This window comes from Chrysemys picta, chromosome 25, assembly GCF_011386835.1.
Source record: "Chrysemys picta bellii isolate R12L10 chromosome 25, ASM1138683v2, whole genome shotgun sequence".
NCBI classification, from domain to species: domain Eukaryota; kingdom Metazoa; phylum Chordata; order Testudines; family Emydidae; genus Chrysemys; species Chrysemys picta.
The window spans coordinates 14,932,519-15,039,632 of record NC_088815.1 but is presented as its reverse complement, the minus strand read 5'-3'; the positions used below and the strand labels follow the sequence as shown (position 1 = coordinate 15,039,632).

Here is a 107,114-nt window from a genome sequence, read left to right as displayed (position 1 = left end):
CCCGCACCAGTCGGGCGTCTCAGCCACCTCGGGCCTGTTCTCTGCCCCAGAGCCGGGTCCATATGCCCATCCTGGCACAGGTTTGCCATGCGACTCCCCAGGGCACATCCCCTCTGCACAGCCGCTGGTGCAGCTCCACCTGGGGCAGCAGGCGAGGAGCTTGGATGTCTGGCTGGATGACAGGGGCCATGTGGCTAGAGAGGTGTGGCCAGACTGGCCATCAGGATGTGTCTGAATTGGGCAGCCCCCTTCGCCCGGCTCCCCGGGAATGAAGAGGACCTCGAGAGCCTGCCTTGTAGACAGGGCGACTCGCGGGCTCGGGCAGCTGTTGGAACCGCACTGATCGCTCTCCGAATATGGAACATGGCCCCAGCCCCGTGTGCTGATTTCCCCACAAACCCGTCAGCGCGAGAGTAATGAGACTCCTCCCTGGCCAGGCTGCTCTGGCGAGGACTTTGATGCTGCCTTTGTGTCGTCTCTCCTGTCGGCGGTTCCCCTCCCCTCTCTGCCTTCTGAAGTCTCTTCGCTGAGCGTGTCTCTTCATCTTCCCCCAGCACCTGTGACAGCAGGTTTGATCATGGAGTTTCGTCTTGGTGCTTTGTTCAGCCGCCTTTTCAATCCCTCCGGCTCCCTGAGCACCGGGGCACGTGTGGGAAACGAGCCTCCCGTTCAGTCAGTGCAGAGTCGACTCCATGCAGCCTGGCTAGGAGACGGGGGAGCGGCCTGTCTCAGGCTGGGAATGGACCCTGCCCAGGTCCACAGAAAGCACCTTGCCTGGTGACTGTCAGTGGCCTCTGCGAAACGCGCTTACAGGCCTCGGGCCGATTCTTCCTTCTCTCATCCCTCCCTGGCTTGAAATCTGCTTTCATCAGCTCTGCCCCCCACGGGAATTCCTCCACCCGTCTCCCAGCAGGGTCTTGCACTGGGGCTGCGTCCGGAGCCTGCCTTGAACGGAGGCTCGTAGCGTCCTCGGGCCGAAAGGGGGGGGTACAAGAGCCTCGGGCAGGGAGATCAGGGCAGGGGGCTCGCTCCAGGCTCGAATGGCTGCAATGTGTGGGGAGGCGTTGAGGGCGGCGGGGGCCGGGCTGGCAGCACTCTGCCATGCGGTGGGTAGTGCCTTAGTCACGAGACCCTCCTTCCTCTGGGCACTGAACACACTAATTGTGCCAGGGCCGTGACTGAGGGCGGCCTGAATCCCCAGTTGGGGGAGTGGCTGCATCACCGATCCGGGCCAGCTTGGGACGACCTTCCAGTGCCCTTCTCACCCCCGTTTCTCTCCCCCTTTGGCTACAGTCTCCCACGTGCTTTGCACACTCAATTCTTTTCACTCTCTCAACCCCAGCTCCCCACCCCCACCTCTTTGAGGGCTTCCCTGGTTTGGTTGCTATGGAGACAGAACCCAGTTCAGCATTTCAAACATCTCGCCATCCCTGGCAGGCACAGGGGGGCGTGGCCGTGTGGAGCAGTGGGCGCTGGGGGTGCTCCCCACAGACACACGGCAGAGGGTGCACCGGAGCCTGCACCACCTCTGCAGAAACCTCCTGCCTTAACCCACTGCTCTAACTGCCACGCTGGGTGTGTCTGGCCTGCCATCAGTCCCTGAAGCTGGGCGAGCCTGGAGTGGGGCTCTCGGGCCCTTTTCTGGGCGTGGAACAGGCCCTCTTCCCTTCCCCCCACCCCCTCTGCTCCCATGCTGGTCGGGTGAGGGGTTGGCACGGGGCACTGGTGTTCCCCGGCGTGCTGCAGGCAGGCGGCAGGGTTGGGCGAGTCCTACACAGAACGGGAGCCATGTCCTGGGTCCATCCCAGGAGGCTCCCTGGGCCTGTCCGGCAGGGTCAGGGCAGGCGGCCCAAGGACAGGGACTTCCCCAGAAGGAAGGTGTGGGGCAGAGCCAAGATCTCTGGGGGGAGCTGCCCCCTGTGGTTCAAATGGGACCCCCTGGGCCTGGCCACGTCTGCAGCATGGGGAAGAAGGGTAAGGGAGGAAGTAGGGGACAGGGCTTGGTGGCCCGTGGGCGGATCCAGATGAGCCAGTGGCCCTGGTCCATCCTGAGTGGGCCGTGTCCTGCAGGTGTCAGCCAGGGGCCTCCAGCCTCTGGCTGTGGGAGCAGCGCCGGGAGGCAGGAGAGCTCTAATGAAACGCTCAGGGCGCAGCCCCAGCTTGTCTTCAGCTCCCTGGTTCCCGTGGGGGCCAGCCGAAGAGCCCTCAGTCCTGGGGGGGTGGGGGTGAGTCCTTCTCTCGCCCAGGATCCAACACTGGGCCCTAGGATCCGCCCGGCCCGGCTGGCTGGTTATCCAGCAGCGCTGGCGGGTTCAGCTTGGAACTGCTTTGCTCTCTGTCCTGCGCCAGGCGGGGTTTTGCTGGCTTTGCACGAGGCTGGCCCCTGAGCTCCTGCTGCGCCCGTGCCAGGTGCTGCAGTCTGGCCCCCGGGGACGGCGCTTTTGTGTGGCTTGTGGCTCTGGTCTCACGGCCGCTCTGCGTGCTGGCGAGCGCCCTGCCTGTTACCGCACTGCCAGCTGCGGCCGTGTGTTCAGGTGCTGTTTGCATTGCACGAGCCAGGCTCTGCTGAGGGCGGGAGAACCCCTGAGTGTGACTCTACTGGGTCCCTTCTCGGGGCAGGGTCTGGCCTGGACCCTCCGGGCCACGCGGCCTGGGCAGCAGCAGCCACTAGGTGGCAGCTCTGGCGTTCTCCGGCAGCTGGCGCTGCCGTCACTGGTGCAAAGGACCCCTTGGCTGGGCTCCAGCTGGTGAAGTTGGGGGTGTGTGTGTGCGCCCCGGAGAGGCCTGGGGCTGCCCTGAGTGCAGTGGGGGCAGATGGGGTTAAACAGCAGCCCAGTGTCTGCCCCGTCCAGTGCTGCCTGCAGTGTCCTCTGGAGTTAGATGCAGCGCGGATAGTCAGGACTCCTTTCTGTTCCCTTCTCAGCTGCAGCTTGGACGGGGCTTCTGCTGGCCCCTCTAATACCCCCCGGCAGCAGCGATCCCTGCAGCACCCTGCCAGGCAGGCTTGGCTTTGGCTCTGTCCACCGAGGGCAGCTCCTCCCCCGTTGGGGCGTCTCTGCTCCGATCTCCTGCTGGGCCTCTGTCCTCCTGTCTGTGATGAATGCTGCTGGCTGGGCTCTGGCCCCGGCCCCTTTACAGCTGTTTTCACTGTCCCCAACACACCTGGCCTCTGCACGTCCGTCCCCCCCTCCAGGAGTCATAGGGCAGGTGTGTTTGGTGCGGGGGGGGGGGTGGAATTTTGTGCTGCAATTCTTCCCTGCTTACATCCACCCTCATGCCTGCTGCAGTAGCAGCCGCCTCTCCTGGGGACTCTGTGGCCTTGTCCCTGTTGCCGCTGGGAGGGAGAGTGACTGTGAAGGAAACAGGTGGTCTGGACCCCCCCCCCCCGTTACTGTGTGTGAATCGAAGCCGTGAGCTCAGAGCACTGGTGGCTCCTGCAGCCCAGGCTCTCTTCCTTTCATGCAGGCAGGGGGCCCTGCAGCAGGTCACCCCATCCCTTCCGCTGTAGGCAGGCTGAGGCAAAAGGCTTCGTGCATCAGCACTGGGGCCGGGGGGAGCTCTGGAGCGAAACCCACGCTGTCTCAGAGCAGGTTGGTTTGTTCCAGTTCAGAGAGCCCATGTCCCTCTGCTCATCAGTCGCCTAGCTGTGAATGGCAAAGCTTGCTCAGCCCAGCCACCCACTCCCTTGATTTAATGGTTGGATCAGGTGGCAGAGTGGTGCCCCATGCAGCTGGTACTGTGGGTGTATCGCCCCACTGGCTGGAGGCAAGGCAGAGGCAATGACTCACCCACGGTGTCCCAGCAAGTGGGTGGCTGAGTCCAGGGGACTAGAACCTGCAGGTCCATTCTCAGGCTCGTCCTTCCACCCATGGGCCGTGCTCCCTCCTTGGCCCTCCAGGCCCAACACCAGGGCTGAGGCCGGCTCTGTTAAGCATCCTGTTTCCATTGGCAAAGGGAAGTCTTCGGACAAATGAGCAGCCAACATCAGCTTGGGCTGAGGGAGTGCCTGGATTCTCTGCAGGAGGCTGGCTGCAGGGCTGAGATGGGGCCATTGACCTTCTGTGTCCCATCTGCTACTGGAAAGGGAGCGGGACTTGGCCAAACAAAGAGCGTTTGGCCCTCTCTGGTGGAGGTGAATGTTGCATGCTGTCAGCCCGAACGCAACCTCCCCGGTCTCTGTAACGGCCCTTGGTGCTGGGCTGACGTCAGCCCTTAAGCCCCAGTTCTGAGGCCTTTGTCTGAGGGACCTGCTCCCCAGCGTCCCTCGCATCCAGCAGCATTAAACACTCCATTTGCAGGCCCGGCGCTGCATGAGAACAGAGCAGCAGCCCCTGCCTCCATCCAGCCACAGCTCCACATTGAGGCCAAGCCATTCATATCCGCCAGCAAGGTGGCCCAGGTGCGTGTAATCAGCGTTTCTCCCACCTCCTGCCTTTGTTGCATCTTCATTGCCTGCTGGGAAGTGAAACGCAGGGAGCTTGACTGACAGAAGCAGCCCATTTGTTACTAGGCAGGGCTGGTTCCTCTCTCACCCGTACTGCTCCCAGCCCTGCTGAGACATTATTCCTGCCGCCAGCCGCTGGCCACGTGGCCTCATGGTGCAGCCTTGTTGCTCCCGCTGGAGCACTCAGTTGTGCGAGCTCTGGCCCTTGCGAAAGGGATGAGCCTCTGCCGTAGCTCCCTATCTGTCCTGGCCGGTCCTGCAGGGCTAGAGAGCGGCTCTGATGGGCAATGCAAGCCTGGCTGGGCAGCCACCCAGCAGGGGGGATGTGTCCCCTGGGTGCTGATGCTCTAGCAGAGATAAAGACGAGGCTGCGGATGGAGGTGGCGGGGGATGGGAGCAGGCAGGGCCTGTTCCTGGTCTTGCTCATAACTTTCCACGGCTGCAAACATTAGTGATGTCGGAGCAGGCTGCATGTGGCGGGGGGAACAGATCCAGCACCTCGGCTACTCAGGCCTCTGCAGCTCGGCCCAGCACGGCGCACACGGGTACCCAGAGGCTGGGATGCTGCGGTGTTTCCCAGTGGGCTGTGTGAGCAGCCTGGGGGGCAGTTAACATCCAGCTGCTGCGCTCGTATTCCTCGTGCAGGGGGGGGCTCGTGTGAGAACTGGGGCCTGCTGTTCCCGGTAGGGGTGGGAAGGAGCTGGCCATGGCAGAGGAGAGCAGGGCTCGTGTAACCATAATTGTCCCCACCGCTCACAGTCTCGCCACGTCCCCGCGAGCAGAAACAGCCGTCGTGCGCCGGAAACAAACAGGAGTAATAAGCACAAATTACTGCGGGAGAGGGGATGGCAAACCTCACCGGAGCCTCTGCTTTTATTGTGTAGAGGAACATTTTCCAATATGCACATTTAACTGCCTCCTCTCAGCACATTATCCTCGGGGGGCAGGGGGGAGGGCGGAGGCTTTAAACGAGGAGAACTTTCCCCCTGGCTGTGAAGTGTAAACAGACCAGCTCCAACTAAAAATAACCCATGACCTCAGAGACAGAGCAGCTGATCGCCCCAGCCCTGCCTGGGGAGGGGGCTGGGTCACCCAGCTGCAGCTCAGTCCCCACTGGGTCCCCTCACCTGATTCCAGGACGCAGTCGGAGTGGCCCATGGTCACGCGGAGGCAGGCCCAACACGGAGCTGTTAAAGGATTTGGGCCATGAGGGCTTATGCAGTGGTGTTGCTTAGGCTGGGTCATTGCGCGGCCTTTAGCTACGTCTGGTAAATCACATTCGTGGTGAGGTGTCCTGACCCGAGCCATGTCCCTCGAGGATCACCGCGCACGTCACAGCGCCCCTGGGGGATGATTAGCTCCTTTGTACAGCTTGGGAAAGTGAAGCCTAGAGAGGGTTAAATGACTTGCCCACAGTTGCAGAATGAGTCAGTAGTGGAGCGGTTAGGAGTCGTGTCTGCTATGCTGAGCCGTGGCCAGCTGCGAGTCAGACTGAGGTGCCCAGGCTGTGTGTGCACCATGGGCCCCCTGCATTGGCATCTGCTGTCGGACGTGCTCCAGTGGGAAATGTCCGTTTGCTGAGGGCTCCTGCTTGCTGTCCCCAGAGTGACAGACACACTGGCTGTCCCTCGGGCTAGGCCAGCTGTAGCTTCTGAGGCTAGGTCTACACTACCCGCCTGAATCGGCGGGTAGAAATCGAGCTCTCGGGGATCGAATTATCGCGTCTCGTCGGGATGCGACAATCGATCCCCGAATCGACGCTCTTACTCCACCAGCGGAGGTGGGAGTAAGCGCCGTCGACGGGGAGCCGCGGAGGTCGATTTTGCCGCCGTCCCTACAGCGGGGTAAGTCGGCTCCGATAGGTCGAATTCAGCTACACTATTCGCGTAGCTGAATTTGCGTATCTTAAATCGACCCCCCCTGTAGTGAAGACCTGCCCTTAGACCAGAAGGGACCATTTCAATCACCGAGTCTGACATCCTGTAGCACACAGGCCAGACGGCTTCTCTGTATTGATTCCTGCAGACGGGCGTGAGAGACTCGCGCTGTGCAGCGCTTCAGGGCAGTACCCAAGACTCCCAACTGCAGCACATCTGACCCTGTAACCTGCTAGTCGTGAGACGCTTGTGCAAGGGGGGAGCGCTACACAGAGCTGGAACTGACACACTTACAATCCTGACGCATGGGCTGGAGGAGCCTTGGGAGACTCTGGCCTTCCTCTGAACGCGTCTTAAAATGAGGATCACGTCAGACGGTGAGAATGTGGGGCATTAGCAAGCCACCTGCCAGCCGCTTGTCTGGGCGCGTCTGGCTTCTTGAAGCGGCTGCTCTCCCCTCCACGGCCCTGGTGGCTGCACGGCCACCTGTCTGGGAAAGACGAATCACACAGCCGCTCTTTGTTCCCCAGATGTAAGGGTTTCAACCAGAACTCTTCCAGGCGGGTGATCTGGGATGGGGGCGGGGAAGGAAGAGCTCCAAACCTAGCACCTAAGAACCCAGCGGGAGAACTGAAAAATAGGCAGGTGCCCAAGACTGGGACTTTGTGGGGCGTCTGGCAGCCAAACCCCACCGCCGTCAGTGGGAGTTGCTCGGTGAATTACCTTGGGGAAGTGCAGCCCAGATCTTTAGGAGTGAAGACCTTGAGGATTGTTTTTGCCCAGGCTAATCTCACATACAAACAGCCCCCCCACCCCAATCACCACTCCGGCTGTGCTTTACATGCATTGCCTCAGAAATAATTAAGAAGCCCATTTGCCAGCAGATGCATCTCACGCACTGAGTTCTCTGCAATCAGCAGAACTCCTCCTGCCAGCAGCAAAGCCCGGTATTGGGTTGCTCGACAATCATTGCCAGTGGGCGAGAGAAGCGGCCGCGTTGCATAAGGAAGTGATTTTCAAGTGATGGAGATGGAAGTCTGGGGAACCCCCTCGGGTTTCTCCTGAGTGCTGAAATGGGAGCACTTCCCGGGCCTGGGAAGCATATGTTGGTGTTAGCTGGGGGCTGTGTTAACAGATCCCATAGTCCGTCTCAAATGTTCAGTGCTTCATTTGAGTGGGGAGGAGCCAAGCCGTGCTTTGCTGCACCCAGCTGCCGTCCGGCTGCCTCCTCTGGATTTAGGGCCTTTCTGGAACTAGCCGGTGATAAATGAGGTTTGGAAGAGCTGAGGATTGCAAAGGGAGGGGCCCCCCAGAGTCATCCAGCACGTGCCGCAGTAAAAGGCTTTTAATGGACAGGGGCTGCAGGGCAGAGCAGATTGAAAAGCTGGCAATTGTAAATAGCGCCTGTGGGGAAATGAGAGCATAAAGGAAACTGGCTAGCGCTCTGGCTGGGGCCCTAACAACAGGAGGGCAGCGCGGTGTAGCACAGGCTGGCCAGGGTTGACTGTCCAGTGCGCTGCATGCACCCCCCAGGCAGACACGGGCAGGTGCACAGACTGGGCATGCGCACTTGTGAGGTGGCAGTGGGGCAACTCAGCCAGAGGCGTCCACGGTGAGAGTGTCAGATTGAGAGCAAGTCAGGCGGTTCATGGGGCTCATGGCACCGGCCTCACAAGCGTCACAGCAAGGGAGAACTGGCACCCCTGGGTTGTTCATTTCTCTGGGGGCAGCGCTGCCCCAGGCCTGCCCCACCTGGATGCTGACAGGCCCGTCCCACAGGCAGCGTCTCATCACTTGGTGTTGCAGGCTGGGTCACTGGGCCTGTAAGGGAGGGGGGTTCCCAGGAGCAGGTGAGGAAGTGAGTCGTGATGTCATGACCAAAATGTAGGCTGGTAGTGTGGAAACCCACTGAAATCTTTTTAACAGCGGCAGCTCAGAGGTTTCTGCTCCCCACCAGCCCAGAGGGGGCACCCCTTGGGGAGCAGTGTGGAGGGAACACCCCACTCCAACAAGCCCCGGCCCATTGCCCTGGTCTGGTCCGTGTGGCGGGAGCCCTGACTGCACCCATGAGGCTGTGCTACAACCTGGATGGGCTTGCTGGACACAGCAGTATGGAGACAGTGACTACAGGAAAGTTATTTACTTGTTCCCATAATATAAGAACTAGGGGTCACCAAATGAACTGAATGGGCAGCAGGTTTAAAACAAATAAAAGGAAGTAGTTCTTTACACAATGCACAGTCAACCTGTGGAACTCCTTGCCTGAGGAGGTTGTGAAGGCTAGGACTATAACGGGGTTTAAAAGAGAACTAGATAAATTCATGGAGGTTAAGTCCATTAATGGCTATTAGCCAGGCTGGGTAAGGAATGGAGTCCCTAGCCTCTGTTTGTCAGAGGATGGAGATGGATGGCAGGAGAGAGATCACTTGATCGTTACCTGTTCGGTTCACTCCCTCTGGGGCACCTGGCAGTGGCCACTGTCGGCAGACAGGACACTGGGCTGGATGGACCTTTGGTCTGACCCGGAACGGCCGTTCTTATGTAGACTCCTTGGACGGCAGGTGCACGTGACAGCCCGGAGCCTCGCCCAGTGCGGTGTGGCTGCTGTGGCAGTCCTGGGGCTGAGCCAGGCTTGGCAGGGACTCGTGCGTGGGACCCTGGGTGTAGCCAGCCGCTCTTGGGCAGTGCAGCACCAGAAGAGGTGCCTTCGCCGGGCAGCGAGATGCTGCAGAAGCACCGTGCTTCCGACTCTGCTCAGGCCTCCAAACCAGATGGAGATGAGCTGGCTAACCCCAGGAGGGGGCTCCACACCCTGGCCCATTGCCCTCTGCCTTGTCAGCCACTTGAGGGGCAGCATTCAATCACAGCATGCATTGGCCTGCCTTTCATGTCATCGTCTTGCTGCTGGGTCATGACTAGGGGCTGCGCCCCCTCAGCTCCCGGCAGTTGAGGCGGGTGGGGTGTGTCCTTACATGGACCCTGAGGGTAATTCATGGAGGGGTTTTCTGTTCACGTCGTTTACACTGGAGCCTTGGTGTCTGAGAGCTTCAGACTTCTGCGGGGGAGAGGGGGGGACAATGGGGGACTCAGCTCTCAGAATGGATTTGGTTGGTTCAGGGCCCAGCCTTAACATCACATGGCTTTAAATCAGCAAGCCAACAAGTTCTAGGGCTCTATTCTCCCGTCCCCTCGCAGGCAGACTGGGCAGAGCCTGTCCCTTCCTGCCTTCGGGGAGCTCCTTGGCCGTGACTCACCATGCCCAGCCCAGAGCGTCCTGGTGCCCTGTGACACAGCTGGATGCAGAGACGCAGTGCATGGCGCGGTGTCTCTACAGGACAGAAGGAAGGAAAGCAGCTGCGGCCAAGGGAAGTAGGCCGGAGCGTGAGCCTGAGACAAAGGCTCCGGAGCCGTGCTTGGCGGGGAAAGCTAGGCCAAGTGCAGGCTGGAGCTCCTGTCAGCGTCGTCGTAACGTCACTGCCTGACTGGAGGGCTGAGGGCGTTACACCGGGAGCGACCGGGGCTGTGCTTGCGAGGTGTAAAGGGCACCGGGTCATTACAAACCCAGGCTAACGACGGTGCTGCCGCCAGCGACAAGTCTGGGCTAGCGAACGCACAGGTGTGGAAGGCAGGTGGGAACCGGGCCGAGCTGCAGTCTCAGCGCCGTGCTGGGGCTTGTGTCAGAATCAGTCCTGCTGACTCAGCCTGGGAAGTTGCTCAAGCCGGTCCAGTGAGCCCCAATCACTGGGAAACTCCCATCTTGCCACTGGCCACACAATAGTGAGAGGCTGGGGGCGGAGACATGGAGGACACAGTGGAGGGAAGTCAGACCCAGTCCCTTTAACATGCCCCTTCTCCTGGTAGTTTGCATGTGGCGTGAGAGACAGACAGGATCCGTGGGTGGGTGAGTGGCTGACAACATGCAGGGGAGATGCCTGCTTAACCCAGTGCCGCCCCACAACGAAGCAGTCAGAGCGAAGGCACCTTTCCTGCAGCTGATCTCTATTTTCCAAAGGGGCCACAGCTGGCACCGGAACGGGAACACAGTGCTGCACGTACCCCGGCCAGTCTTGTCTCCCCCCCCCCCCCCCCACACACACACAGAGAACACCCTGCGGGCGGCACACGCTACAGCTAGTTCTAGCCCCCACACAGGCGTGGGAGCAGCTCATGCAAAAAAGTTCTCCTGGCTGCGCAGGTTCAGAAATCTACATTTCCCCACAACTCCTAAGCTTTGAAAGGGAGGGAGGGGGCCGGCCTAACCTAGACACAAGCTCTGTAACCCTGACATCACAGCTCCACTCCTTCAGGATCTCCCCGGCGCCTGCTCCTGCCCTTAGGCTCAGTTACCCAGGCGTAAGCAGGGGCTGGGGTTCCAGGGAGCCCTGAGGCGGTCCGGGGCAATGGCAGATCCACTGAAAATCAGAGCAATCACCTCTCGGGCCGGGGGCGCGAGCGAGAGGCAGCTCGGCCCCAGGTGAGTTACGCTTTTCACCCAGGTACACGCAGACGGAGGGTCTGACCCTGTGGGCAGAAGGCAGGACTCGGCCGCCGGGGTTGCTGGAGTTTTAGGCAGATTCTGCAGCGTCTCTACAATCCCTGGAAACATTCTCCAGTTACTACGTCTGTCTGCACTGCACCTACGGCAGCAAGGAGAAAAGTAAAAAACAGACCCGGCCCTGGTCCTGCTGGGCGACCGGCTCCGTCTACACACACTGCTTCCTCATTAGACACCGGGCTAAGCATGCTACTAGGCAACTACTGGGCTCCACAGGGCCTGGGTGGGGGAGTGTGACTGCCCCTCTCCCTACAGGCCTTGTTGGATTTACATTACTCGACAACACCCATAAGGACCCACAAACGTCCCACAGCCCCTAGGGAGCCCAGGCCCAACGCGCTCCAAACAGCCAACGCCCTAGCTGCATCCAGCCGTGCAGCTCAAGGTGGAGCATAGCATGGGGGCCTGCACCCTCCAGAGGCCATGCGGCTCATGGGGCCTGCTGTCTCCCTGGACGGCGCTTCCCAAGAGGCAACAAGAGCTACTGGGATTTGCTGCATTTAACTCAGGTGAGCGGCAGCCCTTGGAGCCTGGACAGATGTCAGCTCCACGGCTGGCCGGTCACCCCCCAAGCTATCCCCTCCCCAGCACTGCCTGCTCCTCCCAGCTTAAAGCAGCTTTGAGAAGTAAGAAAACCCACTGCCTTCAAATAGAAAACGTCGTGAAATCCTGCAACTTCTTCCCCTCTGGAGGCTGGGACTGGGCAGCCACAAGGGAATGGGGCCAGGTGAGGAGCTGTCCCTGCCCATGGGGGTTCTGGAAGCCCCTGACCGTGAATAAATGGTGATCAGAGTCTATTGAAAAGATGGGATGTGAGTACGGTGGGGAAGGGGGAGAAGGAGCAGCTACCGCCCGTGGTGCGATGGGTCGTCTCTTCCTGGAGCCAGGCAGTTTGGTTCACAAGAAGCAAGCGGTTCTCTAGAAAAACTACTGAAAAATGGGCAGGCAGGTGAGCCCCATCCCTAGAAAAGGAGTGTTTCCTTCTGTAAAAATGTCAGGGAAATGCGTTAGTGAGTGAGGCCAGGAGAACAGCGTCACGGAGCAGCATGGAGACCCTGCCACCCGCGGGCCACGCCGACGCTGGTCAGGATCCAGAGAGGCCTGCACGTGACTCATGGACACTCCTTGGGCGGAAACCCCCCGAGTTCAGCTGCCCACGGGCGCCATGTCTGCCCTCAATGCACATCAGGCGTCTCTGGCCAGTCTCCACAGTCAGTTGCAGGCATCTACTGGTTTGTGGCTGGACCCCGCCCAGGTCCCAATTCCTGCTGCAGTTTGTAACCGGCCTCAGCCGGGCTCTGCCCCTCCTGGAAGGCGTCTCTGTGGCCAGGGCTGCTCAGTTGCTTTCCACCAGCTTGGCAAGTCCCTGCCGGAGCTCGCTGAGCTCAAATATCTTCACATCCATTAGCTCGCCCACCTTGGTGACTTCGCCCTGCATCTTCTCCCTCTCGGCCAGCTGCTCGGCCAGTGTTTGCTCAGCCACGTGCAAACGTCGCTCCAGCTCCGCGTTGCGTCCCTCCAGCTCCTGGCCAGGGATGCAAAGGATTAGTAAACAAACGGACAACGAAGCAGCTACCCCCGCACCTTAACCGCACTCCCCCCCAGCCAACACACCACACGCAGCAGCTACACCTCCACCTTAACCACGCAAACACACCCCAGCCAACACACACAGCAGCAGCTATACCTCCACCTTAACCGCACACACACCCCACAGCCAACACACACACACAGCAGCTAGCCCTGCACCTTAACCACACACACACCCCACAGCCAACATACACACACAGCAGCTAGCCCTGCACCTTAACCGCACTCCCCCCCAGCCAACATACACACACAGCAGCTACACCTCCACCTTAACCGCACACACACCCCACAGCCAACACACCACACACAGCAGCTAGCCCTGCACCTTAACCGCACTCCCCCCCCAGCCAACACACACACACAGCAGCTACACCTCCACCTTAACCGCGCAAACACACCCCAGCCAACACACACAGCAGCAGCTATACCTCCACCTTAACCGCACACACACCCCACAGCCAACACACACACACAGCAGCTAGCCCTGCACCTTAACCACACACACACCCCACAGCCAACATACACACACAGCAGCTAGCCCTGCACCTTAACCGCACTCCCCCCCCAGCCAACACACACACACAGCAGCTACACCTCCACCTTAACCGCGCAAACACACCCCAGCCAACACACACAGCAGCAGCTATACCTCCACCTTAACCGCACACACACACACAGCAGCTAGCCCTGGACCTTAACCGTGCACACCCCCCACAGCCAATACACACAGCGGCTACCCCTGCACCTGAACACCAGTGCACACACACGCCCCGCCTGTTCTCTACACCTGTGCCCTTCCACTGACACACACACAGGTTATGCCCTACACCAACACAGATGCCCATGTCCTCACCCCTACTCATCACATACCCATGTGCATAATCCCCTGCCACGGCCCTTCTCACACCTGCACACCAGGTGCACGGAAAACACATTCCTTTATTGATCCCATCACGGAACTGGCCCCAGCAGATCAGGCTGGAGTTCACCTCTTGGTACCTGGGCCTGTCCCCCCTGCCCGTGTGCTCTGACCATCACCCCTCTGCACACTGACCGTGGCAGGAGTCTGGGAGCTCAGCTCCTCGGCACATGCCAGCCGGCTGATCGGACTAGCCTCTGGAGATGCAATGCCAGAGCTGTCCACTGGCCCAGCAGAAACTCTCCTCTCCTGGCCTCTGTCCAGCCTCGGAGCTGCAGGCCTAGGATAAGACCACGTAGGTCTCTCTCCACCCCACACCCAGCACCCGGTCGCTGAGCAGGAATATATTCTTTGTCCCGTAAAACCGCAGTCCTGTGCTGTGAGCAGAGCCTGTATCAGAGTCCCAGCCCCAGCGGGCCCTGACGGGCACAAGCAGGCAGCCCTCTCAGAGCCTGGATAAATGGAATGAGAGATGCCATCTGCGTCCTGCCTAGGGGTACAGAGCAGCTTGCATCCCTCCTTGCCTGCCCTCCCGTGAACCCGCTGGAGTCAGCGCTCCACCCCTGAGGGGGTCAGCTGGCAAGAGATTCTGCAGCTCCCCTTCCTGCAGGCTGGGCACATCCTCTGCCCAGAATGGGGCCCAGCCAGTGAGCAGAGTGCCCGGCCTCCCAGGGCTGCCAGGGGATGGAGGGCTGCAAGGCACCGCCCTGCCCTAGCTGCATGCCCAGCAGGACGCATCAGGCTCTGGGGGAAGTGTGATACGCAGAGAGGGTTCGTTATCTTTTCAGTGCACGTTGGGTGCTGGGTGTGACTGCCTTTCTGTGGGGCATGGGAGGAAGGGGAGAAGGAAGCACATCCCAATCCTGTCGCCCAGCAGCACCCCAGGAACACAGGATGGGGTCCCCTGGCTGGCCATGGCTGGGGAAATCATTCCCCTATCAGCAGCTCTGCAGAAAGAGGTAAAGGGGGGCCCAGCCTAGTTGGGCTGGAAGCAGAGTGAGAACCCCAGACCTGCCCCCTCTCACGGGCACAGGGGAGAGGGGTGTAGCTGGCTGTCCCCCAGTCTAGACAGCGCAGTGATGTCCCCAGACCTGCCATTCGATACGGGGTCTCCCCGGCAGACCTCCCCTCTGTCACCTGCAGCTTCTGCAGCATTTCCTCGCGCTCCCCCTCCGCCTCCCACTGGCCACTCTTCTGCCTCTTCAGCTGCTGAATTTCCTGAATCACAGAAAGGAAAAGAATCACTGCCCGGGCCAGCCCCATGCTCCCCGGCCACCGCGCGGTCACAGGCCGTGCGAAGCCAGGAGACCGGTTCCACACTGTGCTTCGCTAACACCCCACCACAGGAGATACACATACGCAGCCCCATCAATCCTCCCCTGGCTCCAGACCCTCCCCCTAGCCCTCCTGGCTCAGCCCACGCTGCTCGTCTGACCACCCCCACAGGGCACGTCTACACGGCAGCAGGGGGAACAGACTCGCACCAGCGGGGCTCCAACTGGCTCACTAGAAATCCCAGTGCGGACGGTGCAGCTGGAGCTGGGGCTGAAGCCTGGGGGCTGGCTGGGAGCGTGAGCTGCTACCCGGCTGCACTGTCCACACCCTAGCCCTGCCAGGGTGAGTCTGTCTCCTGAGGTTGGAGGTGTAGATGCACCCACAGTGTCCTGTTCCAGTGCTCACATCCAGGCCTTGTCCGTGCCGCCCCCGCCTGACCCTGCCTATTGCCCACCCTTTCCTCTGACCCTCACTAGCCCAGGAGTTTTAGGTCTTAACAAAACAAAGAGCAGATTAACGGCTCCCCCCTCCCCCGCCCTCTGCCTGCACACCATCTTTTCCTGCTCCCACTGCATCTTAGACCCCTGGGTCGTCTCGTCTCCAGGGGCAGGGCCTCCCTGCGCACCCCTCACACTACGGCCTTTCCCCTCCAGGCGTCGGGGGCAGACAGAGCTCTCGCTCCAGACACACACTGAATGATGCGCAGAACAAACTCCCACCCCCACCCCTTGCCAAGAGCATCCCCCGGCGCTGCCACCCACCCGCTTGGCACAGCTAGGGAAGAAGGTGCAAATGAACAAATCCCAGAGACTCTCTCCACATCTCCCCTCCCCCAGCCCCTGTAATTAAAGCTCTGCTTTCAATCATTAACGTACATGCTGTGAAAGCAAGAGGCAATAACTAGGCCAGAGGTTAAACATAGCTGCTGAGGAGAGGGGTGGGCATGTGCCATCTGCAGATGAACCAGCTACACCAGAGGCTGTCATGGGGGGGGGTGAGGCAGGGGCTGTCTGATGCCCTGGCCTGGGATCAGGAATCTTTACATGGGGACCGTCAGGCTTCACACCTATTCAGCCTCAATTCTCTTTTGTGAGCAGGTCAGGAGGCCACATGGGGCCCCTCCAGTGCTGACCTGTGACCCTCTTCTCCTTGGGAAACCGCCCTCCCCTACACAGGGGCTTTTCACACCACTCTGCACAGAAGAGGCAGAACATGCTTCGGGAAGCGTCTTGGGGCCCTGGGCCCCCGGCCGACATCTGCTCCCCTGGCTAAGCAGCGAAGTGTAGCCCCAACAGCCGCTACATTCGCTGGAGAGAGCTAGAGCGATGGGCACAAAGCCAACAGGGAGTGGGGAAAACAGCAGGGGTTTGCTACGGGGCAGGAAACCATCGAACGTGATGGAGGCTGGGGCCGTCCCAGTAAGATTTGGCCCAGTGCCACAGAACAAAGCGTTCTCACTCTCCCATCTGGGGGTCATTATCTGAGCATGAACACGGCTCCATGCTCTTCTCCCTGGGCCCGGGACAGAACTCGCTCTAAGAGCGGCGGGAGTGGACCAGGGGGGCCCACAGGCCGGGAGTGGGGAGAGAGATAGAGGGTAGCGTCGTGGGATGTGGCGACAGCAGCCCAGGATGCACTCATATTTTGGGCATGTCCTAGCCGCCTCCCTTGGGGCATTGCGGTCGTTCAGCCGCTGCTCCGAGCCCTCGTCTGCTCCACTGCTGTTACCTCGTCTTTAGCCTTGATCAACAGCTCCAGCTCCTCCAGCGTCTGGTTCAGCTCCTCCTTGCTGCCCTCGCTGGAGGAATCGTGGGCTTTCTGCAGCTCCAGTTCAGCCACCTACATGGATATGCAGGGAGAAGGGAATTGGGTCCCAGTGCCGGGTGCCTGCCGGAGCCAGGCACACAGGCCTGGGGATGCAGCTAAGGGGCTGGCCAGGGGCTTGAGCGCTGAGGCAGGTCGAGACAAACCTTCCAGCTGCTGGGCAAAGTGATTATTCCTGCCCAGGAGCCCCCGGACCCTAGCAGCTTTGTGGCTTCTAACGAGAACATGCCCACCCCACAATCGCAGACTCTGCTCCTTGGAGCCGCCCTAAAGCTCTCCTGGCCGGACTGGGGGGATATTTAAAGGGGAAGGGTCTTTCCCACTGTCCCTCTCCGCTCCATGTGTAAACATGGGCTGGGAAAGCGGGGAAACTCCACCCCCGCGCCCACCAGGAACAAGGTATCTGAGGCTTCAGTTCTCCATGACCTGGCCCTTCACTCGCTATCGCTGCTACCAGCCCTTCTCCAGAGCTGGCCCCCGAAATCTACGGGATTTTGGAGTGCCTGTCACCTTGGTATCTAGCCTCTACAGAGCAAAGGCTTCCACGAGCCCCCAACACTACAGCCGCACAGTAGGGAATATGGTGCGGCAGCCAGGTCAACCTCCCCCCCGTTGGGGAGCTGCACTGGGCGTGGAAAAGTCTCTTGCAGCTCTGCTGTGCTGGGACGTTAGCAAATGGCAGCAGGGACCCAAGGATCAGGAGCACACGACAGTCCCTAACCAGGCAAAACTCAGCCATGAAATCCTCCCCTCCTGCCAGGTAAATCTCCCCCCCAAGGCCCTCTCCCCACAGATACTCATTGCCTCTTCCCCTGACGTACCCCTTCCCCAAAAGTACCCCTCTGTTCTTCCACCAGAATCTCCCCTCTCCTCTTCCAAGGGTCCCTCTGCTCCTCCTCCAAACTCCAAGTCCAACCAGGTACCGCTCCCTCCCTCCTCAGACTCTCCCCTCCCCCAGACTCAGACAGGGGGTCTTTCTGGTAGCCCTTCAGCCCACGCCCAGTGACCAGAATCCTCAGTCTCACTGCACAGAAGCAAGATCTTGTCCAGTGGCTCCTGCCGGGCTGACCCTGAACAAAGATTCCCTCCCTCCCCTCAGTGCAGATCACACGCTCCAACAAGCGTCAGAACCACGCTCTATCTATAGCCCCATTCCCCCCTTCCCCTGCAGTCTCACGCTCCCAGCAAAGCTGGGCCAGCTGACATCAGCCGCACCACCCTGAAATGTGTGCAGAGGGCCAGGTTCTGCTCTCAGTCCTGCCTCTGTGAGGCTCTGCTGCAGTCAGTGGAGTGACCACAGATTTACACCAGTCTTAACGAGGGGGAGGGCTTGGCCCAGGCGCTCTCCGTTTCTGAAAAATGCTGCACAGAAGCTTAAATAATTCATCGGCAGAGGATTTGCTTTGAAAAGTTCATCCCAGGACCCACACCTAGGATGAAAACCCTCAACCTCGTCTGCACGGAGCTCTGCTGGTGCACTTCCAACAGGGGAGCTCTAGTACAGGCGTGTGCAGTGGTGGGATGCAGCAGGCGACGTGGGCTAGGCTGGGCCTGCACTGAGCTTAGCTTGATGCTGGTGACCATGAGCTGCCAGATTCCCAGGATCGCTGCCGTCATGATCCCCAGAGGTCTGGCCCCCTGGAGGCCACCCCTGGCCCCAGGATGGGTGCGCCTTGCAGCGAGTCAGCAGATGCTCTGGACGCTCTTGACTCTCAATCTTTTCCCCGATTCTTCCAAGTCCTGGTTTATGAGGTCGGCCAGTCTCATTAGACCCACGACCATCTCTTTGGACTGGGAGAACGTTGAACCATCGGAGGAGGGGGGAGGGATCGGCAGCCCTTGGTTTATCCCCATAGGCAGAGGCAGGCGATGCAAGCTTCCCCCTCCCACCACCTGCACGTGCACACACCCGCCACACGTCCCAGCCACGCCTCGCAGGGCGTCCTCTAGGGGCGAGAGGGAAGTTCGTTCTTTGTGGCTTATTCAGTCCTTGGCATCTCTGCTGAGAATTAGCATCAGGCCTGGTGACTATCACTGGGTACTGGGCTGGAAACGAAAGGGACTAGCAAACAGCCCTACCTCGCATGGGAACAACTGCTGCGTCCCACAGATCTGCATGTAACTCAAACCACTGGTCTAGAGGCGAAAAGGCTCCACAACCCCTTTGCAACCTCTGTAGCCCCTTCCCAACCAAATCCTGCTAAGACTCTGCAGCCCCCTTCCCAAAACTCCTCTCCCCAGCGAGCCTTGCTGTGCGACTGGCACTCCTCCGCCTTGCCGCAGGCTCAGCTGATCCGGGATCTCTCCCCCACTAGGTAGGTCAAAAGCTCCGATTGTTCCACCAAAGGCTGGATACAAGGGCCTGTTTGTCAGGGATCACACTGCTGCTGTTCGGCTCGGAGCTAATTTTAGCAGCGTGAGTGTCTTTCACCCCGTCTGTTGCCAGGCCAGGCGGCTGCCCAGGTGGCCGGCGCAGGGGCAGGAGGTGAATGCGAAGGGGAGCACAGCCTTCACTCACCATGGGTGGCAGCTGGGGGACCTCAGGCAACAGGAGCGAGGGAGAAACACTCCCACATGCTCCCCTCCCCACCCCCACCCTGCTGTACCAGTCATCCTGCAGGAGGGGAGGGAAGGGGAGCAGGACCTGCTGTCACTCAGCATCATCTCAGGCTCTTTAATAAATGCTGTCCAGGGGCAATGTGTGTGTGGGGGGGCATGTGGGGTCACATGTCCCCCCAGAGTCGCTGCTTGGCTTGTACTGAGCATGCTCAGTAACATCTGTTGGAGCTGCTGCCCTCACTCGGCCCCCCCAGTCTGATGCGAGGTCCTGTCCTGCGGGGCCCTTAGGAAGGGGACTGAGGTTGGGGGGTGGACATGGGGATCTAACTCTCTGTCGCCCTCACTCTCACCAGCAGGCAGGAGAGCACGCTAAATGGCCCAATGGTCTGAGCCATTATGGCAACAGCCATATCCCGCAGACGCCCAGATAGCACCTTCCAGCTGCAGCCGATCTCCCACTGGCACCCATGGAGGCTGAAGGCAGCATGTGGCCCACAAGCTACGGGGGCCGTGCCGCCTTGCCCCGTTCCTTGTGCTCACCCGCAGCCGCAGCGTCTCCGTCTCCTCCTGGTACGCGGCCAGCTGTTTCTTCCACTGCTCCACGCTGGCGTTGGCTTCCTGCAGGGCAGCCACCAGCTTGTTGTTGTTGTCCTGGAGGGTGAAGAATTCAGCTTCCCACTGGACCTCGGGCACTGAGCTGCAGGAGGGGGCATGGAACCACAAGCCGGGAATGAGAGGGAGGGAGAAAGGTCTCTGCTTCCCTGGGGGTGTCTAGGCCTCCCTTCCCCCACTGGGCAGCGTCCTGAAGAGCCAATTCCCAATGCCGACATGTCCTGATCAGAGCCAATCCTGCGGGACGGGACCTCAGGCCGCCATGACCCTGCCCCATCCTCCCCTTGCACCCTTCAGAACATCAAGGCGGGAAGGAGCCTGGTCGAGGCTGTCATGGAAGCCATGGCTTCGGCACTGAGCAACGGTGAGTTCCAACACACGACAAACACTGCAAGCTCCTGTCAGAAGCGCAGGTCTGTCCTCCACCCGCCACACCGGTGACAGGGACATGGCCTCCTCCTGGGCAAACTGCTGCCCTGCCTAACTGTCCTCTCCTCTGGACGTTCCGCCTGGGACGTGCCATTGAATGTGGCTGGGGAGAAGCCTCCCTCGCTAGCAATGGCTGGGTTAAACGACCTGTAAGTCTGGTCTTTCATCTCTATGGCAGGGCTTTGACCTACAGGACCCCCAGGCCCTCTCCCGATCCACGGGTCAGTGCTGACCACACACTCCCAGAGGGCAGAAGGGATGGGGCTGCTACGCCCGCCCAGGCTGCTTTCAGCCTGGCCTCAATCTCACTTCCCGAATCTAGACCCTTGTGCCAGGCCCGAGCCTGTGTCTGTTTCCTGCCCTTGCCATGTTTGGCTTTGGGAATCAGGAGGGGGCAGGGGATGAGCGACCATCCACATGGCTCCACCCGAGCAGAGGAGCAGCTGACGGGATGACTCGGCTGCCCAGGACCAACAGGCTTGCATGGTGCTGGAGCTGGGGACGTCCCACTGCCAGATTAGCAGCCACGGCGAGGAGGCTGAGCTGCCAGGAAGGGGCTTTGCAGCCTGGAGCTTGGAACCCACCCAGCCGCTCCGGCTCCGAGTTTGCATTGCAGTAAAGTGACTCAATGGAACCAAACTAAAGCCCAGAGGATTTGCGGGGGGGTCAAATGACACTTAGCATCAAACACATCCTAACATGCAAACACTGGCATTACTCCCCACCCCCACCCCAGGCAGTCCCAGGGTAGAATCCGGCCGAAAGACTTTACAAGAGAAAGGGACAGATTCTGCCTGGAATCCCCAGCGGAATTACCACCAGCCCAGCCCTGGGCCCGCTAGACAGGTGTGAACATCTTCTGACACCCGGCCCAATGACTCACTGTGCCTACAAGCTGCTTGGCGATCATGCTTCACCCCTGAGCTGCAGGGATTCCCCTGGTGGGGGAATGGGGAGGGATGTATTTCCCCATGGCCTGGATGGGGGCTCCGACTGCCAGATGCTGGGACTGGACGACAGGGGATGGATCACCCGATAATTGTCCTGTTCTGTCCATTCCCTCTGAAGCACCTGGCAGGGGCCACTGTCCGAAGACAGGACACTGGGCTAGATGGACCATGGGTCCAACCCAGCATGGCTGTTCTTATGTCCTCATGTAAGGCAGCAGTGGGTTTTGAGGGGCAGCATGCAGCCATAAGGAGAACAACAGAAAAGGGTCCCGCGCCGAGCACTAGGCTCGAGATGGTGGTGGGTCCCGGGGTTTATACCCTGCCCTGAGTCTGTGGAAGCAACAACGTTAGCGGGGGACCAGGGCAGAGGGAAGAGTTAATTCCCCCCTGGATGGGAGATGCTGGGATCCCCCTTCCCCACTGGGGACTGGACCTGAGAGTGCCCTGAACAGCTGGGCTGGGACCTGAAAGCCCCAGCTAAGCCCACGCCTCACCCTTCGGAGAGCATCTTCTTCAGCCGCTCCTTCTCCGTTGTTATCTCGACGTCGGCGCTCTGGCTCCGGAACAGCTTATCGTCTCCTGGCCCATTGGAGCTGATGACAGTGCTTGGCAGCACCTGCAGGGGGGTTACCACACATCAGGCAGGTCTGGGACACGTGGTCACTCAGCGTCTCTGCCAGTCCCCAGGTTCTTACATAGGGTGACTCATTAGAAGAGCTCAGGTGTGGGGCCCCATGGGTCAGCGCTCTGCACTGCCGTGGGGTGACCCCAGATTCCATTCAGCTCCTGGGGGTGCTCATCTCCTGGGAGGGAAGGGGGAGATGGAGCATCTCATATCACCAACAGCAACGCCCTGTGGCCTGCCTAGACATGACCTCAACAGGCGCTGAATGGAGAGATCCCATCTCAGCTCCAGGAAGGCTGCCAAAGGCTGCAGGGCTTTAGACTGTGGAGGTTAATGTGGGGGGAATCTCCAGAAAGGGATGCTGGAGGGGCTAGAACAGGACTGGGGAGGGGTGTGTGCTTCCTTCCCACCTGGTCTCTTTGTTTGATTGACACCAGCACTGATGCCCAAGACACCAAAGGATGGGCAAAAGATTTGACCAGGCAGACACACAAACTAGACAGAGGGAGAGATGGATAGATGGAGGGAGGGATAGACGGATGGATGGAGGGAGCGAGCGAGGGAAGGATAGACAGATGGAGGGATAGACAGATGGAGGGATAGATGGATGACAGGGGCACAGCTTTGTTTTCAGATGAATAAGCCCCTCTCTGCACTGGTTAGTGGCTCCCCCATTCACTGCCCCAGCCCGTGGTGACTGTCTTGTGCCTCTGGCAGCAGTCCTAGCACAAAAATCTCTGAGCTGGTGGGCTCAGAGTCCAGCTGCTCCATGATGAGCTCACCAGATGTTCCTCCCTCTTTATGTGCATTTTTTTAAGGTGATAAGTTCTTTGTCCCCAAACTTGCCCTTGGTAAATGCCGATGGGGTCCTGGCCGCTAACCTGACCCCTTGAAGGCCATGCACGAGGTGCTGAATCACTTAACAGTGAGTGACTTCAGGGGTTCAGGCCTTGCTGCCCCTTTGTCATCAGAGGCGTCTCTGCCTTGTTCCCCGGGGGGCTCCAAGACATAGTGACCTATGAACCTGTCAGGGAGACGCAGACCGTGGCTCCTGCAGGGGCCCGTGGCTGGTGTCTGCCCCGCTGGGTAGGACGCTGAGTTCAGCTGCCCAGTCTCGTTTCTGCTCCTTGGGTTAGCAGGTGAGCGGTGAGCTCGGACAAGCAGGGAGCCCCTGAAGCCCCAAGATGGAGAAGGCAGGAGCCACTCATACTGCAGTAGCGTCTAACGCCAGGGGAGCCAGGCGTTAGACACTTTCTGAACACAAGGGAGATGCAGCCCCTGCCCCAAAGCGCACGCCCTGCTCCATGGCCCTGTCGCTCCCTGCTTGCATCAGGACAGAATCCCAACGGGATTCATCAAAAGATCCTTCCAGATTGTTATCTGGGGAGAACAGACACCACACAGCAGGGATGTATATGCAGATGGCACAAGCAGATTCTATACCCTGTAGCCACCTGAGAGCCCCCAGCTCCTCGCACGTCTGCTGACAGAAGGGAAGAAACTAGGCACAGAAGTTACAAACTGATCTATAAAAAGACAGCGTGAGTGCTAGACATCAGAGCCCCCCAGCCTGGGATTGGCCGAGCCTTCTCCTTCCAGTCCTGGGACCAGTGGCGTCCTCCAGGGTTTATAGGGAGCACGCAAACACCCAGCCACCGGATCTCAGTGACTTTCCAGGGTAAGGACAACCACCTGGCCTAGGAATCTGCTGATGCAGGGTCATGAGCTATGCTGAAAGTCACAGCGTGGAGAGGCCTGAAGAGAAAGGCGCTGACCAGGAAGAGTGACTAGGAATGTCATGGATCCCAAAGTGCTTTATAAACACACACCCCTGCTTGCCCCATCCCCTTACCTATCACCCCCGTTTTACAGATGGGGAAACTGAGGCAGGGAAAGGGGAAGAGTCTGGTTTCCAACAGAGTGAATGGGAGCTTGGGGTGCTCAGCACCTCGGGACATTTTCAAAACTGCCCCCTGCTTTTAGGGGCCTCGCCTTGTCGGGCGCCCAACTCGCCACTTTGGGTCTGCAGAGGCAGGCAGTGATGGACGGGTAAGTGGCCCTAAGAGGAGGGCTGCTGCAAAGTGAGATCCACGGCTCTGAAAGTCTGAAGCTTAAGGACGCTGGAACTGAGGGAAACACGGGGAATCAGGGAGGCCTGATCAATCAGTTATTTCTGGACGAGGCTCACGTGTGAAGCCCTGCTAATGGACAGACCCAAAAACGGCAAGCAGCAAGAGGGTGTCTGGGGTGTTTGTACAAGATGGGGTGTGTGTGTATAGACCAACGATGGACTGTATGGAAGGGTGTGTGCGCAGGCCAGTGGAGGGGTGTGCAGGACCGCGTGTGCGTGCTGGCTGGCAGTGGCAAGGGAGTGTGTGTCCGTACAGGCAAGCAGCAAGGTGTATGGGATGGTGCATGTGTGTACAAGCACACAGTGAGAAGTATGGAAAGGGGGTGTGTGCGTATGCCTGCAGGTTGGTGGGGTTTGGGAGGGGCAGTGCAAGTGTGCGCATACAGACTAGCGACGGGGGTCTAGGGACAGGCAGTAGGGTTATGATGGACTGTGGGTGTAGATGGATCTCTCTCGCTGTACTGCAGCAGCTGCTCCAGGCGAGGCTACGCCCTGACAAGGGGTGCAAACCCAAAGGCTGTGCTGCAAGTAGACGCCCCAGGGGTGAGCAAGCGATGCTGCTGGGGGTGGGATATTAATCCCTGACATGGGAGCTGGAGTATCAGTCGGCTGCTGACAGGGCATTCCATCTCAGAGACTGCAGCGCCCAGCACGTTCCCAGGCCCGGCCCTGCCGAGTGCCTGCCAGCACCAGACCCAGACAGAGGAGGAGGGCAGCCTGAGTCTCCTTTCACTCCCCCCAGTTTTACATTGAGGTAGCGTCTCTGAAGTCGATGGGGCAGCTCCCGGTTGAGGCTGGCATGAGAGGGGAATGAGGCCCCGTGTCGTCTCCAGAGGAGGTTTTACAGAGCACTGGAGGCTGAGTGACCTGTAGGGGCGGTGTGCGCTTGGCAGCAAGAGATGGGGGTTCAAACCCCAAAGAGCCAGCCGCACTCCCCGAAGGAGCAGAGCCGGGGAGAGCTGTGTGTAGCTCCATGGATGGAAGGGCTGGGTGCCCGGATCTCAGGAGATGAAGCTAAGCACTACAAGGGTGGGGCTGGGAATTACACATGCACGGCGTTGCAGAGGAAAGAGCAGCCCACCTTTCTGTGTCAGGGGGTAGGGAGGAGGATGGGGCGGGGGAGATCATTCTCCCCCCCTGCCTCCTCCAGCAGCAGTCAATCTCGGACGGTGCAGAGGAAGGTGACCTTGCCCACAATGCACCTGGCCAGTTGACACAACTTCCCCCACCCAGACACTGGTATCATGGCCTTGAGCATGGTATGTGCACACGGAGGCAGTAGACAAGGCTGTCAGCGAGTTGTGTGCTGTAACAATGGTGGCCCTGACCTGGTGCTCTGAACGAGGCTGGCGGGGAAGGCTGCCCACTGCCTCTGCCTCCTCCCTCCCACATACAGAAGGGGGAGAGAGATGAGAGGAAGCATAAAGGGCCGATGCCTCATCCCACACACCCCCTGCCCTGCACCCACCCCCGTTCAGAGCAGGAGCCAATATGGTCAGGTTGCCTCGGTGCAGTTTTAGTGCTGTGGAGTCGAATAGGCAGTAGGGAAGGAGAGACGCTGACACCTTCTCCGGGGCTGCATTTACACTGAGCAGTTCTGAACTAGCAGCTGCTTTAAGCGCTGTGCTGTGAGCGTGCACCGAGGTGCTGGAAGTCTTCTGTCCCCAGTACACGCCGAGCCCGCCCCATGACTGACAGATCCCCGACTAGCCCCATCGCTTTCGTGGGCCCTGGCTCTGCTGCCCTCACTCTGCTCTCTATTCCCTTCCCCATTTCCCATCCCTTAGGGAGAGACAATGGGAGTCAAGTTGGAGAGATGTCTCCCTTTGCTCCACCATGTACGGCATTTCCAGTCTCCACAGAGCCGCCTCCTCCTCCTCTTTTTCCTGCAGGCCAAGGTGCTGTTCGCACTGCCTCCTCCTCCTCTGCTGCCACTCCATCTGTCCTCAGCCCCCAGCTCCCCTCCGGTTGCCAGGAGATCAGGGAAATGCAGAGCCACCTCTGGGATGCACCCGCAGGGCACCCTGAAGAGCTGCCGTGGGGAGAAGAGGGGTAGAACGCACCACGGCCCGTCCTCTCCCCGTCGGGCAGGCACTGGAGGCTGGTTTAGGGAGACAGGTCACGCCTTCAACATGCCACCAGGGATACCTGGGCTGCGGCTTGGTCTCCAGGGGAGAGAGAAGTGGAGGGGCTGGCTACAGACTACCCCACTCCATCAGCACTACCTTAATGAAACGTTCCCAGTGAGCCTTGGCACGGGCCATTCTCCGCAGACGTGGGAGGCCTTTTGTAGATGCACGTGAGTGACAGGGATTGGAATTGCTAAGGCCGGTTGGCTCAGTGCCTGGTGCCTCCCATGGGGATTTGCATTCAGGGCCCTTCCGGCTGGTGCTCTGGGGAAAGTGATGGGCTCTGCCCCTGTTGCCAGAGGACAATGGGATGGTGACCATTTTCCCTAGCAGCCCCACCGCAGCTGCCAAAGTTACCTGGTGAGACGTGATGTTCAGGGCTGGATTGGTCAGCTCCGTTTTATCCTGCGATTTTTCCCTCGCCAAACGGGCTGCTTCTTTCACCTCCTGGAACTTCTCCGCAAACTAGGGGAACGGGGGGAGATGGGGAGAGGGTCACTCTACTGTCTTACAGAAACGTCCGACAAGCGAGAACAGCTGCTAGGGTTTACTTCCCTCCTCCTGTCGCTATTTCTCCCTCTCTCTGCCTCTTTCCAGGGATCTGGCATGTTTTTTGCTTCCACCCCAAGCTAGCGGTAATGTCCAGAGAATGGCCCCATCCCATCCCAGACCAGGACCAAGAGTCCGTGCTGGCTTTTCCACTGAGCTCAGTGCCTGCTGGAAGGGGGCGTGGGGAGTTGAGTCCTTGCTGCGGGGGTGCCCATGCTGTACAGATGTGTTCAATAACGCTGTCAGAAGTGGCTAAGTGCAATCCGTAGACATTCCCGAGCTTGCTTTGATCCAGCCAGCGCCAACAACAATAGCGGTAAGGCCGAGCTCAGGGGGGCTGGAACAATGTGTATAGTGGGGGTGCTGAGAGCCATGGACCCAAACTGTAACCCCTGTCTATAATGGAAACCACTTCAAGCCAGGGGGTGCAGCAGCACCCCTGCACCCCTAGTTCCAGCCCCTATGGGCAAGCTGCGGGAGTACAGACCGGGGCCTGAGAAGGGCTGTACAGGAGTCGCTGCTATTGTTACTTGAGCTGGACAGATCAAAGCTAGCTCAGGTGTGCCTACACATGCTGCAGTGCCCCTCTGACTGCAGTGTAGACAGACCCTTACACCCTCAGGCAGGTCCTCAAGGGTACTGAAATCAGTGAAAGTCAGGAGCCTAAATACCTGTGAGGATCAGGGTCCTAGCAGCCTACGTCACTTTTTAAAATGTCACTTCAGGCGCTTGTGAAAATGTGACCCTGACGTTCATTCTGTCCCCCACATATCTTAGGGCTTCCCGGCCCCACACCGCACCAGACCAGACTGTACCTGATTCTGTCCCCAGACCCTTCCTCCTCAGAGCATGGACACCTGAGTTGATACTTCCTTTGGCATTCCTGGTGGATTAGATTATGTAGCGATTCTCCCCCCGCTCCCACCCATTGCTTGGGTGGGTCAGCCTGCCATCAGCCCCTGCAACGTTACCTGGGAGAGGTGCTGCTCTGAGGCAAAGCCCAGCCCGTATACTGTGTTGGCTCGGCTGTCCGCCCATTGTCCGAACTTCTGGGAGGTTTTTGTGAAGGTCATGTTGGGGGTGATGGTACTGTTGATGATGGCCTGTGGGGGGAAGGAACAAGGACCCTCAGTCAAAGTGGAATTGCTGTAGTCTGCGAGATGGATTGTACTCTCCAAAGCTCCCTAGCGTGGGATGACTCAGGGAATTCCCTCACATTTATCATTCACCCATCATGGTGCTATAGAGGAGCCTTTTACCTCTAGGACACCAGCCCAAGTTACCAGTGAGCAAAGGTCATTCCAGTCGGACAGGCCGTGTGACATGAATGGGTCCTGTGTCTAGGGCCTGCCACAAAACCCAGCCCCACAACTGGCATCAGCAGAAAGGCCAAGGGTCAGAAGGACCAGAGCAGCCCTCAGAGGCCAAGAGGGGGTCCCCCCAGCACAAGGCCAGGCACCGGGGGGAGGAACTGGCTGAGCATACTCTGTGCATAGGGCTATCAGTCTTTCCACCAGCACTAAATTCACCTTGGATATTAAATACGTCAGTGTGAAGACACTGGCTGTAACACTTTCCATGCCCGGCTGTGGAGATGCTCGAGCACTCCATTCTGAGGGTTGCCCAGAGTGGTGTCTGAGGGAAGCGGGAAGCACTCAGTGATCACGGCCAGAGGGACGCTTGCTGGCAAGCTGCCTGGTCTGCGTGTGGCCCTCACCTTGGTGCCTCCCACGCTGATGATCCGGTACACGTTGCGCGTGGCATCGTAGAAGTAGGAGACGGTCAGGGCATGTTTGCTGGCAGGGATCCAGTTCCGCTTCGTGGCCGGGTCGATCTGAAAAACGTGGGCTCGAGTGCTGAAGATCGGCTGCTCCCTGGAACAGAACAAACAGAACTGTCAAGGCAGTCTGGGAAGCGAGCCGGCTTCCTGGCATCTGCATCGCACGCCACAGAGCACATGGCATTTCTGCTAGTTCTCTCCTCTCCAGGGACACGAGGTGCTGAGCACCCCCAGCTCCCACGGAGCCAGCACCTCTGGGAGCACATCCTGAACAAGCACCCTCCAGCCCAGTGTGGCTAAGCCGAAGGGGAGGCGGTTCTTCACTCCCTGGCTTGGAAGGGCTCTAGCATCCCCCACTCGCCACGGTCACCCCTTATTCCTAGGGGCTCCCACTCCAGGCTTCTTCCTCTTTGGGATTCTTTGTGCTTCTCCAGAGGAAGCGGGCCTGAGACCCAGACATTCCCTGATGCTCCTAGCTCGGACTCATGAACCTCTGGGGCCATCAGCTGATGCAATGAGAAGAAAACTAAAGGCCCTGTAGCCCTTTTTGCCACCTCCTCCACCCCTTCCTCCACCCGTGGCAGCCAGCAGCACCATGGCAGCAGACTTCTCTGTGCCCTGCAGAGCCCCTCCAGCTAAGATTACTAGGGCTCTGCCCTGCCACCTCCCGGCTCTCCCCACCCTCCAGCTAGTGACGAGATCAGATGTCACGTCAGCAGTAACCCAGGGCAGGCCTCAGGGTCCGTGTGTCACATATGCACACGTAGGTCACCAGGCTCTCACACGCTGGGGCCCCTGCAGCACGGTCTGCCGGGGGGAATTGTGCTGGGGTAGGCACATTATTTGAAGTCTGATTTGAAGGTAGTGCACCTAGCACCGTAGCATCTAGTTCGTGGTGAGTTCAACCATACGACAGCCCTGCCGCTGCACTAACTCTCCTTCCTGCAGGGTCTGGGACTTGGCGCTCCTGAAGAGAGTGTGGGATGGAGCCTGGGTTGGGGATTTGAGCACAGACAGTGCCTCCCCTTCAACATGTCTCTTCCTCCCAAGGCTCATGCGCGGGCCGCGCAGCCTGCAGCGAAGGTCACATCATGGGATTAAAGGCAGGTCATGTAAGAATGAATGAAAGGAAACACTTCGCCACAGCCAGAGCATGGAATCAGCTGCTGCAGAAGGCTGGCGAGCCACAAGCCAGGGCTGGATTTTATGACCAGTAATGTACAAGCTAAACTCAGATCTCAGGCTTCAGGAGCTGACTTGAGCACGGCAGGAGGACATTTGTCTCCGTCAGGCAATAGCCCAGGTGCATTAGGGCTTGAGGTCTTTTTCGGCATTCCTTTCAAACCTCCGGCACCGGCCATTGCAGGCAGGAGCCTGAGCGGGTGAACTTAAATTCGAGCTGATACATCCTTCACTCCAAGGCATGAAAACAGCTGGTGCGGCCCAGATACGACCGCTGTAACCCAGAAACTTACTTTCCTGCCCCCGGCTCAAGACCTCACTGTAGCAGTGAGACAACCTGCCCTTCCAGCGGAGGCTTGAGAGTGGTGTACAGTGCTGCCCCTGCTCCCCAGCTGAAGCTCTTTTCCCGTTGCCCAACCCTGGACTCAGATCCCTTGCACAGCAGCACATCACGCTGACCCGGGATCCCAGCCTGCAGATCCTTCCAAAGGGAGCTTTGGGATTTCCCTCTGGTCAGTTTGCCCAGCCCTCCCGTGATGTATTTTCCTAATGACCCTCGAAGTCTCTGGTCTCCTCTAACACATGGTGCATTTTATACCCAGCTCATGTGTGGGGGTGGGGGACCTAAGTCCTGCCCTACCACTTTGAGGCACAATTTCCAGCGGGTGGGAAGCTAACACTCCTATCCATTGATCCCAGACCCCAGGGCAAGGGGCAGCCAGAGATAAAGGCAGTTTGTTACCTAGTTGTTGACATTGGTTAGTAACGGTTGGACAGACTATTAGGTAGTGAAGTTAGTATGCATCAGTCTTCCAGCAGCTTCCTAGATCTTGGTTTGGCCTCCTCAGTGATTCATTTCCTGGCAATGGAAAAGTCAGTCATTATTTGTCACACACAGCACAGAGAGCGCTTAGTCGGGCAGCATTTAGGAGGCTCACTTGGTCCCAGTCTCTCCAAGTCTGTAATTTGTAATGATTTCTCGTCACTAGACACGCGGTCCGGCTTGCAGGGGAAGCCATATAACTCGGAGTAACCGCCCCTGTGCCGGCAGCAGGAGCACAGGGGCTGCCGTGGCTTTAGCACTATGCTATTTTTATGTAGCAAAGTGCTCTGGCTACAGAGCCGCTTCCCTGTTTATTTTGGTTTCACATTCTCTGGCAATAAGTGCTGGGGACAAACTGGAGTGAAAAGTCTGGATTAGTTCCATTGGTGTGTCCGTAATTTCACCGGCTCTGAAATGGTGTTTGGTCACTTTTAATGGTACTGACTGACAAGAGGTACCCTTCCCCTCCTCACACCCTCAGTGAGGCTGCGATCCAAATGGAAACTCCCCCACTGACTTCAGTGGGCTTTAGATTAAGCCCAGATCCACACCAGATGTCCCTGCACAGGGATTGCCTCCCCCGAGAGAGAACGCTGCCGTAGCTGGGTGGCTGTGAGCTAGAACTGGCTACATGCGCCTCCCCCGCCCCCCAGGGTGCAACGGACATCATGGCCCGCTTCAGAGCGGAGCCCAAGTCAGCAGGCCCCAGGGCTGTGAGGAACCTTAGTCATCGCTTTCCGCAGCTTTTCAGATCGGCTGGAACACAGGGGATGTTTATTGCTGCTAATTTTTGTCAATTAGAAGCAGGAGCAAACTCCCCCCTGGTCCCGGTGGGGTTATTGTCTGCAGCACTTGGTGTGCCACAGAAAGCAGAAAGCAAAGGAGCCAGCCCGTGAACCACCCCTCTGGGGGGAACCCCTCTACAGGGCAGAGGGGAGGCCAGGTCCCTGGGGTGTTCAGTCCTCAGGATCTCTGCTGAGGCTGCCCCGGGGGCAGGGGTCGATTACTGCTGGCGTTTACTGACTGAAAACTACCAAAAATCTTTGTATTGATCGCTCCAAGATGGGCAAGACTCAAGGGACAATAAGATTGGCTGCTGACGGTGTAATTGTGAGACAATAGCCGCACAGGCCAGCGCTGCTTCGCCTCCTGCAGATCCCAAGGAAAGGGGAAGAAAACGGCAGGGGAGTGGAATGCCGCGTAGGTAACAGAATGGCCCAGTTCCAGTGTGCTGGCCATTTCACACCTTTTCTTTGCCCTGGCTTCCCCAGGCAGCACTGACTGCTCTAACCCCATGCAGCCTCCTCCCCCAGTACACTGCTCCAGTCCTGCATGCTCTGCACTGGAACAGACACTGCACAGGTGCCATGCTGTGGGGGGGGGGGGGGCAGTCTGGGACTTCCTGCTCATGGCTGTTGTCTGAGCTCCACTGATGTGCCAGCTGATGCCCTAAGGTCTTTCCTGGAGGCTGGAGCTACCAGACTTCGTACTAACAAGGAAAGTTGTCTGTCCCTCCAGGCAACACAGGTCCAAGCCTCACCGACTCCCCAAACCAGACGGGTACCAATGACCTCCGATGCTCCCCATTTGAACAGGGGACAAGTTGTCTGCTCCTGCAGCACAGAAGAGGCTGCATGTCGATGCACATTTACCTGCTGCAAGGGAGGCAATTCCTGCATCAAGGCAGCTTCCGAGGGGCTGAGGAAACAGAACATGCAGAATCCAGGAAGCTGTCTTCCCACCCTGCTCCTCTCATTGAAGCTGGGAACAGCAGCCCTACACTTGCATGTCCGTTTGGGATGTGGTGGTTAAAGCACAGGGCTGTATGCCAGGACTCCTCAGTTCTATTCCTGACTGTGTGGCCATGGGTCCAGGCCCTACCCCTTTGTGTGCCTCAGTTTCCCCATCTGCAAAATGGGGTTAAAAACACTGTCCTATCTCCTGGGGAGGCTCCAGTCACTCATGCACCTTCAGGCCATCAGCTGGAAAGTGCTAATGTAGGGGAAAGGGTTGCGTGCGTTGCATGCTGGGATATCAGGGACACCTCGCCATCCTTCTCCTCCCACTAGAAAACAAAACTAACTTGCACACTGCACGACAGTGGTAATCTTTGGAATCTTCTCCCTCTCCAGCACTCAAACTTTCCTCCACCCCTGCTAATAGGAGACGGCTTCCTGGAATGGGGGAGCCAGTTTAATGGGCCAGGGTGCTCCTTCCTACCCCTAGGTACCCAAGCTACGAAGGAGCCACGATGCCTCTCTGGCACATGGACAGTGCTCGAGGAAGCGGCTGCTTAGGCTTTGAATTCAAGGCTCACACAGTTGCCTCCAGCTCTTCTAGTTCTCTGTAGTTCATGCTCCAGGATAGTGCAGAGCCCAAAGGCCATGGAGAGCTTCGTGCTCAGTTTGGGAGAATTACAGAAATGCTTTGGTTAGTACGTCTCTCTCATCAGCAGCACTTTCCAGCACCAGGAGAGGGGCCTGCGGCGCGGGGTTGTTGGGGGAGGGGGCTTCTCTTCACCCCAGCACAGAAGCGGGTACAGAGATTCATCGTGGAGGACTCCGGCTGGCGGATGAGACCTGCCTCTCCGGTTTTGCTTTTTTGTTTGACAAGACCAAAGCAAGAGTTGAGAAACAAAAGCCTTCCCAGGGTCTGAGAGACTGAACGAAGCAAGGAGAAACAAATGACAGAAAGAAAGAGGAAGGAAACAGACTCGGCAGGAAACTGAAAGGGAGAGAAGACCAAAGAGGAATAGGAACCGAAAACATGTCAATGAGAGACACCAGGTCTTGGTGAAACAGCCAGTGACCTCCCAGGACCTGAGGGCAAACCCTCCAGGGGCCACACAACAGTGACATATATGGGCTCCACCTAACCCTTCCTGTCATTTTTTCTGCAACTAAGTACCACCACGCTGCCTGGCCCAAGTGAGCACGGCTGACAATATCTGCTCAGGAGAAGCCCAGACAGGAATAGCAAGGGGGGGTGGGGGCTGTGGGTCAGGACTGAGAGGCACTGGCAGGGCTATGCCTGAGAACCCAGAACTGGAATAGCAGGGGGGCTGCAGTTTAGGGCTGCGGGGCAGGACTGCCCAGCACCTGTCTGCACTCCGCTCTCCTCTGGCCAATGCCATCGATCTCTCCTTTCCAGGAGCACCACAAACCATTTAAAAATAGCCTCAAAAGTGCCTAGGATTGGAATGGTCAGGTTGCCTGTTGCCCCACCCCCATTTTACATGGCTATACCTGGATGTCACACACCTCAGTAAATGCTGACAGTTCCTTTCAGCTTGGCAGCGGAAAGGGCATGTGTAAATAAAGTCACACACACACCCCTCCCCTCCCCCCAGGGCCGACCCCTTGCTGATCGTTAAGAGAAGCAAAGTTAAAGGACAAAGATCTGGCTCAGACTGAGACCGATCAGTGAGTGCCTGATGATGGCAACTGGAAAGGATCCAGGCCCCTTTGCGCTGGTTTTGGTCCCAGACTGAGAGGGAAGGGGAGAACTTGCTTATTAAATGTCCCACTGTTAGTTTAAGATGACCTGCTGACTGATGAATATGTTCTACCCTCCTGGCTGCAGGGAATCCAACCAGCCACTCTCCTGGGCAAAACTCAGCAGTTTCAAAGGGAACAAAGAGATGGTCTAGCTAATCTAGCGATTTCTAATGTGCCCATCACCATGGAATCAAGGCACCTCACACAAGAATTGCAGCATCACAGTGCTGTCTTAAGGCTGTGTTGTTTTCTCCTCTTGCAATGAGATCTTATCCTGAAGGAGATGCCTCCAGGAGGAAAACTCCACTTGCTGAGATTGACTAGCAGGTGTTGGGAGGAGACTGGCGATTGGGCAAGGAGATACGGACCCATTCACCTCTGAGTCGTAAGACCATAAGAGTGGCCACACTGGGTCAGACCAAAGGTCCATCTAGCCCAGTCTCCTGTCTTCCAACAGTGGCCAATGCCAGGTGCCCCAGAGGGGATGAATGGAACAGGGAATCATTAAGTGATCCATCCCCTGTCGCTCAGTCCCAGAGTCAGTCACTGATTTGAACCTAGGCCGGGCTTGGTCATCCCACCAAAAGGCAGTTTATCTGAAACGGTCTGCTGGCCTTATTTCTAGCTAGGTTCTTATATGGCCGACATCACCTCAGTGTCCGAGTTCATTTCCTGGCCGATTGGTGCCCACATCACAAACACCAGAGCAGCTAATCATTGGTGTGTCGCCATTGCTGGTGGTCTCGACAGAGGAGCTAAGAACTGAATGGGCCCAAGAGACTGAATTCCCTCCAGCCCCTAGAGGTGAGCCCTTCCGCGTCAGGACACAGGGTAGGGTGAGGGACGCATGCCCAAATGTCTGCCATCCCAGGGACAAGGAGACAACGCTGATTTCTAGGATTCCTGATCCAGCACTTTCACCAGTGCTGCATTTACTGAACAAGACAAAACCTGGAGAGGGTTAAAAGCCAATGCTCACCCCTCTATTCTCTAATAATCATGGCACGACTGAGCCCTGGGGGAGAGCTGGGTGTCCGGTCCATCCAGGACAACGCATCCCCCTCTCCTTTGGCAGCTTCTCCTACAGGCCCATTCGGAAGGGGTATCTTTTTAAATAGCCCTGACCCCGTCCATTCAGAGAATGCAACTGAACCACCCCCACCTGCTGGAAAAGGAGAGACCCCGTCTCCCAGTGAGGGCCCCATCAAGAGAGGCTGCAGCTGCTCCTTCTTAGGAGACAGCACTGAAGAGCGATAGGATGAACCTGCTGAGCAGAGGGATCAAATCGAATCCCAGTCAGACCCCCTGTGGTTTAAGTAGTGTATGCACACATGAATCCCTATCTCCAGAGGCCCCCCATTTCCTTTCCTCCTCCCTCTACCCCGCTCCCTGTGCACACCCACCGAGAAACATCTGACATGCGACCCTCCCGAGCCTGCCCCAGGAAAGTCTGCGTGAACGCGTCTGTAATGCACGCACTGGGACGGATCTACAGAAACACGCGCATCACAGATGCAGGCCTGGCAGGCTACAGCAAGACAACATTCACACTGTAACCGAGGAGCCTGACGCAGCCACTGGGGAGCTCAGTTCTTGAGCCCGTTCCTGATTCAGATCCCATCATTCATCTTCACCGTCCCAAGGGATTGTTTGAGTGAGCAGTCACGCACACCTTCGCACACTTCCAGCATGCAGCTACGGATGCCTTTAATCAGAGCAGCTCACAGTGGTCACTCATTAATCCTCGTTATTAGAGCTGCACAGCTGTTTTACAGGTGTGGAAACTGAGACACAGAGGGGCAGGGACTTGCCCCAGGACACAGGAGTCAGTGGCAGAGCTGGGGTTAGAATTTACTCCCCTTCTAAGCACTAACAACATTTGCTAGCCCCTTCCCAAGGGGACGATGGTGCAAAATCCTACAAAAGCAGTGTTTTCCCATAGTCAGGAATAAACCAGGTCAGATAAAGGGGTAGAATTTCAAAAGCCCGTTCAGTAGCTGAGTTTGTACAGTGCAGTAGCATCTCCAGTGCTTCTCACTGGTCATCCTCTCTGTTCTCTCTCTTTTGACACAATCCTTGCTGCCTAGCAGGGGGTGACCAGACAGCAAATGTGAAAAATCGGGACGGGGGAGAGGGGGGGTAATAGGAGCCTATATAAGAAAAAGATCCAAAAATCGGGACTGTCCCTATAAAATCGGGACATCTGGTCACCCTAGCAGGGTCCTAGCCCTGCCTGAGCCCTCGGGGAAAGGATGTTTCTTCAGTCACTGCTCTGCTTTCTCAGGAGTGCAATCCAGTGCAACGCAGGCAGCAGCAATCTGTTAAATTCCTGCCTGACATTTCCAAGATCTCTCCAACTCCTCCCGCAGCTGTGGATTCCTAACCACAAGGGCATGTGTTAAAATGCAGCCTCCTGCCAAGGCTCGTGGGGTGGGGTGGGGTGGAGATAGGGAGGCAGGCTCTTATTGGTTGCTTTAGATCCTCTATTGCATCCAACGGGTTTCTTTGGTGGGTGGGAACAAAAGGAGGGTGCAGAGAGCGGTTTCTCCTGTCTACTACAAAGCTGCCTTTGGCTCAAGCTATTTCACTCCCTTCCATCTTTCTCCCTGTCCTTTCCCTGACTATTGCATACTCATGGGGAAGTTTTCCCCTTGGAGGTTCTTTCGTTCTTTGCCGCCATCAATCCTGGCCCAGCAATCCTGCCCGCCAGCCTGTGGCATGCACGCTTGGTTCACTGAATCGCTTATCATGTCCTGTTCACCTGCCCGGCCCCCTGTGCTGAATGAGTGGAGACCAGACATTTGTTTTAATCTTTGCACTGGTGATGGTCCTTAACACGGCTGCTCCTTCAAGAGAAGCTGATGCTTAGCGCCCTCCTGTTATAAATTCTGAAGTATGTGCATGGGGAGGGGCGGTTCTGCCCAAGATACGATTGTTAACTATGATTTTTAAGAGGAAGATTTGCTCTGGCAGATCTCAGAGTGAGATTTCCGCTCTGGGGCACTCCCGCGAAAGCCTGCGGGATTTAGAATGAGGCATTTTACCACTAGGGCAGCAGTCGGAAGCTGCTGGTGCGAAATTAGGCTGGTGGGGCTCAGCCCAGTCCCCATATGCATCCAGTAACTGGCCCCCTCATTGGCCAGCAGAGATGGGGGGATGGGCCACGGAGAATGAGCTGCCCCTCTTGCTGTGGTTCAGCCATGCCGGTAAACGTGATGGCGCATGCAGGAAGCTTGCCCCCACTGCCCAAGTGAGGCCTGTTTGAGGAATCCACACTGACGCTGCAGGGCTTTTGAATTACCTGCCAGGGCAGGGCAGGGCAGCTTCTCCTTTCTCTCAGATGCTGGTGTTGTAACATTCAGCCCAGACCCGGGCAGCACATGGGCCTCATGCCATCCAAAGCACAACACACCTTGCGGCAGGCCCCAAAGGATCAGATCAGCAGAATGATCTGCCCAGATAAACCAGACTTGCGCAGCAGCCCCCGGGCCGGGGGGCAGGGAAGTGCTCTGGGGTTGTGGCTTCAGCTGCCATTTCTAGAGCACGTTCCACCTGGGCTGCAGGGTATTTTCATAGCACAGAGAGTAGGATCACTGCAAGAAACACGTCTTCACATTGTGCCCTGCAGGTTGTCAGACCTGGGCTCTGCTGCCTGCCAAAGTCAGCAAGCCCAAAGGCAAAGGCCCCCAGATGAGAAAGCCATGGAGTGATTAAACTCAGGTTCAGAGAGCACCAAAGGTTTCCCAGCCGTTGTGGTAAGGTACGAGAGACACGGGGCTCCCAACTTGGGCCTCGGCTCAGACCTTTGCAGAGCCGTGTTCGTGCCAGCCAGCAGAAGGCGTAGATATGTTCTGCACTCACTGGAGCATCCAGGTGGACATCAGAAGTAGCTCTAAGGGGGATGAGACTCGAGGGTTTAGACCCCCCGTCTCCTCCCCTTTTGGATGGGCTCTGTTCTACGGGATTCCATTTTAAAGCCATTCCCATTAATTACTCACATTCTCATATCCTAACCGTCCTTTCTCTCCCCCAGCCCTAGCTCTGGTTCCTGGGTGGAACAGCTCATAGGGGAGTGGAAGGGGCCGGGGAAGAGAACCGTCACCTGGCTCCATTCTGGAATTCAGCCCACTGTCCTGCTGAGTCAGCTAAGAGATTGTGCTGGATGCAGCGGGGACAGGGCCCTCGCCCAGTGCTTAATTTATAATGAAAGAGGTGCTGGGGCTCAAGCAATTTTTTTACATTCGTAACGGATGCAGCAAGCCCAGAGGTTCCAGGGCTCTGAACTGCCAGACCCAGAGGTGCCGGGGCTCTGAACTGCCAAGCCCAGAGGTGCCGGGGCTCTGAACTGCCAGGCCCTGCTGGTGCAAATTAAGCACTGCTCTCCCCTCTATCAGCTCTCAGAACCAGAGGTCTCAATGAGGGGAAAGATTCATAGACTCTAAAGTCAGAAGGGACCAGCACGATCATCTAGTCTGACCTCCTGCACTTTGCAGGCCACAGACAGCAGGATTGTTCCACATGACGTTTTTTCCTGGGGGAGGACGGGATTCTGGTGTGTGTCAGACAGACCAAGTCCTGGATCTCAGAACTGCAATGTGGGGCATGTGGACTGATTCCTCCTTTCCTTCTTTCCCTCCCCCAACATGCCCTTTTCAGTGCCTTGACTTTTCTCCCCAGTTTAGTCTGCAACCCCGCTGACTTTCCTGTGACATTGCTTGGGGCGGAGCAGGGGAGAGCCTACAGGATCCCCTCCAGAGCCCATCAAAGCTACTCCTAGGTTAGCCAGGGGGCGAGTGAAAAGGACGTAGATTGGGCGCTCCTTCTCCCCAGGACTCAGGCAGCTGCCTCTAAGGGCCTGACTGCCCTAGCCACTAGATCACACGTCCTTCCTGATCTGGGAATACAATCCAGGAGTCCTGACTTTCAGCGCCTGGCTTTAACCACTAGAGATACTGCCTCTTCCCTTCAGGCTCACAAGCCCTCTTAGCTGCAGCTTGCTTCCGTTCCACACTGCACACCACTGCTTTGTGGGAATGCAGTGGTGGGAAGCACCGAGGGCCGCTTCTCCCTCTGCAGAATTAGCCAGGAAAGCTCCGTATGAAGAATGAAAAGCGGCTCCCTCCCAGCCTGTTTGTAGATAAAAGCCGCCTGAGGAATCCTGGCTGTATATGCTCCAGTCGGATTAGCCTGGGGAACACAATGCCAAGCATGCAAGTTCAGGCACGGGGAAGGAGACCAGGGACTCCACTTAAAGGCCCAGCACATTGTTAAGCATTTCTTCTACCAGAATCCTATCCCCACCGGTGGCGCGTCCTGAGCAGGGATGACCTGCTGCTGCTGGGTGCCCAGTGTACTTGGCACAGTTACCACTCTGGGATGGCTGTCCCCCACTGTTTCCAAGGTCTCTTGGCTCCTCCTTTGCCACACACAAACCAAGGGGCTTATATGCACAGCAATCCACTTCCTCCATTGGTATGGGTCCTGAATGTATCTAAGTAATATTTACATATTCCAGAAAGCGAGACCCATCACAGCAGCTAGTACCAGGCGTAGGTGTGCACACAGCTCTGCTGACACACCTCAGCCCTGACCTGCAGCACACCTACTATGCCAGTCCTGGGCTTCCCATATAGTATTGCACCTCCAGGCCTTAACACTCATTCGTGCTCACACCCATTTCTGCTCATGTGTCTTCATTGCACAGCAGGGGTCACACACAGGGAAGCCTGCACAGCTCTGCCAACGCACCTTAGTTCTGTTGCTCCTGAAGCATGACCAACAGCCAACGCTAGGCCTTTCCTCAGCCTGTCCTGTGCTAGTTTGAAATGTGGACAAATGCCCAGTATGGGCTCAGCTAGGAGGTGACTGAATTCACTTCCCTTGTGACCCAAGTGACATTTACAACTAGCTATTTAAAGGTACAAAGGCAATGCTCTAAAACCTACAGTACGCCAGAGATATGTTCGAGTTCAGGAATGAATTATCCATGAAAGCTACACCATGGATATTACTGGAACAAGGGTTACAAGGAAACCTGACAAGCGTCAATGGGGGGTAAGGACTAACTCCTTGCTTAAAATATAAATCAACTAAAACCTACTGGTGGGAAATCATTTCAAAGGTGACGCTTTCCTAATCTCTTGGGAATCCAGGGGACTAACCTGCTGCTGGCTATTCAACCTTTCCATGTAATCTATGCACAACACAAAGACCTTTCCACTCAGCAATTCTCTGTGACTGAAGACAGGGGGTTGGGTGGAAATGTCATCTCCACGTTGACTATAATGTTGCTGCCTTGACACTATCATTAGAGTGAAATCTAAGAACTCTGTCGCAGTGACCACAATCCCAACGTTTTGCATGAGAAGTGGCAACCTTCTAACGAAACTGCACAGCCATTGGGTGTAGCATGACAGTTCCAAGAAGAAGGATCCATCCCATAGTCCTGGAAAATAAGATGCCAGTCCTAACCTATCCACCTGCTGCACCCTTCCTGGCAATTCCAAGGCTGAGGGTTTGGGAGTCACAATATGGATTGCAGAGATGATACAGGGAAGCAGGGGACAGTTTCTGATCTAAGGCTAGGTCTACACTACCCGCCTGAATCGTTGGGTAGAAATCGATCTCTCGGGGATGGAATTATCGCGTCTCGTCGGGACGCGACAATCGATCCCCGAATCGACGCGCTTACTCCACCAGCGGAGGTAGGAGTAAGCGCCGTCGACGGGGAGCCGCGGAGGTCGATTTTGCCACCGTCCTCACAGCGGGGTAAGTCGGCTCCGATACGTCAAATTCAGCTACGCTATTCGCGTAGCTGAATTTGCGTATCTTAAATCGACCCCACCCCCATAGTGAAGACCTGCCCTAAGCTGGCCCAGTGTAAACCACACTGACTTAAATGGATTTACTCTAGATTCACAGACTCTGAGATCGGAATTAATGTCTGTGTCCCTTCTGCCACCTGAATCTGTTTCACCCTATTCAGTCTTTTAACCCAGGCTGCCCAAGAGGGAAATCAAAAACTTAGCAAAAGAAACACAAGCCATTAAAATGTTACTTATTTCTCCTCTAATGTCAAACTCAAAGTCTTGGAGAGATGGAGCAGACAGGGGCTTTCTCCAGCTCCAGCGTGCTTCTAAGTGGCCCAGAAGTGTTCATTACACAAGCAACTTACTCACAGCAGCATGTCAGATCCTTAAATGACACAGTTGGGGTTTATTATGAATGCATAAATCAAATACCAGGCTAAACTCCCATTTCTATGCCAATGCCTGGTAGCCACTTAGAGTATATTTCACCCCTGAAAGAATTTAGGGGTTATGACCAGAGATTTTCAGTCAAGCTATTTACCCATTTACAAATGTAAGTAGGGTCCACTTTACTGAACACAACAGAAAACAAAATCAGAAATCTCTAACTTCTGGGAAGGGCTGCAAAGGTAGTAGGTGCTTTACTTCACCCCAAAGGGCCATTCTGAATTTTATACAAGATATGGATCCCCTTGGAGCCTTCCACCCACACCTTGGGTCACATAAGGTAAGTTACAAATCTCTGAAACTATCTACTTCCCGAACCCCTAAAGCTTAGGGGACTTTTTCACATTTAAACTTGAATTTCTTTACTGCAACTCGAAATCCTTATCCCTTCAACTCTGCTGCATTAAAAACACATCAGGGTCTTTAAATTATTAATACAATAAACAACACGCAAATAATAAAACTGCCAATCTCACCCCATCTCCACGTCAGTGTCAGTTTCTTTCTCCTCGTCCCTTCTTTGGTTGCCTTAGATTCACTCCACGTTTTTATTTATTTTTTCCTTCCTCTTTCTCTCTCTCTCTTTCTCCGGATCCGGATGCTCTTTAAATTTCCTCCGGAATTTCACTCTGAAATCCGCTAGTTTTGTTGTTTGTTCAAAAATGACCTATAATCCCAAAGCATGCGTGGGAGGGGCAGGGGGTGAGAGCTAGGGCAACCTTCCCGGCTGGGGGTTCTCCCCACCAAGAGCTGCAGCCCAGGGGATCCTGGAGGGAACTTTGGAGCACACTTTGCTACTGAAATGTTGCAGTCTCCGGCAGGCAGTTTCCTCCTCGCTCTTGCTCACAGGATCCCTTTTTCCCTTCAGCATGGGCAGCAGCCACCAGATTATTTGCTCCTTTTGCAAACCCTTTGCAGCAGTGCAGCCTGCTCCCTGTTATTCCAGCGACTGAGATACCCTGGAAGTTCTTTCCACAGCCCCCAAAGTGAAGCTGCCTCCACAGTTTGTTCGTCTTGGTCGCGATTTCTTTGTTCTCTCTCTCATTTTTTTTATCTGCTTCCTTCCTCTGCCAACTGCCCCATCTCATCACATTTCTCTTTTCTTTCTCCTCACTTTATTTCCAATGGGTTCCATCTGGCTCAGAGGCACCATCTGCTGGGCACAGCTGCACTCTGCACCCACTGCAACACCAAGCTGCTAGATACCAGCCCAGCGCAAAGATGTCCCAACCCCACTTCCCACTTCCTCCATTTCTGGACTTTCTTAAGCTGTAAAATCTAATAGATAAAGGCTCTGGGTTTGTCTAGATTAGGATCAAAGCTGCTTGATCAGCTAGTCCATGTTAAAATACAATTTACCCTTTCTACATTAACATTTTAAAACAAGGGTTGGCACCACCATGTTGTGTGATGGACACCTGACAAAATTACCGGACTTAGTGACGGACATTGGCAAGGGGTTATGTCATTCAGTCATTCCATTTTTTAAAAAATTACCACCGACCTCAACATTTTTACCACGGACACGTTGCTGACCCCTGTTTTAAAACATATTGGCTAACGTTTAAAAAACCAAACTCCACATCTTTTATCTAAATCTAGCCAGAACCTTTCAGAAAGACAGAGCCTGATCCCTCTACTGCCCTGTTCCTTGCGCCATCATCTGCAGCTGTGCAGAGCGAGTGTGAAACACGGACATTTTGATCTGCTCGCATTTTACATCCAATTTGCACAGGTGGAAATAGCTGAACTAGGTTTGAAGCAGTGGAGAATGAGGCCCCTAGAGAAGATGTATGAATAAAGGGCAGGTTGGATGGATAGAAAAACACACCCGAATCTAGAGATGGGGACAGACAGACAAACAGAAGCACTAGGATCTAGGGATGGAAATAGATTAGACAATATTAAAGAAAATATATCTTCATGCAGATAGCAGGTAGCTTAGCAGTTGCAGTAAATATACTTATTACGATAATACTCAAGTCCCCAATCAGAACTGGAGCCCCATTGTGCTGGGTGCTGTCCAAACACAATGGGCCAGACCCTTCCCAGCTGGAAGTCCACTGACTTCCCCAGCATTACACCAGGGATGAACTTAGCCCTACATAGTTGGATGACCTGCACCTTGTTCAATCATTTGTGCCAGGGCAGAATGCAAAGTGCTACCAGATTAGAAGAGCAGCATTTTACATTCCCTTTGCTCAGCTGCAAATGATGAGACACAGAGCAGAGCAATACAGGATCAGGCCCTAAATATTTGTCTCCAAGTTGTTGATAGAGAACACACAGTTATGTCTACACTCCCACTTATGACAGCAAAACGTATGTCGCTCAGGGGTGTTGGCATTCCAACCCCTCCCCCCGAGTGACATAAGTCACACCAACATAAGCACTCGTGTGCACAGCACTACGCCACCATAGCTTCTGCCGCTCACTGAGGTGGTTATTTTATGCTGCAGTGAGAGCTCTCTCCCGTCGCCATAGGGTGTCTTCACCACACACGCTGCAGCAGCACAGCTGTATCGTGTAGAGATCGCAGGGTACTCATAGGAAGCATTCTGGATGCAGTACAAACATAGGCCCCTGCTGTGAACAGCAGTGTCTTTCTGTCATAGGGACCAAAAAAATAAAATAAATAAATCACATCTCGTCTTGAACAGTATCCACTACATTTGAGGTGTGTGTGTGGGAGAAATCAATGGTCTGTTGCAGATACTTTGCACATTAAATTCTGGCAGCTATGTTTGCACCTGGGTCTGAGGGTGTGAGCACATGCACTCACTAGAGCAGGCAACAGTTGTGCAAGTGCTCACATTCACGTTTCTAGCAATGCACGTGGGCCTGCAGCAGGACAGTATTCCAGGACTTCTCCGCATCCCCATGAACACAGCTCTGCCAATGCGCTTCAGTCTTGATTTATAGCGGTACGAGTCACAGGGCTCCCACAAACAGCACTGCCACTGTGCCTCAACCCCCCACTAGTCTAACGCCAGGCCTCGCCTGACCAGATCGCCAGTGGTGTTCCATTGTGTGGCTACTGGAGGAGCCGTGGCTCATTTTTTGCTTGTGATTTTATTAGGTCACCTGCATTAATAAGGAATTTCCCCAAGAGAGTTTGCATTAATTCCAGCCTGTTCTGCACATTAACTTTTCCATGCCCTAATAACTTCTGGGCACTGCAGGCTTGCACGACAATGATAAGCTGTGCCCATGTTCAAGGAAATGCTGGGGTAGCATCCATTCTTTTAGCAGTTTTCAGACGGAGCTTATATAAAAATGACAAACATGAGGTTTCCCCTCGCTCAGACTGTAAGCTCTTTGGGGCACGGGACTTTTTGTTATATTTGTGCAGAGTGCCTGGCAGAACAGGGCCTGGTGCCTGTCTCGGACCTTTAGATACTGCAACAGTACTGCTGCTCCTCCCCCTCCTCTCTCTATCGGGGTATCCCCTCCACCTGCAACCTTTCACAGTATACACAGAAGGGAAATGTATCTAAAATCCTCTTCCTTTGTCAGCAGCGTTAACAGTGCTGGGAACCCCTAGTGCCAATGTTTTAACCATGATGTCAGCTTTACTGAGAAAGGTGAGATGATGCAGCAGCCAATGACCCATCTATACCAGAGCTCCCAGCACTGACACCAGTGGAGCTGAACAAGTGTTAGAAATTATGGGAACATTTTGAAATTTCTCAAGTGGACACTGGGGCATAGTCAGAAAGGCCACAGCAACAGGTGAAAACAGCCTCTGATGCCTCTCTAACTTGAGCTGGCAGATGAACCAACAGCTCCAGGACTGCCTCCTCTCCCAGGCCCAGAACCAAGTTCAACGCCAGGCCAGAGATGAATTGGGTCCTTACTCCTTCTGCTCCATTTTCTCTGTCCTTCATACGCACAACCTGGCCACCAATGACAAAGGGACTAAAATAAACCACACTGAAGACTCTGCTGAAAGTAGGACACACAATATCTTTCATATTGACCTGCTAACAGTAGGTTATCTATGGCTCTTCTCAGAAGCTAATTATTTTACATGTTAAAATTAGGGTAATTAGATCAGCAGGAATTGCACTAAAAGCAGGTGTTAGTAACCTTATGAGGTGTCCTTTAACAGGGTTTTTGTTCCATTTGTGCCTTCTCCCCCTGAGGGAGGCAGTTATTGTTTCCTGCCCTCCAGAAGAGAACAGAAATGAGATATTGTGATCACCCCCATGTCATTAGTTACACAGCTATTGTCAAGTTTGCACCATTAATCTTCCCGCAGCTCTTTACACAGTGGCTCAGAACTCAGTCAAGACCACACAACAGATCGCTGCCTAAAGGGTATTCTTAACGGCAGTACAATCCCTTTCAAATCACATTCTCTGGCCAAGATACACACCTTCAAACTAGCTCTTTGCAGTTCATTGATACAACGGGTGATTGCAGTCAGAGAAGCCTTAGCATTATGGTTTCGCAGCAGCTCTTCAGTCTTTTCATTTTCAGCTGTACATTTTTTATGTAAAATCCTCTTCTCACTCTCCAACCCCATTACTCGATCCTGCTAGAAAGGCAAATGGCTATTCCCACCTTTAGCTCTTTCCTTGAAAAGTGCAAATGGTTATTAATTAGCATCTGCAAAACAGAGATCTGGGAACATGAACATTGCTGAGTGTTAGTATGTTTCAACAGAGGCCACAATTTGTGTGGCATTTGCACATAACGATATACAAGAGGCCCTTATTGTAAAGCACACCGTTTAAGGAATAAAAGATGGATTCAAAAGGAGAGATTGGCACTCTACTTTAGTGTAAAAACACTTTAACCCACAGTGTGAAGGAAACATTAAACAACAACTGATTTGGTCTTTTCTCTATCGATCATTATACTGCGCTCAACACCCTGGTTTCTAAGCACCTTTTTCAATTATCTTTTTAAAGCAAATGTGGTGGTGTGGCAGAAAAGTGCTTCTGGCCAGGAGAGTCAGGTTCAAAGCAGGCCTGGAAACTTCTGCTTCTAAGGCTACTTGAGAACTGGAGAAAGCAAACTGTACATGTTTGGGAGAGGAGAGAAGAAAGCAGTGGAATCCACTCACTCTCTGCATGCCTCTGGCACTAGACATGGAGAGAGGCAGAACAGCTCTTTGTTTGGGGACTTCAGTGCGGAGAACCTAGGCTGCTCTCCAAGGAGGAGATGGAGACTGTTTCAGGCAAATATATAGGGTATTCAAAGATATTTAACAAACAGGGTTATGGTACCTGGATTTTGGCCATGCTCTGAGGTAATACATTTGCATCAGTTATGCAGTACATGAACTGGGGCATGAGGCTGTTTGGGACAGAGAGAGATACCTTTTAATGACCTTCTTTACAATACATTAGGAACTTAGATTAATGTGTGTACAATGCCTTGAAGATTTAAAGACCTAAGAAGAGAGAGAGAGAGAAAGATGGAGGCTTCGTGGTCAGTGGTGTGAGCACAGGAAGATTAGTCAGGAATTTCTAATCGCTAATCCACGGCTCTGACACCGATTCCATTTGTGGCCATGAGCATGTCCTTTAATCTCATTTGTACAATGGGGATAATACCTACACAGGGACATTGGAAGACTTAATAAGGTGGTATTTGTAGAGTAAATAGACACCCTCTGAAGGTGAAAAGCGCTATTTAAGTGCTGAAGATTATTAACAGCTCCTGAAGTTTTAATGTCTATAATGGTGCAGCAACACACAGTGTTACAGAAAAGGAGCTCAATACCAACTTTTAACAAACGTTTATTCTTGCAACACACGTTAAACAAATACCAAAAACTGATGTAACAATCTTTTTCAAAAGCAGCAACTGAAAATGAATGTATGTTTAGCAGCTTGGCTCACTAGATTTTGGGCTTGTGATTCCTACTCAAACTTTACATTCCACATTCCTCAATAGGAAACATCGTCTCATCCTCAACCAAACAGCTTTGTGAGCTGCAAGTGCCAGATCTCTTTGTGAGACTTGTGTTGTGTTGTACATTAGCGCTGCGTTCCTCTTCTGAAGGAAAGCTCACAAGTGGTACTGATTCATTAACAGTGGAGGTGTTCGTTCGCGTGGCTGAACTTTTCCTCATAGCGTCCGACCCTTCTGTAGCCAATGGTGGACCTGGCAAACAATCTGCATTTGCTGTTTTTGAGCTTTTTTCTCTGCTCTTCCAAGGCACAGACAGATGGCCTTTGGAAAAGTTCCAAACCAGCAAGGAAGAAAAAAGGAGTGCAAATCCAGCTCCCAAGAATTTTAAAATAAGCTTCTCTTTTTGGTCTTCCAGGGATTTTTGTTTTGCTGGGTCATTCAGCAAGGAAGATGATACCAAAGATTTAACCTTCAGAGTTGTGTCTGCATTTGGTTGATTTGTGGTGTAATTCTTAGTAATAATGAAAACGCTGTCCTGTTGGGTATAAAGAACGTAGCTAGCCACAGTAACAGGGAATTCTTTCCCATTAGCGCTCTCTACAGAATGACAGTCATAAAATCCAGCATCAGCCACTGTCACATTAAATATGACTATTCCTCCATCATAAAGTAGGTATTTAGAATCTTCTGCCTGAAGACTGCTCCCATTAAACTTCCACACCATCCTAGCCAGGTTGGACATGGGCGCGCATTTAAGATGAACACTGTTGCCAATGCTAACGGGACAGTTTTTGACATTTCCTGAAATTGTGAAGGGTGGTTTAATTAAAAACAATGAAGCCTTAATTTAACCTGCCTGGCCACATTTATGTTCAAAGAAACATCACGATTAATTAAGGAACATGACACAAAGGACAGTGAGTGTTTTAAGGTGCGTGAATAAACTAGAGAAATCGACAGATTTAACTGTCTCCTCCCATCTGCTAAAAGGGCATGATAGCACAGATTGGTTCTAGCTGGCCTTATTCCCAGTGATATCTAACAGTCTGAATATGGGCTGGAATTCAGGAACTTGAGTTTAAATTCTCACTTTGCCACAGACTAACACAGTATGTAGCCTTGAGTAAATCTCTTCACCTTTCTGTGCCTCAATTTCTACACCCAATTTGCACACTTGCTGTTCTAGCCTCACAAAGCAGGTGTGAGGATTAGATATTGCTTGGACAGGGCTTTGAGGATACAAATGCTTTCGACTTTACTACATTACACTGATGACCTATAATCTGCAATAGCTGCCCCTTAGTTTTCAGTGCAGTTTAAGATTAAAGTCCCTAATCCTGCAAACATTTAAACATTAAAAACTTTTAAAAAATTAATCACAAATTCATATTTTAAAATTTCTCTCTCTGAACCAGCAGTTTTTTTAAAAATAGCTGACTATCTGAGCTGTATTTCTGCAGAGCAATACCAAGTGTCAGTCGCAGTAACAGAGCTAACAGGACTTCTTATGTCCCACGTGACTTCTGTAGCATGGGGGAAAACATACCAACAGCCTCAAAAGTCATGGCTCACGTTTTCTACTTTTCATGAGATTAGTGGTTTCAGTCTGAACTAGAATATCCTGACCCCAAGTTCAAAACCATTAAGAACAAACAAGCCAAATCAGCTCAGTGTTTTCTTGTCAAGAATCAATATCATTTTTACCCCTGGGTTGTATTTTAATTTAGCTAAAATATCAGACATTTCAATGACCACAGATATATGACCCACATGATACAAAATGAAAATAATTCTACTATATTTCAACAATATTTTATTAAAGATAAATGTTCACGTACCTATTTTAGGACATTTGGAAGCATCACCATTTTTAACACTCTGAATTAAATCCCTAGAGGAAGAGAGAGATGAATAAAAGAAATACACCATGAAGGCATGTAAAAATGTTCAAACTTTTAGGATATTAGCTGTAGAATGCATCCTGGTTTTGTTACATTTTACTGACTTGTAGAACTGAATTTAAAAAGCAAGATAAATATCAGCTCAGGTATGGACCTCAAGCAATATCTTTTTACTTACTGCAAGTCTCCTGTTTGATTAGCCACTGGAGAACACTTCTCAAAAGACTCAGACCACGCACAATAAGGATCCCTTGCCAAAACACAATCCAAGCAGTGTTTATATCGGCTGCATACTGAAACAGGGAGTTGTACCACTTGGGATGGAGACCCTACATACAGCAGGCCCTAGAAATGTAGCATTGAGCTGTTATTTTATAGCACTGTGAAAGTTTTTAAACTTTATGGCATCCAGACAGCAACTTCTGTGATCTGACAATAAATCAACTATATACTTTGAAATAATAGATTACTAATGAAAGAGCATGAGAATATACACAGTGCTTTGCAGAACATATGAAAAGACAAGATTCCTGGCCTGAAGAGATTACAGTCTGTATGAAAACTTTGGGAATTGCTTTTGACTAAAAGTGATATAAATTGCCAAATGTGTGTTTGAAAGTTTGTTTCAGTTATATTAAAATGCAAAAGAAATCTACTTCCACAGATAAAATCTCATATATGCTTTTATTATTAATCAGTGTGATGCTAGAAAAGAGTATGTAGTATACACATAACATCGAAAATCCAGATGCACAGTGTAAAAAGAGGAAGGCCTGAAGCATACCATTATACCAATCCCTTTGCATATGCAGAGATAGAGAATCTACCTTTTTGGAAGACAGTTTAAGAGACTGTACAGGCTCTGGGGACTGAAACAGCTGTATCTCCTCAATAATGAACATTTCCCCGTCGCAGTTGAGAGCTTTATGCAAATATCCATTATCTGCATAAAATGAAATGTATTTTTAAAGAGAAACATGTTCAAACATAACATAACAGCATTTTCACTTCAGTTTTCAAATTCATCAGCCTTTTCTAGAGATTTAGAAAATGAATCTTGAGGACAGGAAACTTCCTAAATGTTCCACAGCAATATTTTCTCCATTCACTTTCTGGTAAGTAAGAAGTAATGATTTTTTGAAGCAATGGAGAAGTCCCCGATTTTGGAAGATTTCCCCACATTGAGGCTCTTCTGATATGGAAGATTTCCAAATAGATCCTCAATGTCCAACAAAACAAACACACACTTTACCTAGAAGCTGGGCTGGAAATTCCAAACTGGCAAGTCAGCTTCTGCTTCCTTGCTCTTGTACAAAGATTTTACCCTTTCCTTCAAGAAATTCATGGCTTTTGGTAATAGTCTTGACCAGAAGTCCCTTCATCCTGTGCAAGATTCACCCATGTGTGGAGAGCCAGCAAGGTCTATGCACCACTTATGTCACAGCAAAATGGGCCTTACCTAGGGAAAGCCAGCTGGGGACATTTCCATGACAAATTTTTTGAAAGCCTTGGTATATTTTTAAGTGCCACTATTCTATATTAAAAGTGTTTAAGTAGAAAATAGCTATCATTGCAGACCTCTTGACCAAAAGAAAACAGTGAGGCTACAAAGAAAATTATTATTCTGAATAAAACTAATGATAACATAGGTTATGAACTATATCTACGCAAGCTTTAAAAAAAGAAAGAAACAGACAATAAAACACCATTCATCAAACATTACACTAAGGCCTGCTCTACACTCAAAAATTACATCTATCTAACTGCAAACACAATGGCTTCAATTCAGCAAAGCTCCACGCAAGTCCCACTGATTCAAGCATTAGGAGTTTTACTGAAGGAGGGCCCATAAGATGAAATCTGTCCTCACACAATACACAGTATCTTACACTGGGGAAATAAAGCAGTTCAGCTAGAAACATAACTTGGAGGAAAAAGGAAACGGAAGGCCCATTATATAAACCCCCTGCCTGGTTGCTGTCTGATACATTATAAAGTGGTGAATTAAGACAAAGGATTTTTGGTGCATTATTAGGAGTCAGTAGATCCTTTTACTTTTCGAAGGCTCAGAAAAAAATTCTAAAACGAACTCTTCCATAATAAATCTCCCCCCTGCCCCCAAATAAAACCACTTACCTGTTCCTATAAACAGAACATCATATGGTTTTTTATCTAGGCCAGTGATTCTGTCTACTACAATCGTGGTGTAATTTGAACCTCTTTTCAGTAGCACTGGCCTATCACCAATTGGATTTACAGCATTATCCATTAAAGGGTGGTCTCTAACAAACTGCAGAATTTTATCAGGCAAATCAAGAGAAGTGTTGTATCCAATACTCCGGGCAAAATTATCAATGCACTAGAAACAATGTACAACAAACATAATTACAACCATTTTTACATTCCACCAATTTACAGACAACTGTTACTATGTACTAAACTTTTAGCTATTTCTACCCAACTTCCACAATGGGAATCCATCATTCACTATGCATGAAATTCACCCCGGTGCTGAAGACCTGTGTAAGGATAGTCGCACCCCCTAGCCCCTGTGGTAGAGTTGAGCAGGATGAGTGCCTACTCAGGGGGCCTCCACACACACACAGGCCTGGGATGGGGGAAAGATGTCTCTGTGCTGGCCATGGAACTGCATCTATACTGGCAAAATTTGGACTAGTAATTCTCTAGCAGAAAAGAAAATTAAGAGAATGTTTTCTTTAGAAGAGAATAAATGAGTATTTACAGCTCCGGGACGTGGGAGTGGCACTTCTCCCCTGAACACCATCCATTTAACATGGGAATGTTCCACAGTCACTGGGCCTTTATAGTTTCCTTTGGCGAAGACTTCTTGGACAGTTTTCATACTGAATGCACAAACGGCAGAAATATCCAACTTTCCCCTTGGAGGTGAAAAAGAAGCAAGAGAAAATGTGAGTGAGTTATTTTGCCCTTTATGCAGAAGGGAAGGCTGGAAAAACAACTTGCTTTTCACAGGGCATGTTGCTATTTGTGCTTTAGGGTTAGTGAATATGTGCACATAAATACACATCTAAGAAGCGTCAATCACGGATATTGTGATTTACTGAGAAAGGCTTAGGAAAAAGAGACACTGTGTAAAGGATTTTATTTAAAATATATATTTTGTTAAAAATCAAGTAATATCCTCCAAATTAATAAAAACAGCCTAGGAGATGTACACCTTAAGACTAGTTCTTTACGCTTCATTGATAAATTAGGTGACAGCAAGCAGACAGATCTAAGCATCGTGGTTAGTCTCACTTTCTGCTCTCCACTTTTTATATATAATTCTCTCCTCCCCAAATCCCACTATTTCGTCCTGTTATAAAGTATGTCTTTCCCCTTTGCATCCAGTCTTAAATATTTTTCAAAATTAAATCTGAAAGGTTAAATGGATTGCAGGTGAATTGGGGGCTTGGGTCGGGTTCTTGCCTCAGTAACAGTAATTAAGTCCAATGAGACTCCAGTTACTTGAGTTACACTGGATTTACACTGCTGCAACTGAAAGCAGAATGTGGCCCCCTCTCTAGCCCATGCTCATAGCTATACTGGCCCTTGAGAAAGCAGACTAGGTACGTAGGGAGAGTCCTCTCATTTGAATTCCATGATGCTGAAGTGACTGTTTCCACAATCAGAATATGAAATTTAAGAGGAGCTCTTGCAGAATCCCACTAACACATATTGTGGCCCAAAATCGATGGTGATGTGAATGGTGCTATAAATTATACAGTATGCATAAACTGATACAGCGGCAAAGTAATGCAACTTCCATGGATCTAGATATCAATCTCAGGGTTTTGATGCCTTTACAAACCACCAAAGCTACCTTTTCACGATTACTTTGCAGTGGTACCCTTTGACATACACAATTCTGCTGCTGGTACATTTTGTCTGTGCCTCTTTATATTATATTACACACACACACACCAAATTCATCAGCTGTAAAAACATAGCTTGGAGTCCTGTTTTTATTTTCAGAAAGTACTAGATTAGACAAGTGGGCTTTGACAGATGCTGCATTTGGAAGCAGGGTACTTCAACTTGCAATGGTTTCCTCTCATGAGGGTACTGCTTATCCTGCATCTTGGAAGCCAGCTGTTTCATTTGGTAGAGGAAACAACACAGGAAGAAGTCAGGGTTTTGGTCTAAGTGATAAACAATGTCAATTTAAGTTTAGTTAGTTTTAATTTTTCCACCAGCCTGACGGAGAATGCATAACTCAAGTGTCTGGACTGGCAAAGCTCTTGGCTAGTCTTCAACTAAAAGCTTTGGCCCAGAGATTGAAAACACCTAGCTTCAGCAAATGGCAGTGTTGGCTCAGTCAGATCAAACTAAACAAGTCAGTTCCATTCAAATATGTGGAATAAATAGGGTGACCAGATAGCAAGTGTGAAAAATCGGGACGGGGTGGGGGGTAATAGGAGCCCATATTAAAAAAGCCCCAAATATCGGGACTGTCCCTATAAAATTGGGACATCTGGTCACTTTAGGAATAAATGATCAATTCTTATTCTGAGTCCCTGACAAATGGCTGCAATCAGGCCATTAGCAGGAAAGTGAGAGCTCACTACTGAATTCTGAGATTAATCTGCATTCATTAGAGACAAGTTACCATTGGAGGGAAGGCAGTGAACATATAGACCCTGGAATGGCTACTTCCCCAGCAGGAAGCGACAGATATAAACCTAGGACATAAATAACTAGGACAGGCTAAATAGCTACATGCATGAGTTTCATTATAAAAGCATTACATTATTTGTAGTATTACAGTATTGTCTACTCTAGAAGGCTCAACCAAGATCAGGGCCGCACTGTGCTATGCACGGTACAAACACATAGTGAAAGACAACCCCTACCCCGAAGAGTTTACAGTCTATGTGAAGGGTTCACAACTAATCCAAATTCACATAAGCTTGGTTGTAACAAGAGACAGAAGCTCTACAACAGAGGATGGATTTGAATTCATTGTTGATTCTGGTGATAATAGCAACCTTCGGGGGTACTTTCATAATCTGTTTATTAATATAATATCCTCATATGATAAAAACAAAAAGAGAAAATGATGCAGAGAGAAGATTATATCTTCAGTGAAATCAATTTCCAAATGAAGTTTGACTTGATAGGGGACGGAGGAGAAAAACATAAACAAATAGTTTTAGCTTTTATGATGTAAATAACTAAACAATGCACCTCAAAACCACAGGAAAAAAAGTTATTTGCCTTTACAGTAACTGGAGTTCTTTGAGATGTGTTGTCCATGTATATTCCACTCTCAATGTGCACATGCCCCATGTGCTCAAGATCGGAGTCTTTTGGGCACAAGTGTCTGTTGGAGCCATACATGGGGAAGGCATAAAGAGTGAAACGGACCCAACTGCCATTCATTTCCATCGCCATAGCAGAATCCAGGTGTTATAGCATTCCCCAATAGTGGGGAAGGAAGGCAGGTTGTGGAGTATACATGGGGACACCACATCTTTAAAAACTCCAGTTACTGTAAAGGTAAGTAACTTTTCTATCGTCTCTGAGTGTTTGTCCATATATATTCCACTCTTGGTGACTCCGAAAGAGTGACCTGATATAAGGAGGCAGGTGCTTGAAGTCTACTTGGACAAAGATTGCAGGACAGCTCTACCAAAAGAAGCATCAGATCTTGATGCTTCCTCTATGTTGGAATTGCTGCCTTGCATGAGAGGCAATACTTAAAATCGAATGACTCAGAATGGGACATCTCCAAGCCACAGTACCAAGAAGATGAGGAAATGAAACAGCCAATAAGGCAGATAAAAACTCCTTAAACTACCCAAAGTTTTCCAACAGGCAACTATATAGACAATTAAGTAAAGATTAGGAAAAAGCGATGCATCAAGACATGGACACTGGGGAGCTCTCTCTCCTAGCGATGGGCAATGAGAAGGAACTGAATGGTGGTTGGGCCATCTCTGACCTTTGTACTCTAGTATGTGAGCATGAAGACACTCATAGCACATGCACAACTGCAAGAAGAGACTGCTGGCCAAAAGACACTGACCTAGAGTGCATGGGGGCGCATGAGCACTAAGAGTGGAATATTTATAGACAAGCACTCGAAGAAGAACTTTCCTATAGAACGAATCACAATAGAAAAGCTTTGCTTAGGGGCTGAAACTAATGCAACAGCAATTCATGTACCAGAAAGGTTTTACATTTAGGTTTACAAAATATCTGAAAACAATTCAGATACACCCAACCTCTGCTTTGAAAAACTATTTCAAAATGTTAGTAATAGATGCATTTCTTGTGTCTTACCATTGTTGAGTAAAAATCCCATAAAACATGCTTTCCCGCCAGTCTGCTCTCTTAAGTAAAAAGACATCCTGAACAATATTAAACTGGAAATTTGATTCTGGAACGGAACAGATAAGTCTGGATTTTAAAAATGACGTCCATCTTTTTTGCAATATGCGTTTTCCACCAAGATCACCCTGTATGAAGGGAAAGTGTCATCACTTTAGAGTTTATAAAGCAGGCTGATTTCACTCACATAAACAGACTTGGTAGCACTGTCACACAAGGGCTTGTTCAGTCTTCCTATATGAATCAGAATTTTCAAAGCCAAGAGATTCGAATGTCATAGGGGGTTCTGAAGAGTCTGGAAGGAGGAGGAAGTGAGTTCAAGTATAGAAGCCGGGCAGCAGAATTTTAATTGGTAAGATGGACAATGCAGATGGAACCACGTTTGCTCATTCTGCTATGAAGCTTTATCTAAACTACTTACATACTTTAAACAAAATTACTATACTACAAATACTAACTTTGCAGACACGAGCAATTCTTGACACCAGGAGTTTGTCATAGAATTCAAATTCAACAGCTGTTTCAGTGAAGAACACATAAATTTTATCATCATCTCCATCTGGATTAGATTCACTTTCCCGCACTATATCCATATAGACAAAGCTGGGCTCTGGAATATATAAACACACATAATGCAACAGTTTTTTCTAATGTAGAGAACTTAAGGCAATGAAATACCATACATATCAAAAGTTTTTTTTTTTAAACTGTAGTAAAATAATGTTTTCTTAGAACAGTGGGCAAGGAAAGGACTGGAAAGAGCTTATGAGTTAGTATACAATTTTAAAAAAAATCATCTATCAAAGGGTTAAAAATATGTTTGCATAAGTGAAAATGGACTACTAATTGCCTCTTCACCTTAGTCCTTAATTATAAGCTCACTTTTATCTTTAGTCCTCAATTTAGGAGCTTGCTTTTTCTGGACACAGCAAAATCAATGCATATTACTTTCAGACAGTTAGAGGTACACTGATGCCTATATTAACTTTTTGCAGGAGATGAAATTTATTACCACCAATGCTAAATGAGAACCTTTTACATTTCCTAAAGTAAAGGTTTATGGATGAGTTTAATGCTCATCTATCTCCCTTCCAATTTTATGCAGAATAAGGTTTGTATGGAGAGAGGAACAATTTTATGGATAATAATGGGGCCTAAAGAAATAAAAAAGCAACACTCCACAAAAGTGAGCATGCCTAGAATAGGTTTTGTGTTTACAGACCTTGCAATACAGATATGCAAGATGAAGTAAGTTAAAGATGGGAGTGACAGACTTAATTCTGAAAAAACTAGGAAATTCAAAGTCAACATCTGATTTTTTTAGCAGTTTATTTGCCTTTGAGTTTAGGACCTGTATAAAAGTTGATATAATAAACTGTAGCAATTCCTACAAAGATGCCTTAAGATCCATGGATTAATCCAAGATTAATAACAGGACTAAAGAAATATTGAAATACATTACTGATGCTTGTCTATTTGCATTTTGTTAGCCTATCCTATATTAATTAGTGGAGTCTAGCATGCCATGGAAGGTGGTTAGAAAAAAGCTGCACCAACCAGTTTTTGCTTGGCACACTATTCACAGTGTGAAGCACTTGTACCTGTGTATAAGCTATACATTTTATTTGAAATACACACACACAAAATCTGTTTTGCTAAATCTACTGCTGCCCGTGCTTATCAAAGAGGGTTGTTAGTTACAATACTGACAGAATTGGGATGAGGTCCTAAACCAGCCTCTGCTTTATTGTGATACTTATTCAGTAATCAACAAATGTTAAAGGTGTTAACATATTAAAAAGTTTCATAATAAAATAAAATTCAACTGAATTTTAAACCAGTATCGAGAAAGACTGAAAATAATTATGATCTAACATTTGGCTCCCATGCTTCCAGAGTCATAAACTATGTCACTTTTCTTCAGGCATCTTAAAAATGGAAGCAGCCTTTAAAAACAAACAGTGACATGTAATCTAAATCTTTATATATAGCAAGGGGGAGTACCCCACATTAGACTTTCAGAACTCTACACTGGGAAGAAAAATGGGTACAGTTCTTAATTTTGTGTTAAAAAAAGTCAAGCAAGATGGACTATTTGCCCTGCAGGGGCTAAAACATGTATAAAAACATCTTACCATTTAGCCAAGATGCTTTAAACTCTGTCCTTAGATGGTTTCTCAAACTGCGAAGTAGAATAGGCTCAGTGCCCAAGAAGTTGTTTGAAGTGGCTGAATAAAATGCACCATCTGTGAAGAGTTTAAAGAAATAAAAGTGCAAAAAATACTTTTTCTTACAATGCAAAGGAACGGTCATAAGTTATATGTATTTATCACATGCAAATATTTATAGCAAAAGTAACTGGAGGAGCAGCTATAGCTATGATTTTACCTGCTGAAAAGTCTAGGCTGCTGGTCTTGTAAGGTGTTGAGAACCCTCAGTTCCTACAGAATTGATTAGGAGTTGAGTCCACGCAGCACCAGGCAGCGTTAGGTCCGTAAGATTATAAGATACTGGGGCAGAAAGGTATTTTGTTTTGTTGGCTTTGCAGACATTTGTCTAAAATGAATCAAGGCTCAACTAGCTACAAGTTACATGTTGCTTGTAACTGAAGATCTCGGAATGTGACACTTTTATACATTGATATTGTTCAGAGTATCTATAGGCCCCTAGAGTGGACCTTAAGAAGAGTTAACAGGAAAATGTGAAGAACATTGCTGTGAGCTCTATATATATCCTCATCACCATTTATAATGAATCATGGTGAACTATGTACACCAGACATCAATCCTGCTAGGCAGCTTGTTTTCTTAAGAAACAGCCAAGTATCCCCAAAACCTACCAAGTACAAATCTGTTTTATCATTATTTGAAGGTCACCTCTTTTTAAGCAACTTTATGCCAGTCCCTTGAGCAGTCTCTTAAAAATAGATTTCACTCTGTATTTGTGCATAGGTCCAAAATGAGTTGACATGGAGAGGACGCAACGTGAATTTCAAGTTCCAGTAAGATCAAAGGATAACTATAAGAATATAGTTTAATAGGCAAAGGACAAAACATACAATGAATGTTTGAAAGCCAACAATTGCTAGGTGGACTCGCAGAGAAGTGAGCCAGACGACCACTCTGGTCATCTCAAATGTTGCTAAGGGACATTGAATAAGGTTTCAAGGGTAGTTTTTGCACAAGAAAGAAAATCTTTTCCATGTGGCTTTCTAGTAATTACATCTGAAAGATTTCACAGTGCCTGTGCGACCTTCAAACATCTGAAACCTAAGAAATTCAAGAGTAAGCAGTTAGATTCAAGGATATTAGATATGGTTGCAAGAGTCATACTAAGAAAATCATTAGCAATTAATCTTTCTGAAAAAATCCCTATCAATGAGCCAGCAGAGGCCAAAAAGGAAATACATATATCAATGCACTAAAAACTGCTCCATTTAGTTTTTCATATAATAGTTTCATCTGTGTTCTCTTCCAACTTTTAAACAACAGATCAGAGGTTAACACTTCATGAACATGCACAGACATCAAATTAGAATTATAGTAGTTGACACCTGATTAGCAGTGAAAAATGATTTAGTCTTACACGGAATTCCCAAAACATACCAACTAACAGAGAAGCATACTTCAGAGTAGGTTCAAAAGGACATCTTCCTCTGCTTTCTTCAGCTTTCCCTTGCAGATGAATATCTGTACTGTTGATGACCTGTTGTAAACAATCATTCTATCAGGCTGAAAGTAAGACTCACATCTGATAAAATAAAATGATTAACAATTTATTTTAAAAGAGAATAATCATGGAGTGAATATGGAAATGTGAGTATCTGTACAAATAGAAATGTATTCAGTCTATTTTTACTGGGCTTCTTTGTTTTTAATTAACGACTATGAAAACTCCTCTTTCAATTAATTGGCCACTGTCAAAACACCCTGCCGAGAGTCACAGTTTAAATCTGCTGAGATTATGTAGAGGGTAAGAAACCAAGTAAATACATTTTGGTTTGGAAAATGTATTTCTTTTTAGAATGCATGCTCTTCTATTGGGAGTAACAATGCAAATTCCCTAAATACTGATGAGCAAATTTAAAATCTGGTACAAGTGCCACTACAGCGAAGCCCTCAGTCTTTATAAGTCACCTCCTATGTGAGAAAGTAAGTTCAAAGAAAAAGCTAGGCTCTTATAGGTGCATTTGGTGAAAATACAGCATTCATCTGATTTGCAACCTACTGTCAGCATTTATTAATTATTATTTATATAGCCTCAACGGTGTTCCTGGCACTCAACTGAAATGTAATCCTGTTTTAACTTTTATTTTTAACAAAATTTGTTCAAAGCAAAACAAGACTAGATGAACAAAGGAAAGAACTAAGAATAGTGAAATATACATACAGTAAGTAAGCATGAAAAGCATTCATAAATATATGCACAGAGATAAGGCAACAAAATAAGAAACGACAATGACTGTTTCCAGAAATAAAACTTGCTAGCAAAAGATGGAAAATTCAGAAGTCATAATGCAAGCACTTAATGCTGCTGCTAAATTTGTTTCACTATGACCAATCATACAGTAAAAATAATTAATTTTTAAAATTAAAAATAATTACAATAAAATAATTAATACTAATTTTCCATAGGAACATTACTTGGAAAGGTGCTTAAAGATCTACCATACTATTCAAACACTGATATGCACACGCAGTAAAGGGTGTATTTAAGTATATAAAATGCTTACCATGTAATCACAAGCTGGGTAAAATGCATTGGTTCCACAAACATATAAGTTAGTGTCATTTATCTTATGAAGGAGGAGGATGTAGTTTCGGCAATCTACCTGACACAGAAAAAATAATAGTAAATTTTCATTTTCAAACCTTAGGGGCGAGTGCATGAAGGCTTTCAGGTGCCTTCACAAAAAGCAAGCAAGACCTTAAAACACAGAGAATGTGTCCAAATACACTGGGCTCAAGCTCAACAGATAAATTAAAGAGTAACATAAATTTTAATACTCAACAATTTTCAATATCAGATCTTAAAAGTATTTTTACAGAAATTACTAATCACGTATATAGCTGTGCAAAGCCCAGACCCAGAAAAGCACTTTAAGAACATGCTTACCTTTAAGCATGTAAGTAGTCCCAATTGATTTCAGTGTTACTGCCCACAGGCAAAAGTGTTTTGCAGGATCAGGGCTTAAATATGCAGAGCACTATATAGATAGAGGGTAGTGCCAAACAGACAACAGTCTGAAAATAAATGCAAGACCAAATGCATGCAGTGTGGGGTGTGTCAGAAGTGTAGTCACTGTAAAGGAATAGAAGTTTCAAAACCAGATTCCTATATACTTGCTTATTGTTTTTAAAATGCTATTCAACATGGTAACTTATTTAATAACTAGGCAGTGAAAACAAACACTTTACCTACTTTGTCCTTTCCTCTGCGAATGCATTCCAATTGTCTATCCCTTGTTGCGAACCAGTCCTCCTGGAACCCCAAAAAGATCCCATATTTAGCACACTGTGATTTTTGGTCTAAAATTCTAAATGTAAAATCAAAACCAAAATAAATCTACATTTTGGTTTAAAGAGCAAACCCAACTGCCCCCTTCATGGAGATTCCCCTAGCAGTGGTGCTGGTGTGATGCCCCTGCATCAGGAGAGGGGGCTAGATTTAGGAGTTACCCCAGGGGTAAGTGCCCCCAGAAGAACACAGAGCCCATGTAAGCAGGGCTTTCTGACTGGGCTGGGCAATGAGTTCCTGGATTTGGCCTTTATGGAAGGTCTTTGGGTTGTCACGTGGGACACAAGATGCTAAAAGCACATTTTGAAAATGAATTACATCCAATGACATCACTAGAATACTGTAGTGGACGTCACGAAGCACAGGCAGTTTCCCCTATAGACTCCGCAACATGCTCAGCCACACCCAAATCCTGTAAATTGTTCTGTGTGAGCAAACGCCGCACTTTCATTGGGGTTTTGCACAGGTATGTAGAATTCACCCACATGGAACAGCTTACAAGAGGAGGGCCCCAGTTTATACAGAAACCCCACAGAACACACAACTTCCTCATCAGAAGGCATGTCTTTCAAATCGGATCTAAATTTATAAGCCTCGTAATATCTTGGTGTCCTTTCCCTTCTATTCTTGTAAATTATGTACATAAAAAAATGCCATATCACAGAACAGGTTTCATGAGAGAGGAACCTAAAAGAATCATTAAACCCGCTTCACTTGAAGTCAATGAGAGTTGTGGGTACGCAGCACCTTAAAAATTAAACTATTACAATCTAAAGGCACAAATCAGTATGATACAGAGCTGCACAACAGAAAAAATAATACAATGCTATCCAACAGAGCTAACTCTGAGTAGCTGCAGACTTTATAGATTTGTATCTTTCATGGCACAGCTGTGTCTTCAGTTTTAAAAACAGGAATTACAAAGAGATAGGTAGGCAATGACTGAGGCATATTACCACCTTGAACAGAGGTATCTATTTACCTTGCATTTATGAAAATATTTCAACAAAAATAATAATCGTATTGTGTCATTTAGGTCATTGTTCCACATGAGGGCATTGGTGGGTTGAGATGCAATCTACAGTAAGAGAGCCAAGAGGTTTTAAGTGGTAGTTACTGTGCTGCTAACAGCACCCCTGAGGTTTTATAACACATAGCTTTATCACTAACTAAGATGACTTGGGTCCTGATCCTGCAAGGACGAGAGTAAATCAACTGAGGTTCTGAAAAAAAACAACAAGGAGTACTTGCGGCACCTTAGAGACTAACCAATTTATTTGAGTATAACCTTTCGTGGGCTAAAACCCACTTCATCAGATGCATGGAGTAGAAAATACAGTAGGTATATATATATATATATATATATACACAGTACATGAAAAGATGGGAGTTACCGAGTGGGGGGGTCAGTCGATTCCCATCTTTTCATGTACTGTGTATCATAGAATATCAAGGTTGGAAGGGACCTCAGGAGGTCATCTAGTCCAACCCCCTGCTCAAAGCAGGACCAATCCCCAACTAAATCATCCCAGCCAGGGTTTTGTCAAGTCCGACCTTAAAAACCTCTAAGGATGGAGATTCTACCACCTTCTTAGGGAACCCATTCCAGTGCTTCACCACCCTCCTAGTGAAATAGTGTTTCCTAATATCCAACCTAAACCTCCCCCACTGCAACTTGAGACCATTGCTCCTTGTTCTGTCATCTGCCACCCCTGAGAACAGTCTAGATCCATCCTCTTTGGAACCCCCTTTCAGGTAGTTGAAAACAGCTATCATATCCCCCCCTCATTCTTCTCTTCTGCAGACTAAACAATCCCAGTTCCCTGAGCCTTTCCTCCTAAGTCATGTGCTCCAGCTCCCTAATCATTTTTGTTGCCCTCCGCTGGACTCTTTCCAATTTTTCCACATCCTTCTTGTAGTGTGGAGCCCAAAACTGGACACAATACTCCAGATAAGGCCTCACCAATGTCGAATAGAGGGGAATGATCACGTCTCTCAATCTGCTGGTAATGCCCCTACTCATAAGCCCAAAATGCCCTTAGCCTTCTTGGCAACAAGGGCACACTGTTGACTCATATCCAGCTTCTCATCCCCACTGTAACTCCCAGGTCCTTTTCTGCAGAACTGCTGCCTAGCCACTCGGTCCCACGTCTGTAGCAGTGCATGGGATTCTTCCGTCCTAAGTGCAGGACTCTGCACTTGTCCTTGTTGAACCTCATCAGATTTCTTTTGGCCCAATCCTCTAATTTGTCTAGGTCCCTCTGTATCCTATCCCTACCCTCCAGCGTATCTACCACTCCTCCCAGTTTAGTGTCATCTGCAAACTTGCTGAGGGTGCAATCCACACCATCCTCCGGATCATTAATGAAGATATTGAACAAAACCAGCCCCAGGCTGACCCTTGGGGCACTCCGCTTATACCGGCTCCCAAGTAGACATGGAGCCGTTGATCACTACCCGTTGAGCCCGATGATCTAGCCAGCTTTCTATCCACCTTATAGTCCATTCATCCAGCCCATACTTCTTTAACTTGCTGGGAAGAATACTGTGGGACACCATATCAAAAGCTTTGCTAAAGTCAAGGAATAACACGTCCACTGCTTTCCCCTCATCCACAGAGCCAGTTATCTCATCATATATCTGCCTACTGTATTTTCCACTCCATGCATCTGATGAAGTGGGTTCTAGCCCACGAAAGCTTACGCCCAAATAAATGTGTTAGTCTCTAAGGTGCCACAAGGACTCCTCGTTGTTTTTGCTGATACAGACTAACATGGCTGCCATTCTGAAACCTGAGGTTCTGAGCAATCTCATTTCCAACTAAACTCAGTGATGCTCAACATTTTGCAGCACCAAGAAGCAAAACATACAAAAAGGTCCTTACTTTTATTGTCATTACAACACGCACTCATATGCATTAAGCACATTGATCCCAATCTGGCAAACTCTTACTCATGTGAATAAGGATAAGTAGTTCAGCTGCTTTCAACGGTTCTACTTACAGAAGGCCCAGTCACAGGAGTAAGGATTTGGCCTTTGCTCTACATTTTCCCAGATCTGAAAGGTCCATTATCATCACTGAGCACTACACTGAATTTGTAACCTCTTAAGTACAGTGCTCAATATTCCTACCGGAAAAACTTCACAGACAGTTGTAATTCCCCAGATCAGAGGAGTGAACATCCGTCTCCTACTAACAGTTGCAAGACATTGCTTTGTTGTCTTTAAAGATCTGAAAATTAAATTTCAGAAAAAATACAGCCTTAAGCAAGACAAGTTTTTTAAAAAGGGATAAATAGTTCAGCTTACATTGGCTATTTCTCTTGAGATGTCATTCAAGTCAAGTGCAAATATTGCATCTCTGGCTCCAACAAATAAGATATCAGTTTCTTCACTCACCAAGAGTGTGGAAAAATTGGATAATCCTGGTTTCAGAAAAGTTTTTATATTTCCATCTAAAAACATACAAGTTATAAAGTTATTTTAAAAATTATTTGCTGCTAAAATACCATTGTCATGAAACAAAAATACCAGACTGAAAAAGGGATAGCAGTGAGACAAAGGCTTATATTTTATTCACATTTTCCAGGATCGTGTTTTAAATAATTTTCATTATATATAGATATTTTATTTCCACTGTTCTATAGAAACATAACCAACACAAAATCATTATTAACTGGACACCAAAGTCTCCAGCCACGAGATTTAATGTTAGGGTAAATCACAGCAGAACATGCATACAAGAATCTGGGGGAGAAAGAGTGACCAATGGTGTTGAAAACTGTGTTGTCTTCAAGATTATCACAAAGGGTTCTTTGCATGAAAAGCGAAACTCTTCTACCTGTTAGATCTCACAAGTTAAGTAGATTTGGAATGTGTCAGTACTTGGATGGGGAAATGCTAAGGGATGACAAAAGATGGGTTGGTTATGCAGTAGGTGGCATTCTTTTCTCTGAGCCTGTACTGAAAATCAATGCCTCAACTTGGTGTTAGGTGACACTGTGTTATTGAAAATACCATCTTTCAGATGACACATAAAGCCTAACATGTGAAAACATCTTGTGGGGATTAAAGATAGGATATCATAGCATTCAAGAGATTGGAGTTCATAAGACTAGTATCCTAGTCCTGGTCAAAAGCTAACTGAAAATAAAGTAATTGTTGTTTCAGTTACTTTAGCTGACAATTCTTACATCCCTACCACACAGAGGGAACCCTACTACTCTTCAGCATGTATCTTTAACACAAGAGTTTTATCACACTTACTTTGGTATGTTACTGTTTTTCTGGGAATGCAGCTCAGGATAGAGGCTTCCATCTGTTGCATTAATCCATAAACAAGAGAGAGACAGAGGACAGCGGGGGTGCCACTCATTTTCAGAAATCCAGTTAGAATATAATCTATCTAGTTTTAATTCCTTGAAATTTGAATATTTACAGTCAGCATTTTCTGTATGGTTCTTGAAAATATCTTGTTAGGAGGTCTCAGATGTAAATATCTGTAGTTTTTAACATTTTATGAAGCTTGTGCAAATCAAAATAGCCTTTTAAATTGTTCTATTTGCAAATAAACTTTTTCACCAACATCCACTAGACATACCCTAAAATTAAAAGCAGTTTAAGATCAATTCAACTGATTACCTTCGACTGATTAAACAAAGATCAATTACCTTAGCGTTCCTAACAAAAATGTATTCTGCACTCTTAAAAGGCTTTTTTCGTTTGTATTATACAGCTACCTTGTACATTGGTAGCCATTCCTACCTGACACTAGTCAACCTTTGTCTGTATGGATGAATGTTTTGATCAGATCTACTGCATCCTGCAATAAGTAGACACAACAGAGGTAACGTAACAATGTGCGCAGCTTTCGTTTAGATTATTTTTGCTTTTGCATGTTTCTGTCTCAGCTGTGTTTCAGGTCTTTGTTCCACAGTGGTAGACTTTATCTGAATCCATGGTCTCCTTTTGGGAGAGAAAGGATCTGAAATATGTTCTTTGTGCAATTGTACCAAAGTGAACGGAAAGGCGTGTGGGTAGGTGGGAGGCAGGGCCGGCATTAGATTGCTGGCGCCCAGGCCAGAAACTAAGCGGCCCAAGCCCGAACCCCGCCACCCAGGGCTCAAACCAAAGCTTGATCATCTAACTTAGCTTCGTAGGGCCCCCAGTGGCATGGGGCCCCTGGCAACTGCCCCACTTTCTACCCCCTAATGCCACTCCTGATAGGAGGGCATCACTGGACAGAGCTCAAAAGCCTATATTGTGTGAAGTCCACAAGGTCTCAGTTACTTAGTAGACGTTCTAACAAACGATCCCAGCCTCCAGTTCCTTCTCCCACCCGTTTACCCCTTCACCAGGCTGCACCCGAAAGGGGCTCTGGGCTGTGGGAACGACGCTCGCCCGCAGGATGGGGGCGTCTCCAACACAGTTTTCCCCTCGCAGGAGAAAGGAAGGCCAGGGCACGCTGGCGGGTGGGGGGCCTTCGCCATCACCCAGCCCCCCCAATCCAACCCCTTCTACGGCTCCTGGGGAGTGGAGGGGGGGCTGGTAGAGGGTAATGGAGCCTCAGTGACTCGCAAATACACTGCAAAGCAGGTCCCAATGGAGCCTGCGAGACCCCTCCAGCACCCTGATCCCCCCCCCAATCCCCCAAGAACCTCCACAGCCCCACCCCTCCCTCCAGGAAACCAGGGCCACCCCCCATCTCACATCCTGACCCCCCCCCAGCTCCCCTTCCAACCCTCAGGGAACCCCCTCAGCCAGCCCCACCTCACTCCAGCCCTGGAGCCACCCCCGCCCCCCAACTGCCGCATTACCCGGGAGGAGACGGTTGGGCCCCCACGCGCCCCAGATTCCCGCGGCGCCACAACCCCGCTCCCAGCCCCGCTCCCCCCAGGGCGCAGGGCCCTCTCCGGCCCCGCACCCGGCCCCCCCAAGCCGCTCGGAGCGCTCCGGCCCCCGCGGGAAAGGGGCAGTCATTGCCACTCGCCTCTGCCCCACGCAAGATGAAAGCACCCGCTGCACGTGGCGGGGAGCAGGCGGAAGGTGGGTCCGTCTGGCGCCTGGACTGGAAAAGTCTCCGAGGCTCGCAGCAGCCCCGCCTCGTGCCCCTAAAGCCGGACAGCCCCCGGGGGCCGCGGTGGGTGCGGTAAAGCGAAGAACTGCTATCCCGCCAGGAGCTACAGCGTCACAGCAAGCCGCCAAAAGGCCAAGGAGGTATGTTCTCGACTAGTAATTTGCAAAAAATAACATCAAGGAGCATCAGCCATGAGGATAACCTTTCAGAGTCACTGTGTTTGTGTGCGGGGCTTGCTGGCTGCAACTGCCGCATTTAAGGCACCGGCATGTTTCAGAAGTGTTTCGGCTACAAGTTTTGCTTTTAGGCTGCACTTTGAAATTGGTGACACTACCAAACTGATCAGGGCTGAAGCACTGTAGGGAGGGGAGGTAGGTAACATACTACTACATTTAACTAAGTGGAGCTTTGCTTGAGCGGGTGTGAATTTCTTTCATAATTCTTTAAATGCCCTTTTTTCCTCCCTCATGCCTGGTTGCTGTACCCATTCTGTAGGAAAGAACACTAGAAAAGCACAGGGGAATTATACCAAGAAACAAACAACAAAATGGGACAGCAACTTAACTGTCAGGGTAGAAAACACTGGAATAAATTGCCTAGGGAGGTTGTGGAATCTCCATCTCTGGAGATATTTAAGAGTAGGTTAGATAAATGTCTATCAGGGATGGTCTAGACAGTATTTGGTCCTGCCATGCGGGCAAGGGACTGGACTCGATGACCTCTCAAGGTCCCTTCCAGTCCTAGAATCTATGAATCTATGAAACTTAGACTGTCAACTTGTTTTGTATAATCTGTTTTAGTACTCATGGAAAGCAACTAAAATACACGTGATGAAATAAACTTTTATCCACTCCAGCTTCATCTCAGAAGAGCCACTGGATAGAAAACCTACTTTAATAGCTGTTTGCAGTGTGGTTGTAGCTATGCTGGCCCCAGGACATGAGAGAGACAAGGTGGGTGAGGCAATATCTTGTATTTGGACCAACTTCTGCGAGAGACAAGCTTTTGAGCTACACAGCACTCCTCTTCAAGTGATAAATCCAAATACCTTCAAAGGTTTAGTCAACTAAAAAGGTACATTTTCTCCCACTTGAAATATAACCATAGAGTAACTAAGGAGTCCCTCAGGAGAAACTGACACCATTGCATGTATATTTACCAAAGTTTCCCTAAAAATTTGCTGTATTAGAACCCAAGGAAAATCAATTACAGATAAGAGACCTATTAGTCATCCACTCCACTGACTTAATAATGTAGGATTTTTTTCTCCACTGCACTACATTTTCTAGTGTTTTGACTCTTCCAGTTAAGTGCTTTAGTAGATGGTATTTTCCCACTCACTTCTTGTAAGATACTATTCAAATAAAGTAGACAGAGTGGAAAAAGTTTTTCCTAGTATTTAGCACATTTCCTTTTCAGCTTTATCCCATCTCAGGTTATACACCTTAAATAGTTTATCTTCCTTTATATTTACACCCTTCACATTTTTTTAGATTACATAAATACACATAAATGGTTTGTGCATAGGTTTTGCATTTGGATAGTCCTGATCAGCCAGACCTAAAGTGTTACAGAATAGGACAGAATACAGCTGCAATCTATATTTGATATATGGGGTATGCGTGTTGGGTGGGGGGTGTTGCACATCAGAGTTGACCATGCTTTACCAGCACTGAGGAAAAAGATATGTAAATAACCTAGCTACTGATCAGACTTAAAACAACACCATAGCAGGTGGCTCTTGTTTTCCACTGATTGTACTGTGATTTGACTATGTAGCCTCAATAAAAGTCAGGAATTTTTTAAAATAGATTATGTTCCTAATGCTATATATGGAAAAATGATTGTATTTTCTGAAATAACAGGTCCGACAATTCTTTCAAATGGGGAATGCTAGATGATTCCGACTGTCTAAGATGTTTCCACCGTTAGCTTCTGCCTGAGCTGGTCTTTTTTAAACTTGGACATGTAGGCAAAGTGACAGAATAAAAAGATACATGCAAATCATTTTTCTTTATTAATACTCAATGAGATAGTAGCTGGATAATGCTTCCCTTAGCTACCAGCCCTTCAGAGTTCAGGCTTTGCCCATGCAGTAGTTCAAGGGCAAAACTGCAATCTTTTAAATACATTCTTCTGGCACAAAGCTAAACAGAGCACACTGGATGTCAATGCTTTTTAAACAGCAATGACTTTACTGCCCAGAGCTAATGCAAACATTTTCCACACCTGCCCTCATTTAGCAATTTATCCAAACAAGGTTCACAAAAGCTATTTATTTCAAAAGTAATCACGTTATGTTGTCCTTACATGTATTCTCATTTAAGTGACTACTGTTCAACCCTGCAATCTGGCTGTGACTCACCAGCCACAGCCATGAAATACGGTGAATGAGGAGGATAGTACAGAATCTTCATGCATGCAAGATAGAAGATGAAAAATTATCTAAGAATGTATTTTTATGCATCAAAATTTATTATATTTAGAAGAGGGCCAGACTTATTTTGGGCAAAATGAACCACAACTAACTTTAGCCACAGCAGAACAGAACATCAATACAAATAAAAACACTGTGTGCTGTATTTAAGAAGCTTAATATTTCTTCATTTTTAAATATTTATATATTAAAGATGCTATAGATTTTTGTAAATTTTATAAACAGGAAGAAAATATATTATTGGTATTACATACCATTTAAGATATGCAAGCAACAGAATAAGAACAGTTGTATTAGTCCCACACATCTGTTTCAAATAACAGTGCATTATTTGCACAGGAGATTCTTCTGCTCCATTAGGGCACCTTTCAAGCAAACAAATGTGGAGTCTCCCTCCCCTGACCCTACACTTAGTACTCCCCACCTCCGTACAGCTACCAGGAACTGTCAGTACCGGAGCAAGGGACAGCTCTTGTACTGGGGTTTGTATCTCTTTCCCAAATTACCAAACACCAAATAGGCTTTACTTCTCGAATGACTCTTGTACAGCAGCTATTACTGATAAAATGTTTCACCTTGCTGTGGCTCCACCCTGCCCCCCAAATGGTCAGATTTTAGTTATTTTTTTATATATATATAAAGCTATTTTTGCTTGTTGTTTGAAACAGCTCAATGCTCCAGCGATAATCACAGAGATAAGGTTTGGCTCCTGGGATGTAGGAGCCCAGAACGTAACTCTCACATTCTGGCTGGTACAAACTGGAACTGGCATTCAAGTCAGAGGTAACACCATGGTGCCCTTGTTTAATGCACCAGAACCCTAGGAAAATCAAATAGCTCTGAAATAATCCAAAAAGCAACCCTGTAAATGGGTGATTTCGTAGCGATAGAACACTATATAATCCCAATTTCATGTATCAGTACCAAAGAAGTGGTGCATATTTCCCACATTCACAAGCAAAACATCATTGAAACCAGAAGGAAACGGTTTACCTCTACATTTATTGCAGATTTTAAAAGATTAACAATGCTAACAATCTTTACTTGTACTAAAAAGAAACTTTAGTTATCCAATAATATAAGCATCTACTTATTACTAGCTTAGCACTACTGCCAATTTGCACAGAACAAAAACTAGCAAATTGCTCTACAAGATCATCAACAGTAAAAACAACCAAAAGACAGCAGACACACCACTGAAGTTAGTTAAAATGTTCACTGATGCTTGTAGTCTTCATGGAAGAGAGCCTGGAAACTAAAATAACAGAAAAGAAACTAGTAAACAAGGCAATGTATCCGCACAATGTTTCACATATGTACCTGTATTTAAATTTTCAAATCAGAGCTGCCTGCAAAAGCAGGTTAAAATAAAGGGGGGGGAGGGGAATTCCTTTTGCCAAAGGAGAGTAAGGTCATCTCTTGGTAAAACAAGATAAAAGTGGTACACAGAAACCCACTTGAGAGCAACACTGGAATCTTAGCACCAGTGCTGCTCTGCTGATATCTTGTCCAAAATTAACGCTTGGCACAAGAAAGATTGACCATACTAGTTATCCAGGGCAGCAGATTAAGATTCCCTTAGGAACTACTGTTCACATTCATTTTCAAGAGTGCATAATACTCAAGGAAATTGCTCTAAATTGAGTTGAAATCAGCAGGGAATGTACCATTTTCCAATCTGGATACTGAATTTTTCCAGACTGGATAAGTAGGTGTTCAGCAAATGTACCCCAAATGGTACTGTGCCCAATCTGTTTAAACCAGAACAGCCCAGAATGATCAGGGTCGAGGGGGCTGAGAAAATGCATCCCAACATAGTGTGAAGCCACACACTGATTTGTGTCTTTTTCTGCAAATAGCACAGCATGTAGTCAAGAGATTTTCTTCCAAAATGTAAATGTGAAAGAAGAGGTGAACTGGAAGCATGTGGGAATAAAATAAAATAAAATAATTGTAAAACAGCAACAATGGCAGCTTCATCAATGAAACAAAGGAAAATTAAACCCAGATTAGTGGGTCTGAGAAATAACTCTGCGGCCAACACTATTGGTTCCAGAGCATCATTTTCTACAACAGACCATGAATGGTGGAACTCCTCTTTTAAAAAAAAAAAACAAAAAAACCCTCTGTTTTTGCATTCAACACAATGTCTAATTAATCACGGGAAAGGGAAAAAGTGCAGTGGAAAACATCTCCAAATAGGAACCTATCAGGTAAGTGTAATACTGCCAAATATTGTACCAGCTGAACTTAAAGGCAGCCTTTCTCCAACATGATTGTGCGGTTTATGCTTCTAAACATTTCCAAGCAAAACCTATGGGATAAATCTTTGTAGTATCACCAAATATCTTGAATAAAGTATGATGAATCAGGCAAGCTTTGAGAACATACATTTGTATTTAAGGTCCTGGATGCTCTAACTTCTTGTAATGTAAAGGTGGAGAAGCGTGACGTTCATGGAAAAATTTAACTGTACCAACATGACAATCATTTCTCTATTTGCTGTTTTTAGCGGTCATGTGCTTTCAAGCTACTGAAATTGAGTGATCAGAAAATTACACTGTGGCATGATATTGTAGCTTATTGCTTTCACACACACACAAAGCAAAGAGAAATCTTGCTTTCATAAACTAAGTAAACTGATTTTACAGGAATGGAAAGGTTTTGGTGCTAAAGAATGAAAATTAAGATACTCCCTTTCAATTTCAATTGGCAGGTTTATTTATTTTTAGAATGAGGAGATGACTGTCCTTTGCTCAATAGGCACAGGTGAGTTGATAACTAGAGATCAAGTTTTCTTGCATATTCATCATTTAGGAATGCCAGACACTGGTGCTTTACTGTAAGGTACTTGTATTGACTGTACCGTAAGCTGTCTGCATTACAAGCAGCATAGTGCCAGATGAAATCATTAACAAACCTGCACACCTAGTAAGCCAAACATACATCAGATCAAGACAAATTCTCTTTCAAGAGGAAGTAATCTGCCATTGTCACATTTAAAAAAAGTGAAGGCTCAACTATTTTTAGAAGTGTAACGATGGAGAAAAAGGAGCAGGCTAAAAAGTGCAACTGATATTATTAAATTGTCACTTTGAGCAATCCAGTCATGGATTCTTTACTGACATGCAAACCTGGTGAAAGATAAATGACCAACTAGACCTTGAACATTTGTCTTCAATACTACTGCTAAGTCTTCCATCATTTCTTCAGAACTGCTTCACCAAGAATGCTTTTTTGTTGTAGTTACTGAAGCACAAAGTATACTACTGGAGTCTCATCTTTGATTTAAATAAAGAGAGAACAATGGAATACAAAGTTCTTTAACAACTTCAGGTTTTGTTTCATTTTCCTGGAGTCCTGCAGTCAAAGAACTTCTGAAGAGCAATATTCAATAGGATTAGAAATATGCTGACTCCCTAAAGTGATGCTCTGACTTACAAAAACAGATGTTCGGCTTCCAGATGATCTTCTATATTTGACTTCCAATACTATTTTAAAACATAGTTCCAATCTTCTGCAGAATCCAAGTTACACCTTGTTTGCAGATTTATTTCTTTGAGGGAAAGAAACTATACAAGATTTTATTGAGCAAGACCTGTAAAGTCATGTAAAAAGAAGTACACTTGAAATTGGTACTGCTTGCTTGTTGCAGTGAAAATCTGAGCAGCTGAAATTTTTGTTAGGCAGTACAGTTGGGGTGTTCTTATATGGATTCATTATGTTAGTCCTACATAGGTAGGCATGGATTCCTACATGCTTATTTTAGAAGGTTTTGTTCTTAAATTGTTCTATGAATGGAAAAAAATATCAAGAACGGCTTTGTCCAGATCATAGCAGCAGTTCAAAAGATGCAGCCATTCAAAAAAAGCTTAGTAAAATAAAGCAACATCTGGTAGTGAGGAAAACCGTCTCTCAAAGAGATCTGAATTTGAAAATCTTCTCAGCCTGAGAAAGGGGCAGACTGGTTTTCCAGCTCATATTTTTTGTGTTGCTTACATTGTTTGGAGCAAACCATCTTGTCACATAGTAGGCATTCTTGGCCAAAGTGAAAGGTAAACAGGCACGTCTGAGAGCAAATCCGTTGTTTCTTCCTCAGAAGATGACATCCAAGTTGTCAGCTTGCACATCTAAGTACAAGGCTAACTTTAATCTTGGAAAATGTTTTTGGTACAGTAGTATTCAAGTTCACTGCCACAGCACAAAGTGTTCTTCATACTGGCAGCATGCCGAAAACCTTTCACACAACAGCTTTTGCAAGTCCATGTTTTCTAGCAAATGAGTCTCTTGCGTCAAACCTAGAAAGTAAGATGTTGGGTAATTCAGCAGTCCAAAGTAGTTCTGGATTTTCATGAAATAATAAAAACCCAGGTGCATTTGTGGAAACACAGTAACACTTCTGTTCAAAGGAAGGCTTTTTAACTGCAGTATTTTAATATTTGCAGGAATTCATAAACCAGACTTGTCCATTGCACATACCTATTTACTTGCTCTTTTCTGCCTGTACATTTGTATCATTCTTTGACGGAAAACATCAAATGTATCTTCTTTATTTTCTTCCCCTGCAGCACCCAAGCCCTCCCCTGCAGAGGTAGTACCCCTAGGGAGTAAAATGGATAGTTAGCACAATTTGATTAAAATACATTATTTGACAAAGTGCAGAAGAGATGTAAAATAACAATAGTTTCAAAGAGAGACAGTTACAGAGTAAGGATCTAATTCAGTTTCTGTGTCCCTTAATATGCCAGGCCAACTGTGTATAGCTTTTCCTCCCCACAGACAGAAACAGAAAAAAGCCAAGGTCATGTGATATTGCTGAATAAATGGAAATATAGGTAGTTCTCTAGATCAATTTCACAGACTCCTCTGGATTGATCACCTGATTCATGACACACATGGTCCCAATTCAAAATGATGGCACCCCAAAGTAGCATGGTTTCTAAAATCCAAAATGGCACAGAAACCACCAGATCTCTTGGGAACTAAGCCCCCTTCCTTTATGTTGGAGAAAAAATAATTAAAGGGCAAGTTATCAGCCCTGAACACAACCACAGGGTCTGGTGAGCTGTAGTTGGGCTTGCTGTGCCACAAGTGGAAACTCAGGTGGCATAAGTGGCATCAAGAAAGAAACCATCCTCACTATCTAATTTCTGTAACTATATAGCCATGGCCACATAAACCAAGTATATGGTCATATAGCCCTGGAATATTTGTGCACTCTTAATAGTAGATTGAGCCTTTGCAGTCCGCAGGGACTTTTGTGCCTGCAACCAAGTCCTGGGAAGATGTTTTTTCCTTGCAATCCCTGCAGTATTAGTATCTGCCTTGGGAGCTGCAAGATCAAGTTAGAAAACTCTCTGTAGGAAGAGCATAAAACCAATTCAACAATTCTGTGGCTTCCTGGCAGGGATAGGCCACTGTCCATAATGTGCCTTTTTCCACATGCCCCACAGAAACATGCCATTCCTATCCTAGTTCACCAAGTCACCACTTTAAAAATCTTCCCAAAGATATTTCTGTGATGCGCACAACAGAGAACAAATAAATGTGTCTGTAACATGTCATAGCTTAATCATTCCTCTGGACCTCCCAATGCATTCCTTCTGTTTCATCTTTTAGGTTGTCAGCACTTCAGGGCAAGGACTGTCTTCATTTTCTGCCTTGTACAGCGCCAACCATTGGTGCTTAGGTAATAATGGATTTGTGAACCAGGAAGACTTTATTGTAGATATGATAAGTATTGTAGAGTCCCCCTTCTTGGATAACTTTCAGGGCAAGAGTACAAGTGACTAATCAGAGAAGGTAGAGATTAGACTGGTTAGAAGAGTGATCATCTAAAGCTCTTCTGCCTTCACATTTTCCTTCCCTCAGTTCAATCTCAGGACTGGCCAGATCCACAGCTGACACAAATCACTTCTCTGAAACAGGAAGAGGAACGCAAGACCAGCAGGGGCTTCCCATAACTGAACTTTCTGTAACTACTGGCTCCAGCAGGAGGCATCATGTTCCCCATCTCTTATCTCCGCTATGGAAGAAGGAAGAGAAACCCAAGAGGAGAAAAGGGATGTTATTCTGAACCTTTCCAAGACTAGTCATTAGCTTTTCCCTGTCATAGGCAGGCCTCAAGCTTCTGTTCCATCTCCACATACAAGAAGATTGACATCTCTGTGTGCATCAATCCTGGAGGCAAATGTTCTTGTTGCTGTAACACAGCAATAAAAGGCTATGCTAACATTACATTGGACTGCCTCTAAACCTTCACACATATTACTTCTGTCCATTTCTCTTTGGTGAGATAAAATTACCCAATTTGTGGGCCTTCTAACCACATCTCAACTAGTACTTGTCCACAGAAAGGCTGATGGTTTCTAAAGCATGCAGCATTTCCAAAGGGAGAGTCATGGATCACCTTGAATAAATGAAAAGCTGCACTGGACAGCAATTAAGGTCACTACAGTGATACACAAAAAGGTGAATTGCCCAGGACAGCCTCACTCACATTGAGATAATCTCAGATTTGGGCCTGAGACTTGCCTCCAGAGAGAAAGGAAAGAGCACTGGAGACCATTAAAGAATCTAGTGCTTTGGAGTTACCTAGAGACATAGCTGCAACTCCCTCTGTACATTAGACCAAAACCAGCAGCACAATTTTCCTGAGAGCTGTGTACAAGGAGTACATGCACAAACAGTTCTCACTTGTCTGTTCTGGGCAAGTGCCTTTCCATAAGTGACAGAGCAGCTAACTTTAGTTGGGGAAAAAACAAAAACCAACAGCATATTTTCATATCTAAAACACTTCCCTTTAGAGAAGATCTAAACCTTCTTCAGAACCTGGTAGGTTCGCAGCTGGATTGACCAAACAGGCTTTAACACTCAGCTATTAATTGCGTGCTGGGGAAACCAAGGAACTGCAAGTGTGTTGGGATGAGGAGTTCTGGAAGCTAAGGATCCAGTATCTTGGCAGAGAGTAGAAAGCTATAGACCAGATGGGGTGCTTTCCCATAGGGCATTCCCATCTGAAGGAAGGAGGTGGGAGACTAAGGGTGGTAGGCCACCTAACCACAGGGTGTCCCAGAAGTACAAAGAAACACACACTTGGCTAAAAGACATCCAACTAAATTAACTAATTCTGTTGGAGAAAGATGGGGAAAATTTTCCCTAAGAAAAGAAACAGTAAACCAACAAGGTACTTCAGTCAGCTAGAGTTTTTCCCATGTAGTTGGTGGAGTGAAATCACCATTTTTTTGTGCTCTGTGTTTCTATTTGCAGCTTGGAAGAACTATAACCTACTATCTGGGCTGGAAGAGGACATTGGAGAAGACATCCTTAAAAGTTAGAAAAGACTGTAAAATAATAATGTATGCATTTCAAGAGAAAAGCATGCTTACCTTCTAGGAGATGCACTTACCTCTTTGCAGAATGCAGTGGAAAGAATCTTATGTTTACAGTGGAGATGGTGTATTACCTTAACACATAAGTACTGTGTGTGGAACTCCTATGAAGTCTATTTATATATTACAATGCACACATCACGGCAATATCCAGGCACCAATTGGAATTCTGCATGCAAAGAGCTTGCAAGGTCAAATCTATGTGTTTTCCTTCTAACGGAGCACCCCTATGTTATTACAAGGCTTCCACACACAGCAGGGTGCTTGCCAGAGTTTAGGTGGTGTCAATAAAGAGCCTCAGGAAGCATTTCCTCCCAGCCTTCAGCAATGTCCATTCAGATGGCAGGAAACAGCCTCCCCTTAGAACACCAACTTCCACCCAATCTGATTCGTAGAGACACAAGGCCTCCAGTCTCAACTCTGACCAGCCCAAGGAGCAGACCAAGAGTGGGAATAAGACATAGGACCGATCCCATCAGGACAGGGATCCACAATTGCTACTAGAAGCATTTTCCAAATATGTCTAATATTTCTGCAGTTTGTTCCCATTACATACACTTTCACAGGCTCTTTGATTCCTTTTCCTTGTGAACCAAGACCACGTCCTTCTTGCCAGCCCATCTTCTGAAGCATCTGGAAACCCACATTCTTAACTGTTAATTTCTTGTGTAAAAAGTCTAAGTCTTTTGGTTTCTGCAGAGAGAGAAAGCAGGGGGAGAGTTTTTGGTACAGAAAGCAGCCACCAGTTTGATCTCTTCACCAGAAACCTTCTGCAAATTGAGTGTGTCCAAGTTCCTGAATGTACAGAAACAGATTTAAAAGTATATGTTTAAGTGACAGGTTTCTTCATCTGGATGGAAAATGTCTTCTGAAGAGTAACTGTTTGTGTAGCCAATTTACAGAGTACTACACTAATGTACCTGACAAACTACCTTTATTTTGTGTCATTGGTTTGTTTAATCACACTATCAAAAATAGGAAAGCGTTAGAGCACACTATTTTCTTTTTTAATAGTTGTTTTCTGATAACAAAAGCAGGATGAAAAATTTGAAACATTAACCCACTCACTATTACAAAAACTCCAATTGAACACATTTATATCATCCTTACAAAATTATTCTAAGAGGTAAGAGAAAGCTACCAGATTAACAAATGATTTAATTCTTCAATAAGGGCCCTAACCTGTGGGGGTGTTGAGCTTTGTCACCTTCCACTGTCTGCCCTGGGAGTGGAGGGAAGTTGGCTACTCTCAAACAGTGCACTGTTCCTTGCAGGATCCAGGCCTAAGGTTCAGATTGCCATGAAATCAATGGCAGACATTTACAGAACTGTTTTCACAAGATAGAGTGAAATTACACACAGAGTTTCCTCACCTTCTTCTTCTTTGTAACTGGGCGGCCTCGGGGTCTGTCATAAGCAATTCTGACAGGTTCATGAACTGAGAATTAAAGCAAAGACAAAAGTCAATCACAAAGATGACCAATTTTAATATGGAACTAGCAAAATACATCTTCATATGCATGACTCCCATTTAATGCCTTAATCTAATACTACTACTACCAAGGGCATTAAGGTTAGAGTGCACAAAAAACAAAGATTTTCAAAGCACAAGTGGGGGCTAGGCAATTAACTCCAATGGGAATCAGGCACCTAACTACTCTTTGTACCTTTACTTTTTGGGGAGATTGTCAATAGTCCAAGGACTTCATATCTGTTTCAGCTCCACTGACTTTGAAAATGTTTTGGTGGAAAGCCAAGTTAAGACTGGCACATAAATCAGTTCATTGTGTCTTGTTCCCACAGCACATATGGAGTCATCTATTCATAGACCATTTTTATTTATGTGTGGTAAGACACTCATGAAAGTAGTTAGTGAACATGTGCAGTAGTCAGTTTTCAACATAAGTATCACTCAACTGTTAGAATGTGTTCTTTTAGAACACAAAAGAGATAACATGGCCATACCGTCAAACTACTTGACAAATTCCACTTAACTTTTGAGATACAAATATCAAACCAAAATACTTCCTGATTAACTGTTATGAACATTTTACAACGTGAAAGTATTAATCTGACTTTCTAAATACGGTCATTGCCAGATTTGAGACATTGCTCAAAACTAGAAACAAGTGATGGAAATCCCTCCCAACCCACCTTTTTATCACTTTGTTTAATCAACAGCAGAGAGGTGTGTGGGTATGCAATAGCTACATATGCTCACTGAATACAAGCATTGTTGAGTCAACCTTACAACACACACAAGTTAGAAGCAAGTTTTACTATTGCACCAGAATGCAATGACTATCCACCTGTTCACTGGGATGTGCCAATGGCTACTAGTAAACAGACATCTGAAGTGCATATTTTTTTAATTCACTTTATTAAACCAAGAACTACAAATATATAGGAATTCAAGGACTCTTGCCGAGGGCCAGAAAACATCCTTGAAATGATACTTACCTTTTGGTTCCTCTATGAGGCAGACCCTCTTAGATGCAGGAATCATGCCAACTTTCAGAGATTTGCTGCTGATTCTTTTGCGAGGGAAAGGGGTACCAGGAGCAGAAGCTGGCACCTGTGTTGACAGATTTGGTGTAGTACTATCAGAAGCTGAGCTTGGCTGCATTTCACCTGTTGAAGTTTCTTCTCCTGTTTTGGACAGCATCTCTTTGGATGCGATCGCCTCAGCACCACCTGCTGAGACCTCTTCTTCCCCCTCCTCTGCATGCTCCATTTCCACTTCTTCCAAGGTCTGGGAGATATTCTCAAGTTCAGCTTCTTCCTCCTCCTCCTCATTGTCCTCCTCCTCCTCTTCTTCCTCCTCCTCCTCTTCTAAATTATCCAAATTTCTTTCTTCAGGTTTATCACTTTCCCCAGATGCAGCTATTTCTGAAACAGCACTAAAGTTGATAGATGGGCACAATTCATAGACTTTCATTCGATAAAATTTGAAAGCAGAACTGTTTTGGTCTTGCAGAAACCTGGAAGCATTGCAGAAACAAATTGCATTGAAAAGCATTTAAATTCAACAACTAAAAGAAAATTCCTATGAGTTACCATAAAGTTAGATATTAAAAATGGATTTAGTAAAAAAAGATTAGATGTAGTCATTACACTGGTACTTTTGTACTATTATGAAATACTATAGGAACTCCCAACCACATGTAAAAAAATGTCTCTTGGTCCAATTAGACAAACACAAATGGCATTACACCAACAAAAGATTTGGCACAAACTGGCACAGCCCATAGAAAGCAGTAGAGCCGTGCCAATTTACACCATCAGAAGATTTAACCCATTGTGTTTAAAGTCCTAAAAAGAGTTCAGAACATAAGAATGGCCATAATTGGTCAGAACAATGGTCCATCTAGCCCCGTATCCTGTCTTCCCGTGCCAGATGCTTCAGAGGAACTGAACAGAACAGGGCAATTTATCAAGCAATCCATCCTGTCGTTTAGTCCCAGCTTCTGTCAGTCTGAGGTTTAGGGACCCAAAGCATGGAGCTGCATCTCTGACCATCTTGGCTAATAGCCATTGATGGACCTAACCTCCATGAATTTTTTTTTTTTTTTTTTTTTTTTTTTTTGAGTCCTGTTATACTTTTGGCCATCACAATATCCCACGGTAATGAGTTCCACAGGTTGACTGTGCATTGTGTGAAGAAGTACTACCGTATGTTTGTTTTAAAACTATTGCCTATTAATTTCATTGGGTGACCCTCCCCCCCCACCGGTTCTTGTGTTACGTGAAAGGGTGAAGGATACTTATTCACTTTCTCCACATCATTCATGATCTTATAGACCTCTGTCATATCCACCCTGGTCATCTCTTTTACAAGCTGAACAGTCCCACTCTTTTTAATCTCTCCTCCTACGGAAGCTGTTCCATACCCTGATCATTTTTGTTGTCCTCTTTTGTATCTTTTCCAATTCTAATATATCTTTTTTGAGATGGGTTGACCAGAGCTGCAAGCAGTATTCAAAGTGTGGGCATGCCAGGGATTTATATAGCAGCATTATGATATTTATCATCTTATTATCAATCCCTTTCCTAATGGTTCCTACCATTCTGCTAGCTTTTTGGACTGCCACTGTACACTGAGCAAATGTTTTCAGACAACTATCCACAATTACTCCAATATCACTTTTTGAGTGCTAATAGCTAACTTAGAACCAATCATTTTGTATGTATAGTTGGGATAATGTTTTCCAATGTGCATTACTTTGCATTTATCAACACTGAATTTCATCTGCCATTTTGTTGCCCAATCACCCAGTTTTGTGAGATCCCTTGGTAACTCTTCACAGTCAGCTTTGGACTTGTAAAAAGCAACAAAGAGTCCCGTGGCACCTTATAGACTAACAAATGTATTGGAGCATAAGCTTTCGTGGGTGAATACCCACAGGTTCACATCAACCTCCCTGGACACACAATAGCAGATTTAAAGGTAGCCATCCTACAGCAAAAAAACTTCAGGACCAGACTTCAAAGAGAAACTGCTGAGCTTCAGTTCATTTGCAAATTTGACACCATCAGCTCAGGATTAAACAAAGACTGTGAATGGCTAGCCAACTACAAAAGCAGTTTCTCCTCCTGCTAGCAGAGGACCTCACCCTCCCTGATTGAACTAACCTCGTTATCTCTAGACTGATTCTTCCTGCATATTTATACCTGCCTCTGGAAATTTCCATTACATGCGTCTGACGAAGTGGGTATTCACCCACGAAAGCTTATGTTCCAATACATTTGTTAGTTTATAAGGTGCCACAGGATTCTTTGTTGCTTTTTACAGATCCAGACTAACACGGCTACCTCTCTGAGCTTTGGACTTAACTATCTTGATTAATTCTGTATCATCTACAAACAATGCCACCTCACCATTTACCCCTTTTTCCAGAACATTTATGAATATGTTGAACAGTATAAGCCCAAGTACAGAACTTTGGTGGACCCCACTATTTACCTTTCTCCACTGGGAATGCTGACCATTCATTCCTACCCTTTGTTTCCTACCCTTTAGCCAGTTACTGATCCGTGAGAGGAACTTCCCTCTTATCCGCTGACTGACTACTTTGCTTAAGAGCCTTTGATGAGGGTCCTTGTCAAAGGCTTTCTGAAAGTCCAAGCACACTGTATCCACTAGATCACTCTTGTCCATGTTTGTTGACACCCTCAAAGAATTGCTTTGGGGTGCAGGATGACTGGCTGTGGATGTAAAAAAATTACATCTCCCATCTATCACGACAACTGTGCATTCTGGAGAGATTTTGGCCTCCTCTCAAGCTTCAGATATTGTCTCCATTAGTGGTCAATAAGTTAAATCAGCGGCTCTCAAACTTTAGCAACCCGAGGACCCCTATTTTGATTTCAAATGTTTTGTGGACCTCCAAGACCGCTTCTAGTTTTCCCCGGGGCTGCTCAACTCCCACTCAGCCCCAGCCCCCAATCCACTCCCCACCTCCACCCCCGAGCGCGCCCTGTGCACGCTTCTCCCTCCTCCCCCCTAGTACCTCCTGCATGCCATGGAACAGCTGTTCAGCAGCGTGCAGGAGGTGCTAGGAGGGAGGAGGAGGAGTTGATCAGCGGGACTGGTGGCCCTGGACATGACTCACGGACCCCAGTTTGAGAATCGCTGAGTTAAACAAGATGGATAAATAATCTGACTCGGTAAAACAAATCCAAATCCTACATTCCTAAAAATATTTAAACATTACAATTTATATCTTCTTTAAGGACCAAAAGACAGTGATAAACAAAAATCTATGTAATTTAATGCTACCAATAGCCAAAAGACAGATCTATATGTCAAACAGTAATGCTATATTAAAAGCTTGGTGTTGTAATTTCTCTTATTAGACTATTTACACATATGGATATATAGGTTACTCACCAAAGATCTGGGTTATCTGCACTATTATCTATGCTGAACTGCTCAATTTCTGGTCCGACCTGAGCAACAAACTTGGCCAGCTTCTCAGCAGTTTCCATTGTTTTAGCATCCACTGCAAGTAAGAAAACAGTGTGTTTGTACAGTGCCTAGAACAATGGGATCTAAAGTAACTGAACTCTCAAGACACTATGACATGGTAAATAATTATACCAAGTAGAGTATTTTACTGACATCTGAACTAATGCCTTGCTCATACTACTAGAGCTAATAATTAAGATCTAATTTCAGACCTTCACCTACCATCAGGAAATTGAGACAACAGTGATTGGGACTGTCCAGTGGATGCCAATAAATCCTCAGTGTCTGCCACTTCTTCCAGTGACAGAGAAACTTCTGGACTGGTGGCATGCTGTGAGGATCCAGCTGTGTCCAATGATGAGTTCTTCTCAGACATGCTGATTTCTGATATGGAAGATTTTGACTGAACCGAACCTTGGGTGAGCTTGTCTTGACGTTTCAGCATCGTACCAGCTGAAAGCACAGTCTGTGTCCCTATAGTTGATTTTCTCACTTTCCTGCCTCTAACTCCATGTTGTGTAAAAATTCCAAGTCTTTTTCTTTTAAAGAGCCTTTTCTTGATACTTGCTACTTTCCTCGCATACAACATTGCCCTCACTGATTCGGTTGCAGATTCTTCTGGTGTTTTCCCCTCTCTGCCTCCCTCCTTTGTAGATGATGTCAATCTTTGCATCTCTGATAACTTCAGTCTGTAATATTTGTATTCTAGACTATCCTCCTCAGACAAGAACCTACATTAGAAAAGAAAAATGCATGCAGCATGTGTAATGAAAACATATACTGAAAGCAACCTTCGATATTTCAAGAACATCATGGTAGTTGATAGTATATAGGATGCCCTATCCTGGTAAAAACAACCTACAGGTATGGGTTTTCCTCCGATAAGCAGTAGTTCCATTTCCTAAGCAGTAAGCAAAGATAAGTTGTGTCAAGCTGCAAAATCACAGATTGCTTTAAGATAGAGCTCAAGTTGCCAGTAATGAAACAGCTATACTGTGGGGATCATATTCAAAGGGGCGCTATCACCCTTCCAACCCTGATATTCTAGGATTCTAACTTGATTTATTAATTTTTTCAAAGTTGACTAATTTAAAATAATTCCATTTTAAGAAAGAATGCTCTTTAAAGAGTATGTCTCGGATTAAAAAAAAAGTTTTCTTCTACTTCACACGATGTTTATAAAAGGTCTTTTCAGCAAGAAAAGAAACGGAATGCCTGTACAGAAGCAACAGTTAATTAACGATACACAAACTATACTTCCTGGATTTAGGAAAGTACTTAAGCATGAGTAGTCCCATTGACATTAGGGCTATTCACATGCTTAAAGTTAACCATATGTTTTAAGTAACTTCTAGAATCAGTGCCGAAGTGCTGTCCAAACTGCAAAGCGAACGAACTGGAAAAGTTTAGAAAAATAATTTTCTCTAGCTGTAATTTGTGACTACAGAAGCCAATTCTCGAACACCCTTCAACTAGACAGTGTCGCTTTAAAATAAAATGGCATTGTTAAAGATCTGGACAAACTGACTGGATTGGAGTCAAGTATCAGGGGGTAGCCGTGTTAGTCTGTATCTACAAAAACAACAAGGAGTCTGGTGGCACCTTAAAGACTAACAGATTTATTTGGGCATAAGCTTTCGTGAGTAAAAACCTCACTTCTTCGGATGATTCAAGTTCATTTTTGCTCATATGAAACCTAAACCAGGATTTAAATTCAGGTCTTTTCTAACCTTCTGTAATTTAGACCCTAACCCTGCAGTGAGCTCCCCGCAAGCACATCCCTGTGCCTGTCTGGAGCCATGGGGACACATGTGGGGGCACAAGGATCTGCTTACATAGAGGTCAATGCTGAATCAGGGCCTCAGCCCTCTTCATCTTCAAAAGCAATATTCATGTTAAATTACTGAAATTAAATCAACTTCATATAACAGGATTTTAACCTGGACTAACAAGCTTTAATAGAGCATTACAAAACTTTTCAATCTCAGTTTAATGCAAGTTGCAACTTAAATGTCACGCCCAAATTGCTGTTAGAACAAAATGAGATTTACTTGAAAAAAATTAAGACTATACCATGCTTATGCAATTATGTGTCTCAAGTTCTGTTTTCAAACATTGAGCATGGGACTAAATACATAATTAATACAAACATACATTCATTATACCTAAATATCTTATGGCTTTCTACTCAAATTGTTTTTGCCCTCCTGCATGTGGATTGATAGATCAAAAGGAGTCTAGTCTGTTAGACAAAGCAGGTGATTAAGAATTAGGACTCCTGGGCAGATATCACTTACTTTCCAAGTATGTTAAAAAGGTTAATTTTAACATAACATATTTAACATGAAATATCCACTATGGACTTGATTTTAAGTCCATTGAAATCAATGGCAAAGTTGCCACTGACTTCAATGGAGCAGGATCAGACACTAAATAGGGCAAAGAAGTATTATGCTACGGTAGAACCTCAGAGTTACAAACACCAGAGTTACAAACTGACTGGTACACCATACATCATTTGGAACCGGAAGTACACAATCAGGAAGCAGCAGGGACAAAGAAAAACCACCACCAAATACAGTACAATACTGTGTTAAATGTAAACTAATAAAAAAAGGGGGAAAGCAGCATTTTTCTTCTGCATAATACAGCTTTGAAACTTTACTAAGTCAATGTTCAGTAGTAAACTTTTGCAAGCAGCACCACAATGTTTTGTTCAGGATTACGAACATTTCAGAGTTACAAACAACCTCCATTCCCGAGGTGTTCATAACTCTGAGGTTCTACTGTATATTTGGAATTAACTTCACCAAAATACCTACCAATATTCAGGGCAGCTTTTTTGAGCAGTTCTCTCTTTTGCTGACAAAGTACCTGTAACAATACTGTTCACTAGCTTTTCAATCGTCTCTACAACTCTCCGATCAGCTCGCTGTGGAACTGTAACAACAAAAAAACATGGTCATTGTATTATTCTTGTCAACAGGATGTAAAGATGTCCAACCATTTTTATAGCAATATTCCAGGAGTAAGCCGGCTATTGTTAACACACTACACAGGCCCATTCTCGGTAGACTGACATTTTAGATGTAATCAGCATAATAAAAGGGGGAAGTGATCATGCAATAATTAAAGAATGTCGGGTTGGGAGATACATGCCAGGATCATATTAATTATACTAGTTTTATAGCATGACAATTACTAGCTGTAAGTCTAGTTTCAATTCCCAGTCAAATACCGGAGCAAATATTGAGGAAAGTCTCACAACACATCCATGATGATGAAATCAACAGCAATTGGCATTGTAAAGAACAAATTTTTGAGAACTAATAAGATAACTTTTTATATTAACAGAAAAGCTATTGTTTGCAACATAATCAAATTTTAGCACATAATTGGATAGAAAACATCTCAGAATCTCACTCAAAATTATTTCAAGTTTGCTTGGATAGGAAGTGTCTCATGAACTAGTATTTGGCTGAATAACTAGAGCCCTGCAAATCTGCGGTTATCCACTTTATAGCCATGAACCATTTTTGTGTATTGCGGATCGGATGCAGATTTATCCAGGCAGGGCTCTATGAATAACCATAAACAAAGGGCCATGACAAACAGCAATGTAATAAATTTGTGAGAAGCGTCTACTGGGATACTGCAGGGATTGGTGTGAAGTCATTTTATTTAGAGGAATCTAGTCCAACTTGAAACTTAAGTCAAAAGTAGCTTCAGCTACTATATTTACCTCTTTGTCTGCCTTTCAATATTTGTGGTTTTACAGTTACATTTTCCTATCTTTTAAAATATTAGCAAAAAAGATGCAAGTAGAAATTAAGAAAGGGAAAATTAAGGCTTAAAAAAAAAATCAGGAAAAACTTCAAGGATCGATCTCTTAGGTCTGGAACAGTGTCATTATGAGAAGCAGTGTGGATTAAGGGACTGAGCATGGGGCTGGAGCCACGACCCTGCAAAATCTAATTGTGGATCTGTCGCTGACCACCTACGTAGTCTGGGCAAATTAACTCTCATACAAAATGAGAATTACTTATATGCATCAAAAGGGTGTTGTGAAGACTAGTTATATTTGAAGACTACTATGAAAATGTGAAATGCAAGTTATATGTAAGTCAAGGCAAGTGTTGGAAGTCCCACCATTTGGCACATTTAAATCTAGACTAGACAAAACACCAATGAGTGTATTATAGGGAATAGTCTTGCACTGGAGACTACATGGTCTAATAGGCCTTTTCATCTTTAACTTCCATGATTATATGGGGAAAACAAATCTTATAAATATGTATCAGAAAAATATTTTATGGCATTTTAACTTACTCTTCATTTTAGGTCTTGTATCAGGAGCAGTTTTTTTAAGCTGTATTGTGGACTCAGGTTCTATTTTCTTCATCTGAATTGGATAGCCACTTTTCTCAAGCCAAGCTTTCAAGTTCTCTATGTACTCTCTTCCAAATAATGTTGAATCATCAAAATTTGGGAATGACGTTGGTGCTGGAGCCATTTCCTGGAGACCAACAGCTTCAAGTATTTTCTCTTGCCTGAAAGCAGAAGCTAATGCAAAGGTTTGGCCCAAAAGTGCCAAGGACTTACGACACAGAGAAATGGTGGTCTCAAAAGCACCTGCCATTTCTCCAGAATTACTGAAACCACTTGTCTTGATGCTTAATTCATAGGCATTGCAGGCCATAAGCAGAGGTGTGACACTCTTTAGAAGACGATCTTGGAGCCTCATCATGTACTTATCAAAAGGCTTTATTATTTCAAAGAAGCAGTTCTTAGTCTTCATGGCACCCTTGTCCAACAACATATTTAAGAACTCATTGTCTACTTTGGGAGTCTTCAAAGCAGCATGTTGTAAATTTTTGATGGTAAAGAAACAATAATCTCGGTGTTCTGGCTTTAGTGAGCATTTGAATGAAGCAAGCATTTTTGCACATGTTTCTGTCTCCAGCTCGAAGAGGGCCCCAAACAGCTGTTGAAATTCTGCATCATTTTTTATTGTGTGAAATCCAGCCCATTTTATTATTTCTATTCCAAAGGTTGAGAATATGTCAGACTTGTCCACAAGATCAAAATTAAGATGTCTGAGAACATGCTCAGACTTACGAATTCGGATGACAGGCCTTTGGGTTGTCACAGTTGACCTCTGATTAGGTCGTAGGATTAGTTTCTGATTAAGGCGCTGGGCAATTGCAGACCTCTGGTTAGGTCGGTCTGTAGTTTCTGGCATCTGATCAGGTTGCAGAGTTGACTTCTGATTAGTCACTGGTAGTGTTTTTTTAGTGTTCCATTTCTTTAGAGGAGTTTTGATATCTCCTTTAAATACTTTAGTTTTAATCAGGCCTCTCGTAATATTTTTTCCTCTCAGAATCCTTCCTCTACCGATGTTGCCTCTGCGTACTGGCGGTCTGAACTCACTCTCAGATTGAAGTCCATATTCCAGGTCATAATCCTGACTTTCTATGTTCCCATACTCCTCTTCCACAAGTCCTGGTGACCTAAAATCACCCAAGAGCTCAGAAGAGCCAAAGTCAGTGTCATGCAATCTGGAGGATTCCCGAGGGTGAGGGCGGCCATAGTCCCGGTCCCGAGAAGCAGGGCGGCCATAGTCTCGGTCCCGAGAGGCAGGGCGGCCATAGTCCCGGTCCCGAGAGGCAGGGCGGCCATAGTCCCGGTCCCGAGAGGCAGGGCGGCCATAGTCCCGGTCCCGAGAGGCAGGGCGGCCATAGTGGTCATGGTAGTAATCATCTTTCCTCATGAGAGGGCTACTGGATCTATAAGAAGGCCCTGGATAGTCCTCTCGAGTGTCTCCTCTCCAGTCGTCATGCGGATGGTGTTGGGGACCATCATGTGAATATCTTCCATCATCATGAAAACTGTCTTCATACCTGGGTCTTGAAACGGATCTTGAATGAGCTGCAAGAAATAGTTTAAAAGAAGAAATGAGTACAACATAAAATGCATTAATGTACTGAGCGGTCAAGCACATTTAGAGATCTGAGCAACCAGCACTCCTACACATCTCCTCGAATGAGAGCCCAAGTCCAATTCTATGAACTATTTCTCTCTCTCATCTTGCACTTTCCACCTTGTAATAGAAAAACAAAAAATGTTAAAAAAATCTGGGTTTTTGCACAAGAAATAATTACTTAAAATATCGGATTCGTAGATTCATAAATTTCAAGGACAGAAGAGACTACTGTGATCATCTAATCTGACCTCCTATATAACACAGGGCCTAGACATTCCCCAAAATAATTCCTAGACCATATCTTTAGAAAAATACCCAATCTTGATTTAAAAAAATATCAGTGATGGAGAATCCACCACGATGCTGGCAAGTTGTTCCAATAGTTAATTACTTTCACTGTTAAAAATTTATTCGTTTCCAGTCTAAATTGATCTCATTTCAACTTCCAGCCATTAGACCATGTTACGCCTCTCTCTGTTACACTGAAGACCACATTACTAAATATTTGTTCCCTGTGTAGATACTCAAACTGTAATCAAGTCACCCCTTATCTTCCTTTGTTAAGGTCAACAGACTGAGCTCCTTGAGTCTATCACTATAAAGCAGGGGTAGGCAACCTATGGCACGTGTGCCCAAGGCAGCACGCGAGCTGATTTTCAGTGGCACTCACACTGCCCAGGTCCTGGCCACCGCTCTGGGGGGCTCTGCATTTTAATTTAATTTTAAATGAAGCTTCTTAAACATTTTAAAAACCTTATTTACTTTACATACAACAATAGTTTAGACTTATAGAAAGAGACCTTCTAAAAACGTTAAAATGTATTACTGACATGTGAAATACATTTTAAATCAGAGTGATAAATGAAGACTCGGCACACCACTTCCAAAAGGTTGCCGACCCCGCTATAAAGTGTGTGGGCCACGCCTCTTTGCCCTTACACAAAAAAAATGCAGGGAAAAGCTATATTAATGCAAATTTAAAGTAGAAAATTTAAAGATATAAAAAAATTATGATCTGTACCGCATCTGCCATAATCCACAGGTGAGGCAAACTGAGCATTGATTTGGGCCTTACCTTTAAAATGATGGATTGTCTCTTCTATAGCATCATTTCGGTCCATCCGATACCTTTTAACTTTATCTTGCACCACAGCATCAAAAGTCTCCCGCGTAATTCGTCTCGAGGCCATTTTCACTCTGTAGCAAGAAAAATGCTCAATCTCTGACTGAAATACATTCACTGCCTTTCTTTGCACAAGGGAGAGCAAGCTGCCTCTTGTAAAGGCAGGGCTAAGTCGGGTGCATTTACAGGGCCACAGAAGAGTGGCGTGTTCCACTGAGAGAGGGGCTGGGCAGCATTTTCATAAGAACAGTGTGTGTGTGTGTGTATGTGGGGGGGTGTTTCTGTGTGTGTGTGTGTGGGGGGGTGTTTCTGTCCCCCTTGGGCACAAGTGGCCGACCAGAACGTGAGGCCCCATACAGGAAGGGACGTCAATACAGACTGACCTGCTAGCCTGGAGGAAAGTGATAAGTGCCTCCAAAGCAGCCCTGGGTGGCTTCCCACCGATCGCTCCACAACTCCCTGAGGCTGCCCCGGTCCCCGAGCCCCCACAAGCGCCGCCGGCCGGGGCGAGGCCTCCAGCCACCACTCTCGCGGGGCAGAGGGAGGAAGGCTGGTCACGCGTCTCTAAAGGGGGGTTTCCTCAATTCCCCCTCAGCAGGTTTCTCCACCGCAAGCCCCACCCGCACCTCGCCCCACTCCCGCAGGCAGGACGCGCCCAGCCTCCCGCTCGCGCTCGGTGCGGTACAGCAAACTCCCAGCCGCCTCTGCGCGTCACCTGACGCAGGCCCCCGTCGCGCATGCGCCCTGATTATTGCCCCCCCCGTCCCTCCCCACGCACGCATGCGCAGTCACTCCCCCTCCCCTGACACGCATTTCGGGGGTTGGGGGTCACTTCATTTTTTATTTAAAAATTGAACATTTGAACCCCCAGGAAACTCCCCAAACACGGGCGGCTGAGGTGACGGGACTAACTAAGAGCTCGCGCAGCCTCTCACCCCCGGGCGGTGCAGACGGCGGCTCGCCAAAGCCCGGCAGCAGCGATTTATCGATCAGCTCGTCCAAGTTGCGACTTTTCTCCACAGGGCGCCTGGCCTGGCAGAACGGTCGCGCACCGCGCATGCGCTGCAGAGGGTAAGGCGCTCGCTGAGCACGGAAGAGAATAGGCACGCGCAGGACGGTTCTGCGCGTGCGCAGGACCCACCTGGGTTAACGCTGGAGGAACGCGCGTGAGTGTGTGGCGCACGCGCACTGATATCCCTTTCGGACGCCTGCGCAGTCCGCAGTCTCCGTGATCTTTTTGGGCCGTGTGGGATGGGGTGAGTTTCTTCACGCTGAAGTGGTGGCCGCGGTGCGCATGCGTACTCTGAGCTTTGTGGCGCCCAGCTGAGCGGGGCCGGGGAGAGCGTGGTGTGGTGAGGTTCTCTGCGCTGCGGAGGGCGTATGGCGGCCGAAGTGGGTCAGTGCGGTAGCCCCGTTCTCAGAGCGTCTCTCGTTCTTTGTTGACCGGGGCGGAACCTAGCTACGGCGAGCAGCGAGGCCCACAGGTGAGGGGGGAAGGGATTGAGATGGGCTTCACCAGAGGACCCAGTCCAGTGGTCCCCCGTCCATGGGGGATCGCCCCCCGCCCCGGGGTAGCTCCCTCCCCCCCCCCTCCATGGGGGATCGCCCCCTCCCCCAGGGGGGCGCCACAGCCCCTCATAAACCCCCACCCAGCGCCCTTTGCGTTGTACCCTAGCAGTACCCCGCTTGCCTCGCACACAGCCCTGGCCAGCCCCTCTCTCCCCTAGGCTGGCCCCCGTTCTTTCCAATCTCCCCCCGGGGCCACACGTGCCTGGCTCCTCTCCTCCAGCTGCCATGCAATAAGGGGGGGGCATCCTCTCCTGTGCCAGGCTTGAGCTGCCCTTCATTACCGACCCGCTGAGTGGCATTTTAGCGAACACCCCATTCCTATCCATCCCAAGCTACAGGGCCCGATAGATTGTGGAGACCCAGGTAGGGAAGCTGGAGCCTAGCACAGAGGCTTATCTTTAAGCTAAGGATAAAAGCTGAGCGTACCTGCTGTTAGTGCCTGAAATACCAGTCCTGGGGGGCCAAGCACTGGCTTATCCCAGTTCTCCTTGACCATCCTGGTGGATGCATCTGCCTTATGGCTTTTCGATCATATAAATATCTGCCCAGGCAGGTACTCAGAATGCGGTGTCATATCTTCATGCAGTCCGCTCTTTCTCCCGTGACTGGCTCACCAGCACAGCCTGGCAAAATTGCCATTGTCCTAACTCAGCAGTTTCTGTTCAGAGCTGTGAACAGGTAGGGCTGCAGTGACCTCAGTGCCATATGAACCTTCGCATCTGTAGTCAGGAACAAAGACCCCTTGTTCCAAGTCTTGTGGCTTTGCATTTTTTTTTTTTTGTAACTGAATTTTAAATAATAACTTATAAAAGCACAGCTTCTCCTTGGAGATTACTCTTACCTATTGAGTGCCACGGTGCAATGGAAACTATACAAAACAGAGGAAAACCTGGTACTTGCTCCAAAGAGCTTACAATCAATAGGATAGACATGTTACCCTGCTAATGTTTAAAATATGTAATGTTGTAACTGCTGGGATCTGGTGCCATGGTGAAATGGCTAGAATACAGGACTGAGAACCAGGGCCCCTCAAATTCTGTTTCTGATTCTGTGTCTGAATCAAATTTAAAAATTATTTTATGGAATGGTAAACTACACAAATGTTGCCACAATACTTTAATTAAAAAAAAAAAGAAGACACTCTTGTGTTCTGAATCAGAGGTATCACATACAGAAACTTTCTGGCTTTGATCAAGTCACTTCATTGCCTCAGTTTTTTTTAAAATGCTTATAAATGGACAGTGTCAACTTAAAAAAAAATTAACTCGTGTGAATTTGATCCATCAGTGTTACATCCAAGTTCAGTGTAACTAAAAGAGATAAAGGAAATATATATCTTTTTCTCTCTGTCTTGAACTTTTAGTGGTGCTTTCTGGGTCATCTCTTTCGGTATAGTCCATTTCCCCGGTTGTTTTTGTGAGGCTTTCACACAGCAACAGGAGAGAAAATATGTTTTAAAAAATGGGAATATGTGGTTGTAAAACTGCAGAAACTGATAAGAGGATTCAGGAGCTGAGTGGGAATCATAGAATCTCAGGGTTGGAAGGGACCTCAGGAGGTCATCTAGTCCAACCCCCTGCTCAAACCAGGACCAATTCCCATCTAAATCATCAATTCCCAACTAAATCATATAAATAGAAATAGAGTTTAGGGAGCCCTGGTTCCCAGTCCTGAATTGTAGTCACTTCTCCATGGTGAATCTAAAACTGCTTTAAATATTTTTTTAATTAATTAGATTTCAAGTTGATGATGGCTTTTTAAAAAAACACAGAACAAATCATGAATTGTTGGGGTGATATCAGGATTGGTAGGCTGGTGAAGGAAGATTAGGGCAGGTTGCAGATTGAGAACCACTGTGTATCTCGGCAATAGATGCAGAATAGGTAGCAGCAAATTAAGCTTCTCCATGCTCCTCTCTGACGGTATGCCTGGCTCTTGAGAATGAAGAGCTCCCTCTAACAGAGATGGGCGTTCAGTCTCCATGGTCAATAAATAAACTTGGCCTCCGTTGAGACTGCCAACAAAGGGGCCTCAATTAGCACCAAATATGATGGTTTGCTTTGTGCCACTCCACTGGGAACTGGAATGAAAACCTCAAACTCCCTTCAACCACAGCCACTGAACTGGTGTCGGATGGTAATACCTTCTGGTCATTACCAACTTGGGCCAGATTTGAATTGAAGACCTATATAGGTGATGGGCTCTACATCCTATTCCCAGTCTCCTTAGCCATCTTCATCACAGCACAGGAGGTTTAGGCTGGACATTAGGAAAAACTTCCTAACTGTCAGGGTAGTGAAACACTGGGACATATTGCCTAGAGAGGTTGTGGAATCTCTGTTATTGGATGTTTTTAAGAACAGGTTAGACAAACACCTGTCAGGAATGGTCTAGTTATTATGTATTCCTGCCTTAAGTGCAGGGGATTGTACTAGATGACCTCTTGAGATCCCTTCCAGTCCTACACTTCCCTGATTCTGGGTTCTGAGCTCACCCTACTATCTGTCAAAAGGAAACATTTTTGTTTCTCGCTGTCAAAAACTTCATAATGTTTTGGAGCAAGTCTAATTCTGTGCTTTCCTGATGACAGGTCAAGAAGCCATTCGGTTCCTGTTTAATAATCAAATAAAATGGCATCCAAACGGATCACACAGGAAACATTTGATGATGTGGTGCAAGAAAACATCACAGAATTTGAAATGGATCCAGATGAGGCTGCGAAAGAAGCCGTCCAGCAATTTGAATCTCAGGGTATTGCAAATCCATCTCACTCTGAAGCAATAAGGATATGACAGATATGTAATTAAAATGCTTTCAACACATTAAAAATCAGGGGTCTGCTGAGCTTTTGGGTATGTGTTAGAAATGCTAACTTAGCTCTCATATAAGCCAGTTATGGGTGTTAAAGAATCCCAAAATATGTCCTCAGTTCTTTCTGGAAACTGGCTGCTAATAAAGGGAAGCACTTCTCTAAACCATTTTGTTCTTTTTCCTATGGCACTTCGGTCTGCAAGATCCCAAAGCTCTTCAGAGAATCTGCATGTAAGGGTCAGTTGCCTGCCTCTAAAATGCAACCTCTTCTGAGGTGGGAGGCAAAGTTGTTTACAACACCCCATTTTTAAGGAGTGGTCATGGTAGGAAAAACTGCTCAAGCTGAAACAGCAGGAGGGAATTTAGAGAGGCAGAATGAACTTTTTCCAAGTTGGAATTTAGCCTGAATTGCCCCTTACTTTTAAAAAAAGGTATTTTCTGATTGCAAATGGCCAAGACTCTGGTTTTGTATCCCTTCCAAAGGATGTAACAAACATCCTAATAATCCATGCCTGTGTTTGTTAACCCTCAGTAAAAAGACATAAGCCTAATGTTCTTCACAGTTTTCACCAGAGTTCCTGTACACCTGCCTCCTTACTTCTCTCTTGCCTTTTAGGTGTTGATCTGAGTACTATTGTAAAAGCTGCACGGAAACCCACCTCTGAAAATGGCCAAGAGCAAAAACACGACATTTTGCAGGTAGGAAATGTTAATTGTAGCTTTTCAACAAGCTGTGTGGTCTAGTGGTTCGAGTAAGGAGCTCTGGCTTCCACTTCTAACTCTGCCACTGACTCTCTATGCGCCCTGAGGAAGGGCTAACCTCACCGTGCTTTAACGCTTCCTCACTCGTCAAATGGAGATATTCATGTACCGGGTTAGCTCTTGAAGCACCTCAGGTGGAAGGTGTTATGTAAGTGCAAAATAATATTTCCTGGCCAGCAGGAGCAAGGAGTGCCTTGAGTAGCTTTCAGGCAGCCCCCTCTTGGCCAGAAGGAAGGGTCAGCCTGACATGAAACCTCCATAGATGTTCTGAAAAGGGCATGAATAACATAAATGGGATCACTGGCTAGTCTGAGGATTGGTAACATGATGTGGAGCCTTTCCCCTCTCGTCTTTGGTTCCAGTCTAGCCCTAGGTCAGCAGTGAATATAACTTTGCCAAGAGGTGAACAGTGGGGTCCCTCAAGGATCTATGTTGTTCAACGTATTCATAAATGATTTGGGAAAGGGAGTGAACCGTGAAGTGGCAAAGTTTGCAGACTATTCAAGATAGTTAAATCCAAAGCAGACTGTGAGGGGTTACCGAGGGATCTTGCAAAACTGGGTGACTGGGCAACACAATGGCAGATGAAATTCAACATTGATAAATACAAAGTAACCTACTTGGGGGAAAAAATAATCCCAACTGCACATTTACAATGATGGGTTCTAAACTAGCTGTGGCTTCCCAAGAAGGAGATCTTGGAGTCACCATGGATAGTTCTCTGAAAACTTCCACTCAGTGCGCAGCAGTGGTCAAAAAAGGCTAACAGTGTGTTAGAAACCTTAGGACAGGGTAGAAAATAAGACAAAGTATCATAATGTCCCGTTTAAATCCATGGTGCATCCACACCTGGAATATTGTGTCTAGTTCTTGTCTCCCTATCTCAAAAATGATATAGTGGAACTGGAAAAGGTTCAGAGAATTGCAACAAAGATGATCAAGGGTAGGGAATGGTTTCCATATGAGGAGAGACTAAAAAGATTAGGGTTGCTCATCTTAGAAAAGAGATGACGGGGGGGGGGGGGGCGTAGAGGTCTATAAATTCACGAACAGTGTGATAAATAAAGTGAGCAGAGAAGTGGTGTTTGCCCTTTCTCACAATACAAAAACCAGGGCTCGCCCAATGAAATTAGTAGGCAGCAGGTTTAAAACAAACAAGAGGAAATACTTTTTCACACAACACACAAATTGTTGTGAATGAAACCCATTGCCATGGATGTTGTAGTGGCCAGAGTATAACTGGGGTTCAAAAAAGAACTGGTTACATTTATGGAGGATAGGTCCATTAATGGCTATTAGCCAAAGTGGTGAGGGACGCAGCCCCATGCTCGGGGAGACCCTACGCATCTGACTGCCAGACGAGGATAACAGGTGGATCGCTCCATAATTGCCCTGTTCCAAACACTCCCCCTGAAGCTCTGGTACAGGCCACTGTCAAAGATGCGATACTGGGCAAGATGGACCATATTCGGACTCAGTATGGCAGCGCTTATGCTCTTATTTACCGATGCCTGTTTGTTGGCCTGAGTGAAATGAGTTAGTGGGATCCAGTCCACTTGCTAATGGGCAAGTTCGTCCACTTTACAAAAATCACCAAGAGGCATTTTCCAGGCAAACGCTGCAGAGAGGCCAAGAGCTGAATGGGCCATGAGGACTGAATTCCCCTTTCGTCCCTAGAGGTGGTCCCTGCAGCTCAGGAGTGAGGCATGCTGCAGGGGGAAGAGCAGTGCTAGGCCACCTCTGACCCCATTGTAGGGATGTAAATACCCATTAAAAAAGTTAACCGTTTAAACTATTAAAATGATCATTTAGTCGGTTAAAGGGAAAGGGGCTGGGGCCATTGGGGCGGCTGGGGCTGGGCCAGGGGTTAATGGTTAGGGTTGGTTAACCGGTAAGATTAATGCTTACCTGTTAGCCATTTAGTATTTTACATCCTCACCCCATTGTGTGCCTAAAGACTAATGGCTATCTCTTGGGCTGTCTAGTGTTTCTCACCATGCCAAATTTGCTTAAATTTAAGGGGCGAAACGGTTATAAATATGCAGATGTGATGATCCAGTGGATTTTTTTCTCAGGAGATTTTGGGTTTAACACTAACCCCCATTTTCCTTCCTTAGACATTAGACTCACTCAGGAAATCCATTGCTGACTCTGCACTCAGTGAGGTCGGTGAGCAGCTCATGTGCTTCAGTGAGCAATGCAGAGAACAGCTGGCTGTCCGCTACTTGGCTGGGCAGAAAGGTGCCTGTCCTGTGGTGCTGTCTGCCTGCAAGCTGGCCTCAGGAGACAGAAGTGCCATGCTCAAGGCCCTGCATGCTTTTTCTGCCCTCATGGATGGGCAGCCAGACCTGCTCGACTCTGCTGGCCAAGAGCTGTTGCTGCGAACGCTGAAGGAAAACGCAGATGACGCTGAAATGACTCTAGCTGGGATCCGGTGCATCCGACACGCCTGTCTGAAACATGAGCAGAACCGCCAGGAACTGGTGAAAGGTGGCATCCTGCCATTGCTGACGGGTGCCATTGTCCGGCATGGTGACTGTGCTGGCGTGGTCCGAGAGGCCTCCTCAGCGCTCAGGGTCATGACATTTGATGATGACATTCGTGTGCCCTTTGGCCAGGCCCATGATCACGCCAAGATGATTGTATCAGAAAACAACGGTTTAAGGATCCTCATAGAGGCTGCCAAAGGTAGTATTAACCCTTTGACTGCTGGTTCTTATCTCATGCCCTCTGTGCTCTCCTACCCCAAGGTCATGCTGCTTAACGGCAGGTTTAATTTTTAGTTCTTTGTGTGGCTGTTTAGTGGTCAGAGCAGAGGCCTGGGAGTTAGGACTCTGCGTTCTTTTCCCAGATTTACCGCCAGCTCGCTGTGTGTGACCTTAAGCTCTCTGGGCCTCAGGTGACCCCTTTATAAAATGGCAGTAATAACTTGCTCACCTCCCAGGGAGGGTTTTGAAGTTTGCTGCTGCTAAAATGCTTTCAGATCCTCTGAAAGGTGCTGCAGAAGGGCAGAGTATGGTAATTGCTCCAAAGGCAGCTGATGGGTCAGGATTTCAGTTTTCAGAGCTAACAGTCACCTGGCTAGAGAGCAGTGAACAACCCAGGCAATAGCTGTGTAAATTTATTCCACACGTGACATCCTCCCAGTGTGCCTCTCCCTAGGCCTGTGAGTCAAAAGGGAGGTCAAGCTCCATGACCCATTCAATTCCTAGTCTGTGGTTTTTGAGTCTCAGTGTCAGTTATCATGGTGAGTTTTGGATCATGGACTCCTGCCCCACTAAGAACTGGACTGAAACCTACCAGTTCATGCTTGGTCCTTCTTCTAAAACCCATGTGAAACTGATTCTGTCAGCTCCTCCTCCCCAGCTCCTATTTATTTTCCTCCCTTGTCTTCCTCCTTCTGCAGCATTCACAGACGACTCCAGTGTTCTCCGTGAGCTTTGTGCCACCTTGGCTCGCCTGTCCGTCCGGAACGAGTTCTGTCAAGAGATTGTGGACCTTGGGGGCTTGAATTTCATGGTGGCCCTGCTGGCTGACTGCATTGACCATCAGGTACTGTCCCTCTTCAGTGAGTGGGATGCTTTCCTGGAAGAGAGGGTATTTATGGGTGGGGGTTGGGAATAATGTTGCCTAGTACGTAACATGGTGCTTTTCATCTTCAGTGCACTTTCCAAATATGAATATTAGGCTTTGGTAACCTCTACCCGTGGGCTCTTACCACACAAATGGCACTGCTGATGCCCACTTACCATCTTCTACATTCATGCACGCAACCCAAGGTTGCATGTGCTGAGTTGGAGGGAGAGCCAAGAAGAGAACCCAACACCCCGGTTCCAGCCTCTGTTCTATAAAGCCTCCCCGATTCAGGAATAGATCTAGTTCTCAGGAAAGCTGGAACATTGGCTATGCTCCACATACTCATACGATCTCTGATTTTTCTAGGGAGTTGGGTGTCCAAACCCCCTGAATTTCTATGGATTTGGATATTTAATTCTCTTAGGCTTCTTTGAAAATCCCAGCTACTCTGAACGGGGCAACTTGGCCATTCTGCCTGGGGCCAGTGGAAAATGGCATCTGGGATGTGAGGGGCTGGGAGTCCTGAGGAAAATGTTGCTATTCAGGTAGAGTCTTTGACCCCCATTGGTCCTGCCTGGTCCTCAGGGCTGGGAGTGAGGTGGAAGGTGCTGCCTTTCAGGCTGAGTGGCAGTGATCTGTTTTGCCTGGCTTACACGGGATCTGGTGGGTTTTGTTCCTCTCGGTTCTCTTCGTCGTTGAGTGCAGGAGCTGGTGAAGCAGGTGCTGAGCGCCATGTGGGCCATCGCAGGGAATGATGACGTGAAAGACGCCATAGTCAACACTGGAGGAACAGATCTCATTGTGCTGGCTATGAGCCATCATCTTGCCAGCCCTCAGGTATACACCAGTATGTGTGCTGGGGACTCCCTGTGCTTTGGAGCTCTGCGTCTGTCTGGGTTTGGAGGTCTGATTTTTGGCCCATTATTTCAGTTCTGATAACAGCATTAACGGTTCCCTCACCTGCGTTTCCTCCCCAGGCAGGGCTACTCGCAACCCCCAGAACTACTTCTGACTTGGAGCAATGCCCTGCTGCTGCTGGGATCAGAACTGTGCTAGCTGCAGTCGTAGCGAGTAGAATTCTGCTCCCAGCATGGACAGTGTAGCAAGGCATGCATTAACCCCTTGAACGCTCCTGTTTTCAAGCGTTTGTATGACATCCAAACAGTTAACCACTTTCTACCGTTCTCGTACATTTATGGTCCTGGACCAGATGGCCGAGGGATTGGAAACTGGATACTTAGTTTTATACATCTAGGTCAATAGTTCAGATCCAGCCATCACTGAAAATCATTCTTCTCTGATGTTTGTGTGCTGGCCTCTGTGTCAAAAGAATATACGGGACGAGTTACCAGCCAGCAAATGTTACCATCAAAACCTCCCATGTCTTTCTCCAGTTGCCTCTTTTATTGGCAAAGCTGAGGTCTCTGTGGACAACAGGGGTGGTGTCAGAAGGGGGTGTTTGCCTGGCTGTTGGCCACGCCGTACCTGTTCTGTGATAAACAGGCTGTCGTTCTCTAGGCCCATCAAACGGATGTCTCACACCAGCACCAGACTCACTGTGTAAATCCCCTGGGAGATGGCGTCCTGGCTCGGTGGGAGACTGGCCTCCTTTCTCCCAGGGGAATGAATAAGGGGTAGGGAGGCTTCAGGGGGGTGCTGACTCTCTCTTCTGGTTGCAGTTGTTTCAGCCAATGATTCCCCTCTTCCTCTTGGTCCCGCAGATCTGTGAGCAGGGCTGTGCAGCCTTGTGCATGCTGGCCTTGCGCAAGCCAGAGAACTGTAAAGTCATCATGGAAGGTGGAGGGGCCCTGGTAGCTCTTCAGGCCATGAAGGTGCATCCAAGAGAAGTGGCTGTGCAGGTACCTGGCTCGGAGCTCTTTATTACTAACCCAGTATCCTAGGGTTCCCTGCCTCCCTGGGTTTCACCCAGGATCTGTACAGAGTTTGCAGCTGTGTGGTGAAGATGATGAAGAAGTGGCGGCTGGAGCAGCGTTCTGTGGTTCTTTCAGAGGCATCTGTCTGTCTGAGCTGCTTGATGCCAGATTCGGACTGGAAATTGTCCTTTGATTGTGTTCCGTCCCCAAGACCTTGCTGTGCAGTTTGCGTTCTTCAAGCCGTACCTGTGTCACTAACACCTCTTCCTGCCTGTGTAAATATAGCCCTGCGCCCAGCCCCGTGGATGGGGTTACATTCCTGCCAGAGTCTGCTCAGAGTGGTCACAGGAAAGGCAGGCTGCCTGTCCCCCGAGACAAAGGGAGACCCTTTCACAGGGAAAAGTCAGCCCCGTCTCATTCCCTAAGCCCTGTAGGATCCTGTACCTGCTCTGCAGCTTTTCTAAATATTTTACATCGTTTACAAATGTTTTATTTAAACCCTTTTTGCGCTAGTGTGTGCTATGACCTCCTAAGAATGGTCACACCAATGGTCCATCCAGCACCGTGTCCTGTCTCTGACAGCGGCCAGGCCCAGAGCCTCAGGGGGAGTGTACAGAACAGGGCAATTTGGAGAGATCCACCTGCCTTCCCCTCCCCAGCTCCGGCCGTCAGAGGTTTGGGGACACCCAGAGCAAACCTAGTTATACTTTTGGCCTTCACAACATCCCCAGGCAAGGAGTCCTCACATTCCAAAAGCATTCCCAGCGCTCAGTGAATTCAGGGACCAGAATGGAAGGCTGATCGTTTTCCCTCCTTGTCGGATGTCCTCGCCCATGTTGCAATCAATGGGCTAACGTCTCTGGCGGAAGGGTGCTCCTGGGCCCAGCTCCCCAGACCGTGCCCCGTGTTCCTTGTTTGAGGGTGGCTGATCTAGAATTAGGAAGTCACTTTGGGATGTTTGGGTTCTGTGTGTTAAGGGAAGGATTTGTTCAAACTGGATTTAACCATGTGGTCAGACCCTTGTGCCTATCTCTTGAGTCTGCCAAAGAGGCAGTGAAAGGTCCTAGGGGTGGTGAAGGAAGCCGTCAGGGATGACCCTGGGCAGTTGGCTAGTTTTCCCACCGAAGCAGGTTTTAATCTGTGATCTGAATGCAAAGTAACTGCCACTTCTGTATCTGTGGCTGCTACCTGGCCAGGATCCAACTCGTGCAAAGCACGTTGGAATCTCTTGCATAGGAAGCGGGCACTGGACTAAGCCCAGCCTTGCTGTGCGTGCACCATCTGATTCCCTTGTGGGTGACCTTCTGCTCCTCCCCATGCTCCCTCCATGAGCCATGAACCATTCTCCTGTCCCTCTCTCCTCAGAAACAGGCCTGCATGCTGATCCGGAACCTGGTCTCCCGGAACCGGGACTTCTCTCAGGCTATCCTGGAGATGGGAGCTGAGGACTTGATTGTGCAGGCTCGTACGGTGCACCAGGACTGTGACGACATAGCCAAAGCTGCCTTGAGAGACCTTGGCTGTAAAGTGGACCTCCGAGAGCTGTGGACAGGTCAAAAGGGAAGCCTGGCTCCCTAAACCACTGCCCCTGAGATCCTTGGAAGCTTGGGACATCTCAGTATGCAGCATCTACAGGCAAACGTGGCATCAAATAATCTGCACTTAAAACTGGCCCTGAGCAGCTGAAGAGAATTCCTGGCCTGTGAGGCTATCGTGGTGTGGGCTGTACTACACAGGGGCATCTAAGCTGTTGCTGAGATGGCTTTGTCTGTGTATATAGGCTACAGATATACAGAACTTGTTGTGATGATCTACTCTCTCTCCAACTTGATGCCTGGGAAAGACCTACTTCTCCCCTCCCCCCACATTGCTGTGTTACTTATTTATGGGCTGTTCCTGTGTGTGTCTGTCCATGTTGTGATCCAAAGTAGATCTCTTCCTGCAGCAGTTTGGCATCTACCATTTTAACCAGCCTTGTCCTACCTCTTGACCCCTGCTCTATGCCACTGGTGGCTAGCTGTCCCAAAGACTATTTGAGGGAGATGACACCAACATAGTGAATGTCCCGTCCTATCCCAATGCTGTTACTAGCGTGCTATGTGTTGTCTCACTGGGTTGGCTATATCCATTTCCATCCGATACAGCATTTTAAACAAATGCAAGGTATGGGCTGGAAACGTCATGGCCCCTTGCGTCACATTTATAAGCGGTGAGCTTCCAGAAACAAATGTAAGACGATAGGATTGTTCCAACTGTGAACAATCAAATGATAGGTGTGAGAGAGAGCTTTGGGGGCAGGGGAAAAATAGCTTGGTGTGCCACAGTGTTGTGCTACCAGAGAGCCAGCCACATTTTGAGTCCTTTGCTGGGATCACCAGACGTACTCTTCCAGAGCCGAGACTCTTGTATCGTAGTTGCCTGCTCTTATCAACAGGCCATAGCTCCCCTTGGAGAGGGAAGACCCTATATTTGGAGGAAAGGGGGGAGGGTGGAAAAGATGAGTAATGCTTTGGGGCATTTTAAACTGATTATGCCAAGTGTGTAAGTAAATGCTGCTGTGTGGTGTCTATCTGTAAGGCAGCAAAAGACGTGACAGCTTTGAAAGCCCTACAGGCACTAATTCCATGTGCGGTGTATGTTTGCAATAAGCTGCCTACATCCCTTTCTCAATTGCTTTTTCTGGCGAAAGCTGCATCCATCTGTCTGTCTCTCTGCAATCTCCGTTCAATAAAGCCTGCCAGGCTGCACCTGATCATCTCTCCCTAGGACGGGCAGTGACTGGGCTTAACAAAGAGGCCAGAATTCAGCTGTGACCTGGACATTCTGCATGTGAAAGGAGGCCTGGGAGCATTCTGAAGGGGGCATTTCTCTGATGCTGGCCTGCCCTATTGATACTGATTCAGCAATGGGTCTGGGATGGGCTGGAAGGGCCAGAGTTGCATCTGAGCACAGCAGGGCATTGGGGAGGATGGATTGGCCTGGATGGATATGAATTCTCCTTCGGGCTTAGACAAGTGTTGGTATGATGACTCTTTTCTGCAGCGTAGCCACAGTCTTTCTCAACTTTACTCCTTCCTGGGTCTGAGTCCCTGGGTCCTATCCAGCCGAGGAGGGCTAGGCAGGGTCTGTGCTGCCCTGTGTTAGTTACAGGGGGATTCCAAACATGAGGTGTTACACTTCCCTGGGGAATGAGTGCACGCAGCAGTGCATGAGGGCCCTGGAGCCAGGATGGCTTTGAGAGAGGATACCCAGGCCCCTCCCAAAAAGAATCCAAGCTGAGAAAACCAGAAGCTGTTACAGAAATAATATATTTTTAAAAATACCCAGCCCTGGGTGTGTGGCAGTACACGTTCATCTTCCTAAGTTCACAGAGGCCAGTTACTGGTGGGAAGGTGGATGGGAGGTGCTTTTAATGGGGGTGAATGCGGTTCCGCCTGCGGGAGATCCACCATCTCAGGCTACTGCCCACTTGTCCCCTGGCTTCCTCTGTCCCCCGGCTGCTGCCAGCCTGTGGCTTCACCGTAGATGACCTCCTGAAGATCTTTCGTACCCAGCTTACCAAGGAGCGCAGGCTGAGCCGGGAGGGGGTGAATCGTGGCTCTTCACCGGCCCGGTTGCCAGAGGTTGTGAGACAAGAGTGTGGTGATGGCTTCCCGTGCCCTCCTTCCTGTCTGCTTCCTGATGCTTCAATCTGCAAATATCAATGACAGGGAGGAGTTGGTAGGAGGAGCCTTCTCTAGCCCCTCCTCCTGCACATGGGCTGGACTGTCAGCTGTCACTCTTGACAGCAGGGTTTTGTGGGACCATTACAATATTCCTTAACTGGAGCCATCCTCTAACAGTTCCTGTTGGAAAGGCGCCTTGTGCCCCAATGGCTTTGGGCTGAACACAGGCACCAGCAGGGGAGGTTTCACGCTCCTGCATTTCTCTGCAATCTTTCTTGCTTCTAGGGAAATTGAGAAGCACTATAGTCCCCTTATTTCACTGCCAAGGGCCCTTCCAGACTGAGGGGCTCTGGGGGGCTTTATTTTATTTGCCAACGAATCCGTTTTCTTCTCATCCCCTGTAATAAAGGTGTGACAGCAGAGAAGTGCAGTGACGGAATAGATGTTTATTTCCTGGCCCATGTCACCTACCATGGGCTAGGGCTACAGGATGTTAATATCCTGCTCCATGGCAGGGGGTTTGCACTTTTAGTAGGGAGTCAGATGTCACCAGCTATGGAGCCTTGGGCTGGGTCAATACTTGGAGAAGAGACCTCCGAAGATCAACCAACTCCTTCAAAACTAGAGTGAGTCTTCCCTTGGCAACAGTACCCCAACACCAGGGTAGAAGGCCTGAAACGGTCTATGGAAAAGGGGTGGTTTTGACAAAAATCTCCCAATCCAGCAGTTCTCAAACTGGAGGTCGCCAGGGCTGGCATTAGACTTTCTGGGGCTGAAGCCCTTGGGCTTTGGCTTGGGTCCCCCCTCTGGGGGTCAGGGAGTAATGTTTGTTGTCAGAAGGGGGTCACACAGTACAATGAAGTTTGAGAACCCTTGTCCTAATCCAACAAAAAAAGTTTTGAAATGATCAAAATCTCCCTTTTTGACATTTTCAAAATGATTTTTTGTTTTGGAATTTTATTTAATTTACACTTTTAAAAGGTCAAATTGAAATGACCTATTTTAATTGACCTGTGAGAAATGTTTTTGGCTGAACGGTTTGTGTAAAATTTTGATACGATTTTTGTTCATCCTGGTTCAACCTGGGGAAATGATTTTTTTTTTTTTTTTTTTTTTTTTTTTGGAAACACAAAAATTCTTAGGGCATGGGAAACCATTTCCCTCCCAGCTGTACTCTTGACATGGTTATGAATGAGCTCATGACACTTCTAAAAAGAGTCAGGGTATTCAGGGCCGGCTCCGGGGTTTTGGCCGCCCCAAGCAGCCAACCCCCCCCCCCCCCAAAAAAAAAAAAGCTGCAGCCGCGATCTGCAGCGGCAATTCGGCGGGAGGTCCTTCACTCCGAGCTGGAGTGAGGGACCGTCCGCCGAATTGCCACCGAATACCTGGACCTGCCGCCCCTCTCCCAAGCCGCCGCCCCAAGCACCTGCTTGAGAAGCTGGTGCCTGGAGCCGGCCCTGAGGGTATTAACCCTTAGCATGCTGGTCCGTATTCCAACTCAGGTCACTAAACTGGGCCTCCCTCAATTCGTCTGGCAGTTTTTCAGTTTGAAGTGCTATTTTCTTCACTTCCTGCCCTAGAAGTACTGTTCAGTACTGCTCCACAGCTGCTATGCTCCATACGGGCAATGGCAGTGGAGTGCAGTGTGATCCCTCTGTCTTTTATCTACCTTGCCGAGTGGTTTGGGAGCCTCACTCTGTTTTTAAAGCACTCAAAATCTGCATGAACAGTGCTGTAGAAACGCAAGGTGGTGGTATTCCTTGTTGTGCTTAATATTTGTTAATAATACCTTACATTTCTACCGCCTCTTCTATCCAAGGATCTTAAATCACTTCTATCTTAACAAATGACTCCTCGCAGAGCCACTCGGCAAGTATGATTTGCACAGAGAGATTGTACTTTCCTTCAAATCACACAGGGAGTCATTGCCAGAGCTGGGAATGGAACCCAGGAATCCTGTCTCGTCTTCCTCTGCTCCAAGCAGGAGCGTGCTCTCTTTCCATGCTCTCTGGCTGGAGAATGTGCAACAATGGGGCGTTACCCTCCCATCCTGTTCAGATCTGAGAGCAGGCTGGCCCCTGACAGCACAGATGTTCCAGCACTCCAATGATTAAGTACCATAAGTTGGAAACAAACCAGGAGTCTGGGGCTAGGGAGCGTGAGTAGTTATTTCTAGTGTGGTGATGCTGATGGGCCCCAGCAGTGGCTCGCAGCGCCATTGTGTTAGGTACCGTACCACTGGATCAAAGACGCTGCCTGCCCCAGAGAGCTCACGCTGTTAGTATGAGATAAGTGGCTACGCCTGGCAGAAGGGGAGTGTAAGGAGATGCTTCTGCATGATAACCGGCGGTCGCAGCACACCAGCTGCTGGGCTGTTGTCGAGCTTTGCACAGGCGTCCCAGCACAGAGGAGTTGGAAGGAGGGCGAGGAGGTGACTTTGTGGACATTTACAGGGAGCATCTCCCCTGTGGGATGGGCGACCGGGGAGAAAGCACAAAGGTGCTTGTTTGAAAACGTAACCAAGTCCCATAAGCTGGGAGCAAAACAGGTGTCCGGGGCCCGCTGGCTTTGCTTCTCAACCTCACACGTACCTCACAGTGCCCCGTCTGCGGGCTGCGCCCACATGGAAACCAAGAGCCGCTTTTCCGCCCAGGCACTGCATCCCCTCGGCCCAGCAGCGGGGCGAGCTTTGCACGGCCGCCCTCCTCCTCCTTCTTCCTGCATTGCTTTTGCTGTTTCTTCGGGGGGGATGTTTTGGTGGTGGTTGCAGAGTGTAATGATGTGGGTGCTTTGCCTTTGCTGGGCAACAGGCTGCTCTGAGGCTCTGCCCCTGGCAGTTGTCCCGAGTCTTTCCCCACAGACCTTGAGGGTGTGCGCCCTGGCACGAGTAACTCCGAGGCAGCCTCCTTTGTGAGGGCGTCTTCAGGCTCCTTCAGGTTTTCACTCACCTCTGGATCAAATCCCCTTCGTTTCTCTAATGCTAGATGCTGCTGACTAGAATCTCCGTCCTTTCGACCTTCAACTTCCTTCCCAGATGGTCTGTGTCTGTTGGCTTCAGCCAGTGGTCCCCCGCTTGGTGAGGTGGGATTGCTGGGGACGGTCCCACAGGTCAATGTTTCACCTTGATCCCTGGAGCCCTGAGTGGAGTCACTGGCTCTTGTATCTGAGACCTCCACGTCCTCCTCGGGGCACCCGCTGCATTGGACGCTGGCATCACAGCTGCTTCCTGCCCTCCC

The 107,114-nt window shown here is 48.4% G+C and overlaps 4 protein-coding genes across 20 annotated transcripts; 1 reads left to right on the top strand and 3 right to left on the bottom strand.

Moving 5' to 3' along the window:
- Positions 1-10,303: 10,303 nt before the first annotated feature.
- On the bottom strand, positions 10,304-42,123 carry HOMER3 (homer scaffold protein 3). Of its 2 annotated transcripts, XM_005278971.5 has the most exons (10): positions 41,483-42,118; positions 30,173-30,289; positions 28,186-28,342; positions 27,440-27,571; positions 26,277-26,384; positions 21,529-21,650; positions 19,584-19,740; positions 16,389-16,499; positions 14,523-14,603; positions 10,304-12,401 (listed from the first exon to the last, which is right to left on the bottom strand). In XM_005278971.5, the coding sequence occupies exons 2-10, from the start codon at positions 30,184-30,186 to the stop codon at positions 12,213-12,215; spliced, it is 1,071 nt and encodes a 356-aa protein (XP_005279028.2). In that variant the 5' UTR covers positions 30,187-30,289; positions 41,483-42,118; the 3' UTR covers positions 10,304-12,212. The 2 variants fall into 2 exon arrangements, with proteins under 2 accessions (XP_005279028.2, XP_005279029.2); XM_005278972.5 differs by lacking the exon at positions 30,173-30,289 and having other exon boundaries at positions 41,483-42,123.
- Positions 42,124-46,740: 4,617 nt separating this feature from the next.
- LOC101939951 (semaphorin-4D-like) lies at positions 46,741-66,994 on the bottom strand. 10 transcript variants are annotated; one of them, XM_065578534.1, is made up of 16 exons: positions 66,633-66,788; positions 64,910-65,244; positions 63,953-64,098; positions 60,544-60,607; positions 60,242-60,427; positions 59,859-59,953; positions 58,732-58,831; positions 57,262-57,372; positions 55,585-55,736; positions 55,079-55,254; positions 51,516-51,672; positions 50,909-51,131; positions 49,600-49,715; positions 48,951-49,117; positions 48,710-48,762; positions 46,741-47,672 (listed from the first exon to the last, which is right to left on the bottom strand). In XM_065578534.1, the coding sequence occupies exons 5-16, from the start codon at positions 60,249-60,251 to the stop codon at positions 46,891-46,893; spliced, it is 2,142 nt and encodes a 713-aa protein (XP_065434606.1). In that variant the 5' UTR covers positions 60,252-60,427; positions 60,544-60,607; positions 63,953-64,098; positions 64,910-65,244; positions 66,633-66,788; the 3' UTR covers positions 46,741-46,890. The 10 variants fall into 10 exon arrangements, with proteins under 10 accessions (XP_065434606.1, XP_065434605.1, XP_065434607.1 ...); XM_065578533.1 differs by having other exon boundaries at positions 60,548-60,607; positions 66,633-66,784; XM_065578535.1 differs by having other exon boundaries at positions 59,859-59,957; positions 60,548-60,607; positions 66,633-66,781.
- A 3,145-nt stretch (positions 66,995-70,139) lies between these two features.
- SUGP2 (SURP and G-patch domain containing 2) lies at positions 70,140-90,902 on the bottom strand. Of its 4 annotated transcripts, none has more exons than XM_065578527.1 (11): positions 90,763-90,902; positions 89,574-89,695; positions 86,845-88,443; positions 85,338-85,455; positions 82,738-83,246; positions 82,438-82,549; positions 79,008-79,528; positions 77,921-77,985; positions 77,104-77,240; positions 73,636-73,756; positions 70,140-70,411 (listed from the first exon to the last, which is right to left on the bottom strand). In XM_065578527.1, the coding sequence occupies exons 2-10, from the start codon at positions 89,686-89,688 to the stop codon at positions 73,636-73,638; spliced, it is 3,297 nt and encodes a 1,098-aa protein (XP_065434599.1). In that variant the 5' UTR covers positions 89,689-89,695; positions 90,763-90,902; the 3' UTR covers positions 70,140-70,411. The 4 variants fall into 4 exon arrangements, with proteins under 4 accessions (XP_065434599.1, XP_008169779.2, XP_042717921.2 ...); XM_008171557.4 differs by lacking the exon at positions 90,763-90,902 and adding an exon at positions 90,557-90,695; XM_042861987.2 differs by lacking the exon at positions 90,763-90,902 and adding an exon at positions 90,248-90,389 and having other exon boundaries at positions 70,140-73,454.
- On the top strand, positions 90,554-102,965 carry ARMC6 (armadillo repeat containing 6). Of its 4 annotated transcripts, none has more exons than XM_008171563.4 (8): positions 90,554-90,692; positions 93,781-93,941; positions 94,618-94,700; positions 96,881-97,451; positions 98,170-98,315; positions 99,045-99,176; positions 100,061-100,198; positions 101,579-102,965. In XM_008171563.4, the coding sequence occupies exons 2-8, from the start codon at positions 93,821-93,823 to the stop codon at positions 101,789-101,791; spliced, it is 1,404 nt and encodes a 467-aa protein (XP_008169785.2). In that variant the 5' UTR covers positions 90,554-90,692; positions 93,781-93,820; the 3' UTR covers positions 101,792-102,965. The 4 variants fall into 4 exon arrangements, with proteins under 4 accessions (XP_008169785.2, XP_008169787.2, XP_008169784.2 ...); XM_008171565.4 differs by lacking the exon at positions 90,554-90,692 and adding an exon at positions 90,739-90,877; XM_008171562.4 differs by lacking the exon at positions 90,554-90,692 and adding an exon at positions 90,966-91,105.
- Positions 102,966-107,114: the final 4,149 nt, after the last annotated feature.

Coding starts and splice junctions, on each gene's coding strand:
- HOMER3 (XM_005278971.5), bottom strand. Junction 27,572..28,185: donor TCAGCGTGGGAGGCACCAAG/GTGAGGGCCACA, acceptor TTCCCCCCACAG/GCCATCATCAACAGTACCAT. Junction 14,604..16,388: donor TGATCAAGGCTAAAGACGAG/GTAACAGCAGTG, acceptor TCTGTGATTCAG/GAAATTCAGCAGCTGAAGAG.
- LOC101939951 (XM_065578529.1), bottom strand. CDS start 65,018: ATGAGTGGCACCCCCGCTGTCCTCTGTCTCTCTCTTGTTTATGGATTA. Junction 59,958..60,547: donor TTCGCAGAGGAAAGGACAAA/GTAGGTAAAGTG, acceptor TTTCTGTGTCAG/GTAGATTGCCGAAACTACAT. Junction 51,673..55,078: donor GGGATTTTTACTCAACAATG/GTAAGACACAAG, acceptor TTCACCTCCAAG/GGGAAAGTTGGATATTTCTG.
- SUGP2 (XM_042861987.2), bottom strand. CDS start 90,360: ATGCGCGACGGGGGCCTGCGTCAGGTGACGCGCAGAGGCGGCTGGGAG. Junction 85,456..86,844: donor TACAAGACCTAAAATGAAGA/GTAAGTTAAAAT, acceptor TTGTTGTTACAG/TTCCACAGCGAGCTGATCGG. Junction 73,757..77,103: donor ATCAAAGAGCCTGTGAAAGT/GTATGTAATGGG, acceptor TTTACTCCCTAG/GGGTACTACCTCTGCAGGGG.
- ARMC6 (XM_008171563.4), top strand. CDS start 93,821: ATGGCATCCAAACGGATCACACAGGAAACATTTGATGATGTGGTGCAA. Junction 97,452..98,169: donor CCTCATAGAGGCTGCCAAAG/GTAGTATTAACC, acceptor CTCCTTCTGCAG/CATTCACAGACGACTCCAGT. Junction 98,316..99,044: donor CTGACTGCATTGACCATCAG/GTACTGTCCCTC, acceptor CGTTGAGTGCAG/GAGCTGGTGAAGCAGGTGCT.